The sequence below is a fragment of the Canis lupus genome, chromosome 18 (assembly GCF_003254725.2).
Source record: "Canis lupus dingo isolate Sandy chromosome 18, ASM325472v2, whole genome shotgun sequence".
Taxonomy (NCBI): domain Eukaryota; kingdom Metazoa; phylum Chordata; class Mammalia; order Carnivora; family Canidae; genus Canis; species Canis lupus.
The window spans coordinates 20,063,103-20,207,281 of NC_064260.1; the positions used below are offsets into that span (position 1 = coordinate 20,063,103).

The 144,179-nt window shown below is 36.9% G+C and overlaps 1 protein-coding gene across 14 annotated transcripts; it reads left to right on the top strand.

The window, feature by feature from the left end:
* Positions 1 to 42,513: 42,513 nt before the first annotated feature.
* Positions 42,514 to 118,616, top strand: CD36 (CD36 molecule). 14 transcript variants are annotated; one of them, XM_049096665.1, is made up of 17 exons: positions 42,555 to 42,747; positions 66,342 to 66,635; positions 84,125 to 84,378; positions 88,853 to 88,941; positions 89,426 to 89,632; positions 98,240 to 98,400; positions 102,643 to 102,790; positions 103,239 to 103,418; positions 104,671 to 104,762; positions 106,779 to 106,825; positions 110,026 to 110,095; positions 111,225 to 111,412; positions 112,546 to 112,664; positions 113,684 to 113,757; positions 114,341 to 114,395; positions 115,233 to 115,397; positions 117,767 to 118,616. In XM_049096665.1, exons 5-16 carry the CDS (start codon positions 89,513 to 89,515, stop codon positions 115,395 to 115,397), a joined length of 1,419 nt encoding a protein of 472 aa, XP_048952622.1. In that variant the 5' UTR covers positions 42,555 to 42,747; positions 66,342 to 66,635; positions 84,125 to 84,378; positions 88,853 to 88,941; positions 89,426 to 89,512; the 3' UTR covers positions 117,767 to 118,616. The 14 variants fall into 14 exon arrangements, with proteins under 14 accessions (XP_025305059.1, XP_035557296.1, XP_048952625.1 ...); XM_035701402.2 differs by lacking the exons at positions 42,555 to 42,747; positions 66,342 to 66,635 and adding exons at positions 81,643 to 81,891; positions 85,376 to 85,480; XM_035701403.2 differs by lacking the exons at positions 66,342 to 66,635; positions 84,125 to 84,378 and adding an exon at positions 85,376 to 85,480 and having other exon boundaries at positions 42,524 to 42,747.
* Positions 118,617 to 144,179: the final 25,563 nt, after the last annotated feature.

A 144,179-nucleotide genomic window follows, 5' to 3' on the forward strand; every position in this document is an offset into this window, starting at 1 on the left:
GCAATTTATGTTGCCCATTCTCCCTACCCAGGAAGCATGTCTTCTGCTTGGAGTCCCCAGGACTCCATTCCCCAGGACTCCAGGATCATGACCTGAATCGAAGGCAGACACTTAACTGACTGAACCTCCCAAGGGCCCCCCCAAAACCCATAGATCTTAAAAATTTTACACATTTTGGGCTTTTTTTTTTAAATAAAAGGAAAAGCAAAATTCATTAAATATTAATTGCTTCATCCTGGCAATCTGTGAAATGAAATTGCCTAGATTGATATTTATTCCCTATAGTGTTTGCACTGAATGGTACTACATTTTACTGAAGCCCAAAAACCAAATTCTCATTCTTAAACTTGAGAAGAGAAGAAAAATATTCTACATCTAAGAGAAGCAAATTTTATATTTCAATGATTATACTATTTTGATGAATAATTGAGTCTTTTTTTAAAAAAGAAATCCTTGGCAAATGTTATCAACTTCCAGTTCACTAAGAATCAACAGGTAAATATAATCAGAATTTCCTTAATTATTTGTTGAAATATATCCTTTCTATGTAAATAGTTTTGTTGCTGGCTACAGTCTCTTTCTAGATGGTTTAGCAATTAGTTAATTTAATCATTTAAAATAGCCTTATTAGAAAAAAAATATAAATAAATAAAATAGCCTTATTTCCAACAGTGTAAGGTACATGGGCAAGGTTGTAAGTAACAATGATTCTTGTTTACTGAACTCCACTTGTGTATGAGGGACTGTGGCAAGAACTCTGCACACACTATCTGTAACTTATTAGAATTTTCTTATGTATGAAAGTGTGTAACCTCTTTGTGGTATTGTACAGAATAAGGAGTCAGTGAATGAAAGCACTTAGAACAGTGCTGGCCACAAGGGGACCTGGGTGACTGCGTTGATTAAGCATCCCTCTGACTCTAGGTTTTGACTTAGGACATGAACTCAGGGTTGTGATCTCAGGACAGTGGGATCGAGCCCCATTTGAGGCTCTGCACTCAGCATGGAGTCCTCCCTCTCCCTTCCTCTCTGCCCTTTCCCCTACTTATGCTTATACATACTCACTCTCTCACTTACTCTAAAATAAATAAATAAATAAATAAATAAATAAATAAATAAATAAATAATAAAATATATTTTTTAAAGATCTTATAGGGGCCCCACTCAGGGCTTGATCCCGGGACCCTGAGATCCTGACCTGAGCTGAAGTCACTTAACCCAGGCACCCCAAAATAAATAAAATCTTAAAAAAGAAAAAAGAACAGTGATGGCCACAGAGTAACTATATTATATGTTATATATGACATAATATAACACCTAATAAATATATTTATATTAATAGAATCATCCCATGAGGTTAATATTTAAATGTTGAGAAAATTGAAACTTAGGAGTTTACTTTAAGTAACTGGCTCAATTTCACGAAGTAAGTAGAGAAGTCAAAAATCTCAACTCCAAAGCCCTGGTTTGTAAGCTGCATCTCCGGTTGCTCCGGTATCCCTCACCCCACAGAGCATCCCCCCCATATATACGAGGTAAATATGAGGGAATATTGTACCATAGCACATGTGCTCAGTTCTGGAGATGCCAATCTTGCTTACAGGAGAACTTACCTGGATTGTGCTCTACACCTAGGATCTTTCTTTCCATTGTGTATTTCCTACTTCCTACTTCTTTCTTCTGGTTCTATTTTTATTTTAGGTTTTTTGCTTTCTGGCTCTCCTGCTCATTCCCCTCCTATACCATGTTTAGTCTGCAAGCTAAGAGGAGGAAAGTTATTCTATCCAATCTCTCATAGTGAAAACCAAATTTCCTTCCCACAGCATCTAAGTCATCAGTATCTAAGTCATCAGTAGGCATGGTACACTTGCCTCAATTACCCAAAAAAATCTTCCTTAATTTTAGTCTGCAATTTTTAAGAGTGGTTAGGAACACCTCAAATGACTCTTGAAGGATTAAGGTAGGTTCCCTCAAGTGACTGTGTGAATTTACATTGAAGAAATGAAATACTGATGCATTTTTGGTGAAAATGATCTTCAGAGTCAAACAATGTGATGGCTGTGAGGAGAAAAGTTTATCCTTCCATGCAGTGGCTGATAGAAAAGTATTTTATTTCACTTGATGCATCACATGATCTTCGTAAAAATAAAACCAGACAGAGAGAAGTAAATGTTTTAGGCAAGAATCTGCAAATCAGGAAGAAATTGGGGGCAGGAGGTCTACTTTGAGAATTAATTTTCATTTTTGATAGTGTAGATGCACCTATGTATCTAGGTGAAGAGACCCTTCTGCCTCTTTAATTAGCAACTTGTAAACATGTAATTACTGGGATAAAAATCAAGAGGAAAAGTCACTCTGCTACTTCCTGCTTTTCAATTAGGAATATAGGCAGACCTTCTGTTCCTCTTCCTGTTCTCTCAGCATTAGCCTTCATTCTAATGACCCAGAGATAACCTTTCCTGATAATAAAATTTTCCAGCAAGAATTATAATTTCTCCTGCAGAGTTGCTGTGAAAATCGGGGCTATTTCTACTGACATTTCCAAAGATACTACTCTAAAATGATTACGTTGAATAATTTTATGCTCTAAATGTGCTAAATAATCTATTGGGACATAGAACTTAAATGTATAATTTATAAGGAATCCAGAAATTCACACTGCTCCATAATATGGTAAGGTTTCTTTTTTTCTTGTTTTGAGCCACAAATTCTTGAGTGAATTGTTCAGGTAGCTGACCCAGCATATCTAACTTGGAAATAATTGAAGTAGCCAAGGTTACCTATTGAGAATGACTAAATATTTAGTGTAAAGTAAAACATTTATAGACCTAACTTAGGAACACTTTTTGATGCATACTGAAAAACTATGTAGAAGATTCTAGCTCACCTTGAGGTGCTCATCTCTCAATGATAACTTATTTATGATACCAAATATAATCTCCTGTATTTAGAAAATTAGGTCATTTTTCTTTGCATCTATATCTCTTCTTTCTAGCCAATTTCTACATCTCTAAGAACATTTTTTAAGTTTTTCTCAACTTAACAAATTTTATGACCTTTAATTCTCCTTTTATGACTCAAAGTCTGATGACATGCATGTATTTGTATATGTGATATGTGTTGCTATGGGGCTTGGGGATAAATTGGTGTTAATTTCAGCTGGCTGAAAACTCAGATTCAAGTCCCAGTAGATACTTTTGAGATGTCAAAAATGATGTGGCAGGGAATGGTGCTAATCGCCAGAATGTCTTCAATCCTCTAGAAAGTTGCCAATAATTTATGGGAAATTTTTCATTTCCTTTTTCCAACTGTTTCACTACCTTCTCATTTAGAAAAAAAAATTTCCTTATAGTGTTTTATTTTTGCTTTTACTGTTGTCTAAATTTTGATTTCTTCACTAATTCTTCATGAAGCTAATTCTACTCATAGACAACGTGTGCTAGACAGGTATCTCTTTTTAAAGCAACTAGGTATGCCAGATATTAGGTATTACGGATTGATGGCTGTGTCCTCCCAAAATTAGTATGTTGAAAACCTAATTTCCAATATGGTGGTATTTGGAGATGAAACCTGGAGGAGGTAGCTAAATTCAGATGAGGTCATAAGGGCATAAGCCCTAAAAGGAGATGCAGATTAGTGCACCTAAAAGAATAGGATTAGTGTACCTAAAAGAAAGAAAGCATATTTCCAGGTTGGAGGGTTGTTTTATTCTTTAGGAAGAAATTACAATTCTTTAAAAAATATTTTTTAATATTTATAATCAAAATTTCAAAAATACAGAAGTCAGAAGGAACATACAGTGAATACCCAATCCTTTATATTCAACTACTATAAACATTTTGCCATATTTGCTTCAAAAATTTCCAAATTGATGGTGGAAAAGCCAGAGTGTGCATTTTAACTAAATTTTTTAAGGTAAGGCCCTAGGATAAAGTCATTCAGGGGTTGCTTAAAGATAAGACATTTAGGACAATAAGGGACAAGAAGAAAACCAAAGTTATCATATAACTGATATTTGAATTATATGAACATCAATTTCAAGGACTTGTGTGTATAAAGGGATGGTGGGGATAGAAGGGATCTAACTTATTTCACGTCAAGCATTATTCTGCATGCTCTCATATGTACTGTGGATTTCATACAAGAAATCGTGAACTTTTTCTATGGATACCAGAAATCTTTTTCTTTAGAGTTGTTATTTGGAAAGAAGTTCTAGCTATGCTGGGTTGAATGGCTTTCAGGGAAAAAAAAGAATGAAAGCACAAAGGTCAGTTTAGGAGGCGAGGTATCATGGCTATATGCGTGCTAATAAAATAAAGCTGAGCACAGGACATGGTGAAGGAAAAGAAGTTAAGAAACCCATTTTTGGGTTAGCTTTCAAGGTTATGGCAATTGAGTTGGTATGGATCATGAAGGGAAAGAAAGAGGCAAGATGATATTTACTGAAGCTAATATTTACTGAATACTCACTCTGTAAAGTGTGGTGCTTAATATCTTTAGTTAAGTTATTGCATGCAATGCTTGTAAATCTCGAGGTCAAATGCCATTGGTTTTCCTATTTTTTAAAAAGAGAAAGTTGAGGCAAAGAGGAGTTAGAACATTTTTATTAATAAAAAGAACTTACAAGTAGAAGACTGTTACAAGTTCAGTCCTGTTTGACTTTATAATCTCTAATTTTTCTACATTCTTCCCAAAAAAAATGCATTTAACAATAAAAGACTATGAGTCTTAGTGAAAGGAAAAAATATGGTGCTATTAATGATGACAGGAAAAACTAGCCATGGAGCACAAGAATGAGTTTGGTTTGGATACTGTAGTAGAAACCTGGGTTGTCACACCCTTTGTCTTTTTCTTCCATAATAAATTACCTTCCAATTTTTAACTGGTAGCTGGCTGTCTAGAATGAAGAATGCATTTTCCAGCTTCTCTTGCAAACAGGTGCTGACGTGGAACGAAAAGTCTGGCCAGTAGGAAGTGGGTGAAGTTCTATTCGGTGTCTAGGGAACGGCATTAAGGAAGAAAATTATGCTCTACTTCCATACTTCCTCCCTGATAGAGGGACGGGAGAGGCTATGACTTCAGCAGCAATTTTGAAACACTTATCTTTTGGGTCATGATATCAGAAGCCACAGCAGAGAATATTAAGATAAGTAGCTTGAGTCCCTTCCACTGTGAAGTGAAAGAGAGAATAAACTTGTTTAAATTATAATTACTCTAGAATTTCTACATGTGAAGCATAATCTTATCTTACCAGAGACAATAAATAAATAAATAAATAAATAAATAAATAAATAAATAAATAAAAAAAAATAAGGTCAAATTTACTGATTTTAATTCCTTATATGTTACTTCCTCATTCCTTTTTCCTATTATATAAAAGTAATAAATACCTTCAATTAATAAATACCTGTACTTCTATTTACATGTTACTCACCATCTTAGATATGTTGGATTATTATTTTTAGCCATATGGTTATTGTTAATATTCTTTCCTTCTGTGAAAGTATTTTGTGTACTTGAAAAGAACTTAGATATAAGACATCATTTAAAATTGAATCCATCTATGTCATATACTAACTGTGTATTCATGGAAAATCCCTCAGTCTCTCTGAAAATCATTTTTCTCACCTATACAATAAATGTAAAAATACTTGCCCTGCCTCAAACATTGCTGTGTAGAGTAAATGAACCAATATGTAGAAAATACTAAATAGATTTTAGTTATTCTCTAGGTCATGAACAGTGCCTGACACACAAAAGGTGTTATTTATTGAGTGAATTCCAGTTTCACAGATTGAAACCCCAGAATAAATGGAACTCAAGTATTAAATTCAAGACCATATTGTGAAAACTCTGGTTAAGAGAGACTGAAGAGCTCTCACTATTTTTTTTCTAAGAGTTGGCTATAACCTACAGCTTTATATATCTTTTGATTTAAATTTTTATGAATGGAAAGACTCCACAGAGATGGAGGCTCCTAGGTGCAGAAGGACTTAAATTTGTGTGCCAATCCCTCAAAATTTTACAGAGTATACTCTTGTATAATACAAAAGTAACACAAACACTTGACTTTCATGACATATAATATCTCAATTCTGATTCTGAGTTGAATTTCAGTGGACTGCTTATATAAATTTGTAATACTGTATCACATTTAAAAGGCTCTGAGCTAGAGATACTAATATTATAATTATTTAGATATTTATTATCACACAAATAATATCACTACTAATAAATTTGTAAAGATAAGAATAGTTATCTTCAATAAAAATAGTAATATCTTCAATAAAAAAGAAATGTTTCTGGAATCAGTAATGAGTTTTATCTGGAACATCATCTTTGGCTATCAAATGACCATATTTGATTCCAGGAAAATTGTGGGAACTTTAGGAACATATGTGTTCCTTCAGAATAAACTGCTAAGCATCTATCCAGTCCTTGTAGAGCTTTGGGTTGTTCAAAGTTATTTCCCTAATATATAAGGTAAAATACACAATTGAGTAATTGAGGATGGGTCTACACATTCTGGATGTTGGGAAGAATTTTGGTAGGAGAAAAGGAAGAGGTAAAACAAAAAGGGAAACGATTTACTCAGGAATGTCACCTTAGTGCCAGGAACACAATTTTCTTTTGTCTTGAGAGATGCAGTTAAGAGACACATTGCTTTAAATTACTTTAATTCCTGGAATGTGTTCCTTTGAAAGTGGCACTGAACAGTTGGTGGGCTAGTTGTGCTCGGCATTTTATTTAGGTTGTACGATGGTTGTAACATGGAAAGGTATTCATTTTTTATTTCCTAATGAAAGTGGGTTTTAACTATATGCAAAGATATGTTGAGACTGATGGACTCTGGCTCAAATATACATATAAAACAATATAGAGCATTTATTCCAGGTAACATGCATTGTTGGTGCATTACATGCTGGTACTCTGGAGATAGGCAGGCAAGAATGATTGAATTGTTGGTAACTATATTGTGTCTGTGTTTTGTGGATTCCTAGTATCCTTTAAGAGAGGAAAAGTAAAATAATTTACAATAAAATATGAAAACACGAGGATGTATACAGATACAGGTATCATTCTTGCTGTAAGCCGACAATGTAGGCTCCTCTAGGTAGAAGTTAGGTCTCATTTATTCTTAGTCTTAGAATAGAACTTGGCATATAGATGTACTCCATAATCATTTATCAAAGGAATAAAAATGTGAATGGTGAATTTAAATGATGATCCCATATTATGCTAAAATATCTCCTTTTCAGGTTTATGTATATGTAAATATAAACTGAGAGTCCATCTATGTATATATAAATGACATATATACAAATATAAAATTATATGTAAATATATGCTGAGTGTACACATATATGCAAGATAATGAAATTGGTAATGGTAATGATAACTGGTTAATATATATTAAACTTTCATTCTATTCTACACACAGAGAACATTGTTTCATTAGGAAAATGAATGTGAATGGCACATAGCCAGCGGTAGTGCAAAATTTGAATGCATGTGTATTTGCTTTAAGAGACTATACTTTAACCAGTGTCTGTGTATTTATGAAGGTGTCTAAAAGATCAGTCGAACAACTATATTTCACTGCCTTTTTTCATGAACTAAAGTATAATTCACTTATAACAAAATGTTTGAAAATGTTTTATTTCCGTATTCGGCCACATATACATACAAAGAATAAAAAAATGACGTGTCTTTCTCACTATCCCAGTTATATCACTTCCTTTTTTTTAGTATGTTGATCTAAAGATGGTAGAGTGCACACCAATGAAGCCAGTTAATTGTGAATGTGTTCAGAGTAACCTATACCCTGCTTTTTTTGAGTAAAGCAGAAAACTGATTCCTGGTGGTAATTACCAACACCTATACAAGCACAAAGCACAGTAGTATGAGCATAAATGTATCATTATGTGGAATATGAAATCAGATTTATTTTGGTCTCTGTTCCTTTCCTTGATTTGAATTCACATATTTGACCTCCAGTTAAGTCCTTAGTCTGTGAAACTCTTAGCAGGTTTCTCAGATCAGAGCTTGGCCACCCTCCAGAGTTCTCTCATGTTCTGGACTCCACTCAAAACTGGCAGCCTTCTGAGTCACCTGATAAATTAGTTGGAGCAGTGTTCTCAAATGTCATGTATGCTGCTTCCAAAATCCAACTAGACTAACCAAACTGAGTACCTTTCTTAGACGTAGCAAGTGCAAGGTCTAATAACCTGCCCTTTACCTTAAAGGGGATATCCTAAACATCAACATACCACTGCACTCCTAAGATCCTCTTGATGAGCCCAGGCATCTTTGTGGGTTTATCTTCCACCCTGTAGCTCAAATGTGTCTAACTAGCACAGAGTATTTGTGCTTTATAAGCCAGTTCCAATTTGCATGGTATTATATTTTCTCTCTATGAAATCAGACTGATAAAAAAAAAAAAAGAAAAGAAAAGAAAGAAGAAACCAGACTGATACTCTGCAGCATATGAAGAACAAGCATCCTGGATATTCTATTATGACAGATAGCGAACAATTTAACATGACCTTGGACCATGACTGTAAAAGCTTATTGTTGCCCTTCTTGTGTAAAGGCAAGTTGATGTTTTAATTATCCTTATTGATAGGATTTAAAAGTATATGTTTGCCAGATTAACAGATACATTCTTGTTCCAGCTGTTGTGTTGATATATTCAAGTAAGAATAACACATCTACATTGCAGCTGCAATTGGAGCCACTTGGTTAAGTTTATGGTATTCCATTTCCATCTGTAGAGTTTTTGCAAGAGCCATTCAAAAGAATTAAAAGGAAACGTAATGGCAACTACTATACCTATATCCTTAAATCTTTAAGGATGATATTAATCCTTGCAATTCTATCCAGAATATGGTATTGCTTCTGAAGTTTCAAGAGTGAGAAATTTCAGGGGACTCTCACTTGGTTCTTTTTATGCTACTTTAATGGCTCTTAACTCTCAGGTCCAGGGATCAGTATAAGGGTTTTCCAGCTACAAAATGTATGAATCCCAATTAAGCGTTTGGAGATTAAGGAAATAACCACAAAGTAGGTCATTGATTTAGGCCCTAGACTCTTTCTATTATGTGGTCTATTTTAACGCACAGTTTAACTGAGAAGCCAAGTTTGCTCTTATGTCCCTGATATCAATGTCAGATTTTATATATATTTATCTCTTAAAGACAGCAGTATTAAAAAACAAACAAACAAAAAAAAGACAGCAGTATTAAATAATTTGTGGACATACTTTAATTTGGCTATAATGTGTGATGGTAGAAAGTCCATGTTAACCACATATTTTTCTTTTGTTTCAGGAAATATCCCAAAGATATTCTTTAATGCATATGCCATTTATCCTGTTTGCTACTTTATTTCTCTTAGAATCAATGGGAACAACAAAAACAAAATGACTTCCTGACCCTGACTATCTTTAACATTTTTTGGCTGGATATTGCATTTTTTCTATGTTTAGGGTAGATTGTTTCCATCTGAATCATGAGATTATCTCAAGTGGAAATAATCTATCCTAAACATAGATAGATACTCTATTAAGTAGGTCAGTGTTTCTAAAATCTGGCTGTGGAAATGTTTTTTGTTTTTAAAGTTAAGCCAATTAAGTTTCTCTTTGCCTTAAATCATGACTTTCAAAGTGCTGGCGTGATTTTATTCTCCTGGTTCACTAATGGTCACAAGATACAATTTGAGATAATAGCCTACAGCCCACTAATACATATTTCAAGTAATTACTCTATAATTATGTGATTGTAGTCTCTCTTTCCAGGACTCTGTGGCCTTCATGCAGTAAAATCATCAGTTCCTGGCATTGGTTTTCTTATATAATGGACTTCCTCTTGAATTTCTTTCTTAGAATCTAAGTTCATGTGAGAAAAGAGATAAGTGTTACTGAGAGTTTGGATTGTATTCTGTGACTTGTGAGTTATGGTTCTTTAGCCCCAGGCTTTTCTTTCTAGGCACACTTTAAAATATTACAGAGGGTAGTCATACTATTTGAAGTTCAAAAATGAATCTCTTGACACAGGAAGGATCATTCTATCTTTATTTAAAAGTTTTTGGGTTTTTTCATTTGTTTTATTTTGTTCTTAACCCTCACGCAGAAACTGAAAAACAGAGAAAACACTTCATGTGCTCTAGTAGGCTCATCTAAATATATTCACATTCCTCAGTATTATTCCATTGATACCATTGAATACCATTCAGCCCTCTCATTTTTATCTCTCCTTTTAAAAAATTTTATCTGTTGGTTTAATTTTAAGTAATATTTGAAAATGTTTTACAAAGTAGACAATATAGAACCTCTAAAAAGAAAAGGTATAATCCGTGCCCCATTTCTGCCTATCCCCACTCCCATTTTTCTGAAATAGCTTCTTTTAATTATTTCGAGTTTCAGTTCTGATAGTATTTCCTCCTCCAGTTGTATATACAGTTAGCACATTGCAGTGTTTTGAAGTGTAGGAGTCTGGAACTAGACTACTGGCTTCAAATCCTGGCTTCACCACTTACTAGCTGGATGACTTTGTGCTTGACTTTCTATGCCTCCATTTTTTCATCTATAAATTGGGGATGAAGTTTCTAAGTCCTAATACATTAAAGTATTTTAGAATACTGTTTGGCGTGTAGAATATTAGCAGTTCTTAGTACCTCCAAGTCTCTAAATACTAAATAGCTAATAGCTCTATTGCTACTTTTTTAAATTATCAAATTTTTAAAAATATTTTATTTACTTATTCATAAGAGACACAGAGAGAGACAGAGGCAGAGACACAGGCAGAGGGAGAAGCAGGCCCCATGCAGGGAGCCCGATGTGGGATTCAATCCTGGGACCCCAGGATCACACCCTGGGCTGAAGGCGGCATTAAGCCACTGAGCCACCCAAGGATCCCTTAAATTATCAATTTAAAATACCTTTTGCTGATGGGATGAAGATTTAACTCACAGATACTGAGTTTTCTGTCTGCTGCACTACAGCCATTTCTATATGTATTTTAGGCCATGATTTACTTATTTTACTTCATCTTTCAGTAATTTCCAGTCCCTTTATCTTTTCCCAGAATGTATTAGAATCCATTGTTTATTGAAAGTTCTCCTCCATTTTTTAGGATTATACATTTATGAGGTTTTTACTATTATTTGAGTGGAATTGGGGAGGGGAGGAGGTAAATAATAAGGGCTTCAGTATCATATAAAAATATTAGATGACTTCTTAACTTTTTTTTGTTGTTGACTTCTTAACTTTAAAAAACATACATTTTTTTTTTTCAAAATCCAAGAGTGAGATAAAGAAGGAAAATGACATGTACTAGTATGTGAACAGGGAAAATAAAGAATCTCCTTCAAATTACTTTGAGTTACCTAATATCTCTGATACTTAATTTGTCATCTGTAAAATAAAGTGCTCGAACAAAATGACTTCTGAGTGCCTTTCAACTAGAACATTTTATCATTGTATCATTGTATTTTTCCTTATAAATCTCTTCCCTCCCTCTCACTGTACCATGCTGGCTTAATCAGCTTCAATGAAACATAACCTACATGTACTGCCCTCTTCCTTTGTATCCTCCCTATGTCCGTGTCTGCATACAACATTTGAAAGATAATAAGAAGCATCCTGCTACCCTTTATTAATAGCCAACTTCTTTCAAGATTAGTAATTAAAAAGAAATACTTTATAAGCTTTTATCTTTATTGTTGAATTAAGCTCAGAAATGGCTGTTTTAGATAATGTATTGGGGAAATATTTAGTTACGTCTTTAGGGAATATATCTATCAGAGACTTCTGCATATATTGACCTATTAAGCTGATAGGTTATTGCTCTCTTCAGGAAAGCTTACATGTTCACCGAGGTTGAGTTAAATAGACCTTCAAAGGCAAACATCCTGGATTCATCATGACCTTTCCTGTTCCTTCACATCCATCCAACATCCAGTCAGTTCATCAGTGACTATGCTTTACTTCTTATATATAGATAAAGTTGACCTTAGAACAACACAAGGTTAACACCAACCCCCTGCTCACTCAAAACTCTGTGTATACCTTTTGGCTCCTCAAGAATTTAACTATTAATAGCCTACTGTTGACCAGAAGCCTTGCCAATAACATAAACAATTAACATATATTTTGCATGTTATATGAATTATATACTATATTCTTACAATAAAGTAAGTGAGAGAAAAAATGTTATTAATAAAATCACAAGGAAAAGAGTTACTGTATTTATACTTTACTGTATTTATCAAAAAAATCCAAATATAAGTGTAGTTCAAACCCATAACATTCAAGCATCAACTGTTGTATGTATGTGTATTGTTGTGTATGTCTAATTGTGTGTGTATGTCTATATATTTTTGTGTGTATTTATATATACAATACATATATTTTGTAAAAATCTAGCCTTTTCTCAACAACTGCACTAATACTACTCTCTGCTGGGTCACCCCTAAACCCCTCTAGCCTCCTACACTGGTCTCCTAACTAAATCTTTTGCCTCTCTTCTTTCGCCTACGTGTCCCTATTTTGAAATGGCTTCCCAACACACATAGAATACAATCAAAACTCCTACCATGACCTATAACCATTTCTTAATCTGACCTCACCTCTTCCTACACCTTCTCTTTACTCCATTCCCACAATAATGGCTTTATTGTTTCTCTAATATGTCCAACCCTTTGCAACCTTTGTGCTTTACACTTGCGGTAGCTCTGCCTAGAATGGTCTTCCAGATTTTTCTATGACTCATCTATTTTACATTCAGTTCTTTGCTTCAGTGCATTACCTCAGAGAAGCCTTCCAAAAGAAACACGCTCTTCTGGCGTGTTTCTTTTGGAAACCTGGCATTCTGTTCCCGTTATCTCAATTCATTCTCATCAGAGCACCTGTCATTTTGCAGTATCGCATGGGATGAGTTATATCTATGGATATGTATTTATTTACATTTTACTTCTTTATCTTTCTCTAGCTCTTTTCTTTTCTTTCTCCTCCCTTCACCCAAGGAAGGGCAAGGCAGAGATTTTGCCTGCCTTCTTTCTGCTGTCCTATACAGAACCTCGGATAGTCTAAAAAACAATAGGCGCTTAAACTATTTTTTTTTATATTGGATTCTAATTACTTGTTTAATTACTTCTAACTCTGAGTAGTCTGGAAGTGATGGCAGAGTAGGAACTATGTCTCCCTTACCATTTGATTCCTAACATTCACTAGAGCCTTTTAACTCTGTTAAAAGACAGAAGGGCTAAAAGTTCTGAATTCAACAATGAGTCTTATTTGGAATCTATATTTTCTGACACTTACATGAAACATTCTAAAAATCATGATAACTTATTGGCTTCATAGCATTTCCAGGCTGCTGGGCACTCTGAAAATTTTTTTTTTAAATGACAGTCAACTTTTAAAATTCAAAATCCATCCAAATTTTATTTATGATGATGACTTTGCAAGTATCTGTGACTTTCTATCTATCATATATAAGCATCTTGAATCTATCAATGTCCTACATTACAATTAGGCACACTGTATTAGAGATGAGGACATTTTCAATAACCATATGTATCCAGGCAAGTTACTGAACCCCATGGTATCACATTTGCTTCATTTGTAAGCTGAAAAGAATGGTCTGTAGGATCTCCAAAATCCTATTATTCTTTCCATATCACGTTTTATGTCATAATGATACTGAGTTTCCAAAAAGAGTACTGAGTCATCATTAATCATACAGTCACACTCTAGTACTACTTGGAGAAGAGATTAGTTCTGCATTATTGTTTCAGGAACATTGTTTTGGTGTGTGGGCAATAGTTAACTAGTGAATTGTCCTTTCATGAACTGAGTACACTAGCATTTGTTGTGCTGTCTGTATGGAAAATATAAACAGAGCCTCTTCAGTTCTGTTAGGCAAGGTTGCCGACCCTTGACTTTATTTGCCTGTTGGATTACCATGTCTTATTAAGGCAGATGACTTTGAATTTAAAAAAATCTATTAAAAAATTTAAAAACCATGGTCATTGCTTTATAGTATTGTTTGGCAATGTTTATAGGTAAAACAAATTTATTCTTTAGATTAACCAATCTTATGTTCAGTGACAATTGCCACTCAAACATATTCTCTTATTCACTATATATATATAGTCTTTATCCTAATTATTTTGTTTACTTCTCTAAATACCACTCTTCTGCTAATCATATTTTTAGTTCTTTCTCTTTAGCTACTCCAAAGTTCTTCAAATTTTATTTGATATAGAACTCAAACTACAAAGGCCAAGCAATGAATACGGTTAATAGAGGTCAAAAAAGAGTTGCTTTACAGGGTATTAATTTTCTGCTCACTAAGATTTCAGTATCATCCTATTTTTTTTTTAGAAGTAACTAAATTGGTGATATAAATCAATTTGAGCTCTACCAGGAGCTTTTTAGTAGGAAAAATAGATGTGATAGGCTACACATAATGATTAGGGGAATGCACTTTGCTTTAAACAAATAAACAAAAAGAATATAAAAAGAAAAAGGAAAAAATCAACAACAAAATCTATGCCATTATCGAGTCCTTTATATCTTTAAAGTGTTTGGTTATAGAAAGTCACCTATTAAGTTAAAAACATCCCCATATTACTTTGAGTAATAGGCAGTATTCAAATGTTAGGAGGAGTGGGTATATTTGCAGAAACTAAAAGTCTTGGTTTCTTGCTGGCTGTTGGCTGAAGGACACCCTCAGTTCCTTGCCACATGGCCTTTATGACAGAGTGTATTGTTCTATCAAAGTATGTAAGCCAAGAAGGCAAGAGAGAGTCTACTAGCAAGACAGAAGTCACAGTCTCTTGTAACCTAATCACAAAAATGGCATCCTATCAACCTTGTCATATTCTGTTGGTCAAAAGAAATTCACTAATCCAACTTACACTCAAGAGAGGGGATTTGGGGCACCTGGGTGGCTCCGTGGTTGAGCATCTGCCTTTCGCTCAGGTCGCGGGGGGGCCTGCTTCTCCCTCTGCCCATGTCTCTGTCTCTCTCTTTGTTTCTCATGGACAAATTAGTAGTCTCAAAGTTTTGAGTAGAAGACAGGCATTGCACTCTATCAGTATCAAGATAAGACTAAACTAAGAATAAAACGCCAGAAAAGGCTAGAGAAATTGTAGATCAGAATTCGAGTTCTTTGTAGGTATAAAGTAAAATATGAAAGTGAAGTCCCTGCAGATTAGCTTAGACTGTCAAAAATGTAGGGACACAACAGCATAAAGACTCAAGAAAAGAGTGAAATTCGAGAAAGGGTAAAGAAAGGAGATAGACCTTAGAAACATGAAATTGAGGAACTAGGATCCCATCACCATCGAGATCCTGCCACTTCCCTCAAGGTATTGCAATGAAGCTGGAGGAAAGTTCCTTCTTGGGACTTTTGGAGTCCTACTCATTTACCCTCTCACTTCTCCTTCCTTTCTATGATATCAAGCATAATCTCTTCAATGAGTTGGAACACTTAACAAAGTCCTAATGTGGAGCTAACTTCAAATGACTTCAATCTGATGTTCTGCAAGAACATTCTGGTAAGAGCATTCAACTGATATAGCAATATGATTAGAAATAAGAGAAGGAAAGATGGAGATCAGTCACTTATATGTAACTCAATAATTTATCTAGTTACTCCCCCCCACTAGTATGTCTTTATGTCCTCTCAAACAATACTTCTTTCCCATTCCTGTGTGACCACATGCCATCACCATAGTCACCATCTCCTCGATCACCAGAAAGCTGAAACGTGTATGTTATCTCAGATGGGGATGCTACCCCAGGATAGTGTGACATGTACACAAAGTAGTGCCATCAACATCTTGAGAAAGATTGGTGAGCTTGAGCACCGGGATAATGCTTGACAACCTCTTTCAGGAGCTTACTATTTTTTTTTAAGATTTTATTTAAGGACTCCTGGATGGCTCAGCAGTTGAGCGTCTCTGCCTTCTGCTCAGGTCATGATCCTGGAGTCCCAGGATCGAGTCCCAATGGAGCCTGCTTCTCCCTCTGCCTGTGCCTCTGCCTCTCTCTGTGCCTGTCATGAATAAATAAATAAAATCTTAAAATAAAATAAAAAGATTGTATTTATTTGAGAGAGAGAGAGAGAGCATGGGAGAGAGATCATAAGTGGGGGAAGGGAAGAGCATAGGGAGAGGGAGAAGCAGATTCCTCACTGAGCAGGGAGTCCAACTACAATGATGAGGGGCTCAATCCCAGGACCCTGAGATCTGAGCCACCCAGGCACCCCAGGAGCTTACTTTTCTTAATCTTCCTTCTAAGTAGCGCCACCTCACCCAGCCTATCAGTCTTAGAGAGTCTCTAGGGCCCCACTTGTCCTCAGAGAGATGTGTCCTAAACATGAGCAAGACTGACCTAAAGGCAGCTACATAAAGTTTCTATCTGTTATTGGTAATTACAGGAAGTCACTGAATCCTATTCTCCAGCGATAGCATGTTGTCTTCCTAACCATTCCTTTCCTTTCACCACATCTATACCAAGCTCTCCTGATGGTATTTCCCAGATTAAGCCAGTTGGGCATCTTTACCTCACCCATATGAGGTCCAGGCTTTCCAGGGTGGGAGAAGAACGGGAATTTATGGAGCATGATTCCTTAAGGGACAAGAGTGGTTTCACCCTGTAGTTTATCTGAAGTTGTCAATGGCTAAAAACCAAGCATGAAGAGTCCTGTGCTTGGGGAAAGTCCTAGCAGTTGCTACTTGGGTATTTCCTCTTTGAGTAGGACAGTGCCCTCCTTCATTGCAGCCTTTCTCAACCAGGTTCCTCATCTGATTCACAGAACAAATCTCCCATGCATAGTGCCTAAGAAATGCCATTCTAGATGCACAGGAGAGAAGTTACATTATTGCCCACAATGGACAACTGAGGGCATTAGGGCTTGATTCTTTTGGGGAACTCCAGGTAAGAAAAACTGGAAGGAATCTGGTTTCTCCTTCCTTTTTTTCTTCCTTCCTTCCTTCTTTCCTCCCTCCCTTCCTCTCTCCCTCCCCCCCTTCCCCTCTCCCTCCCTCCTTCTTTCTCTTTCCTTCCTTTTTTTCTTCCTTCCTTTTTTCCTTCTTTCCTTCCTTCCTTCCTTTTCTTCCTCCCTCCCTCCTTCCTTCCTCTCCCGCAGGTTATCTTCGTATGTAGTGGTGAGGGGAGAGGAGAAAGAGGGGTTGGAATAAGAACTTTTAGGAATAACAGCTTAAGAAGTGCTTTCCCTAGGTAAGTGAAGCCTTAGGTTCACTTGTCATGTGTGTAGTCTATACCTGCGTTCTCATGAGAGGGCGGCTGGATTGAGTGGTACATGGGAGCTCTCAGCTAACTGTTGAACAGGTTATTTTCCTTATATTCATGTGGTTTCCATCTTTGCCTTTCTACTGACTGCTTCCCAGTAGCAGTTCATCATGCTTTGTCTCACCATCCCTCCATTTCAGCTCCACAAATCCTTAGGTTCCTCCCCACTGCCTTACCCCACTTTGGCAGCTGAATTTCCTTGTGCTTGTCCTTCCCCTCCTAATTTCCATCTCTCTCCAGTCTATCTTCCATGCCCAGAAATGCCTCTGGTCAAGGTCAAAGGCCCCACCTGCTAATCTCACATTTCTCAAATCTTACTGTATTTGTTCTCTCCTCTTGTGAGAAATACTCCTCCAGCAGCCTATGTGACCTCAGACTCCACTTGTTTTTTTTTAATTCCTCCTCCCCCTGAGGATGTTTATCTCAGTTTCCACTCCAAGTCCATCTTTCTCTGCCCAGACATTAAATGTAGTGGGTATTAATACATGCCAGGGCTCTGGCTTGTACCTCCTCTCACTCTTCATTTCTCCTGGCTCATCTCCGCCTTCTCATTTGACATCAGGTATTAGTTATATGCTGATGCTTCCCGGTCTACCTATAACTCAAACCCATTTCCCAAGCCCAGAGGGGCGTTTTCTGAGACATGACAGATGTCTCTATATCCCACAGGCACCACAGACTCAAAATCTCCAAAGCTGAACTTATCATTTCTCCTTAAAACCCACTATTTCTCTTTTTTCCTTTCCTTTCCTTTTCTTTTTCTTTTTTTTTCTGTTTTGTTTTGTTTTGTTATTGTTCTTTTACCCCTGGACTCTCTTCACCCATTTCTCCCACTTTTGACCACCATCAGTCTTTTCTTTGTATCTGAGCTTTCGTTTCTGTCTTTTAAGATTCCACGTGTAAGAGAGATCACATGGCATTTGTCTTTGTCTGTCTGATTTCACTTTGCATAAGGTCCTTGTTACAAATGGCAAGATCTCATTCTTTTTCATGGCTGAATAATATCCCATTATGCGTATGTATGTGTGTATACTGTAATATATACTCTATATGCTGTAATATATACACATATGTACTGTACATACATAATATGTACTGTAATATATCTATTTATATAACAATTTCTTTATCTGTTCATCAGTCAGTAGACACTGAGGTTCCCTCCATATCTTAGCTATTATAAATAATCCTGCAATGAACATTGGGATGCATATATCTTTTCAAATAGTGTTTTTATTTCATTCAAGTAAATCCTCAGAGTGGAATTCCTGGATCATCTGGCAGTTCTATTTTTAATTTTTTGAGGAAACTCCATACTGTTTTCCAAAGGGATGCGCCATTTGCATTCCAATAATGCACAAGGGTTCCCTTTTTTCCATAGCCTTGCCAAAACTTATTTCTTGTCCTTTTGATAATAGCCATTCTAATAGGTATATTTTTATTAAATATTTTATTTATTTCTTAAAGCAATCTCTATGCCCAACATGGGGCTCAAACTCACAACCTTGAGAATAAGAGTTACATGTTCCACTGACTGAGCCAGCCAGGTGCCCCCTAACAGGTGTGGTTTTACTTAATTTCTGACTGTGGTTTTGAATTGCATTTCCCTGATTATTAATGATGTTGAGCATCTTTTCACATATCTGTTTACCATGTGTATGTCATCTTTAGAAAATTGTCTATTCAGGTCCTCTGGCCATTTTTTTAATTGGATTGTTTTGTTTTGTTTTTTTGCTATTGAGTTGTATGAGCTCTTTATATTATATTTTATATATTTTTAATTTTTATATTTTATTTATTTCATGTTTTTATATTTTATATTATATTTTATAATATAAATATATTTATATTATCCCCTTATCAGATATATGATTTGCAAATATTTTCTCACATTCAAGTAGTTTGCCTTGTCATTTTGTTGATGGTTTTCTTTGCTGTGCAGAATTTTTGTAGTTTGATACAGTGTCCCTTGCTTATTTTTGCTTTGGTCGCTTGTGCTTTTGATGTCAGATTCAAAAACTCATCGCCAAGACTGATTTCTAGGAGCTTAGCACCTATGTTTTCTCCCTGGAGTTTATGGCTCCAGGTCTTATGTTCAAATTTTTAGTCCATTTTGGGATAGTGTTTTGTGTATAGGACAGGATCAGGGTCAAGTTTCATTCTTTTGCATGTGGCTGTCCAGTTTTTCCAACACAGTTTATTGAAAGACTGTCCTTCTCCATGATATATTCTTGACTCTTTTGTTGTTAGTTAATTGACCATGTGTGCATGAGTTTATTTATGGACTCTTCATTCTGTTTTGTTGATCTGAATAGTATAGTTCTAAGTGAGGGAGCACGATGCCTCCAGCTTCTTTTTTTTTTAAGAATTTTTTTGTTGTTGTTTATTCATGAGAAACACAGAGAGGCAGAGACAGGCAGAGGGAGAAGCAGGCTCCCCGCAGGGACCCCAAAGTAGGTCTTCATCCTGGAACTCCGGGATCACGCCCTGAGCCATAGGCAGATGCTCAACCTCTGAGCCACCCAGGTGTCCCTGCCTCCAGCTTCTTAATATTGCTTTTGCTATTTGGAGATTTCTGCTATTGCATTCAACTTTTAAGATTATTTGTTCTGTATTTTTGAAATATGCCATTGGGATTCTGATAGAGATTGCATTGGCTCTATAGATTGCTTTGACTAGTATGGGCATTTTAACAATATTGACTCTTCTAATCCATAACCACAGAATAGCTTTCTATTCATTTGTGTCTTTTTCAATTTCTTTCATAATTGTTTTTTTAATACACAAGTCTTTGATCTCGTTGGTAAAATTTATTCCTAGATATTTTATTCTTTTTGTTGCAATTATAAATGGGATTTTTTTCTTAATAGTGCCCTTCCAATACTTCATCAGTCTGTCGAAATGCAACAGGTTTTTGCATATTGATTACATATCCTGCAACTTTACTGGATTTGTTTATTCTAACTGATTTTTTATGGAGTTTTTACGGTTTTCTGTATATAATATCATGTCATCTGAAATAGTGACAATTTTACTTCTCCTTCCATTCCCTACTCAATACACTCAAACTTCAAAAAGTTTACTGATTTTGAGTCTGAGATGTCTCAAGTTTTTGACATTAGGTAACCCAAGAAAACCAACTGTAGACAGAGTATATAGTGGCATTTTATAGTCTGTATGCCTATTATTCTTCTCTGTGCTATTACCCTGTTATACAGACCTCCCTACTGGCATATCTTAGGTTCCCTTCATCTCTTCACACTACCCTCTTTGGCCACTTTCTTTTGCCATCAATACCTGAGCCAAGGTTACATTCTATCATTCCCCTTTACCTTGTTTTGAATTGAGTAGCATGGTAATAAAACATGAGTTTACCTATGAAATAAAAATAACCCATTCTGCAATAAAACCAGCCTTAAAATACTTGTATCTTGAAGCACATGATTAAGATTTGCCAATTTTAAATATTAAGCAGTATAAGTGTAAGTTTTCATAAGTATTAATTTTAAAAAAAAATATTTATTTATTTTATAAAGCATGAGTGGGAGGGGTGGGGGAGAGAGAAAATGTGGAGCCCCATGTGGGGTTCAATCTAATGACCCTGAGATCGGAACCTAAGCCAAAACCAAGAGTCAGATACTCAACCGTCTAGGCCACCTAGGTTCCCCTAAATGTATGTTTTCCAAAGAGGGTACAAATGGAAATGGCCCAACACCTTTTAATGGGAGAAGAGAGATGCCAAATCTAGAATAATTTTGCAAGAATAGGATCCAAGGAATCAAAATAAAACTTCTGCCTCAAATTTTTGCCTAAAAGGAACCTTGGGAGTTTGTCTTGCAAGGATTTCTATCTAGGTATACACAGCTGTACTGAGCTCCTGCTTGCAGCCATACTTTGTTAGAGACACTGGAGCATTCTGCAGTAAACAACAAGGCCACCAGATTAGCAGGGCAAATATTTGTATTTCCATTTAACAGACAATAAAACTGAGGTCCAGAGAACTTGCCTAAGTGACTTTCCTGAGGTTAAGAACTGCATCAAGAATCTGAGTCTCCTCATTGCCCTTATTAGACCATATCTACAAATCACACTTCAGGTACATGATCTAATAAAACCTTGCCACGTTTCCTTATATCCTGTACCCATTTGTTCTTTGATTATTAGATATTATTATTTTCCATTCTTCTCTTTCTTTTCCTCTAATTCCCAAGCACCTTTTGTACTTTGGCCTTGATATTATGTGTGTTGCTCTATTATCTTAAATAGGCCCAGCCAAAGATTCACATGATAATCTCTACCATAAGCATGTTGGTCAAGGTAGTTGGGAGGCAGGAGCTGTGCCAACACATTGCATAAATGCCTTGATCAAGTAATCAGATCCTGTGACACAGGACAAAGTGACCAAGGGAACCAAGGAAGTAGGGCAGAGTAAAAGAAAAAAGGAGAAAACCACAGAATTGCTATCACAATGTACTAGAAGCAGAATAAGTTGAGGTTCTTCTGCAACCCTACTGTTAGGGAATTTACTGACAGAAGGAAGTAAAATAAAATCCAGAAAATAATTACATGGAAACTTATTATTAGGTCGCTTGATCCACGATCAAGAACAAGAAATAGACATTTCCTTTGCAGCACAGAGTATATGATTTCCCTAGTGGAGCTGGGATATACGTTATAGTGGAAGCCTGGTTTGCTCACTAATATTGTTTGTCCTTTTTTTTCTCTGAAATTTGTTGCAGGTTTTGTTCCAAAAGATTCTAGAACTGGGGAAAGCCTTAGAATGTTCTTTTATGCAATCTTTGCAATGTCATTTGTTTTAAAATTTTGAAGGAAAGGGCCTTCACTTCATATATTTTCTCATTTTAGGTACCATTTTCTGCTTACCCTCAAATGATTCAGTTAGAATGCCTTTGTATATTTAGCAAGAAATAGGTCATCAGTACACTCTAATTTCATACAAAACAAAGGTTAGAAATGGCTGTGGGAAGAGATGCTCTGGGAAGGTGCTAACATCTCTACCTGTCCCTTGTAGAAGAGCCTCAAGATGGTATTTTTTCAAGTTGTCTTGTTCATCCCCTGCTGTTACAGAACTTAATGTCACCAGTTATTAGTACCCAAGATTTTCTAGTTTTTATGTTATAAAAAGAAACATTCTGGGAGTGGGTGTGTAAGAGATGTCTGGATGTCAGAGAATTTAGGATATGAGTTCATTCTGTTTATTTACAGCTTGATTTCTCCTGGGAGGAAATGTACTCCCTTTTCACTTACAGGATCTCCCAGGTGGAAGACAATTGTTCTTAAGTCATTCTGTTTGCTCTTTCAATCAAGTTCTTGGGCTTGAGACTGATGTTTCTTCAAGGCTGTATAAATGTTGGAGTTGGCAGGATGATTTTTGGAGAAGGTACAAGATGGAAAAAAGGGAGCACGGGCTATGAAGGCAATAGTTTGACATACTATTTTTTTATAATTCCTTAAGGAAGTTTCAACTGTGTGATCAACTTCTCCCAACTAAATGAATACTAATTTTAAATTTCATTAGTACCATAAAGTAGTTTTAAAAAACAAAGGAAAGTATATTGTTTATAACGCTATGCTTGTTCTATTTCTTATTCTACTACAAGTAACTAAATATATATTTATTTCTTATACTCTCACATTAAAAATATAACTGTCAGGTTGCATAAAGTAATATTTCCTTGGAAACATATTCAAACCATAGCTTTCATATTGTCTTTTTTTGGTATAATTTTTCATTTTTTAATTGACTTTTTCTGTATAAAGATGAACATGTTCTTTAAATGTAAATAGGAAAATACCTAAAAATGAAAAAAAATTCCACTAAGTAAAAAGTAAGTAAAAAAAACCTCTAAAGGTTTCATGTATTTTCTTCCAATGGAAAGGCTATTTCTTATCACTTAAGAGTGGTTGAAGATAAACTATTGTATAGTATCAAAAAACTAAGAAATTCAGTGTTATTAACAGTATATGAAAGGAATGATTAGAACTAAAAATGGTCATAATTAATTCTTTATAACTTGGTTCATTCATTTAGGCTCTGCTTCTATTCTTTTTTTTTTTTTTTTTTTTTTTGGTTGGAGTATTTTTCTAATGTTCTAAATACCTATTATTATAGTTGATTTTGATCATTATTCCTAGATATTATGACAAACATCTGAAGACTCCTAACTCTGGGAAACAAACAAAGGGTAGTAGAAGGGGAGGCAGGCGGGGGGATGGGGTGACTGGGTGATGGGCACTGAGGAGAGCACTTGATGGGATAAGCACTGGGTGTCATACTATATGTTGGCAAATTGAACTTCAATTAAAAAAAAAAAAGACCATAGTAAAAAACAAACAACTTTAACTCTGCTATCAGGCCCTTGCTGCACTTCATTTTCAAATTTATATAGTGATAAATCCAAGGACAAGTTTAGAATCAGTATAACCCATAATCTAACTTTCAAGAGCCCAGGATTCTGAACTCTTGTTCATAGCTGAGAAAAGTTTTCATTAAGTCTTAAAAAAAAGGTTAGTTGAGACAGGTGAGTATTGGGAAATCAACTCCAAGTGTTTGGAAAATTTAGAGTTATGGGTAATCCATTAGGCATTCATTTCCTATTTAAGAATTCTAGTTGTAGGAGTAAAAGCATAACAACTAGCTACCAGGATAAGGAAGGACGTTATAACCAACTTACACTTGACCCTTGATTAGTAGCTGTTCTAACAGCAAGGATCAATAATAATCAAGAAAATCTAGTAGTTTGCACTATAGTGTTCTTTACATGAGACATTTAATAAGGGCTAACTGAGGTGTTCCTGTAAGTAACCGTAAGGTGGAATGTCGTAACAGGAGTAGTAAAAGAGTAAGTATAAATTAGACATTGTGGGAACATAAGCCCTGAGTTATACCTTGGAGACATAAAATCAGAATAAAGACCAGGGGTTTGCAATGGATTCATCTAATAGCAGAGCAGCCAAAGGAAGGCATTTAACTTTTCTCATCTGCCATATGTGTGACTTCAGTTAACACTGGTAATTTGCATTCACTTTGAGTAAATTGCTTTATGTATATGTGTCAGCCAGTCTGGTTTTTATAATCACAAGTCATCAGAGTAGTTTTGCTCAAAAGTCAGTCTTGCTCTAGATAGTGCAATCATTAAGAGTGCCCTGACATTGGAGAGAATCCTGAGATCCAAGGGGAAAGAGAAGTTAGCTTGATTGTGCAATAGGAAATCCTTGTGCATGATGGAGACTCACTGTTCATGATTTGGATGGTCTGGGCAATCAGAATTCAATCAAATTTTATATTGATAATTATCACACTAAAGAATTGATGAATTCAATAAAAATAGTGAGTACCCACTGTGTTCTCGACACCATGATAAGTGCAAATCACTTCCTTCTAGGAGCATGTCTCATTTGGCATCTTCTCATTTGGCATGTCATCAAGAAAAGTACAAGTGACATTTTTAGACCCCAGGATTTATATTATCTCTTTGATCCTACAACTGACATAGCAAAATGAAGCTCATCAGTTTCTTCTGGCTTGTGAACTGGCTTGCATACCCCAATTTAGTGGGTAATGATAATTAACAACACAAGGCAGGATTTGTTAATTTTCAAATAAATGTCACTGACAGTAAATTCTCCAGGAATTCATAAGAAGAAACAATCTTTTTAAACAGAAAGGCTCGTAAAGCCTCCATGCTCCTTGACCATAATTCGTCCAGCTTTCATGTGAAACCAAACACTCAACTAAATGTACATTCTTCCCCAAGGAGAATCAGCTGCTATTTATATTGAATTCCTTTTGACTTGATTATTGCCATACACAACTTATTCTTTATTTCTGTTTTATAATGTGGACTGGAAAGAGCAACAAGCCTAAATGGAGGCATCAGTGACGTTCTCTGAACATAATTTATTTATGTCTTTTAAAAAACAGATATATTTTTAAGCCACGATGCAAAATTGCCAGAACTTTCTATAACATGATTATAAATGTGGAATACTTTTTTTAAAAAAAAGAGATACAGGGGATCCCTGGGTGGCTCAGCGGTTTAGCACCTGCCTTCAGCCCAGGGCGTGATCCTGGAGTCCTGGGATCAAGTCCCACATCGGGCTCCCTGCATGGAGCCTGCTTCTCCCTCTGCCTCTCTCTCTCTCTCTCTCTCTCATAAATAAATAAATAAAATCTTGAAAAAAAAAGAGACACACTCAAGACTTATAGAAAAAAATAGAAAAACATCAATCTTACTGATAAACTAGATTAAGTGAAGGTCTATCCAGCACCTCGGTTCTCAGTGAAGAAAAAAAGAAATTGCTTTTACTAGGTCTTGATTCAATCTGTTACATGGCACTTGTGTAAATATGTTGTATATTTTTATTAAGCCACAAAAATAATTCACTTAATTGCCCCTTCCTAAGTGAAACTGATAGAAAAGTCTATCTTAGTCTAAGTCCTACCTAAAAGGTATGCTGTTTTTAAGGTTATTATTCAAAAGACTGCAAAAGGAGGTCTGTGAATTCATAGAATCATCTATGGAAAGTTAGATGATAGAAACAATTTTCATTAATCCCATGGACCTATTCAAAGGCTTACAGAGGTCTCTCACACTATATAGGGATGTAAACATCTTTTCTGGCTCTTACGTATCCCATCTGACTGGGTCGTATGGGTTTAGAGGATATCTAAATGTTGTTCAGTGATTTCAGACAAATGAGACAAGTATTGAGATCTCCTTAGGATATTTTTAACTTTTGACAGATCATATTGCTCCACAAGTTACTTTTCTCTATAGTTTCTTCCTGTGAATGTGGAGGAAAATTCTCAATATGAGCAAAAGGAGTGAGGGGATCTAGAAATTCTATTTATTTGTATAGCTTGAAAAGACTTTCAAAGATGAGGAAGGGAAACAGGATTTGGGCACAAAGAAGAGGGGGATGGGAAAATCTTGGTCACCTAGAATTTTTGTTTTTAGGGCTTCTTTGGTGCTCTTTGGAGTGAGGGAAGACTTGCTAATGCATCTGGTAAGCTCAACTAGTTCACTCACGTGCCCAGAGCTGACACAGCTCCAAAAGTCAAGTCAGTGACTTTTGTCCTCAGAGTATCATCAGCTCTCCTTTTAATGACTCTTTGTCAGCCTGGTAGCCTATCAGTCTCTCAGTGTAACCAGAAACATTTCCTCACACAGATCTTTCAAATCATTTGTTCAGTCAGTTTCCATAGAAAGCCTTCAGTGTGACAGGCTCTGAGTTGTGACTGGCAAATAAGTGAGCCAAACCTCAAGGACTTTATATAATGTGGCAGAGGTAGTGGAGTAGAGCTCTCATTTGGCATGTCATCAAGAAAAGTACAAGTGACATTTTTAGACCCCAGGATTTATATTATCTCTTTGATCCTACAACTGACATAGCAAAATGAAGCTCATCATTCTGGCTTGTGAACTGGCTTGCATGCAAGACAAACATAGCATTTCATGGCTGCTTTTATCTAGTGATTCCCAGTGTTGGTCTTTGCAACTCTAATTGAATTTCTTATTTAGTTTTCAAGTTTCAATATTCACATATTCATTATTTTTCATGTATCCCCCATGTATGTCTTTCTATTCATCAAAGGCCTTCTGGATTCAATATGTAAAAGTGATTTGCTGTCCAAATGGCAAAATACAATAAACATTGAAGCTGGGGAATGGTCATATAAGGTCATTATGCCTTTATTTCCGCTTTTAGAAAGTCTAAAATACAAAACCATAACAAGAGTGGGTTTTTTTTATGATTTTGTGTTTATTAACAAATGAGTACAGAGTCACAGACTTTACAGAAAGAAGTGTATAGGTAGACTCACAGACTTAAATGTGCTTCCTCTGTCCACTAAAGAACATAAATATGCCCATTAAAAAACAAGTATTTTCTGTACTGATTTTGTGTGCAATTAAGATTTTGTATGAAAGGCTGTCAGTCTCCTATGGTTTCTAAGTTTATTTGACGGGATGATATCATGTAAATCTTGATCAAGGGTTAGGCCTTGAAATCCTAACTGCTAAACTCACCATTTCTGTGTGGTGGTCATTGTTCTTAAATATAAAATTCCACAAGTCGGTGATTCTTTTTTTAACGTATTACTAGAGTCAGGGACCAGATGTTTCCTTTAGATCATGCTAAGGCTTCTTAGTTGCTTCCCTTTTTTCTCTTATACTACATATCTACCAATATCTTCCATGCAGTGGTTTGAGGAGCACTACACTATAGAGTTCTTGAGTGGGAAGCCTGGAATAGTGTCTCAGTGACAAGGAAGGAAACTCTAAGTGAAAAATGTGGAAAGAAAAAACAACAATAAAAGAAACAAACACAGTATATGGATATACTTGACAACATTCTCCAGTTTTAACTGTGAACTTAATGCAGAAGGAAAAACAAAACAAAGCAAAACAAAACAAAACCTAATGGGGAAGTGTTCTAATTCACATTGTTAGTTTAATATTCAGAAAAGCTTTTAGTAACTGTCTTTTAGGATGTGACAGTGTCTCCATGGCCTGATATCCTCACTATATTGGGGTGCCTCAAAGGACTAGTCACTTAAGCGATGGACTTTTGATTTTGGCTCAGGTCATAATCTCAGAGGTGTGAGATCCAGCCTCATGTCAGGCTCTGCAATAGGCATGGAGCCTGCTTAAGATTCTCTCTCTACCCTTCTCCTTCCTCTCCCCTCTCTCTCTCCCTCTAATATACATGTGTATATACATATAAATATACACACAAACATATATAAATATATAATTACATATAACTATATATAATCGCTTAATGGGAAAAACAAATATACTGACAATGTTATTCATTATGTTTCTTTTGATGTAACTTTTTTTCCATATGATCAAATAGAAAATAAGCATCACTGAAAGGCATTTAGGATTGTAACGGCTATTTTGAAAGTCAAGTTAATTAGATTTTATTAATTTGTCATCTTTCTGCTGCATTTCACAAATAATAAAATTAAGATTTAGAGAAGCTAAGTGGCCTATGATCACGTATAAGTGGGAGAGTCACCATCCCAGACCTCCTGATTCAGATTGCTTAATTTTCAAGGATTCCCATTATGTAAACAGCTCATTTTTCCCTTTGATAATAAAAGAAAAATAGCATTTAAAGATATATTCTGGGCTTTTTTCAGCTTCTCAGAGGTCTTCTTTTTCAGATTTCAGAGTCTCAACTAAGTTGTCATTTCGTTGTCAAACATATTGAATTGGTCAATCTTGTATCTCATCTAAATCTCATTGCAAGTGGTTATGTGGTTTTGCCTGACAAACATTATTTTTCAAGATCTCATTATATTTAGCAACAGGATATTTCCAAAGGAAAGAAATGGCAAGGCTGTATCTTTTTTTTTTTTTTTTTTTAACAAATGCTGTATTTTAGGGATGAAGGCCAGCTACTTCAAAGTATCACCAGAAATTATGATGAGGAATCATTTGTCACTAGGAAAAAAACAGCCACTAAATTCTGTTTCACATGCTTGCCAATTCAGAGCCTAGAAGGAATTGATTGGTACTTTTTTTGCTATCTACTAACTTTATCTATAAACATATACACAGAATATAAGTAAATTCTTAAAATGTCCTTAAATGTTCAAATGTCTGTTTTAAAATGTATTTTAACAGGTGATAAATAAATTCAAGAAGCCTAAATAGATTCCATTTTAAATGCCAAACTGTTGGGGCACCTGGGTGGCTCAGCCAGTTAAGTGTCTGCCTTTGGCTCGGGTCATGACCTGGGGTCCTGGAATTGAGCCCTGTGTCAGGTTTCCTGCTCCAGAGGGGAGTCTACTTCTCCCTCTCCCTCCTCCTGCTTGTTCTCTCCCTTTCTCTCAAATAAATAAATAAAATCTTAAAAAAAAAAAAATCCAAACTGTTAAACACAGGCTAGTCATTTGGGACAGCACATGAGTGTCAAGGAAGAAGACTGAATTTTTTTTTTTTTTTAAGGACTGAGACCTCATTGAAAATAGCCCACTCAAAAAAACTGAGAAACCCTCATTGCAAATGGAATGAGCCTAAGCCAAGTCCATAAAATAAGGCTGAGATGCATATTCCAGGCCAAGAACCTAAGAACACCAATATCAATGAGGCTTGAGGTTAAAATCAGAAGTTTCAGAGCTAGATGAGGGAATTAAAGAATGTCATGAAAACAGATTGGAAGTGAGCAAGCGTGTTTGAATCTCATGGGCTGTCTGAACTAAGCAACAGAGTTGAGATGTCAGTGAGGCTGACTAATTTCTCACCGATTCTGAATGGAAACCTATGTCAGTAATTAGATAAAATGACTTGAGAAAATTTTCTTGCCTTCCTGCTAGGCTTCTTCTTCATCAGGACAATAGCCTACGCTCTCAATGAGGGCCGCCCACTTTCAACCCCCCCCCCCACCACAACCACCCACACACTCACCAGTTGAACTGGAAGTAAAAGGAAAGAAGTTACATGATTACATGTTCAACAATTTATTGGCATCTGCCTTCTGGCAGATATGTGACACATACACCAGGCACATCACCTAACATTTATTATTTCTAAAGTCTTCCGTCACTGAAAAATGCATGGCAGGCCCCCGTTGAGTGCATTGCCACTCCCTGTGGCAGCTCTTGAAATATTTGGGAGAACATTAAAGAAAAAAAATCCTCTATCATGATGGGCACCAGTAAGGAATAGAATTATTGGATCACTGTACTGTATACCTGAAACTAAGATAATACTATATGTTAACTCTACAGGAATTAAAATTTAAAATATATTTATATATATATATATGAGGATATACATATATATCTCACGTTCCACAATCATGATGTATCTCAGAACAAAAAAGCCACCCAGGGATAGGTTGCAGGAACCCAGGGTTAAAAAGCACACTAGTGACTCATATCAAATGCACTACTGTCACAGAAATAAATTCACATTGACAAAACTGGTGGGATAGGTTAAAAAAAAAATTCCACAATTGCATGCCTAGGGTAAATCTATAGTTTTCAGACCCCTGACCTTTGCTCAAATATGAACTAGTTAGTTCTTCTATGCCTGAGCCTTTGTATTTTATCTGACCCTCTTGGACTAACAGCCATGGAACAAATCTACAGCCTTTTCTTAAAGGTCCCTGTTTAAGTTTGTGCACTTTCCAATAGGATTTGACATAGCCTGCATTAAGTCACAATGATCGCTGTTTCATTATGGCATTTGATCCACCATCAGTGACAGTAGACAACAATGTCCTTTGAACACTGTGTATCATTTAGTCAATCTGCTTATTTGTTTGAAAAGGCAAAAAAAATATAGTTTGTTTTTTAAAAGATTTTATCTATACATTCATAAGAGACACAGAGAGAGAGAGGCAGAGGGAGAAGCAGGCTCCTTGTAGGGAGCCCAGTGTAGGATTCGATCCCAGGATCCCTGAGCCAAAAGCAGATGTTCAACCACTGAGCCACCCAGGTGCCCCAAAACATATAGTTTCTAGAGAAAAGGAAACTAAAAGCTGTTTTTTCCATCAAAGATAAAAATTTAGACACAAAATAAAGACTAGAAAGCTATTGGTGGTGTGTATTTTGAAAGGATTCATAACTACAAATGAAAAGACAAAAGTTAAAATCACTGAACATAACGAACATCTTTTGGGGATCTGTGACTGCCGCATGCAAATTCATAATAAATCAAAGTATGATCAGCAAACATGCCGGTTTATCATCTGGTAACAGAGACTATTGTGATGAATTATGTAATTATAAAATTATTTGAACCTTCTCTCATACAAAAAAACATAAAAACATCTTGTTACATAATATTATTATTAAGTCTTTAGGCTTTCTGCCAAAAATGTTTCAACTTTGATAGATAGGAAATCTCTTTTCCTTGTACTCTTATTGTTATGACTGATTTCTGGTTGGGTTTTGAGTCACCAACTGAATCATGGACACGATCAGTAATTATGATCTGAACTCAGTACAGAGATTTTGTGGATTTGGTTCCAGACCACCACAATAAGGCAAATATCACAATAAAGTGAGTCAAATGAATTTTTTCACTTCCAAGTGCAGATGACAGCTATGTTCACATATACTATGTTAAAGAGTGCAATAGCATTACAGCTAAAAAAAAAAAAAAAAAAACCCAATGTACATACCTTAATTTAAAATGTATTGCTAAAAAATGCTAACCACCATCTGAGCTTTCAGTAAGTTGTACCCCTCCTGCTAGTGGAGGATTTTGTCTTGATGTGAATGGCTGCTGACTGATCAGGGTGGTGGTGGTTGCTGACGGTTGGGGTGACTATGGCAATTTTGCCAAATCAGACAATGAAACTTGTCACATTGAGTCTTCCTTTCACGGATGATTTCTCTGTAATATGTGATTCTGTGTGTTAGCCTTTGGCCCAGAGCAGAACTTCTTTCAAAATTGGGGTCAATTCTCTTGATCCCTGGTACTGCTCTATAAAATACATTTCTGTAATATTCTAACTCCTTTGCGGTCATTTCAAATCTTCACCAGCATAAATTATATCTCAAGAAACCACTTTCTTTCCTCATACAGAAGAAGCAACTCCTTATCTGTTCAACTTCTACCCTGAGATAGCAGCCAGTCAGTGACTGCTCTAGGCTCCACTTCTTACTTTACTTCTCTTGCTATTTCCACCTCATCGGCAGTTACTTTCTCCACTGAAGTCTTGACCCTTCAAAGTCATCCATGAGGGTTGTAATCAACCTCTTCCAAATTCCTGCTCAGGTTGATATTTTGACCTCTTCCCATGAATCGTGAATGTTCTTCTTGGCATCTAGAATGGTGAATTGTTTCTAGGAGGTTTTCCATTTATCTTGCCCAGGTCAATTGAAGAAACCACTGTCCATGGCAGCTATAGCCTTACAAAATGTATTTCTTCCTCAGTAATGAGACCTGGAGTTCAAAATTTCTCCTTAATCTATAGGCTGCAGAATGGATATTGTGTTATCAGGCACGGAAATATTAATCTCATTGTCCACCTTCATCAGAGCTCTTGTCAATGAACAGGAATATTTTGAAAGGAATCTTTTTTTTTTTTTTCTGTGTAGGAGGTCTCTTTTAAAAATATATATATTTTTTACTTATTTATTCATGAGAAACAGAGAGAGAGAGAGACAGGCAGAGGGAGAAGCAGGCTCCATGCAGGACGCCCGACATGGCACTCAATCCCAGGCCTCCAGGATCATGTCCTGGGCCAAAGGCAGGCACTAAACCACTGAGCCATCCAGGGATCCCCTGTGTAGGAGGTCTCAAGAGTGGGCTTCAAATATTCAGTGAACCATGTTATAAGCAGATGTGCTGTCACCCAGGCTCTGTTGTTCCACTGATAGAGCACAGCAAAGATTTCACATAATTCTTGAGGGCCTGGGGTTTTCAGAATGGTCAAGGAGCATTGGCTTCAACTTAAAGCCACCAGCTGCATTAGCCCCTAACAAGAGAGTCAGGCTCTGTCCTCTGAAGTTTTGAAGGCAGGCATTGACCTTTCCCTACCTATGGAAGTCCTACCTGGCATCCTCTAACATAAGGTTGTTCTGTCCACGTTAAAAATCTGTAGTTTAGTGTAGCTACCTTAATTATTTTAGTTAGATCTTCTAGATAACTTGCCGCAGTTTTTATATCAGCACTTGCTCACCTTGTGCCTTTATGATATGGAGATAGATGGCTTCTTTCCTTAAACCTCAAAAAACCAACTTCTGCTAGCTTCAAACTTTTCTTCTGCAGCTTCTTCAGGAAATTAAAGAGAGTTAGAACATTGCTTTGGATTAGGTTTTGGTTTAAGACAATATTTTTAAAGGTTTTATTTATTTATTCATGAGAGGCAGAGAGAGAAGCAGGCTCCATGCAGGGAGCCCGACGTGGGACTCGATCCCAGGATTCCAGGATCAGGCCCTGGGCTGAAGTTGGCACTAAACTGCTGCGCCACCCAGGCGTCCCGATTTTTAATTTTTTGAGACGTCTCAATACTGTTTCCACAGTGGTTTCACCAATTTACATTCCCAGCAACAGTGCCCAAGGGTTCCCATTTCCCCACATCCTCACCAACACTTATTATTTCTTGTCTTTTTGATGCCAGCCATTCTAACAGGTGGGAGGTGACATCTCATTGTGGTTTTGGTTTGCATTTCCCTGATGATTAGTATGTTGAGCATTATTAATGTTGTCTGTTGGCCATCTGTGTGTCTTCTTTGAAAGAATGTTTATTCAGGTATTCTGCCCATTTTTTAATAAGACTTATTGGTTTTTGGGTGTTGTGCAGGTTATTTACACATTTTAGATGTTAACCCCTTATTGGGTATATCATTTGCAAATAACTTCTCTCCTTCACTGGGTTGCCTTTTTGTTGTTGATGATGGTATCCTTTGCTATGCAAGGGCTTTTTATTTTGAAGTAGTCCCAATACTTTATTTTTGCCTTTGTTTTCCTTGCCTGATGAGACATTTATCCATAAATACGTTGTTAAAGTTCTTGCCTAAGAGATTACTGCCTATTTTTCTTTTAGAAGTTCTGCAGTTTCACATTTCACATTTAGGTCTTTAATTCATTTTGAGTTTGTTTTTTGTGTACGTGTAAAAAAGTGGTCCAGTTTCAGTTTTTTGCGTGTAGCTGTCCAGTTTTCTCAACACTATGTGTTGAAAAGACTATCTTTTCCCCCATTGTAGATCTTCCCTATTTCATTGTAGATTATTTGGCCTTTTCAGTGGGGGTCTATTTCTGGGCTCTCTTTCCTGTCACATTGATCTATGTCTATTTTTGTGACAATACCATACTGTTTTGATTACTATAGCTTTGTAGTGTATCTTGAAATCTGTGCTTATGAATAGGGTTATTAACCAGCCTAATTTCAATATTGTTGTGTTTCAGGGAATAGGAAGGACCCTGAGAGGGAAAGAAATCAGAAAAAGCTGGCCAATGAAGCAGTCAGAACACACACAGCATTTATCAATTACGTTTGGTGTTCTATACAGCACAGTTTGTGATACCCTAAAGCAGTTACAATAAAAACATCAAAGATCACTTGATCACAGATCAGACCACAGACCTAAAGAACTACTTAATTAAGTTAACTTAGAGTACATGAAGTTTGAGGTCTTCTGAAGGACTGCTGAGTTTTCTTTTATGATGAGAGCTTTGACATATGTCAGAGTTCCCTTGTGGGCCTGGCTGCCAGGAGACAGTAATCTTGGCTTTGAGTGAACTAACATTCCTCAGGTAGGGTTTTGAAATAAATCCGTCTCCCTTCCTTCGTGATTGTTATTTATTTCATGTCTTCATGGATTTTATGTTGTCTATTGTTTTAAATAACTTTTAGAAAACAGATACAATAAAAAAGGGGAGGCGAGTAAAACCATTTGCCTGTCAGAGATCTTTCTTTCTAAAACTATGATTCATAGTAAATCCCTTTACTAAACAATTGGTTAGTATCTAGGGACTGTGGATTAAGTTAAATTAAAAAAAAAAAGCTCCCAATGTCATCAAAGAGATTAAATAGGTATGCTAAGTATGATAAAATAAGATTTTAAGTTTACAGGGAAGGAAAGCCTCACGTATAATTCTATGGGATGTCAATATAAGAGAAGCTCACACTAGGGGGAATTGACAAAGACAAGATGAAGAGGAGAGATTTTCATTGAATTTTGAGGCAGGACTACTGTGGGCTGCTAAATATAGTAATGCTTGCTGTCCACTGAATAATACTAAGGAGTGCCATTTGTACTGTATGTGTGATAAATTATATATAATTTATATTATAACTTATAGTAATATAGTATAAGATATATAATAAAAATAAATGTAAATATATGGCAACTTTCTCACAGAGTATAGCAGAGTATCTTGAAGAAGTAATTCCTTTCATTTGCACAATGTAACCATATGGGCTAATGGCAGCATTAACAGTCATTTTTAAACATGGAAGTATCCATTAATTCTGATTTAATTTGTCTGGGATGGAAATTGAGCACATTATGTTTCTTAAAGCTTCCAGTGTACACACCATGTTAAAGAATTATTGAATTTGAAGAATAACATTTAGGTAAAGCATTGAGAATTTTACACAGAGGATATATTTGAAGCAGTGGGAAATGCAAAGTGAGAATGCAGGGACCATATCACTGAAGAAGAGACTTCACACAGGAATAAAAATGACAGATGAGGGCCTTCAACAGTGGTCTAAGGAATTAAAGTCCATTCTCTGGGCAATGGGTACAATTAATGTTTTATTTTAAATAGATAAGTCATAAAAGCTAATTTGTGGTTTTGGAAGATTAATCTGCAAGCAGTGGGAAGGATAAATGAGAAGGGAGTAATTCTGCATGCAGGAAAATCAATTAGGAGATCATGGCAGTGGACAAGGTAGGTTGGATCCAAATCTGACTTAGTGACAGCAAAAATAAAACACAGAAGACAAATAGAAGATTCATGGTAGAGTTAGAATTATTAGGAATTGGAAGATGACTGGGTGCATGGGACACAGTTTCAGGCTGAGTGAGGGAAAGCACAGTGATAGAACAGTGCAGAGGTTGGGAACACAGTCTCAGAGACAAGGATGCAGAGATGAGTGTTGAAGGCAGCAGGGTAGAGATGTCCACAGAAGCAGGAGATGAAATTATATCACAGGGAGTCAAACATAGCAGTGTCTCCCAGCTTGAGAGCTGGATCCCTGGAGAGCTGGACCCAAATATCTCCATCTGAAGCTCTCTAATTTTACTAAACTTCTATTTAAATTTGTGAAGTGGGGACACCTGGGTGGCTCAGCGGTTGAGCGACTGCCTTTAGCTCAGAGCATGATCCTGGAGTCCGGGGATGGAGTCCCACATCAGGCCCCCCACAGGTGTCCCCACTTTACACCTGCCTTCAGCCCAGGGTGTGATCCTGGAGACCCGGGATCGAGTCCCACGTCGGGCTCCGTGCATGGACCCTGCTTCTCCCTCTGCCTTTGTCTCTGCCTCTCTCTGTGTGTCTCTCGTGAACAAATAAATAAAATCTTTCAAACGATAAAAATAAATTTGTGAAGTAGTAAATATCAGTTTTATACCAAATTTTTTTAAAATATATAATACATACACTTTATTAGTGTATAGAGAGTTCTCAAAAATGCTAAGTAAATTTACTAGTAGGATAGAAGTTAAGGGGAAAAAAAGAGATTTGGGGATTAACTGCATGAGTGCCAAATTAAGCCAGAGTAGGATAGGTTGCCAAGGAAAAGAAAATATTGGAGGAAAAGAAGAGATAGGTCTAGACCTTCATAGATGCCTATGAGAATCTAGACAGAGCAAGGGAAACCCAAAAATGGATGGGACAAGGACAGCCAAGAAAATGGATGTCTGATCTTTAGATGAAAAAAAAAATGCAGCAAAAAAAGGAATCATATGCAAAGTATGACAGACTGGAGGTCTTAATTCTAGAACTTTGTTAGAATCTTTTAATTGACTTCGGGATTTCCTACTTAGTCTTCTTCTCATTTCTCTTAAAGGAAAAAGGAGAGAGCACTAGATACTACTTTGTACAATCACTCACCAATAAAGTACTAAGATTTGCCTGATTGTTAGCTGATTATTATGTGATAACATAAAAGCAAAATATTATAAACAGAAAGTGCTCAACGTGGAAGTAATAATTATAATAAACCAAGGCTCTGTGTCTGGTTTTAAAAACCAGTGGGACATCTGCTTGGCTGTTATCGTAATTGGCTACCAGCCTGTTGTTTTGTTGTGTTGGAAGGAGGACTTTATGTTCTGTGGATATTATTTGCTCTTGGTCCAAGGGGACCTAAGTTTCCATTAGATTACAAGTTCTATACACATAGCTACATGTGTGCAAGACTCTTGCACAGTTTCTCTAAGTCAAAATTTCTTTCCTTTTAGCACTGGGTTCTTTCAGGGTTTCCTGTTCTTTCTTCTGTGAGAATTAACAATCCCTTGGTCTCTGAAGTGTCACTTGCTGTGTTATGATTCCCCTTGTGATGGCTTTGAGAAAACTGCCTATAATAAAACAAACAAAAAAGAGGTATATGATGTCACAACATAACTGTTCACTCCTGTTTGCAACGTACTTAATTCCACTCACTCACCTATTCATTTCTCCGAGAAATCTTTCATCTGAAGAATGTTTCAGCATAAGTTCTGTGCCAAGCACTGAGCTAGATGAATTCTCTCGTGTTATCTGAAGAGTAAGTGTTCATGTTAGGGTGTAATTTTTGGAATAGCTTCAATAATTGACTTCCTCAATTAATTTTTCTTCTTCCTCCTTCCTCATACACCACAATCACAACCACCACCAAAATCTGTTGATTTTACCTTCTAAATATTTTTTTGGTAAATCCATGTGGGTTTTTTTCCTCCATTTTTTTTTACATTTATTTTAGGTCAAGCTACCATTCAAGTTAGCTGGTTTTACCACATCCATTCTTACCTCTCTTCAATCCCAGGAGCCATGTTGCTATCAGAGTATGTTTTTTCCAATGTAATTTAGATTCAATCATGTATCTCTCTTGATTAAAATTCTTTGAAGGCTCCCCATTGTTCTTAGGATGTCTCTGCAAATGTCTCTGGTGCCTGGCTCTTCCCTAATTCTTCTGTTACTCTTCCCTATCCTCTCATCCAGCCACATTGGCCTTCTGCTTTCTGCTTGCAGTTACTTGAATCTTTGGTGCTCCTTCCTGTCCATGGCAGGCTGCTTAGAGTGCTGGCTTCTTACCTTTGAATGCTTTCCTAATTCTTTGCCTCTTAAAACCTACTCACTCTTAGATATTAGCATGTGCCTGTAAAATAAATGGTAACTAAAAATAGTAAATAAAGTCAAAGTTTGTGCTCCCAAGTATCTTGTTGTTTTATGAAGACAGCCAGGGATTATTTAAGAAATCATAATATATAATCATACACTGAGATAAACTGGAATATATTGAAAAGGAATGTTACACTTTATATAAGATAAGCTTGAGATCAGAGAGGCTTTGATCTCTCTCTCTCTCTCTCTCTCTCTATATATATATATATGCTTCCTTATATATTGTGTATTTATATATACAACTATATATAGATATATTCCATATCCACACAGATATACATAAAAATGCTTATAATTTATATACAGATATACATATATGATCTCACATATAAATATATATATATATATACATACATACACACATATGTATTAGAGAAACCTCTCTGATCATTCAGGTTAGCTTATCACAATGACACGTTCTTTCATTATTTATCCCAGTTTATTGTAACACATTAGGATTTGTTAAGTGGTGCTTGTCTTCCTTCATTAAACAATAAGATACTGAAGAGCACAAACTCTGGCTCTTAATTAAGCATTTTTCCCCAAAGGAGTAGCACAATCCTGTACACAAAAACAGAATTTCAATACATCTTGCTTTGAATTAATAAATGAATAAATGACCACCCATCCAACTTAAAAGGGAAGAATGCTGCTTTGGGGCTATCATGTTTCATGCAAATTCTTAGTAAAGCTTTTATGACTAATGAAGATGACATTAGAGGGGAGATAAAAGTAAGGATATGAAATCTAGCAATAATTTGAGGCTTCAAAGACTTAAAGCAAAAAGAACTACTCTATTAGATTATTTTTGATAGCATAGATTTCCATCTATCATCATTACTTTTGAATAACAAACAGAGCTAGAATTCTCTCATAGAGTCAGTTTTGAGAATAAATGGTAAGAAAAACTTTACCTTAAATGAATGTTCAGAATAAAGGCATTTCACACACATATAGATTTGAGGAGAGCAAATTAAGAGAAGATTACTAGCAAACCTTTGTCACAGCCCTACTGAGGAAAATGCTCCTTATGAAGAAGCTTTTGAGTAAAATTATTTATTCCATGCTAACATGGGAAAATAGAGAAACAAACAGAAAATTCTGGTAAGAGGAGTCTGTGAATAGAATCTGTTACAAAGAAACCCCAAAATGTCTTTCAGATCCTGAATATACACTTTAAGCAAGCTGATAATAATCCAAGGGCGTTTTCCAAATATGTTTTTCCTAAAAACAAGGTAGCAAGGTTAATGTGTTGAAGTATCTTGGTGAATATTCTCATTGTTTTCAAGTGTGTACAGGGGCTTATGCCAACATTTCCCAACAAGCCACAAACTATTCCTTCCCTGTTATGTTACAGAGCCAGGAATTCAAAAGCACTTCATGTTAACTCTTACACAGTGGACAGAAATATAAAATAAGGGACAGATCTTTAATTTGAATTTCTCTGAAGAGAATTTTTTTCAAGCATATTGTTCATTTGAAAGTCCTAAATGTGTATATCATGGCATGCTTAAGGGTGATAGCAATCCTGTTACTAATACTTGATGAAGGCTGTTGGGATGAAGAAGAAAGATACCTGGAAGAAGACTGGCACCCTGGAGGCCTCAAAGAGAGGAGGTATTGGGAAGGTGTTGGGAAGGACAGAAAACGTGACTACTACTCATGCCACTCTATTGATGATGTTTTGCATATGTACAGATGAACTGCTTGTTTTGAAAAGAGATCTTCACCAAAAAAAATGGGAAATTCCATAATAGCATGTTGTGAGGAACAGTCTATCAACAGCTAGCAACAGCTGCTATTAACAGCGGGATTATTGGTTCAACTTGAACACCTTAAATTTCTGCCATTTGGTGGGCAACAAAACTCAGATGTTTTGGTTTTGTCTGGTTCAAAAATTTAGGCTCATCGACACTTGAAAGATGACTGATGGGGGGGAATCGTGGGTTTAACTGACATTCTGTGGTGAAATGTTGAATTTTGAAGATAGTTGGTGAAGAAAGTTTCTGACGATTCTCTGGATGAAGGCGTCAGAGGTGTTGTCCTAGTTCGTTGTCCCAGAGCTATGATCTTTTTAAAATTTTAACTTTAAGTAGGCTCCATACTCAATGTGGGGCTTGAACCCAATGTAGAGTCACATGCTCTACCAACTGAGCCTATCAGATGTACGCAGTCTTTTTATTTTTTTAAACTCAATATACCACTATTCTTTCCTCGCCCTCACCACCCATTGCTTATAAATTGGTGCCTAGCAGGGAGTGAACAATTTAATGACAATGAATATGTAATTCATGGAAAGGAAATTCAAAATTTCCTATTCTTATTTATAAGACATAATCCATATTCAAAGACAATGGTGCTTAGTGTTGGAGGCATTCTTTTTTTTTTTTTTTTAAAGATTTTATTTACTGATTCATGAGAGACACTGAGAGAGAGGCAGAGACACAGGCAGAGGGAGAAGCAGGCTCCCTGCAGGGAGCCCGATGTGGGACTCGATCCCAGGACCCCAGGATCACGCCCCAAGCCGAAGGCAGACACTCAACCGCTGAGCCACCCAGGTGCCCCCTATGATATTCATTGTGATTCATGGAAAATATGTGTGATAGTTCACCAAAGTTTGTCTTCTCAGTTTTTTAATGAAATATTTTATTAATAAGTTCAAGTAATAGAAAAACCTTTTACACACATGGAACAATACTTTTTTTAAATGAATAGGGTCACATTCTATGATAGTGGAAAATGTGACACCACCTTCCCCCTCCCCCGCCCCGCCCCCACTCCTCATGCAAAACCTCCTAACCTCACTGGCTGACTCTCTGCCACGTGGATATTCCTCCTTTATGCTGGTCTTGCAACCTCCAACTGCCAGACCTGCTATTATGGCTGTGAAGTGGCCATCGGGCCCTACCCTGCAGGCTTTGGCAGGTCAAACTCTGCTTATATAAATTAATGAGGACAAGTTGAAAAACATAAATAAAAGATATGAGAAATATATATGGCTAGAATTGTGCCTTACAGATTTATCTTTTCTTTGTGCTGGGGACATAATGCTTTTGGGGATTTCCTGGTGTCATAGCAATACTCCACAGGGACCATTTCTGTACTTTCCTAACTTTGTTTTAAAATAAAAAATTTAAAGAAGCCTTAGAATTACTCATAGGGTGGCTAAGGTGATACAGATAAAGCATGGAGGAAACTCATTTTTAATCTGTAACTATATTGTATGATAAGAAAGGAATATGCTTTCAGTCAAAATCGTATGAGTTAGACTCTCATATGAGCCACTTATTAGCCATAGTCCATTGTCAATATTTACCCTTTTAAGTTCTAGGTTTCTTTTCTGCAAAATTGGACCTAAAAATATTAACTTGATTTGAAAGGATATTTTTGGATTAGGAAAAGAAAATGAGATTATATGATATGTACTTAGCAAAGTGCCAAGAATACAGACGTGGCCCCACACATGGGACTTATGATTAAAATACAAAAATACTGGTTTTAGGAATCTGATAAAAGAACCATTCTCCTTTCTGGGATGATAGGTACTACTAGTTACAGATCAGCTTCATTTGCAAAGTGGTAACCCCAAATCCATTATTTTTCTTTAATAGCATGTAGCAAAACCTACTATTTACTAAAAGTATTTAATGCCTCAAAATCTCATGAGAGCAGTGTGACTTTTCTAGTTCCTCCGTTCACTTTATTCTAAGATAGAGATTCTTAAATTATGAATCCTAGAAAGTGATTTATTGTTAGAAATTTTGCCATTATATCTTCAAAGAAATAACTTTAATCATAGCTTCGTAGGCCAAAGGTAACCTCATTTATATGTTTCCTAATTGCACTAAGCAAAATTCAACTTAAATCCACTACATTATACAGCTATGACAAGAGATGAACTGAAACCAAAGTACCTGGCAATGCACAACACTTTCTTCCTCACTAATTGAGGCACAGAATAAAGGGCCAAATTGCTCCTTCACAATATAAGAGAGAGGATACGAGAAAGTTTACCAAATAAATACTCACATTTAAGGATTCACCTGCAAAAGTTACTTTTAAAAAAGTTGAGTAGATAATTAACATTCACTGTTATGTGTCTTTTTTACTTAACCAAGAAAGGAGAATTTGAGCCTCTCTTGCTGTCACAACAAATGGTAATTATGGAGAGAAGCAAATAGATTAATAGTGATCATTTCAAATTTCATGTTTCATAAGCACAGAAACTTTTTAAGAGGCATTAAAGGTTTTAACAGGAAAAGGATTAAAGGTTTTATTTTCCTCAACTGAGGCACAAAATGAATGAGATTTTTTTCAAGTTAACTTCCATTCCATCTGGCTCAGGTGTCAGGGATCTATATTTATCTTGTATTAGGCATGCGCCTGGAGTGCTGGAAGGCTCAGGACGTCAATGGCTTTCAGATGTCAGGATAACCTTAAAGACAGATGAATGGTCAAGACCCCGTGCCTCATTTTTGAGTTCTCAGCTGCTGTGCTGTGGAAATCATGTGTTTATTTTCTGTGTCTCCTCCTACAACAGTCTCTCTGCAGCCAGACTTCAGATCCCACATCTAGGCAAGCAAGCTCCTCCAGAAGTTGGTGAGCAAAACGATTTTTGTTTAGGGGTGTGGCTATAAGGGTCTTTGTTGTTGATGGGCTATCATCTAGTAAATATTAATAATTATTTTTAACTCTTTGGGAAGATAATACTATCTGTTGTGATAATTTAGTCTATGATGCTTCTTCTAACATTTGTAAGCTTTCAACTAAATAGATGAAGAAAAAGATGCTTGACACTTAAATTTAACATCTCCACTAGTCTCCAAATTCATCTTATGAAATTTCCATTTACACATTTTCGTGGCTTTGACTTAGAAAGTATGAGAAAATGTAAATTCCTCATTTCAAAAAGTATAATTTTACTGGATATCTTATTCCTTCAGGCTCTCTAAGTTAATATGACTTGTCCCAATCTAGTCTGAGTTATCTTTTTTTAAATAAATTTATTTTTTATTGGTGTTCAATTTGCCAACATATAGAATAACACCCAGTGCTCATCCTATCAAGTGCCCCCCCTCAGTGTCTGAGTTATCTTATTTAAGTTTCTGTGTGCCTTCTTCCAGGCTTTAAAAAAAATATTCTTTTGAAAAGGACACTCTAAAAATCTGACCAATTAAATTTTTCTCTTCCAAACCGAAAACTTTTTTTTTTTTTAAATGAGACTAGAAGCTGAATGACCTTTGTTCATGGGACTCTGAAAATGTTTTTTTGGCACGTTGTCAAGACTAACAAGTTTATTTAAGAAATAATTTAAAAGACCCGATCCTCTTACAAACTGATTTAGAAGGAAAAAAAATCTTTCCATATGTATACTTATTGATCCCGAGAGATCATTTAAATTGCACTGACTGTGGGCACCAGATATCTTACTTTGGAAGGAGGAGGTTTTGTCCCATAGCAGAACTTTGTTACTTGGGGTGTTTTGTAGCGTGGCTGTATCAGGTCAGAAGACACTGAAGAATGATAGAGGAGTGACTTAAGCAGAACGGAAACCTAAGGACCTACTCAGAGATCAAACCAGATTCTGATTTAAAAATCACCGCCCCCCCTCCGCATGTTAACTTATAAGTCTTGAAAAGAATTGGGTACAATTCTTTACCTTTAAAGATCATTCCCTTTTATTCTTTGGAGAAATGGTGGCTTGGAGCTGTGCTGAATTCTGGGGATAGCATTCTGAACTGATGCTTACAGAAGTGTTAGATTGTTCATTCCGCGTGTGAGAACCCACAGCTCAGGTGGGACCTGGATCACATGAAGAGAAATAGGCAACCTGTCCTGTTCTCAGGTACACCTGACTAAGTAATGGAAGTGGGATTTGTAGGGCAATACATGAGACTCCTGTAATCCTGGCAAGGAAAAAAGGAGAAATATTTTCAAATGATGTACAACACAAACACTAATTATTTGGAATCAGATCCTTTTGTAAAGGACAATGACAACTTTGCAGCTAACTGCTCTGAGGGTTTAAGAAAGAAAGCAAACACCTGAGGATAATAAAACAGTTTTCACCTGGGAAAAGGTAAGCTCCTGAACTCTGAAGAGTCACTGGCCGGCAAAAAAAAAAATAAATAAATAAATAAAAAAGAAAGAAAAAAGAAAAAAAAGAAAAGAGGGGCTTTAGCATGGTTAACAAATCAGTGGTAGAGACTATATAAGCCTGCAGAGTAGCCCAATTAAATGAAATAATGTGTTTTTCTTAGGGTGAAGAAATACATAATAATCTATTTTTTTTTATTTACATAATAATCTATTGATGTTACTGTGACTATGGCTAATTTTGCTTTTAGCACAAATGGCTAGTTTAGATTATTCACTAAGGAATTTAATATTCCTAGTATTTATAAACTAAGCTTCATAGGATTCAGAAATTTTAAAAAATGCCTTAAAATGAACAAAAAGGAAGATATATTTTATTGGTCCATTGTCTATGTTTTTGATTGCTCTTTGGATGAAAGACTGCAAAGTGCTTCACCACTTGACCACAGCCTAAAAGAAGTGGCCTGGAGTGAGGAAGGGGGAGGTACTGCAGGTGAAGCGACCCTGTTTTTTCATCCGGTTCCTGGAATCCTAAGTTATGCTGCGTTAATAGTGATTCTCTCCATCACAAATAATGAACTGTTCATCAGGAGAAAGGAAACAGTCTAAAACTAGCCTAAGTGCACAGAGAATATTAAAAAAAAAAAAAACACATAGATTTGTAAATAATTGGTTTTACTCTTTGCTGTATTGTAGCAAAGTGCAGAAATACGTTCAGCCACTAAATACTTTCTTCTTTCACAAAAGGCAATGAGTCAGCCGCCCCTGGTTTCCCAGTGAACTTTCTAGCCATTTCTTTGTGAAGATTGGTAAGGTGCATTCTGATCTGTGCCTTCTGACCAATTTAGCTGTGTGGAAATTGAGTAACACTTTATAGGAGGTGCTTGGTGGTCCATTGTTAAATTATTGAAAATGTTTTGAAATCGACCCAGAGACCTTTGTCACACAAACACTATTATCTGAAAGAGGAAATGACAGGAAATTGGCGAGCATTATTGAGGGGCATAGCCAATAGCTTGGCTCCATTCACTAAGCAGTCCAGAGTGTCCCCAAATAGAAAAGCATTGTTCTTCCTTCAGTGCTTCCGAAGTTCAAACGTGGAATAAAAGCGATGCTTTAAAAAGACAAAACAAAGAGCTATTAGCTTCATCGCTTAATGTTGTTTTTCTCCTTAAAATCTTCCAAATATAAATGTTATGGTTCTCCCACTTTAATTTTTAGGAAATCAAAAAGCATAGTAGCGGTCGTGTCATAGTTCAAAAAAATTAAGAACCTGGTCCAATCGAGAGTCGCGTGGAGACTCATGTTGTCCTGTTTTGGAATTTCCTTATTCTTCTATTTGAAATGTCACAGAGGCCAGTTAAAGTGTCCTTCTTGCGCTGCAATGTAAGAAGTTTTCGAAGTGAAGTAATAATAGGTCATTTATTCACTGCAGTGGCCCCACAGCATAGACCCTAAACACGGTGGTATCTTTTTAGAACAGGCCTAAATTTGTAGTTAAGTGAGCGGCAGTTATTCTGACTCTAAGGGTGAGCCCTACAACAGCAAACCTGATGGAATCAACTATTTTTCAGAGTCAGTTATTCCCTGATGCATTTGTTAAAATCTTTATGTGAGCATTTACTATGTGTCAGACACGTTGTAGGCTCTGGTGAAAGTGGCTAATAATGTTGTGCTAGAGAGTTCTACAGATCCAGGATCTTTTTTTCAGGTGCTTGTTCTCCCCACACCCCGAGGTGGTGCTTCTACATTTTGTTTATATGGAATGAAATCTTTTGATGAAAGTGTTTTTTTTTTTTTTTTTTTTTTTTTTTTTTAAAAACTTTGTAAATGATAGAGCCATGGGATGATTTTGTGGACAAAATCATGGGTTTTGATTTAAATACTAATCCCACTGATCATGGGAATAGTATTTATTCCCCATGGGTGCCCACAAACTGACCCTGTAATGGACCATCTATGCCCTGAAGAAGATGTGCTGGATGGGTGGCTGTTCCCTTTACAGAACCAGAAGGGAGATGCGGGGCAGAGTTGCTTCCTTTGCCCACTCTTAGCTTCCTGCCCCTACAAATAAGCCAGCCATTCTTAAAGTGTTAACAGAACACACAGAAACTCCTCCAGAATACGGCAACACAAAGGGGTACACACTCTAAACTGCGCTTAATAGCTCCTTAAGATTACTTTGTGTTGAACTGTTTAGTTTGAAGTGGGGAATAAATACTAATCTAAATTGTAGCTCGCTCTCCTGGTGGGGAAGGGAAAGACGTCTAGTTTCTATGGAAACTGCTAGTTTCTAGGAGCCTCATTCATTTAAGATCTTCTTGGTCAGGGGGCACCTGTGTGGCTCAGTGGTTAAGTGTCTGCCTCTGACTCAGAGCGTGACCCTGGTGTCCTGGGATCGAGTCCCCCATTGGGTCCCCGCCGGGAGCCTGCTTCTCCCTCTGCCCGTGTCTCTGCCTCTCTCTGTGTGTCTCTCATGAATAAATAAATAACATCTTAAAAGAGCCTCTTGGTCAAAGTTAGACCTAGGCAGCCACGTGGACAGGCAATTACCATGGAGGACACAGGCTGTGATAAGTGTCCTGGATGGTGATAAGTGTCCTGGATGGTGATAAGTGTCCTGGATGGTGATAAGGGCACTGCTCACAGACCTTCCCACTCCCTTGGGTCGGCCCTTTGGCTGGGCTGTGAGCTCCCTGAAGGCAGGGGTCATTTGTACCTGAGCATCAGCACTGCCCAGGGCCTGACACATAGTAAGTGCTCAATAGCTCGGTCTTACTCATTTATCCAAACTTCTGATGTCTAAATGTTTTCTAACCCAGAGCATTCACCTTCCACTAAGTGCTCTGACTAAAATTTCAAAAAGTTTTCATCACTTAAATGCATCTCTTAGGCAGAGTGCTCTTTTAAAAGATCTCCAAACTAATATAAACCCCTACCATAAAGTGATAGATCTGTGCAATGCTTTGTGTGCGACATCCTTAGGAAGGTCGTTGCATAGGGTGTGCGCACCACCCTCCGGCCCTTCCCAGCATGACTGGGTTTTTGTTTTGGTTGTTATTTTGTAATGCAGGGCAGATCATGTATTACAAATGTAATTATGGAATGTAATACACAAATATTGTCTAATTCACACGACACTAAGTGTGTAAGCTCACACTGATGATGATCTGATGGGTCAAGTCCATGAAGCTCCTTTATTTCTCCTAATCCCACTGATTTCTTCGTCTCCCTTCCCTGGCTCTGCCGTGGGCGTGCAAAGCTGAGATGTGCTTACTTCTGCACTCAGTGTCTGAGATGGCTTTACTACTTGTGCCACGTTTTGGAAAAAGCTAGAGAAAACCTCTTAGTTCTGTCCGTCTACTCAGGGCCCAGGGGTCGTCTTCAGGTTTGCTACCCCGGCCCCAGGTACAGATTATGATGTCTCTGCTTCTCACATACTTCATGGGAAGCCACAGCAAGTATAGTAGCTGCTGTTGGCTGGCCTGGCCACGCAGAACCCCCAAAGCCTCCCTGGGGGTAGAGGGAGCGACCAGCTGGCGGTGGAAGCATGGTCATCATCTGTGGTCTCTCAACCCCGTGGTCAGCATATCTTGGTGACCTCACTGAGAGCCTCTCACCGGTTTCTTCCTTTGGTTTGCCCAACCTCCAGGTATTGCACTCCTTATGTCATTGTCCTTCTACTGCACTCCTGTCACAATAACTCAGTGATGTCTTCTGTTTTATCAGGTGAAGGGAGGAAAAGATTAGGCGAGAAGCAGGGACGTCCTGGTATTAAGGGGCAAACTGCAGCAGCTTCCTATGCTTCTGCCCATCATCTTCTGCCCCCCATTGATATTCCTCTTGAGTAACAGAGATGCCACTTTGTTTGTTTGTCTCTAAACTCTCCCCCACAGAACTTCTGTACATAGTAACCGCAAGAACATTTCTGAGGCTGACATCCTGTAGAATAAATAAAAGCAACTGAAACGAGCTGAATGGTCTTTTGTGAAAAGAAAACTACTTACTAATGATTTACCATGGCAGAGCAACAGCTATGAGGCTGGGCCTTTTCTCTAGGGGTGAAAGCTGAAGTCGACTTTCGGCAGCTCTCGCAACGTTCACATTTGTTCACAGCAAAAGCTGCAAACATTAGAAGTGGGAAGAGTTCTTAGCATCGTCTCAAGCCAAGATCGACCAATTTTACAAGTGAGGACTCCGAGACCCACAGAAGTTAAATGGGCTTTTTATGCCGTTGCCTGGACACTGGGGTGTCAGTCCCCTGAACCCTTGTCGGTGGGTTTTTCCTAAGGTCCCTGTCAACACCTCCTAAGTGACCTTCTCAGTCTTGATCGTTTGACCAATGTGTCGAAGAGGACCCGAATCTACGTGCCACGGCCCTAGTGCCTGCTGCTCAGGGTCTCCATGTGAATGTTTTCTGTCTTACGTTGAAGGCATCTGACCCTTTAAAAGCATAATCTCGTGTTCTGTTTCATGATGTGCATTTGACATTCAGAACTAAACTGAAAGCAGCCCCAAGATAGGTCTGTCGCTTACTATGCTCGAGTCTCTCCGAGCGCTTAGTAAACTATGTACTTACAAATACTCTGCAAATACTTCTTAGACAAGTGGATAGGCTCAGTGGGTAATTCTGTCTTGTCGGTGAAACCAGAAATTATAACCACTCTGATGATAATTATATAAAATGATTAGTATTTAATGAGAGGCATTGTAAACTATCGGTTGAAACCCCCTCTCTGTAGTCAGATGGAAAAGGTTTGAGATTTGGATCTGCCTCTTGCCAGTTCCATGACCCTGGCTCAGCTAGCAAAACTTCTTTGTGTTTCTTCTTTCTCCTCAAAGTGGGGACAATAAGAGTACCTACCTCATAAACCAATTGTTCAAAGTAAGCGGGTTACTGCATGTAAGACACTTACACAAGTGCCTTGTACGTGGTAAGGGCTTAGAAGGATTAGCTATTGTTATTTCTCACCATAATTTAGACATGGGTAGTGTTATCCTCATTTTAAGAATGAGTAAACAGAGAGATTAAGAAACTGGCCCAGGACCTTGCAGCTGGTTAAGTGAAAAGGGCGTACACCTAACCTCCTTCCACACCCACATCTAGTCCTATTATTTCCTTTCCATCCTTTTCTTTATTCTTGTTACTACAGCCTGAAACGTAGGGCTTGTTCTTGATTTCTTTTTTTCTCTTGCCTTTACCTAGCTAATTGTTCACCAAGGCTTAGTTATTCCTGCCACCTCCTAAATATCTCCCCATCTCCACTAAATATTTCTGAAATCTGACCTTCTTCCTTCCCACAGCCACTATCTTAATAAGTTCAGAACATCTAACTGTCTGCCTGGGTTATTTCAGAAGATCTCCTCTGACTTTCTGTCCAATCTATTCTCCAAGAGTGCCAAAGCCATATTCCTAAACCTAAATTTTATTACATCCTCCTTCCCTAAAATACTTGAGTAGCTCTATACTTCTTTCAAGAGAAATTCCTGAGAGAATGAATTCCTAGGGATTGGGGCACACACCTCAGTCTTGCATGGGTGGCATGAGGGCTTCATGTGGTCATTTGTACCTTTCTCTAGCATCCTGTCTTGTCTTTCCAAAGCTCAGACATTGTACCAAAGCCTTCTCGAAATAGCTGTATTTCCTCAGTGTGTGTGTGTGTGTGTGTGTGTGTGTGTGCGCATGTGTGTGTGTTTTAAGATTTATTTATTATTTTAGAGAGAAAGGGAAAGCATGGGGCAAGGAGCAGAAGGAGAGGGAGACTTGATCTCATGACCCTGAGATCACGACCTGAGCTGAACTCAAGAGTCCATGGCTTAACAGAACCACTCAAATATTATATATATATATATATATATATATATATATATATATATATATATATAGAGAGAGAGAGAGAGAGAGAGAGAGAGAGAGAGAGAGAGAAATTTTTTTAAGGGGGAATGTGTTTCATCCCTTCACTCTCTCCCACTTTCTTTACCTAGACCTGTATTGTAGAACTCTCTAGTAAGATAACGCTTCTTCCACCACAATGTCCTTCATCACCCTTCCCTTCAGCACCATTCTTCTCTAGTCTGGGTGTGGTGGTCACAATGTATCCTAATTGTCTATTTACAAATTTATCTTCCCAGCCATGCTGTGAGTTCCTTGAGGGGAAACACCAGGTTTTTATTTTGTTCATTCTCCTATTTTATCCCAATTATAAATCCAGACTAAGAATACCTAAGAAACTTACTTTCCTCCTGCAAAGGCTACAGAAACTTTTGCCAGTGTCACTGGAGAAATAAAAGTCCAAGTAAGTGAAAAACAAAGTTAATGATTCAGACTACGATAGCAAAGCAGCTTCATAAGTAATCTGGATTTTCAAGAATGAGGAAGAGTTTGATAAGGAAATGATCCAGTATTGGAACCTGGAAAAATAATTGCAAAAAGCCTGGAGCAAGGATTTGCATATCTTCTGGGTTGTGATATGGTAGTGAAGGGAGCCTGATCAGGACTTGGTTCAGGTTGCAGGCATGACCGCCTAACAGGTGCTTGCTATGTAGGCAAAGGGTTAAGGGCAAGACAAGATTAGGGAAGGACAACACTCTGATGGGTGAGCCAAAGTCAGAGTCTGCTGCTCTAGTTTTAAACTTTCCTTCTTTTGAAAAACAAGGACTGGCAAGTGAGTGTTGGAAACTATTATCTCCGAGCACTCAGTTTTAAGAGCTGCTTAAATCAGACCAGATTTAGTGCAGTAGTTCTCAAAAAGATGGTGTGTATGTGAATAACCAAAAATATTTAACTCGGTTCTCATAATGCCTGTTTTGAAGAAATCTATTGTTATATTGCTTCATCATCCCCATCATCATAGTTTCTCTTACTGTTTTCTTAATCTACACTCACACCTTGTACTTCCCCCCCTTACTGATTACCAGTAAAATTTAATCCCTTTTAAGTTGTTTAAAATCAACCTACTAGTATCTTGATAGCCCTTTACTGGGAGGGTCATTAGTTCTCTAACTATATGTGCTATTGCTATGTTTTGTGGATGTTAGACTTGTATCTTCAATGCAGTGGCAGAGAGTCCTTCCCTTAGTGGGGTTTTGGTCAAAAAGAGTTAACATATTCCCTTAACTTCTCTTGAAGCAGGACTATAAAGCTCTTCACAGTGTTTCAGTGTCCTTCAGCTCTTGATATGTCGGTCCTCCCTGTGCCCTGGCTTCTGTTCCTCATCTTCGCATATTCTTTTGTTCTATATTTGATACAGCTGCTCTGACCTCAAAATCTTTGTTTAATGCCATTTTGCATGACCCTAACCACCTCTCCTGTTCCTCAGCCACTATGGCATCTTCTCATTCTCCTTCCCTCAAGTCCCATTTAGTCTTCTATAACGTTCTGGGAGACTGTGGTACCAAATATATCAGAGCCTCCTGATGATACTGGCCTGCAGAGCCAAGCTTTTGAGCTGCTTCATAATTGCTAATGCTCTTTAGCCCAAGACCAGTAGGAGCACACCTGCAGTTGAACAAGCTGAGTTGATAACTCACTGCAAGGAGGGCAAAGTATACTTCAGGCAACCAAGAGTGACTCAAGATGTTAGAATCTCTTAAAGAATCTGGACTTTGGGCGATTGGGTGGCAGGGCAGGAGGGAGAGGTTAAGAAAGCAGCTTTGTTTTGAATTGGATGTTGTCAGGAAGCAGGGTAACTTTACAACCGCGTGTCTGATCTTACCTAGGCGGAGGAAGATGAGATGGCTAAGGCTGCAAGTGGCAAAGAAGCCAGAGACCCATTTTAGCTGGGAAAGGGGGTAGTATGTTAGCTTAGACAATGTTCATAATTGGTCTATGTTTGGACACAATTACAGAGCGTTTTGTTTTTGTTGTGACCCGCCGTGATCATAGAGTGGCCTTGTCTAAAGTTGATACCCTGTGAAATTGTTCATGTTTGACAAGAGGATCCGAAGGCCTGTCTGTGAGTAGGAGGCCAGTGTCCAGAAACAACAAGACCTACCAGATAGCAGCAGGCCAGGTCCTGGCCATCAGGGGCTGTTTTCTCTTTCTCATGACAAAATTCTTTATTACTTCAGTAATGAAACCTACTTCTATAAAATCCACTTTCCACGATTTTGGTGGTAAGATTCTAACAAAGTCTCTTTGTAATTTTCTCCCCAAGCCCTAAGGTATGGCCAATGCACTGAGTATCGTAATACAAAACTTCATTTATTTTATGCTAGCATTTTGATGGTCAGTAAGAACCTCAGAAGGTCAATCTGTGTATAGCTATAATGTGTACTGGTTTAGGGAATTGATTTATTTCTTTGCCTTTACAGGATAAAAACAAGTTTGTTATATAAATGAAAAATATATACCATTGAGAGTATGACATAAATGGAATGAAATCTTAATTTCACTTAGTGAAATTTACCTGTGGAGAAGTTAAGAGAGTCTTTCCACTTACTACATAGGGAAAGGGTTCAATTAATCAGAGATCACAGAATCTTGGAATTGAGAATTACTATAAATCAAAGTATTTCTGAAAATTGATCTAAGTCAAAGTTAAATAAATGTGGTTAAAAATAAATATGCCAAATTTCCACTTAGATATTCTAGGTGCCTCCTAAAATAAATGGGATAATCTTTTTCTTTTACATAAGACTATCATAAGTTTTGCATAAAAGAACATCTAGTAAGTGATTCAGGTTCACAATTGAATAATATTCAACATTTTAGTAATGTGTGGATATAAAATGATTAGAAACATTGACAAGTGCCCCAGGCTTGTAATTAACTTTAGAATTTTTTATAAGTCTGTAGAGGAGGTGATGTGGATTGGGATGGGATAGGTGGTGAGGAGAAGATGTGATAAGGCTACAAATTAAGCTTGAATCCATAGGTCACACATGATAAAAATACCTTTCCACAATGCAATAATTAAGACACTTGGCATATTGTTAAATATACCACTTTTTATATGTATACTTTTTAAACATAGGCCGCCTTTAAAATCCAAGGTTCCAGTCAGATGTGAAAGATTAAGTTTCTCCATCTTTTGATTTTTTTCAATTTGTTTTAAAATAGAATGAAGGCAACACAAAGTAAACAGAGATTTGTTTTTACATCTGCTTTATTTATCGTACTATCTTGTTAATAAATAGAAGCTATTTTCATTGAACTTTATAGAGTTTGCCCTGTAGTTACTTTTGCGGATATCATCTAAACAAAGAAAGATGTGCATTTTTTACTTTCTCCTTAAGATCTCCCCTTTTGCAGGATCCTGTTTCATCTTTCCTGTTTTCAAGTGAAACATGTAGCTTTGTTTTGTGTGAGCCAGGAATAATAATTTACTGAATGGGATACTAAAATTGAGAAGTTAAAATTCCAGTTAAACATCTGACTACTAATTAAACAACAGGCTTATGTCTTCTTAAAGATTACAGATGTCTGTCATGAGCCTAGGTGATGTGGGCTTATTCAAGTCTTGTACAACCAATGGCGACACTTGGGATCCCGAAATCTGAATAGTACAATAGTTACAGCAAGATCCTGGTAACTGACTTGATTCCTTGTTAATAGCAATGAAAGGAAATAATACCACTAGATATAAAAAATATCCACTAGTTACTTGGGAAGTTAGTATTCTTGAGGATCATTCTTCTCTATTTTATGCAGGGTCAAATTTACATAAATGTACTTGTGGATGTATCTATTCTTTAGTATTACTGTCCAGAAGTTGGCTCTAGATAAACATTAATTACTGCCTTTGGTAAGGGTCAAAGTAGTTTTGTGTGCTCAGTTTAGCAAGAGCTACCCACTTTAAATGGAACTAAAAAAGGATGAGGGCCCATTTTTTTACCTGAAGCATTCCTGTACTCTTCACATACCATAGAGATGTTCAACCACTGAGCCACCCAGGCGCCCCCATCATAGGTACTCTTAAAACAGTTGTTAGGACTGATGCCAAAATAAAATGGCAACTTTCTCCTCTTGCTTTTATCTAATCCTTTTTTCTCCAGAGCATATCAGCCTCAGAGGCAAATAGAGGTGATTGGTTTTCACTGCAAAAACTACCCAGATTATTTCTTGGGGAGTCTTCTTGTTTTCCACTGGCTTTGATTCTCTTTCTTTCTTTATCCTATGCCTCTTTAAACTGTCCTAATGCATTTATGTTTTAGGTACCCACTGGCCAAACAAGACAAATTGTACGTATGTGGACCAAAGAAAGCAGGTTCATATAATCTTTTTTACTTATTGCTTATTCCTGACAAAGTCCTTCTCTAAGTTACTGACCCTGGACTAAGTAGAGCAAATGATCAATGTCTCCTACTTCCTGGTCTGAGGACTTTGTAATAGAGCCCTCTCTCTCTTGACCTTTGCTCCGCAACCTCATCCCCTGCATCTATTCCCTGACTCCCATGATGCTGACATGCTACCCCGATTCTGCACTACCTTGTGAGCCAAATTGCAGCGTGGAATGGGAAGTGGGGAAAAATGAGAAATTAGGAGATTCAGTGCTCCCTAACAGAGCTGAAGGTCACGAGGGCCCTTGTTACCTGCTTTGTCACCTGTTTGCATTATACTGTAGTTGGAGCTTCAACCAGAGCCAAGAGAAGTCCTAGGTTCCTTTGGGCTTTAGTGTTTTTTGTCTCTGCTTTTACTGGGGCTGTTGGTTCAGCTCTCACCTGGCTTTCATTACTTCTCCTCTTCCGACCTCTGCTGCTAGGTGTATCTCTCCCACTCATGAGGACTCGGGGGCCTAGCTTCTCGTTTTGACAGCCCCCCTTGCCATGGCTGCCACCATAACTGCTGCCCCCTACTCCAGATTCCACCTGGAATGACTCCATCCTCTTCATAGTAGGTTGAATACCAGTTTGGGTTTAGAGCCTCCTGTCTTGCTGGTATCATTAGTCTTCTATCCCGACTGAGTGCTTTTCATATGACCCTTATAAGTGAAAACTCTTATCCTGTCATTTCCCCTACTTAGTTACTTAATGATCCTCTTCTGCTTACAGAATAAAATGAAAGTTTCTTAGAATTAGGCAAGAGGCTTCAAAATCTGGTTTCCACCCATTTTCCTCACTTTTGGCTCCTTCCCTGAAAAATGATTTTGTGGCTTTCCAAACACATCATTCCCTTCTGACTGTAAATTTACACACCCTGTTTTGTCTGTCCTGACTTTTCTCCCTCTTATGTGATTAGAAAATGTCTACCTATCCACTGAAGCCCTTGCATTAATGTATAGTGTGTCTCCTCTCAACAAAACCACAAGCTGTTAAAGACCATATTTTTATTCATCTTTGTTTCCCAGCTTGAAGCTCGAAGTCTGGATATAGTCAGTTAAGTGTTTAAATGAATATATGAGTAAATGAGTTCCCTAACACCTTTCTTCCCTTTTAATCTAAAACTTGGAACTTTCTTTACTTCTTCTACCCTTTATAATTTCTCCAAAAAAAAGCTTAGGAGGAAAGCCTTATGAAAATTCTTGGAGTTGTTCCCAATAGCAGTTCCCAAGTGTAAAAATTATAGGCTATGTAGCATTAAATAGATCTGAATTCAAGTGTGATGTATGTGTACGTGGCCTTGAATAAATTATGCAATCTCTCAGTATTTCAGTTCCCCATCTGTAAAATGGGTGTACAATTATTTTTACGGTTATGATTTTAAAAGCCAGACTATACAAAAAAAAAAAAAATGGAGCTCTGTTTCCTCATCTGAGAAATCATTTAGATTAAGTGATTTTTAATATTCCTTTCAGGCTCAGAATTAGAAGATGTGAACTTTGGTCCTTGTTCTCATATTCTCTGTGACATTGAGAAAATAAATTTTAAGGTCCTTTCTCTGCTTCTTAACTAAAATAAGGAAGTTGTATAGAGGTGTAGAGTTGTACAGAGGTGATCTATAAAGAATCTTCCAGTCTAAGTTGACTTGATCATCCATTATCCGAATCTATACATCCATTTCCTTTCTCTTGTAAATATAATTACACTATAGTTTCCCAAGTATGTTCCTACAACTACTGACAGATGAAGGTAATCTCAACAGGGGAAAGTGTTCTAGATTTACAGGATAGGTGGCTGGGAACTGGTAAGTGACAGGCTATAACATCTTGGTCAAATTCCAAAAACAGAGGTAAATTTTGGTGTGTTGATCTACAGAATTATATAGCATCTTATAAAGACTTCAATAAAATGTTTAGACCAAATAGGAATGATGTTAGCAAGAAAGCAATTTTTAGAGACTTCTAGCACCAATTCTGTCCCAGAAACATCAATCTGAACAATTATGGACCCATAAAAATACCTTCACAAGAGCTAAGGATTCCAGGTGAGGAATTATAGTACCTGTGTGAAGCAGGTACTCTATTTTTATATAGATGTCGAGACTATATCAGATGGCATCAATATCTTTTCAGTAGAGTAGAAAGTAAGGCAGTTTTCTGAGAAGAGAATTTTCCTGTGAAATTCTTAAGAAAATGAAGACCCAGAAGAACCAAGAGAGTGAAGGTAAGAGACACAAGGTAGGGAAAAAAAAAAAGTAAGGATTGGTAAGAAGTTACTGTGGGCAGCTCAATTTAAATATAATATTGTTTTAAAACATATTGGATTATCAAATAAATGTGATTGGAAAAAGTCAAATAGAATTTTAGCACCTAAAGAAAAAAAAAAAAAGACAATTGCCCTAGTTTCCCTATCTCCTATTCCCCGTGTCTCTTCTAGGGAGAAAAAGACCTTGAACATTTTCTAGATAACATACTTATAGTGTCATTCCTTGATTAAAAAAAAAAAATGTGTTTTACACATTGGCCTTTGATTTGCTCTTGTGGAGGAGGAGGATCTCACAGAACCCTCCCTACACTTCACCCGCTACCTCCACATACATTCTTCCAACCCAATCAGTGTGGTTCCTTTTTTAATATTTATTGATTATTTGCATTCATATTATAAATTTTCTGAAAAGTAGAGCCACAAGTTTGGAATGAATGCTTTCTGGCAAAATTTTTCTTTACCTCTTTTCCTGGTGATGATAACTGTCTCCTTAACTCCTCTATAGTTTCCCTGATCTAATATTAACTCCCACCTCCCATTCCCCCACACCTCTTCCAGGCCTGTGACCTAGTTCTTGGAATTGAAGCTTCCTTTAAATTTCTGTGTGGAACTTCCCTTTGTCTCTCAGTTGTCAGGCCAGCTATTTCTTCAATCCTCAGTCTTGTGGTTCTTTGGTTTACTTCCTTGCTTTGGTGGAGCTTCTGTGCTGGGAGTTCTTGAGCTCCTTAGGAAAGGGTAAAAGACAGGTAAAACTTGGAAACTGACAGACATTAAGATGTCTTTATCCTCATTCCTCAAAGCATGTTTACATATAGAATTTACAGTTGGAAATAATTTCCCCTCAAATTTTTTTTTTTTTCCCCTCAAATTTTTGATGAGATTGCTCATATGACTTCTAAATTCCCAGTGTGTGTGACATTACTCCCAAGCCCACCAGAGGTTTGTAAGAACTTCTGTTTATTCTTGACACTCTGCAGCCTCCGGACAGGTAGGACCCCGCCTGTGGCCCTGGTAATCCACTACACTATAGCTGGGTGACTTCTTGTACTCTGGAGACTTACAAACTACAATTCTGGAAAATACTCATGCATTCTATCCTTATTTCTTCATTTTGTTTCTGGTTTTATTTTGCTTTCCCTGGAAATGCCTTCATGTGAATGTCGGATCTGTTCTCCTACTGTGATGGTGCTATTGTGGCTCCTCTGGACGCTAATGCTGTGAGGCTCATAGTCCAACTGCTCCACTTACTGTGTTATTTCTGTAACCATCACTTCATTTTTCCAGATTGCTACGTTTTATTTCCCTTTCTATGATTTATGATTTTCTGTTTCACTAGTCTCAGGATGGAGTATCTTCCCTCAGTTGCCTAAAGACATTAATCACAAAAAATATTTAGTGCTTTGTATTCCCTTTTTTTATATTTATCCTTATTGTCTGCTTGTCTGTTTTAAATTCTATCCTGCATGCCAGAGGTATTCCTCAAATGTATGGTGATTGCCCATTTATATTGAAGTTGTGGCAAATAAATACAAATCCCATTCTAGAGATTCGTTGACCAAGAGAGTGGCCACTACTCATAGGCGGCTATTGAGAACTTGAAATATAATTAGTCCAAACTGAGATGTGCTGTAGTAGTAAAATAAAAACCATATTTCTAAGACTTTGTATAAAAATATCTCATTAATAATTTTATCTTGATTATTATAAATAATGCATTATAACATTGTAATATATATTAATATATATACAGATTATAATTGATTAGAATAATAGCATGTATGATATTAGGATAAATGATATATTAAAATTAATATCACCCATTTATGCTTTTAATGTAGCTACTGAACATTTCAAAAGTGTATAAGCCATGAGGCTCCTATTATACTTTTATTGGATAGTATCAGACTAGAGGGATCAGATGAGGTCCTGACCATATCATATTCTTCCCCCACAGCTTATCTCCACTAGGAAGTTATATCAACATGTTTTCTCTGACACCAGTCAGTTCCCCCAGAAAAGAACCCTGTCATTTCTGGCTTGCTAGAATTCTGGAAATGGCAACAGAAAAGGAAACAGTATGTGGAATTTCTTTTTTTTTAATATTTTATTTATTCATGAGAGACACAGAGCGAGAGAGAGGCAGAGGCAGAGGAGGAAGCAGTCTCCATGCAGGGAACCTGATGTGGGAGTCAATCCTGGGACCCCAGGATCGTGCCCTGAGCCAAAGGCACACACTCAACACTGAGCCACCCAGGTGTCCCAATATGTGGAATTTCATTTAAACTTATTTCAGCATGCATCTCGCTCCTGCCCAGAACTGTGTCTCCTGTTCTTAAGCCCAGAATTCTCTGGCTCAATATGCCAAAGAGGAGCAACCCCCACCTTTCAGCAGGCTGAGTGGAGTATGTGGAGGGAAGATCTACGGTTTAGGGCTTCTAAAGATACTCAACCAAGTTAGACCCTGCTTCCCATGGTACTCTGTGCTTCCAGTTCATGGCCCTGTCTGGGATTATATAATAGATTCCTTTTGCTTCTTACTGGCTTTCTGTTCACAGCAGAAATATTGAGAATATGACCCTCTATGATCTGCTGAGCAATTATCATTAGTTTGTTTGCTTTCTAAATATTGACTTGTTTCTGGTCTATCTCATCTAAATATTTAGGCTGAACACATGCATTTTTGTTTTTATAAACTCTATTACTTTCATTTTAAAGAAATTTCGAGTGCAAGTGAAAATGTATTCAATGTACCATTTAACCAGAGTCTTAATAGTACTTCATCTCTTCCTTCTTCATTCCTTTCCATCAGATTCTGCTCAGGCATTTAAGTCTCCAATAACCTGGTCTAAATGTACTTCCATCTCCCTGTGGATATGTCGAACCAGGCACAGGTTGTTCACGTGCTTTTCTTTGACCATACCAGTTACAGTACTAAATGCTTCATATAATTACCTAATTGTATTTTCTGAGAATCTCACTTCCTTCTCCTTGTTTGAATTCAATGAATCTTCTAAGGAAGATTAAGGATCTAAGAGTTCTGTGAATATATTCTCAGGACTTCATGTGACCGTTCATCTTTACAGTTTTTCTAATAGGATAAAATGTGATTGTGACATACTAATCCACATAGTTTTGTCCCTCCTACACTGGTCATTCTCTTTGAACCACAAAACAGGAAGCTACAAATTGGGGAAGGACCTTAAGTGGAGACAAGAAATGGTCTTCACGTGACTATTCAGGATATTTTTTTAAATTTTTTTTGGGGGGAAGCATGAATGAGAAGGGGTGGAGAGGGAGAGACAGCATCTCAAGAAGACTTTTCACTAAGGGTGGAGCCTCATGGAGCACCACATGGGCCTGATCTTATGACCCTGAGATCATGACCTGAGCTGAAACCAAGAGTGGGACGCTGAAGGGACTGAGGCCCCAGTCACCCCAACTAATCAGTTTTAATAAAGATCTGGAAAGTAGTTATGATCAACCCGAAATCCTGTTCTCAACATTATCCCAAGGTAGATAAAAGAGCAATAAGCTTGAATGGAGGTGGGAACACAGGAGCTTAGATGTGAAGGAATCCAGGGAGCTACTGTCTTGCCATAGACACATTCCTAAAGGCAAACGTTCTCCCCTCCCCTCAGGGGAGTATGAGGATCTCAGCGCTGAGGTGTGGCTCAGCGAGAGCAGCCTCAGAAAACACCGTGTCCATCACGGCCCCAGAGCAGTGGTGTATCATGGGATCTGTGTGGTGTATAGGCAGATATGCTTAGAAGCAGATTCATGAAGACCCTGGGACCCTAACACTGTGCTCAGAGCCCTAGAAGGTTGTATAAGTAGACAGAAAACCAGAGCCATCATCTGCTAAGCGCTCAGGGCCAGGGAAAGTCACAGCCGCCAGTTTAGAGGAGGTATGATCTGTGTTCTCATCTTCCTCTGAACCTAACACTTCCTGAGAAATCTATAATTGAGAGTTTAAACTCTAAATGACTGAGGAGTATTTAAAAAAATGGGAAGTTTGTTAAAAGTGGCTCTGTGAAGTATGCTATACCAGATAGAATGAGGGCTTGAAGTAAAAAATAAAATGTAGAAAAATAGAATTTCATCTTTGCACACCTGAGTTTGTGACTCTGAAGCTCACTTCCATTCCAGTAATAAACAGTCATTCCTAAAGCTGCCAACTTTGACGGGTCACTCTTGCCAAGACAAGTGGAAAACCCTCTCAAGGTTACCAGGATGCATAGGAGTGAACTTCGTATTCCACATTCCCTTTGTCAGGCTGGACAGTTCTGTTTCATGGAGTGATGGAAACTTGGACTCGACTTTTACTTTATTTATTTATTTATTTATTTTTGACTTTAGATTTTGATTTTATTTTGAAACCTTAACATGGAACATTTTCTCTTTTTTTTTTTTTTTAATTTTTATTTATTTATGATAGCCACACAGAGAGAGAGAGAGGCAGAGACACAGGCAGAGGGAGAAGCAGGCTCCATGCACCGGGAGCCCGATGTGGGATTCGATCCCGGGTCTCCAGGATCGCGCCCTGGGCCAAAGGCAGGCACTAAACCGCTGCGCCACCCAGGGATCCCGTCATTTTCTCTCTTTAAAGAGAAATATGTACCCTTCTAGGTGACAGGAGATGCTGTGGCATTTTTGTGGTCTCTTTTAAGTTGATGGCATACGCGCACACACACACGCATGCACGATTTGGTCAAATAACTCTGCTATCAAGATGATATAACAGCACAATGTTTTAAAATGGCTGCTTTAGACAAAATATAGCATTTCAGAAGCTGATAACTATTTCCTAGTAGGTATTATTTGACAAATACATCAGTGTTCTTCTGTATTCTGAGCTTTTTTTTTTTTTTTTTTTTTTTTTTGGTACATTCTGTTGCTTACAGACGAAAGCATTCCAGTTGATACAACAACCAGAGTTCAAGCACACTTTGACCTTGAGCCACATACTTAACCCGTCAGTTCTTTTGCCTCTCAGCACTTTGATACTTTTGCCATTTGTACTACTGGGGAAATGATAATACCTTAAATGTTAGAAAGATTCATTTAGACCCATATAAAGTTCTTGGTCTAAAGTAAACACCCTCTGTGTTAGCATTAGTATAACATGACACAATTTGGGTTTTTCAAAAAAATATGTGCTTCTAATGAGATGATCATTTCACAAATAAAATATGATGTGACATTACAAGAAATAATAATGATGATGTGATTATTTAAAAAGTCAACCAGTACATGATAAGACCACATCAACCTGCCCTGCAATCAGATTCTGGAGATAAGTGCAATGACTTTTGAAATTACTCATCAAACTTCGGTTGTACTTAACCTAAAGCACGAAGAGGTACAAGGTACCATTTAGGCAGTATTTACAATTGGATTTAAATAATTATTTGCCCAGTTGTCTCATTCTAGGAGCTCACCCATATATCTGAACACTTATTTGTGAGTTTAAACATTGAAGCTCAGGGATGTTTGGAGATAGAGGAATCCAGTCCCTGCCTCCAGGGACTTTGGGAGTTACCTATTTGATAGAATAAAGCAAGACTTGGCTTTTTATTACCTAATCCAGTTGAGCAATAAAGAGGGAGAGCCTCCAGGATAAGCTGCCTGACAGAGGTCAGAACGAGGATTGCGTGCAGAGTGTCCTGTCCTCGCATTGCCTGTGTCTTATAAGATTAGGAAAGCCTCGAAAGGAATATGACCAGAAAGCATGATATTAGGTGGCACCTGTAGGAGTAGATTTTAAAATGAGTAATCTGGGGTTAGGAAAAGACTTTTAAAATGAGAGGAATAGAGGATATTAGAGGCCAATCAGTACTTATAGAAAGCCAAGTTCCTGACCTACTGCTGCAAGGTAGGCTATCCATATTTTAGATATGGATAAAGAATGCTTTATGGTGAAAAAATAGAAGAACTGAGAAATTTTTCTTTAAGAATATTTTTTCTCCATGCTTTCAAATGAAAACAAATTCCACCCCTCACCCTTGCATTTAATTTAATTTTTTAAACAAGAATGCCTTAAGTTTCTATCTTTTGTGAATTAGTATTTGTACAACCTCAGGTTTTTTGTTTACCAAGGCGTGAATATGAATGTCTGCTTTCTCTAACACCTAACGTTCACGGTAGAAATGATAGACAGGTTTTATCCATAGTAAGGGATATATAAATATACTAAGATCTTCTTAAAATTTACTTAATACAACAAAGAAACCTATAATGTCATAAGCATGTACATTTTGATATGTTTAGCCTGACTGGTTTTAGATTTAGAAATGATTCAAGCACTTCCAAAGTCATAAATATACCTTTACTTTTCATCTTCATTATTTTTTAATCAAATTGGTATGTTTTTATAACAACATATTTACTCTCATTTTCTAAGTTTAAATGACCTTTCATAATCTGTGACCATACCAAACAACCAAAGAGGTTCACAAAATGCATCCAGTGTGGATTTTTTTCCAACATTAATTAAATTTTTTTTGTGCCTTGAAGCAGAATTTTTAGTTCTTTCTTGGACTCATTTATGCAAAGTCATAACTCTTGGTAGTTTAATGCAAATTGCTTTTGAATTTTAAGTTAAAACTACACTTTGACCTAACAATGCCTGAATTTAGCAGACACTTGTTTGGAAATTAATTTCCTCTAATCTTGTTCATTTTTATGTTGCCACAACTACATTTTACATTTTCTTCATTGAAGTCCCCAGCTTTCTGGTAGAAATTGCTCTTTTTTTTCTAAAATTGAGAAACATCCTCTGCCTTTAGCCCTTCTCTGTATTGGCCAATACATGGTAACTGGTGTCTGCTTCATGCTTGCAGAAAAAGCTGGAAAGAGTTCCTCTGTGAAGCTTGGCATCTCTCATTCTGAAATCTCCTTATTCTGTAGGTTCTATTCTGCACCCTAAACCTTCTATTAAACCACCTATTGTACTAATATCATAATTTTTCTGCATGTCTGTCTCTCAATCCATGAAGATAAGGTTTTATTTTATTTACTTTCATAATCCCTGGGACTCAGAAATATCCAGTCCCAAGAGGAATAGTTTATTAAGACAAATTTATTCACATCCTTAAGACTGTAATCTCTCTATAAAAGTAATGAAAATCTAAAACCTCAACATAGCAAAATGCATCTGCATCTGAGACCTCTATTTTGACAAAAAGCAAAGATTGAGATCTGGGCAAGGAAATGCTTGTATGTAACCATATATCCTTATGTCTTCCTACTAATCTTTGATCATATGTGTCACTTGGATGTAGAAACCCAAGATCATCCATTTCATACTAATACTGAAAATCTCGGCATTTATCTAATGTTCCTAGTTTTCCCTGTATTAGCTGTGTCCTCGGTAAAAATGTGGCTAACAATTCCTAATTATAGAATTTTTTGTGGACTCAAATAATGACACATGGAAGCATTTAGCACAATGCCTGGCCCATGGTATAATGTTAAAAATATTTGTCTTCTCTCTTACTCTTTCCTAGAACTTTCCAAATTGTCTCGTGTGAAAAGGAAGAAATAGAATATATTAATCAAATAGAAATGGTTTTTTTCATATTTAATAATTTAAATGATTTTTTTAAAATTTTAAATAGTTAAATAAAATTTGACAAGTCGAAAAAGCAGGAACCAGAATAGTTTTTCAAATTCACTCTAGTAACAGGGTCTAGCATATGGGAGTCAAAGTATCCTAATTATCTAGGAACTGAATATTAAATTAACTAGCATTGCTGAAGAAGAACAAAGAATCATGACAAATACACGCAAAATTAAAGCAGTGTCTTAGCAAATTATCAAGCCAGAACCTGAAACAAGATATGTGAAAAAGAGGTTAAAAAAATGGAGAAAATATAAACATAAGGAGAAAAAGCAGTATTCTGGTTGAGGCTGGTTTTTGTTTTTGTGTTTTGTTTTGTCTTTTTGGAAACCATTAGGACAATGTAGAACAAGCATTTCTGGCTCTTTGGATCTCCCTAACCTCTTCTGCTAAATGATCAGGACCAGCTGATTCCTAAGATTCCTTCAGTTTCTGCAGTATAAAGGTCATGAATAGAGAGAGGAAATGTGTCTACACAGAAGTGGGTGAAAGGTCTTTGAACGAAGAGTCACAGCTATTTATATCTGATAAAATGTGCATGTTCTGGGAGCCCAGGAAACTTTGTGGTCTTCTACCCTAGAATTTTCGCTTAGAATTATCCTGTGTGAGCTGCATCCTTAGAATGGGAGCTCCTTGCAGGTAGGTGTTGCTAACCTGTCCTAGCCAATTTGAGCATATGCTGTTATTGGGTTATCTTAGTAAATTTTGGTAGCCTTCAATAACCAACAGCAGGGAGAGCTACGGATCTTCTTTACAAAACAAAGTGAAAGCTCTCAGATTGGCTTCACACTGAAGCAGAGGAGAAGCAAGCAGAAACTGAACCTGCTGCACGAAGCCCTCACACTTTGCATTTTCACTGTCTCTGTAGTTCTTACCTGGACAATTCAGAGGCATATGCTTAACATGCTAACAGTGGAATTCAGCGAACTGCCCAGTCGAAATGGGACAACCAGGAGTGCCCCCAAATCAAATGCTAGACAATGGCTCATTTCTCACCTAAGCCTTAGGCAACTGGGCTTGCTGGGTATTTGGGGCCTAATAATATAAGAATATGGAGTTAGCCATATTTTTAGCCAACTCCTAAATCTTTGAAACCATTCATTTCACCATTGAAAACCTCCCTATTAAATTCTTATGGGCATTTTCGGGTTTCAAAGACAAAGATAACTAAATAACAGACTTTAATTACAAGCTAAATAGCTCTACAATGAATGTCCACAACCAGGTGGCACCACATTTTGAGAAGGAAGATCGAAAGTGCTCAGAACTCACATGTTGTATTTTATATAGAAGTATTTTGAAGGACATTGCAGAAAACCTCCTGGTAGGAATCAGGCTCTCTTCCTCTTTGTGGCAGACTTCTGGGTACACGGTGGCCAGATGATAAAGTTTTATCAAAAACAACATGTATGGATAAGAGTGTATGTCATCAACAGTAATCCCCAGGGAATTATTGCCGAACTGGTGTGGGAAAATCTTTTTAAATTTTTTTTGGGTCTAATTTAGCATATACTATAATGGCTTGATTTGGTTTTGGAGTGTCTTTGTTTAAAATTGTTTTTCTTATGGCATGTGTTTATAATAGCATACCTGCCAAATATTGCTGTCTTGGTTCTCTTAAATGGCCAAGAGTGTTATAACTATCGTAGCCCTGAACTCATTCATTTTGCAAGGCCTGGCACAGTAAGCCTCTTACCCCCCAGCTTTCACAAGCCTGAATATTCATCGATGCTTTGTTTCTCACCCTAGACAAGTATGCACGTTGTTAAGTGGTTCCTTGGAGGACAGTGGAGTCCTATAACAACGACACAGGATGAGAAGAGTCAAGGGAATTGCTATGAGAAAATAAGTAGGGATACCCCTGGAGAGAGACCTGCTTCTGTGTTCTTTTAAACGTCACAGACTAATTGTTTCTTTTTGTCTTTTTTTTTTTTTTTTTTTTTTTTCCTTTAAGGAAAGAACCAAGGTGAGGAGCAGCTCACTTTCATGCTGGGGAGGTTGGCAAAGGCTGGCGGCAGGGCTGTGTGTGGTTCAGGAATCCCACTGCCTCAGTGGGTGTCACCCAAAATTCCACAGCCGTTCTGGGATCCTTGGAGGTGGGGCTGGCTGATGTACAGCAGTGGCTTGGCCCAGCACCTGGGGCAAGCTCAACCACACTCACCATTGTTAATTCCATTGTCTTCCAACCAGCATTTTGCAAGTGAGTTAACCTTGGTGGACTCGCACTTTTGCATCGGACTTCAAACTGGTAATTACGCTTATGTAATCCCTGTCAAGTTTTCTAGCCTAACAACATAGGACTCGAGATGGTGCCTGCAACGCTAAGATCTCTACTTTGATCTGACTTTTGCTTTCTTCGTGTCCAGTGTAAGCTCTACTTGCGCTTCTCTCTTCTCTCGGGGAGTATTTGAGATCCAGGCATTTAGGCAGCCTATCTCAAGCTTTCAGATAAGAAGTTGTATCTAAAAGAAAATGGAAAGAGTTGGTCAGGTGTAGTAGCTTTACTGTGCTCCTGTCAGTACGAACTGTGATACTAAGTGATCAGAGGATATTAAAAAATATTTGAAGGTACCCAGACCTTCCAACACACGTGTATTTATATACAAGCAGCAATCGAGGACTATCTTACTGGAGCAGCCACATCCTAAAAGGGGAAATTCATTCACAGTTAGCTTTTATTCTTAAGAATACCTGTGCTCGGGGAGACTGTTAAGTTGCAGATGGTCACTTTTTACGTGAAGAGGTGGTCAGATCTCATAATAATGCAGGTTTTGGTCTCTCTTGTATTAAGATGGGGGTTGTCTTCCGAATCTTGGAGAAGGAAGCAGCCGTCCTTGCCCCCTAGAGTCCACATGATCAGTGGAGGGCACAGGCAGAGCTGCTGCTGCTGGCATTCCCGGGGTGGCTGCAGCCAACAGGTGTCTCCTGGGACTTGTTTGAGAGGTGACTCTGCAACTTTATTTTATACTCCGGTTGGGGAATTCAGTCATCGTATTGGATAGCTGACTCGGGTGACTGAATCTTTGATGCAAGGCTAACAGGGTATAGAAAGTGAAAAAAAGCAGCCACTAAATTAAAGCCCATTTTTCAACTTGTACATCATTCCTATGCTGTTTTTCATGGTAAAAAGCAGCCACCTGAAATGATAGATGGGAGGTGTCAAAGGCCAGATGTAGAATTAGGTAAAACTTTACAGATTTCAGACATAACCATTTTATAGGTCACATGTGACCATTTCTAGTGATGGCATTTTATTTTGACCTGCATCGTAACCCAGTGTTCGGCAGGAAGAAACCATGCTGATATGCCTGGGCTGCATTTCACTGCAATTATCTTAAATAGTTGGGAAGTAACCCCTGTGAATCCCAAGGCAGCTTTAGGGGCAGTGGTTCCCCTCTGTGGGCATTGTGTGAAGACAGGGGGCTGGGGAGAGAGAGTGCTTGACAGAGACAGGGACGGGGATCTAATACCACCTCATTCAGGACCTTGCTTGTACCTCCGCCCTCTACAATTCTATTTGACATCTCGGTGGTTAATATTATTTAAGCCTCCTAGACAAGCCATAATTAACCATTTCAGTACAAGATCACAGGCAACTACAGACTTATAATTACCTATGCTACCTTAATGTAAATAATTAGAAAACAAAAAAAAAAATGAAATGACATGCTGTGGCAATGCTACTACACAGAGAAAAGGTTTTTTAATACTGAAAGGCAAGGACTTTATGCATGCTGGCATTATGTACATGACTTTGTCTTTAGAGAGTTGGGTTGTGTTTATTTATTCAACAAATATTTGTCTGCCCAACACATACTCAGTACTGACCATTTTCTATATCTAATTTCATCCACATAGCACTTTGATAGTCAATGCCCCATTCCAAATATTATTCTTTAATACATTAAATCAACATGGGGCATTTTATAGGAGGCCACTACTCAACTGGGTCATCGGGGAATCCTCCACTGAATTTGGGACTACGGGTTTTCCTATTTCTCCCATAAGGACAATGAAAGATCAGTGATTTCCTGAGTATCTGAAGTCTGTTGAGTCTTGGGTTGCTTAGGAACCGAGTGACTATGGGCTTGCTATGGCAACCCAATTTATCAGTGAATGCAAAGCCAACGTAGCTGGCATTGTGCTACACCTCCATACTTCGCTGGTAAGAATATTCAGATCACATCCTCTGTTGCATTATTTACACAATCAAACTAAAATTCACAGATTACTGAATTTTGAAATAGCAGCCTATAGTTTATAGTGGATAGCAACTACATGAAAATTAAGCTTAAATTTACTGTGTAATTTTAGTTATTTCAAATTTATTGTCTGCTGTTTATTATTCCATTGCCTACCTTGCTCTTATATATAGGATTTTCATTAAATCAAAAGCACGAGATAGCAAGACTAGTATTTAATCTATGTGATAATAAAAAGGTTCTGTGAGTTTGATTTAGATTAATAGCTCCTTACAAATTTGTAAATGTATCTATGTATGTTGTACATTTTAATGATATTTTCATTTTATATTAACTATTTGCATATGATTAATATATTTTACGATACTATTTTTTAAAAATCTTATGCCACGTGTGATGTGCCATGTCATCTGATGCACAAATGTATTAGATAATTATTTGAAAAGCACATTTTTTTGCAATAATGGAAAAGACATTGGAGGCCTAGTCTCATCCTCGGTTTGAGCATTTGCTCCCTGCAGTGCATTTGCAACTGTTTTGCCCTTTTTGCTTTTAAACATGTTTTCAGATTTTAATGATGCCTTTTCATTTTCTTTATATATTCACACTGTATTTAACTGTCATCTTTTCACCTCTTCATATGTTGGTGTTGCATTTATCTTATCTCCCTGTTGATCTCAACTTTTGTATGTTTATTACAGTCCGCAGCAGAGGTAGAGCTGCAGCCTCTCCTGAGGCAAGAATGCTAGCAGGTTCTACAACTGTCCTTTTCTCCTGGGTTTTGGCATTGATGCATTTGTTTTGATATTTAGGAGTTCATTGTATTAAAGGTTCTCCTGAGAATTAAAAAAAAAAAAAATCAGTCTGATCCAGGTTTTCATGGGACAAGGAAGGATATGTGTGGTGATACTTTTAATTTGTTCTCTGTACTTTATTATCTACAGAATTCTGAAATTGATCACTTTTTTTAATCCCCCAGCATGTCTATTCAGCTGGGCAATGCCCCTCTTAATGATAATATATATGTCTCCTCTCACAGAGGGAAATAAATACAAAGACAGAACTTAAGGTGCTTTTCTGGAACTCACTGCTACCAGAAGAGAAGAGCCAGTTCCCGGGGATGCTTGTTTAAGGCTCCAGTGACTGTGCCATACTAACACCCTTGACAAAGGTGCAGTTTGAAGTCAGATAAAGACCCATTGTTTTTTTTTTAAGAAAATAAGCAGTCTAGAACCAATCCTCTAGGCAACCCAGAGGAATCAAACTATTAGCCTGGGAATCACATAGTTTATGAAGAGATAGATTGGCATGTAAAAAATTAGATGGTAGATGGTAATATTCAGAAGACGTGCAAAAACTTCCATAGGTGAAACAGGACAACACAATCACTTATTAGTGATATCTACATCTACTATTGAATCATGGTTTTTGGTGTGGTTGAATTATTTTAGCAAGTTTTAGGATTCTTTGTCTTTTAGAGATTTATTTTAGAGAGAAAGCGACTGCACGCGTGCATGGGTGGGAGAGGGGCAGACGGAGAGGGAGACAAGCAGATTTGCTGCTGAGCACAGAGCTCATTGCAGGGCTTGACCCCATGATCCCGAGATCATGACCTGAGCTGAAATCAAGAGTCAGATGCCCAACCAAGTGAGCCACTCAGGTGACTCTAGAAATCTTCATTTTAAGATGTCTGTTCCTTGCTGTGGATCCATAAACACAATTGGTATATTAGATTCATTTGAAATGGTTGCAAAGAGTTTATGGTGTGGGCCCATGTCATTCATCCTTGCATGGCAGCTACTCAGCGTCTGGAATGACAGAGCCATTCATAAGAATATATTCTAATGCGGAGAAATCCAGTTATTTGTTCAATGCATGCAGATCTTTGCTTCAAGCAGACCACATCGGTTCTTGCTTTGATTTCATGCCTGGTGTCTACTAAATATAAAAAAATGCACACCTAGGGAAGAACCAGTTCTTTTAAACTTGGTATCAGATAACCTGGTACCTTCTCTCCTACCCAAGTATCTAACATATCCAGGTCTCTTTTTGGAATATGCTGTGATACCTATAGTATAGGTTTTCTAGTATCTGTTCAATGCATATTTAAATGCCTATCATGTGCCAGGCACTCATTTCTTTTCCTTTTCTTTTTTCTTTTCCTTCTTTTCTTTCACAGGCACTCTTTTAAAATCTGAGATATAATGATAAGGACTACTAACCCAGTTCCCAGTGAGTACATTATAGGGGGCCTCACTGTGACTTGCTCCCTTGAAAATTGGGAATAAACAAATAAATTATGAATTGAGCTTTTTATAGGACTCTTTATAACACTAAAGTGTTCTGGAGATACATAGAAGAAAGTGTAGTTACATGGCATTTTACATGTGCTTAATGTCATATTAATATCTCTGTTGCATATAGTGTAGAAAATCGTATTTCTTTCATTTTTTCTTTTCGTAAGGCCTTGTTAAGTTGTTCCTTGACCACATTTAATGAGCTAGAACTCTGGTTAGGTATTTTAGTTGCTTAAAATGTATGTGACGTAATGCCCACATCTTACATAGAATCTCAGGGTATCTGTTTGGGTGTTTTCAACTCAAACTGACTCAAAACAGGGATTTTTGGTGGTCCACAAAATTGAAAACTCCAGTTAGAACTCTTTAGGCATAGGTAGATCAAACTTGCTGGTTCTCTCTATCTTTCTCTATTCATCCTTTATTTGGGTGTTGACTTTGACTCAGAATGACTTTCCCTGAGGTTCTAAGAAGTCCTCCAGCAGCACGAGTATGTCCTTCCTTATATTTTTACACACAGGATGGGGGTGGGGGCGAGATAATAACAGAACGAGGGATTCCCACCAATGTTGAGCAAATGAGTTTTTGTGAGTCCTGAGGGAAAATGTATGTTCTTGTAACACTCCCTATGTAATTCAAGGAAAATATTAAATGGGACATTTGCATTTTTAGAGGCAATGCCTCTAGATTCAAAACTTTTATAAATCAAAACATGGAGGCAGTTTTTGAATCTTTCCTTCTGAACTCTATATTTAAAGGCCTATCTAAAAGCTGAGTCAACCACTCATGGTTTCCAGGTCCCAATCCACTGCTCTCTACAGAGGAGGCACTAAGGTTGAGGGTGTGAAGTTCCTAAAGAATTACTGTCTTTCCTCTGCAAAATTCTCAAGCATAGTGAAATATCCCTTAAAAGTCATGATTTAGGGATCCCTGGGTGTCTCAGTGGTTTAATTAGAACCTGCCTTCAGCCCAGGGTGTGATCCTGGAGACCCGGGATCCAGTCCCATGTCGGGCTCCCTGCATGGAGCCTGCTTCTCCCTCTGCCTGTGTTGTCTCTGCCTCTCTCTCTCTCTCTCTCTCTGTCTGTCTTTCATGAATAAATAAATAAAATCTTTTTTAAAAAGTCATGATTTAGTTAATTAAAATGGCTGTGTTTCATCAGATGTATTCATTCTGTTTCATCTTTAAAAACCAAAGCCAACTTCCCAAAACATGTACTTAATACTTATGTATGGGGCTTGAAAACAACAACATTGTCTATCTTCAGTTTTAATTTAATTCACCTAGGGTTGGATGAAGATCGAAAGACTGACATATATGATAGCAGAATATTCTAGAAAGAAAAAGTTTTCCAAGTAATAAATTTGCATCAAAAGACTTAAAAAGAAAAATCATACAGTGTTCCCCCCCCCCCTCTCCAACCCTAGCTGGCTTGGAGGTTAAACCAGAGAAAGTTTAGTAAATAGCACAGATGTAATATAACCTTTACTTTTTGAGTTTCATAGTTTGAAGAATTCAAGTATTTTCTACTGTACAGGGTGGCAAATATGAGATTAAAAGAACAAATGGCAACATAAGGCAAGGTTTTGACTAGAATATTTTCTGGTCATATTTGGAAACCAATAATTGTATATTGAACTACCATTGGAGGCTGGATACCTTTCAAAACGAAAATATCTGTGAAGTGGATAATGTGAGCATGTTTGTAAAAGGAATGAAAGATCAAATGAATTGATGATTTCCGCTGATTTAGGGATAGCTATGCTTTTGTAAATGCAACTGCGAGAAGTAATTTGGATGCAACTTCAAATTTACATATCCAAAATTGTGTACCCTTTCTAGAGAAACCTAAAAAGATAAAAATGAAATATCAAATAGTCGCACAGAAATCACCCGGGACAGATGTGTAGGGTAACTCAGGAAGGAAAAAAGCAAAAATTAAAACCGAGAAGCTCATGAGAGAGAAGCCTGTGCTGAGGCTTATTATAAAAACAATATTTGAGGACATACCTCTTTATGACATAGGAAATATTTTAATGGTTTTTAATTCTGAATTGAGTTAATTCATGGAATGGTGTGGTTTCCATGCTCTTATGGACTTATTTCACCTCCTAATTTTACTCATGGTAGCCTTCGTTTCTCCAACCTTCTGTGATGACCCAGTTTTCCCTGAGGAGCTGTAGGAAATGAGCGGAAAAACAAGCCTAGCAACATTCTTGGACTGTGTCCAGAAAATAGTTTTTAGTCCTTGGAATACTTGGAGGACGCTGCTCCAAGCCTTGGGTATGCGGTTTGGGAAAACAGTAATATTCTCGGCCTTCTCTGAACAGGAGAGCACTGTGCAGCGAACAAAAGGAGCATCACAGAGCACAGGGAAAGGTGCTCAGAGAACACAGGCCCTCCAATCACATTTGTAGCTTTACCTGTGAACGGGAGGCACTGTGGAGGAGGAGAGTGGCTGCCTCTGTGCCACAATCCGGACACCTCAGGCCCCAGGAGCCAAGAGAACAATTGTGTCCCTGCAGTCCCTGAGGACATGGGAGGTCATGAAGCAGAGCCAAGCTAGCAGGACTAGTAGAGTCACAGGAGGGTGACATTCTGTAGCAATTCAGATTCTACTACCTGCTGCTGTTTGCTTGAATCACAAGCTCCGAACAAAAGAGAAGAGTGACCTTCAGGAATCTGGAAGGGGTGGCTGAGGTGTATGCAGGTTGTGAGTCCTTGGCTTCTTGCTGGAGAGTTGTGAGGACGGCAGATGCTCGCAGGGACGGGATGGCTGCTGCCTGCACGCACCTCCACCCCCCTGCCACACTTACCACAAGGTAATTTGCCTCATCAGTTTTTCAGTCAATGTCCCAAAACGTAATGCCAGCTCTCATGCTAAAGCGTCAAAGCCAAAATGAAGTTTAATAGGCCAGACTGCTTTAGGAGTCAAAATTGCAGTGTGGAGGTTACAAAGGGAAGGTTTTACTCCAGTTCTGATGAGTTGTAATTTCTTTCATGCAAACAGCTAACCAGCAAGCACAGAGACAGTTTCAGGGTTTTGGCATTTTAGGTTATTCTGAGTTCCTATTTCTGTCTAATGCATTCGAGAATGGTAGCGTACCAGTTTTTATTCTCTTATTCTCTCTGGATTCTGCTGTTTATGCTCTCTGGAATATATCCATTGAAATATATAAAGGAAGTGATTTAAATGATTCATAACATTTTCCGGGAAATATTTGCTCCTGGAAGTTTTATCAGATATATTTCTATATATACACAGTGTGTGTGTGTTCAATGTTTTTGTTGTTTGTTTTTCGTACAGTTTTATGAGGCTTTATTCAAACTGAAAAATAAATCTAGAGTAAAATGTTCCCACTTTGAATCCTATGGATTCCTAGAAATCAAGGATATATCTCAAGTTCTTCCAAGGAGTTCATTTGAAAAGTAGCACTCTAAACCAAACTTGGTCTCTCTGAAGACAGAAAACTCAGGCTTGTCCAAGAGCAAACCTTTCCCTCCAGCCCACTGAGAACCAACTTTGATGATGATGGTGATGATCTGATATCACTCTAGGATCGATGATAGACTGTTTTATGTTCCTTAGAACTTGTAGCAGAGGCTGCTGTGTCACACAAATGTAGGGTTTGTGCCAAGTAATTCTTCACAGTGGCAAACTCCTCCGCTTCAAACAAACAGAAAAAGAAAGGTATCCAGATTGTATGTTTTCCTGGGTGGTGATTTTTTTCAAATAAATTATTGTCGTACAACTTGTATCTTAGAAGCTTTCTCTCATCTTTAAAAAGAAACCTGATTAGGTATGCTTCTCTGTCCCTGGAAAAGCGTGGGCATATGTGTGGGCGTATGTGTGCATGCGCGTGTGCACAGGTGCATGTATGCACGTAGCACACATGTACGTACATCTACCTCTTACGGGAATCTGATGTCCAAGTGTTGTGTATCTTTCAACTTAAGGTGACAGATTGTCAGATGGGATGGATGTCCATATAACCAAGTTTTTAATTGTCTCTAGTATGTCTATTAAATGGAACAAAATCACTTTGATCCTCATTGTCCAGCTGATTTCTTTGTATAATTTTTTGTTGTTATACATTTGCCACACCCTTCAATTTTTCATTGGTGCTTAAACAGTAGAAAACCTTTTTAAAGCACATCATTTTGATCAAGCCATGAGCTAGTGTGAGTGTAAACTGATTTCTCTAGCCCTTCTCAAAATCATTTTATTTCATTTTTAAGACCCCACTTCAGGGACTGTCTTTATTCAGATTACATTCCTTCACAATAAAATTTGTTGCACTCTCAATTCAGTCATTTTTGTACATTTCTGTCCTGTGAACTTTCAAATCAATTGGTTGTGTATATCTTTTTCTCAACCTTTTCTAATTTGGCATTTGTTAACTAAATGCTTGTTTTCCTTATTGATTATTGTGCTTTTTTTTTCCTATTTCGCCATGCTATCTTTCAGACCTAGTTATCCTTTTACCTGATTCTTTCTGTTTTCCTCCCTAATAATTTTCAATTTGGTGTATGAGCACAAATTATTCTGACAACTATGCTGATTATAACTTTTCCTATGTTTCCTAGTATCATTTAAATGTTGACTTACTTTCTTTCACCTTACAGAGTTGAGTCAGCTTTGCAAACTGTTCAAGTAAAGATTAGGTCTGTCAACATTTTTAGATGGCCCGTGAAATTTACATATTGATTTGGCCCCGCCCACAGGAGCACTAGCCACATAAACAGAGGTGTCCCTCTTTAATCTCTCTTTTACACACAGCTCCTACCATGGCTTCTATTAAACACATGGGTAAGTTTATTTTCTGATTTTAATGCGGCATCTTTGCTTTTATCCCGTGTTTCTGTTCATTAGATCACATGGTTTAAACCTAAACTTTAATTACTCTGATACTCTGCAGTTTACCTTCAATGATGTCATTGAAATTCTCCCTTTCAGGCCATCTTAGAAGCCTCTGTTTTAGTCTCTAAAGCTTTCCCTGGCATTACATTATGCTATTAAGTCTTAATTATATGCATATATGTTTATTTTTATTCCTGTATGTGATGTCCTTCCTCAGCATAGAAAGTAGGTAAAACATGCCATTGGTTTAATGCTTTCACAAATAAGCAGGGTAGCAGTTGAAAATATTAGATGTATGTTTATATATGTCCACACATGCACATAATTATGTGTGTATATACGTGTGCATAAATATGTATGCATATGTGTGTATATAAATCTCTATGGTTATCTCCAAAGATTAAAGTGATGAAACAAATTTTACTTATGTTTGGACGCTGTTAACTAATGTTCTGCGATAGTTTACAGGCCTTTAGAAGGATTTTATTCAATTTCAACATAATTCTGTTAGCTATCACTTACAGACTATGTTCACTGTTCATTCTTTGTTATGGTTAGATATCCTTTTCCTCTCAATGTAACATCAGGTTATTTAAAATTGTTATTCAATTTGAACAAATGTGTCAAAGAATATGCAAGATCAGGTATTGGTCAAGAACTTTTTATGTCCTTTTTTTGTTTTAGAAAAAAAGTATCGGATCTTCATCCAGTCTGTCTGGGTTTTAATCCTTGCGTTGACACATACTATGTTTGTGACCTCAGCTAGTTGTCTCAAGAGCCCAGGGAGGTGGTATGACAGGCCAATGAGGTAACACAGGTGAAATACTTAGTTCAACAAGCCTCCAGTGTGTGGTAGCTCTCGTATTACATCATCATCATGATTAATAGGTCATTGCTTACCCATACAATCCACAATTGCAATGCATATTATACTAAGATTCTTCTTTTCAGTTCCTGAACTGTAAAAAATATTTTTAAAAAACTCCATCTCTAGTAGAAGCTGCATAGATTTACATTAGGTATAAACCTAATATCTGATTTGATCTTTCAGCCTGAGGGTGTAGGTGGGTCCTGTATGATAATCCTCTTTGGCAAGAAAGGAAATCAGAAATACAATGACTATGTGTTACTGAGTCCACAAATCTTGTTATTTTTAATAAGGAGTGATCAGAACTCAGGCCATGTGACCCTTCTTTTAGAGTCCTTACAATGCATCTATCATCTGCTTCTCAAATATGTTGCAATATTTGTTAACTTACTTTACTCTTCCTCTTTTACTTCCTAAGTATTAAGTTCCGGGAACCAGCTTATCTGAAAATACTGTTACAAAGGATTTTTTAAACCATACAAATGCTAAGAGAAGTTTTATTATTTTTAATATTTTCATGAGAAGAGGCTTTCAAAGCACAGCACAATATTTAAAAGGAAATTACTTTGAAAGTTAATGGCATAAAAATTCTAAATTTTAGTAGTATAAAATTATAATAAAAATAAAGTTTAAAATATTCAAAAAAATTTTTTTAATTGTCCAATATCAGAAGACTGGCCAGTTCCTTACTAACCAAGAAGGAAAGGACAAACAAATTCATAGGAAAAAAATGAACAAGAATATAATCACAAATATTTTTTAGATTTATTTATTTGAGAGACAGCATGTGCGTGAGTGAGCACAGGGAGGGCAGAGGGACAGGGAGAGAGCGATTCCCAAGTAGACTCCCCGCTGAGCATGGACACCTCCCTCCCCAGGGCTCAATCTCTTGACCCTAAGGGATTAGGACTGAGCTGAAACCAAGAGTAGGACTCTCAAGTGACTGAGCCACCCAGGTACCCCTCGCAAATATTTGAAAATAGAAATGGCTAACATACTTAAAATAAGGTAAACTTCATATATTTGAATATTTACCAATAAAAAAGTATCTGTTAAAAACTCAAAGTTTGGGATGCCTGGGTGGCTCAGCAGTTGAGTGTCTGCCTTCAGCTCAGGTCGTGATCCTGGAGTCCTGGGATCGAGTCCCACATTGGGCTCCCTGCATGGAGCTTGCTTCTCCCTCTGCCTGTGTCTCTGTTTCTTTCTCTGTGTCTCTCATGAATAAATACAATTCTTTAAAAAAAATTTTTTTTTAAACCTCAGAGTTCAGTATAAATCAGTATGAGTGTGTGTGCAGAGAGGCAGCTTCACACAATGTTGTGTAGATGTATAAACAAATTTGGTAAAACTCCACCCTCCCTGCAGCCCGCCCCCCCCCCCCAAAACCCACAAACAACCATACACATGTTTGACCGAGAAATTTCACTCACTGCTATTTACTGGTGTCCTAGAACAGGTAAACAAAATGACTATACAGGCAATGATATTGTAATAGCCTTGTATGGTGACAGATGAGAGCGACACTTGTGAGCATAGCGTAACACAGAGAAGTTGAATCACCATGTTGTACACCTGAAACTAACATCGTTGTGTCAACTACATTCAAAAAAAATTTTAAACTGTGCATGAATGCTTAATATTTTTTGTAAGATCAAAAAACTGCAAATAAAAAAAAGTGTCCATTAAATAAGAGATCTGTTATTTACAAGACAATACATCATTTACTATGGAATATTTTTCAATAATGGGAAAAAAGAGCATCAACTCTATCCAAAATATGGTATCTCCAAGGCACATAATTTGAGAAGAGTCAAGTTGCAGAAAGTATGATTTGGTATATGTATTATTCCATACACCTATGTATGTAAATTTAATATTTGTAAAGCTATAGGAGGTTGAGAACATACCTGAAATGGGAATTGAAAGAAACTCATCATTTTATACCTTTTTATAATTTTCAATATTATTTGTCCGTATTACTATAATAAATTCCCTAAAATAAATATTTGCTTGATAGCCAATGATCACCATAGCAAGTATTGATTAAACACTATGTCAGGCTCTGTGCTAAATTCTTTATATTATCACTGTCCATCTTTACAATTCTGAAAAGCCAATATTTCTACTGTAACCAAGAGAAGCGAAGTAGTTAGCAACAAGTCACATACTTTAGGAAGCGATGAACTCCAAAATCAAACTCTGGTCCATTGACTTTCAAAGCAGATGCTCTTCATCCCAAACAATCCATTGAATAAATGTGGTACAGACACCATAGTAACTTCTGATTTCTGGCCATCCTCACTCCTTTATTTTTTATTTTTATTTTTTTTATTTTTGAGGGAGAAAGGGGAGGGGCAGAAGGAGAGAAAATCTTAAACTGGCTCCACACCCAGTACAGAGTCTGATGCAGGGCTCGATTTCACGATCCTGAGATCATGACCTAAGCTGAAATCAAGAGTCAGACACTTAACCCACTGAGCCACCCAGGTGCCCTCAGTTCTCACTCCTTTTAAAATATTATCACGGTTATGACAATTGTTGTATGTGATCATTTATTTAACTGGTTACCAGCGGTGAGCCTAGTCTTCACTGGGGATTCAGCAGCGAATTGACTGCACAAATGTCCCCCTCCTCATGGAGCCAAAATTCCAGCAGATGCAAAATCAGGGCCAAAAAAAAAAAGCCAGATCTATGTCTGATGGTGCCATGTAATCTCAAGAAAATACAAAAGAAAGGAAAAAATGGAGCAGGGGCCTGATGGAAAGGATTTGAGTTTGAGCGCCTAGTAATCAGGCCCCTGTCAAAGGGGAGTTGTGTTGACACAACTCTCTCATTTAGTTATTACCATCCTCTTACTTAGTTTTGTCCATTTTCTGATTAAGAGAATAAGAGTAAGTAATCCTTTAACTACCAACCCCCCTCCGATACAACCAGTGCCCAGTAATATCAGAATTCACTTGTCTGATTCCAAACTCTATGTTGTCTCTGACCAAAAAAAAAAAAAAAAAAAAATCCCAAAGAATGATGCCTAAGCTGACTTTACTTTGCTGAAAGTTTTATCCTTCATTATACTAGATTCATCTAGTGCTATAGTGGATTACATAAGGCAAGGTGTACTCTCACATAAAATCTATCCCTTCAAAATACTGTGGGTACATATTCTTTTCCCAAAAGGAAAGCCTCAACTTTCTTTATGTGGAAATGGGTGCAGCACTTTTCTGCCTTATAGTTCAAGGTATATATGTTGCTCCAAATCTAAATATTTGGTTACGGATTTTATTTAGCTGTGCCCTTTCCGGGTCTTAGCACACAAGACTCAGAAAGCTACTCAGGAACTGCTGTCCATGGGATTGAACACAGCTGCCTCTGGGAATGTAAATTTGATTCTTTGGACTGCTTGGGAGTGTGTGACATTTTCTTCTCCAGAGACAGCCAGAGGGTTTGGATGGCATTAGGCTACTGATGAATGATCCAAGTAAGTTCAGTGTCAACTTAAAGCATCTATTTTGCTTGTCTTTTTTCCAAAGTATCTTTCTCAAATAGTGTTTATGCTTTCCTCATAATTTAACTATGCTTTCAATATGTTTAAAATTTGCTCTTTAAAATAGGCACTATCTCAACTCCTGTGTCGGTGAGCTATTTCTGTATTGTCATGCGGGGGGCGGGGGAGATATGTGAGAATTAAAGTTGAGAAGAAATAGATCCAAGCAGCTAAAATACAATAAAACAGACATTCTTAATCAGAATATTTCTTAAAACAGCCCCTTATTACCTCTTGACTAATGCAGCCAAGATAAATGGTCACGGTTTAGAGGAATCCTCTTTTTAAGTTACCTGAAATTTCTAAGCTCTTCTTTGGAAACGAAAAGCGTAAATCACAAGAAGATTGTACAAGTTCATTTCTCCTTTATCCTAGCTAAGTGGTCTAAAATTTGAAAAAAAAAAAATCCCAATATATCTCAAGTTTTAATACCTAAGCATTAATTTTTAAATACATGTGTCAGTAAAAATACCTTGGAAAAAGTAAGCAATGCATGAGGGAAAAAGAGCATTTCAGATTCCTTTCCAGTTGTACTGTAATACTAACAACTAAAAAGATTCACCACACTCTCAGGAGGAATTAACACAGGCAGTCCAATGAAAAGGACTTATTTAAATATGATCTAATGAACTAAATATATTTCTGCCTGTTATTGTTAGCTTGCTTTACTTCAAGGTTGTCTTAGAGGCATCTATTCAGCTGGCCTGTCTGACAGATGACAGTTTAACATTGTAAAGATCTTGATCTGCCTTCCATGATTTTGAGAATTTCTCTGTAAGATGACCTCCACCCCACCCCCGCCCGCCAAGACCTTCTATTTTTATGGGATTTTTAAAAGAATGCCTTTCTTTTGAAGTACCTGGAATAAATACCTTTTTACTTGAAAAGGTCATCTTAAATGTAATTCTATTTAAATGTTATTTAATAGTTATATTTTGGCAGAAGAAATTGAAGGGAAATTTACTTTTTTTGTTTTCATAGCAGTATTTTGCTGTGCTCATGAAACTCCTGGAAAATTAACAGAAAGTAATAAACAGTTAAGAATTTCCAGTTAGAACAATATGCTATTTCCTTTTCTAAAGTCCGTTTGTCATCCTTGTTGATTGTCTCCAATTGTTTTCAAAATCTTTAGTCTTCGTGTATTTCAGATCAAAACTGTATAGAGAAGTGCATTTTATTGAAACCTCATGGAATTTTGCAAGCTAAATTACGACAAGGAAGTGAGACTGCTAATTCTTCCCAATTTACACTTTCCACCCCCGGACCCTGTTCATCGTCTGGAATAACAGTTATGTAGGAAAATAGAATATATTAGAGGCAGATCGGCAAGCCAGTGCCTTTTGTTTCTCTGCCCTTTGACTTACTTGGATGGGAAAATGTCCAAAAAAAAAAAAAAAGCCTGCTGAGTGTCTCAGATATAGGTAATGGGTCCTCACCAGACCATAAAAATAGACTCCTAAGAGCCATACCAGTAGTGTGATGTGGGTGGGTTTCTTCTTCTTCTTCTTCTTTTTTTTTTTTTCCTAATTCTCTGACAACAAACCACTTACTGGGATTCGATAACGTCCTTTTTTTTTTTTTTTTTTTTTTTTTAAGCGTATTTAAACTCACACACTTTATGTAATGAGGATTTTAGTGTAGGGTTTTTCTGAAGAATACCATTTGGTCCTACCAAGAACTGGCTGTTCAAATGTTTGAGCTTTTGATTGAAAAATCTTTCTTAGTTTTTTTAAAGGTAAGTCATATGATTTGTTTTTAACAAAAAGGATTTCTGTCTCCTAAATGAAAGGAGATTACTCTGTAAACACTCTTTAAGAAGTTGTAGAACTTCAACAAAAAGCTGTAACGGTTTTTCAAAGTCATTAGGCTTTATTTAAAAATTAAGTTTGTGGTGTTTTCCAGGTTGCCAGTCTTTCTACATTTTATGTTTAAAAAATATTAAAACCTTGTCCAATGGTCAGTGGCATTTTATGTTTTGATATTTAAAGTCTTACATCTGTCTGTAAACATTTATTTGTAGATATTTAAAATGATTTATAATCCACTTTGATTATTGTAAAACTTTCATGGTACAACTAGGCTGTTTATACCTGAATTTTACTTTAAATTAGGAATAAAAATTCACCATAAGATTAAAATAATGCATTGGTTCTTTTAAGTGACTTGCCACTGTTATGTCAAAATACTTTCCAGTTTGTAGTTAACTACTTCTTACTTGACAGTCACTGATGTGTTTCATTTTCTAACTAAATTGCATTGATTTTGGTGAACCCGACTTTGTCACTATGGTTAAATGCAATGTGTATTTTGGATATGTTCTTGTTAGGCATTTTTCCCCCGCTAATGAACAAAGATACCATAATTGCTACTTGGAATGTAAATTATATTCCAGACAATGATTCTAGATTTAATTAATTAGTGTAAATTATATAAAATGCGGTAGGAGAATAAAATCAAAATTAATATTTTTGGCCATGTAGGAAGCTTATTACAAATATCAGCAGATTATTTCCTTCAATGGTGACACCAAATTTAAATAAAGGATAAATCGTTCTAGGATAAAGTTTTCAGCTTAACTACAGTAAGTTAATTCATACTGGAAATGGTATAAACTCTCTGCACTAAATCTCACACAGTTTCGGGAATTATCAGGAAACGTGGTGAAAGACATTTTAAAAATGTTTGCATGCATTTTTCAGTCTTCTCTATGGTTTTAATATAGTACTACCTTCTGAAACTAAAAGAAACATTGCTTCCAATATTGGTTCAGAAAATAAAATGAAATTTTAAAAGGGTTTTTGTTATGTAGAGTCTAGTGGTCCATTGGATTTTATGAGAGAAAAATATGTAGAAAATTTTTATTTACCAGCATCATTATTATACCAGAACAATGAATCTAATCCACCATCATCAGATAACAGGTTAGCCTGGGAGGAACATCATCCTTACAATTGGAGAGTACTTGCACAGGATGTACTGGAAAGTTTGGAATTTATAGTTGCCTCCCTTATTTTTTATGAAAATGTTTGGCCACGTTTACTCAGACACTTTTGATTCTTGTGGATTTTTTTGTTTCTGAAGGATCAAATCTGTAGCTATCTTTTGATTTAATCGCAAGATGTTTTAGGTCACTGGCCCAAGTTATGGATCAAACTTTTAAGTCGCATCTCCTAAGCTAGCAGCTGCCTTTCCACTTGCATGATATTCTAAGTTCCTATATATATAAAAAAATCATTTCATCAGATTTTATTGTCATTGAAGTGTTTTTTCAAATAATCATTCCTACTTGTGTAAACTATGTACACTTATTGAAGAATTTAGCCAATATGAAATAACATTTTACTGTTTAACTGCACAGTTCAAAATAACATTTCATGATAACATGTTAAAATACCATTTGCTATGATAGGAATTTTTATACATAACCTCATTTACTTTTGTTTGACATTTACAACTTATTTGATTAGTGATATAGCCATTTTAGAGAAAATTTAGCCACAAAGAAATTATCCTATCAAGACCCAAATTAAACCTAAATCATTTGACTTCAAAGTCCAGAATCTGAACCATCACAAACCACATGGCATTTTATTGTTTGTAATACAATTCAAGAGAGGAAAAATATAACATTCCTTCTGAAGTTCAAAGATCAAGAAAAGCTCTAGACAATCCTATTTAAACTGACATGACCCTAAGAGAATCATTTCAAACTTCTAGTAATCCCTGTAATCAAGTACTCCAAAAGATAGGCTTATTTCTAGAAGGATCCTTGGTATGACATATGAAGTCCAATGTACTTATTGTTTTAAAACTGCTGCCAAAACGAGTTTTAAATTGTAATATTTGAAAAGTATAATTAATGATATGTATTATTTCATATTATAGATGTTTATACATTTTTTCCTATTACATATTTTTATGTCCACATAATCTTTTTAAAGGTTTATTTATTTATTTATTTATTTTAGAGGGTCTGGGGAGGGCAGAAGGGGAAGAACAGAGAGAATCCCAAGCAGACTCCCCACTGAGCATAGAACCTGATGTGGGCCTTGATCCCACAACCCTGAGATCATGAGCTGAAACCAAGAGTTGGACACGGAATCGACTGAGCCACCCAAGTGCCCCTACCTCCACATATTCTAATAGGATACAAATGTACATATGAAAAGGATTGTGGTAACTTCAATAAGAAAATATGTTGGAGAACTTCTCATCTAGTTATGTAAGTATTTTCTGCAGAGCTCTACAGTTCTGTGAGGATGACTCAGAGCCCAAGTGAAGTATGACAGGAAGGGGAAAGGGCCACAGTTCTTGCCCCCTTTTGCCAGAATAGCTTTTCTTTTAGCTATGTTTGTATATTGGAATTGCATGTAAAGAATTATATTTCTAAATAGAAGTTTATAAAGTACTGATCTAATCGCCTTCTGTTTCCACGTGATGAAGCATAAACAGATTTAAACTATTGATTTACACCCATTGCAACTAACTTGGATTTGATTCTGCATCATACTCATGTCTCAGAAATCATGGCATGCAAACACATCCAGGCATGGTGTAGGGTAAGAGTGTGAAAAGGAATTTAATTTTAAAAGCTTTCATTGTTCATATCCAATCTGTTGAATTAATCACCCCCCCCTCAAGTCTCCAAAAATGGGTTTTATGGGCAGATACTCTATTTATTAGGTGAGGAAGGCTGTGTATCAAAAGAACTGTGTGTGTGTGTGTGTGTGTGTGTGTGTGTGTGTCTGTGTCTGAAAGCAGAAGTGTGTGGTCTGGTTTTCTATTCTAAGGAAATGTGCAAAGAAGGTTTATGATAGAATAGGAAATCTGAGATACTCACTCATGAGTAAGAAAATGTCATGCAGGTCCTGGCATTCTTTTATAGTACAAATACTCTTGTAATCTGAAGCTTTTTCAAGTTTTGCAATTCACATCCCAAGAAATTTTACCTCTAGGCCATGCCTTCTCTGGGTGGAGTTTCCCAAGGAACACAGCTTTATCCACACATGGGAAGAATTATAGATCCTCTGGGAAGTTTCTCTGATTTTCTGACCTAATTATTGGAGAGGCTTCCTATAGCTCAGTCTCTCAAGTTTCTACCATCAGGCTTCCAACATAGTGAAAAGGTGTAATGCTTGTTAAATTCATTCTGGAAACCCTTAATTGGTTTACCAAGAAAAAAAAAAAGAAAAATTGTATTCTTCTTCCTTCTTTCAAAGATAACCCAAGGGAATAAGATACACTTACAAATTCTACAAAAGGAATAGGATTTGTAATCTGTAAACTGATAGGATACAGCTGATCTCCCTATAGACTCAAGAAAGGTATGTGATATTTTTAAATACACCTTCTTTTCTTTATACAAGTCTCAACCATTAGTTTTCCTTCCTGAACTTGTGATTATTCTTTGCTTTCTAAATTTGTGTACTTCAAGCAAGAAGTAAATTATTGCAGATATCAACGTCTCATCTATTCTAATGATGGAGAAATAATAATAAATAATAAAATATATTCCAAAATTAGCAAGTGAAATCAATTGCTACTTTAATATGTAAGGAACTATGTTATGAAGAAAACCAAGTGTGCTAGACACAAATTTTACATGCCCTAGCTAAATGTGAGAGAAGAATGGGGACAAACTATGCCCCTTTTTTTTCCTGAAGGTAAACATGGGTGGAAAAACTGTTGAATAGAATGCTATAACTTGGACTTTTCTCTTATGTACTCAGTGTGTGTCTAACACAATGTGTTTGCCCTCCTTTGCCTTAGGTGAATAAAACTAATTTTAATTTTATAATAGGAAGCATAAGGTTAAAGTATGAGTGGAATAACAATACCTATTACGGTGTCAAGGCACTAAAGGAAAATAAATGAACCCAAGTAATGTCAAATATCTTGCCTATTATTTGGGGGAAAATGTTGGAAACTTACAACAAAATACCAAGAGCGCATCAGTCAGTTGAAAATTTGAAAAAAAAAAAAAAGTGCACAAACTCAGTCTGTCTTAAAAGTATTGGTATATGTGTGAAGTAATGTTAGATTATTACTTGCAGCTATATCACCCAGACCAGTGTTATCCCAATAACTGTCTAACCATGAGATTTAACAGGATAAATTACTTGACCCTTATGTTTTCTGTTGAACCTAACTCAACAGCAGTGGAATGGATGTACTATCTCACTTCAGTTTTAAATTTACAGCAGACAGAGCCTAGGCAGGATCCAGGCATGCCCATTACTTGACGTCTCTGGGGCTCTGGGTCCTTAGAAGTAATAAAATGAGTTTCCAGGTTTAGTGAGGGAGGCACTGGACAACATATGCTGTCTGCTAGGTCTTCCAGTGGACATTCTTGGGACTCTTTGCCCTTTGCAGAAACTCTTCTCTGTAGTACATGGGCTGCTTGAATAAAAGAGAATAATTCTGGAAAATATCAGATTCATGACTAGGTTATGGCATAGAGTTTGGAGAAGGGCAAATCTGTGCACATATATCTATTTTAGCAACAATAGAATTGTCATTTTTTAAAAATTTATATTTATTTATTTGTGATAGTCACACACACACACAGAGAGAGAGAGAGGCAGAGACATAGGCAGAGGGAGAAGCAGGCTCCATGCACCGGGAGCCCGACGCGGGACTCGATCCTGGGTCTCCAGGATCGTGCCCTGGGCCAAAGGCAGGCGCCAAACCGCTGTGCCACCCAGGGATCCCAGAATTGTCATTTTTTAATCCTTTTATGTCCATCCATCAGAGTTGCAAATGACATTATTAGTGAAGATGTTTAGTGACATTTATACAGAACATAAAATAACTTTCCTAAAGGGATGACTTAATATTTGAGTTGTCCTGTTAAACAGATTCAGGATGTTATATAAAGAAAACTGCAATTTGACTCTGGGGACTTCTTATGCCAATTTTTAAATGGGTTTGCAGAGCCATTGATTTCTATAGAGATTCTCCTAGAGCTTCCTAAAAGTGGAAAGGAGATATCAGGGGGGAGTGGGGAGACCAAGCTGAGAACCAAGATGCCAGGGCGCCCACGACCATTGTCCTCTATAGTTGCTCTGCCCATTTGTCTTCCGTGTTAGAATCTCAAGAACCAGTTCAGCTACTTAAATTAAAAACTGCTGATCTCATCTTGGCATCTGATTTTACACATGAGGAAACTGAAGTATTGAGAGATTAGGTGGTTTGCTCGTAGTCATCTGGCAAGAGTCGCAAATCAGGTTTGGGCTTAATCTCCAGTCTACTAGTCTCAACTACACTAGGTTAGATCTCTGTATTTGGATTGCTACTTTAAGGTACAACTTGCAAATGAGACCTGGAGGATGGTCTTTGAAATAAGCATCCAGTGAGGTGTTACTTAACAAGCTACCCTGACTGTGATTATTTGTTCATAGTATACAGAACACACCAGGATGGGAAGCACGTTACACGATTTCAGAGGGCAAGGAAAGCTTTTCTTCACACTCCACTCCTAAGCAATTACTAAAAAGCCAACTCCAGTCCACGGGGAAAGCTAACTCACTTGCTGAGGCTTATATATTTCCTTTTACATTGGAAAAAACATATGACACTAATCGTATTCAAGCTTCTTAGCCACCAGAACCTCCATGTGAATGAGCTCAGTGCATCATGATTTACAGCAGAAGAATCCAAGGTGTAAGGCATGGGGAAAGGGAGAGCACAAAGATTAGAAAGAGTAAAGGTAAATAAATAAAATTGCCATGGGAAAATTGTGTGACATTTCTGTCTCTCCATTTTGAGGAAAAGTCTAATTTTCCTTATTTTCTTAGCTATGCAAGTAATGTTCCTGAAAAATGAAACAGTTCCTCCAGTGGAAATAAGTGCTAATGACATTGTTAAAGGTGGCACTTCTGTTGCAACTAAGCTGTGGAGGGAAAATCCGAGATCATTACAAAATATAATTTTTGTTATTGAGTTTACGGTGCTGACAAAAATATTTTGTGAATCTTTTTTTGTCTGTAGTCTCCATTCTTTTAGCACTGTGTTTTCCATGGCTTTGGGCAAAGAGGTAGGGAATATTTGTTTATAAGCTACAAAGCACATTTTGACTGTTTATCAATGTCAGATCAGCCCCACTTAAAAGAATATTGTTACAACCAAAGTATGAATGTGTTTCCAAATATGAGAAGGAATAAACTCTTAAATAGAATTACTCACTTCAGAAATCATTTTCTTTCAATCTTTGTGAAATAACCACATAGTATATACAGGCACCAAAAGTTAAGATCCGCCAGGTGAAATACACACTGGCACAATTTAATTGGTTTTAACACAATTGGGGTGAAGCAATTGCCCATGATAAAAAAATAAACAATATTGCAGTTGAATATGTAAAAAAAAAAAAAATCTCTGAAGCTAGTAACAAAGCAATGCCTACCATTAAAATTAGACATCCTCTACATTATATATTTTCTTGATATTCTTCATACCTCTGGTCTGAACAAAAGTTAATTGTTAACCACGAAATTGAAAGTAAGGTATACTTCTTTGAACTATTCAGTTTTCCACATTGTTTATAAAAAAAAAACAATTAGGCAAGAGCTCAGTATTCATGAAAATGAGATTTTCTTTTAGTAGTGATTTTAATTTTGGTGACATCAGAGGCCTTCTGGTATTAATTTCCTGACAATATATTTTCCCAAGTTAACCATGCATTTTTATTTTAACAGCTTACAAATGATTAGAAGAATTGGTTCTTTCTGAGACTCATCAGAACATTTCCTATAAAATCTGACCTTGCTACAGACTCGTGAATAAGGTACAGTAAAGACAACACCATGCTTGCTTGGCATTTGACAGAGAAGACCTCAGTCCGCACGAGAGCTACAGACAGGATGTGTGTGACTGTGTGTGGGGAGAAGCCAGATGAAGGGCGAGGATGCATCTGGGTGTCCCGGGACAGTAGATAAGGGAGAAAGCACAGTAAGCATGTTCTCGGAGATACCATTTCAATACTCATGCAATAGGAGAAAATTTCAAAGACGAGAATTTTGAGGAAATACCCTATATGATAGTATCTTTTGTTTCTTCCACTGGTAGGTAGGTAGGTAGGTAGGTAGGTAGGTAGGTAAAAGCAAGAAAGGGGAGGGACTAACCTGGTGAGTCCATCTCATTAAACAAAAGGAAAAAGCATCTGTGTATTTGGAACTGGCAAAGGGATATTTCAGTTGCGTTTTCTTTGTACTTTGATCTTGTTGTACTGATATTTAAGCTTCTGTTTTATGATCTCTTTCTCATGCTAGACCCAGACCTCTGGAAACCACCTCATCAGACCTGGGAGTCTGAGAGCAGCAGGTGCTGAACCTGAATTTTTTTCCCTGCGTAAGAGAATGGGCTGTGACCGCAACTGTGGGCTCATCGCGGGCGCTGTCATCGGGGCAGTGCTCGCCCTGCTGGGGGGGATTCTGATGCCCGTCGGAGACATGCTGATTGAGAAGACAATCAAGAAGGTACGGGGTTCTAAAGGGTATTTCTTGGCCCTGCGCTGCAGTCTGCCTTCTGTCCCCATTGCACTGTGCACCACTACTATACTTCATGGTGCCTGGCAACTTTGTGTCTTTAACACAAGGGTGATTCTGAACCCTGGTGACTTCACATGACACAGGAATGTTCAGAGGATAACTACATTTAACAAGAATGCACCATTGGCTTAAGAATGATATCCAAATTCTGATAAAAGCTGTTTAGAGGGACGCGGGTCAGTTAGTAGAAATCGTGGCTTTTTGTTATGTCTAAAGGCTATGTTGATAGCTTTTGAATGAGAAATAAGTAAGTGTGTTTTGTGATTAATTATAGAATTATGTATTAATTATGTATAATGTAATAACTATTATGTGTTAATTATAAAATTAGTTGTGCTTTGGTTAACAGAGAAAAGTTTTATATAGATAAGAATACATATATATACACACACACTTAAAATTGATTGTATTTAATAATGAAGCAGGAGTCTTTGGCGAAACTGGTATTAACTTTTTCACTTGGTGAACTGCTGCTTTTTACAATACATGTAATAATGTATGATTGTCTTGTAAACATTTCCTACTTATAAAGCTTTATGCTGATTCTGCAAAAATACTTTCAGAAACGTTATGTAGGACACATGCCAGCATATATGCAATGGGTTGCCTGTAGTCTTAGCAAAAATTAATTTTTGATTCAATACACAGGCTTTGCACAGCAAACTAGGATTCATCTCCCACCCTGGTTCTTTCTAATGAGCTTCACACTCACTGAACTATACTGAGAGAGAGGGAAGACCAGACTAAGAAGCAGATCTGCTGAATTTCTAAACCAGCAGTGGCAAATTCAAATGGCTTCAGGGGTTTGGAGACAGGGTTTAAAAAAAAAAAAAAAAAAAGTGAAGGTTCCAAGAACATTCCAAGAACAAAATAACATAAGAACACGATGATTGTGAACCTTGAGAGTGTGTGTCCTGCCCCAAGGCATGGAAGCTCAGTTTTTTTACTACAATGCTGGCCAAATAAAACATAATCAGGGTGCTGCCCTGGGCTCTCAGCCTGCTTAGATACCAATGGCTCAAATGAGTAAGTGAGCATAGTAGATCATGGAGAACAACAAGAAACAATCCATAAAATGGGCTAGATTGACCAATTTATATGGAAATTTCTGTTAGTGCCAAAGCCTTTACTTCTCTCATCCATTCATCCCTTTTGACCTCTTGCTCTTACTGTGAATATAAATAAGTACCATTTTATTTCACTGAGGCATTGACTTAATTGGCAAATTAATATGAAGTATTCATTTCAAATCCGGTTATTCATGACAAGAGGGTACAATTTTCCGGTATTTTTTTCCTTAGCTACAAATGATAATGGTTTTAAAATTAAATGAAATTGTCTCACTATAGCTGTTGGCTTAGTATAGAAGAGAGGACAGTAGGACATTAGATATAGGTATAGATACAGATATAGATCGGAGTGCTATATTTTCTCAATAATAATATTGGCATTTCTAGCTTTTCTATTGCTAACAGATTCCAAATCTTCAATGCCATGCATTTAACTTTAAAAAATATATTGTAAATAGGAATGTTATCCCCTTCCTTGGAATTCCCCATTTTCTTGCTATTATTTATGATCTAGTTTAATAGAGACAGGCAGATGTGGATGAGGTGAGGGCTTAGGTGAGCATGTGAGATGGAATTCCATCACACGGTCCTCTCCTATTCTGTAAACTATGCTTCTCTTCTAGGATCTTCTGTGGAGAGAGAACAGAATCGGTTTCTATGCTAACACACAGGCTAGAATGTAACGTTTGGGAAAGTCTTCAGAATGGAAAGTCACAATAATCTCCTACTGCACAGCATTTTAAACTATTTTTTTTCTGACACATAACAAATGTCCAACAGCTAAATATTGATCATTTATCTTTTTCTTTTTTCATTCAACAATAGTACAGATAGCCTCTCTATGCAGTGGTGTGTGAGGGGCTAACATCTATTTTAATGTTTAATATTTATGTTCATAATAGTTAATCAAAAGAAAATAAGAGTTTTGAGATGTTAAAAATTTGTTTTTATAGAGTGACAGAGAGTAAAATAATTTTTTTCCTCAACAAGTATAGGATTTAACTGGGGACAAGCATATCATACCAACATATAGGGAACTGTAAGCCTAGTGCATACTATGGGAAAATGCTACTTAGAAAGAGTAATCTCTCAGAATATTCAATAACTTCAGAAAGGTGAAACTGCTGATTTTGAGCAAGTATAGGATTTTGAAAGTCCAAAGAGGACTGCAATGAAGGCATCTGAGGTCTCATTAATATTATGGAAAAAGATGTGAAAATGCAACTAACTACTGGGAGGCAGAAGGAAGAATATAGAAAATGTGCCCTAATATGGGATCAACAAAAGAGATTAGAAAAACAGCATGGAGTAAAATTTAGGAAGCTTCAAACATCAAGAAGAATATTTAATTGACTATGTGACAGGCAATGGTATTTGGGGAATGTCTCCTGGTAAATGTAAGAGATAACAAAGCCTGTGTCTAGGGGTTGATATCACATGGCTAGCCTTTGTTCAGTGCTGTGAAGAGCTTCATGTATACCAGTTCATTTAATCTTTGTGGATATCTATGAGAAGGTACTATTTATTATTTTACTCATTTTAATCATAAAACCTTAAATCGACTTGCCAACTTGTGTGGCCAAAAGGAGGAGTCAGTTCCCGAAACTAGGAAGTAGGAAGGCAAAAACTAGAGGACACACAGTACTGTGCACTATGATCCTACAATAGAAAGGACTGGAGAGCAAGAAAGCCAAAAACAGGAGAATGAAGAAAAACTACGTAGGACATGGCCACTTTCTCTTTCTCAAGGAGAACTTGAGACTCCCTTTTAGGAAGATCTCTGCTCAGTCTGCACATTATATCACAAAGGTGCCCCAGATAGCATGGTGGAGTACACAGAAAAAAAAATAGGTGATGGAGTGCAGTGGAAGTTTGGATATGGAACAAAATTAGGAGAGAGGGTAAAAATACTTCAAGATGTCCAGCTGAGTTATCAGGAGAGATGTATACCTTAGGAGAAAAAAAGATAGAGGTTTTATGAGTGCTGTGATGTGAACATGTATGTATTCAAAGGTCAGAACTCAGATTGATCATTGCTATAGAGATTATAGATAAAACCAAACAGTCAATTTGCTTTCTAGAGAGCTTGAATGTAGAGACAAAAAAGCAGAGAGATTACTACAGGTTCTATGCATAATTCAGAGGAAAGAAAACCAAAAAGCCACAATGATTTTAGGTGAAGAAATAAAAACAAAAGAGTATAATTAATTTGGAAGTTATCAAGAGGCCAGCGCTCAAGGAAAGAAAATAAAATGCTCTCAGGCAGATGAAAATTCAGGAAATAATGGTTAGAACATGGTCCCTAAGGTTCTTGAAAATAGAAATTCAGTAGGAGAGGGCAATAAACTTAGTAGAGTAGGACACAACAAAGAAATGGAGTACTTTCTCTTCTTGTTTTTGAAATAAGGGATATCTGTGCAATCTTTTACAGGACAAGGGGTATACTATGGATCTAGACCTAGAAGGCAGGAGGAGGCACAAAACTGAGCTTTAAGGAAGAATGGGTTCGAAAAAACTATGACATGATAGTTTATATTGTACGCCTACCACATATCCATTAATCATCAGAATCCCTTCAATGGGGGTGCCTGGGTGGCTCAGTGGTTGACCACCTGCCTTTGGCTCAGGTCATGATCCCTGGGTGCTGGGATCGAGTCCCACATCGGGCTCTCTGCATGGAGCCTGCTTCTCCCTCTGCCTGTGTCTCTGCCTCTCTCTGTGTGTCTCTCAGGAATAAAGAAAATCTTTAAAAAAAAAAAAAAGAAAGAAAGAAAGAAAGAAAGAAAGAAAGAAAGAAAGAAAGAAAGAAAGAAAAAAAGAATCCCTTCAATAGTTAGAATCTCTGATGTATTTAAGACTAAGCCTGATTTTGCTCTCAGATTTCCTTGTCAATTTTAGTCCTATAAAGATGCTGGGACTTTTTCTTTCCTTGTTCTAGGCTGTTTCCTTTTTCTTCAGTTTATAAAACTGTCCTAAAATAAAATTGCAATATGTATCTGTTTGACATAGTGTGGGAGTCAAATCTCTGAATTATGCATAAACCCAAAAGAGCCAAGTGCCTTTTACCCCTCTACTTCAGGAGGACTTAGGTTAAAGCTGTCCTTTTACAAATGTATAAAAATTTTAGTTCTGGTTTTTGTTTACTACTGAAATTCACTGAAGATTACTTTCTTCATTTAATTGACTAACAGCAAATTGGGAAAGTTATTACCTATATACAAGCACAATTTAAAAAAATTAAAGTGCTTATTTGAAAAAGATCAGAAAATCATCCCATACTGTTCTCTCATTTATAAAGTGGAGCTGGAACTCTGTGATATGTTCTGTGATACCGAAATGATAGCACCATGACAGCGAGACTTAAAATGGTCTAAAATGGTCCAGAAATTTTACTTCTTTGATATATATGTGTGTGCATGTATAGGTAAACATATACTCATTTTACTTTATTTCTAAGGGATGTTTTCTAGGACTTCATACCTTTTTATGGATTACAGCTGAAAACTTTCTTACCAGTTCTTTTTAATTTTTTTTAAAATTTTTATTTATTTATGATAGTCACAGAGAGAGAAAGAGAGAGATGCAGAGACATAGGCAGAGGGAGAAGCAGGCTCCATGCACCGGGAGCCCAATGTGGGATTCGATCCCGGGTCTCCAGGATCATGCCCTGGGCCAACGGCAGGCACCAAACTGCTATGCCACCCTTACCAGTTCTTTTGACTATGATTCCTAACAGAGTTCTGTAGAGCCAGCAGGTTTGTGCAATCTTACGTAGATGGACAAAGTCAACAGTATCAGCTGCCACAAATGTAGAAACTACCAGAACACTTTGGAAAAGGTCAAAGTTCTGTCACCATTTACAAAAGATAATTTATTAATTGACATGGTTAATATGACTTGATAAATGTTTAGTGAATTTTGTATAACATTGGTATTTTTAAATAAATCTTAGTTTCCCTATGATATTAAGTATAGAACATCAAGAAGCAAATTAAAGCTTTCTTATCTTTCCTCCTGAAAGACTAATGTTAAATTATAGCATCACTCAATTATATCATCATTTCCTTCCCCTATTCTTGAAAAGAACAATCCTTTAGTAGCTTGTAAGCCGTGGCTTCAGATAAAATAAATTGAAATACTATTTTTTTTTAAATGGCCAATATTTGACTCGATAGTCCCTATTTTAAATAATATAATACGTATATTACTTTTATAATATAAGCTTATGGTATTTCCAGGTATGAAAAAATAATTTGTAGAGATTGTTTTATATTAATAACATATGAGAATATAAACATGAACATGAAACAGTCCAAAGTAAATTTTAAATTAAGAGAGGTATAAAAATGGATTAAATGCTACATATATAAAAAAAAAAAATGCTACATATATTTGCATTTTAACTGCAGTAATAAAATTACTTAACAGTGTTTCAAGAAACAGCAGGTATGTATATATAATTTTCTTCCATCCAATTTATATTAACATAACAACATAATTTAGTATTCATGCCGAATGCACAATCTCCTATATTAAGTTCTCACATAAATTTTTGGAGGCTAATTTCCTGGGTTGCAGAAACATTAAATCTAATCGGTTTCACCAACTCTTATGGTGGGTTTTAACTGATGACCTGAGACTGAAGCCCTTTATTGACTGTCAGCACAACTGCCACTAATAATTCAGTGTCTTCCTGTGCACATGCACTATGCTCACTTGCGCACACGTAGTGCATGCACAAGCCTTTTTGCGAGTGAGGAAATGGCTTATAACTGGTCCTAAACGGAACACATTGTGGTGGTGAGTAAGGGGGGGTGAAGACTATTTTCAGCATGTCTCTGCATTTTAAGGAAGTTTTAATGTCAATTCAGTGAGAATAAATTTTAAAATGATTAAATAGCAAAAAAGAAGTGTCACCGTATCCTACATGAGTTATTGCCACATGACTGGTTGAGACAGGAAATGCTGTGAGTGAAATAATTCAAGCAGTATGGAGAGCTCATGATGTTAGCATTCTCCCTCCAAAGGCCAGGTAGGATTTGCATAAGAATAATAGCTAACTTAGCACACAGCTTGGTGATGTGCTAACACTGGGCTAAGTCCTCGCATTTATCAATCTCTATAAGAGGAGGATAAATATTCAATTATATGAAATGCATACATCTCAGAGGTAGGGAAGTTTTCTGTCCTGTCAAATACCTTCCATCACAGTTCTTTTTCAATTCTATAACCATTTATTGAGTTTCTTTCATTAGGAACTAAAGTAAAATGTGTGGCTTAAGAGTTATAGGATAAAGAATCGATATTGCATTAGTCCTTAAGCTTCTTATGGGGCAAGCGTAGTAGTGTGTTTTCCCCCTCATACAGTCTCTTGAAATTGGTACATTATCATAGCTTTTAGCTCCAACGCCCTCATCTAGCATCTGCATGTAACTCTGTTTTAATATTGAGCTTGTTAGTATTGGAAGTAAGACACTTAAGGAGCTAATAGAAAGTTTTTCAAGGGCAAGTCGTAAAAAGTAATGGTCTAACATCATTTTAGCAGCTCCAGTGAACCCAGTGAAAATGCATTGCAACAGCATAGGATTTCATCATAGCATTTCAGCTTGGTGCCCTGTTCTTCTCTAAGGAATTTCCTTAGTCTCTGCATTAAGCAATAAGTAACGTATCCTGAAGATATGAAATTTAATTTGACTTCTACCAACTAAGTCCAGAGTTGACAGAAGGAAAAAAAAAAAAAAAGATATTTTTAGCAGAGTGTAAAAGAAGACCAGTCCAAGAGTCAGAGACTAGGATTTTCATGGTGGTTCTGCTCTGGCTAGATGGCCCGGGCGCCAGCCACAGAGCTCCTCAGAGCCTCCGTGTGCTCTCCTAGAAGACAAGGTGATGTTCAGTGTCCCTTCAGATTCATCATTCCATGAATTGATGCTTCCTGGTGAGGGAAACAAAGAGGTCAGATTGTTCCTGTATTCATGGGTCTGTGTGGGCTCATTTCCTGTGAAATACTTTTCTTCCTTTTCCTCAAGCACAAAGATCAAGGTTTCCATTCTGGGCATTCTTCCCAAGGTACCTAGTTGGAAATGCTGCCTTACTACCAAATCACCTTGGTTGGCTCTAGTTAGGATAGCTTTACAGACCCTCAGCTCAGGGAGTGGGAGCCATGGACAGCGACTTGGAGAGCTTCTAGAACTCCCTCATTTAATAGATGGTGAAATTGAGCCTGAGTGGGTTGGTGACTTTCCACTCTGTCCCACAGCATCTAAAACAAGGGAACAGATTTCTAATATAGCATTTTGTGGTTCTGTCATTGGCACTTTTTCCACTTGTTTATCTTCACTACATGGGGTGTCGAGGATTTGTAATGAATTCCACAAAATAATAGGACAACTTCCTTATTTCATCCTTTTATTTTAAAAGTAGGAACTTAATAATGTTGACTGTTGTAGCTTTTGAAAACATGTCCTATTCAGTTGCCACAAATATATTGAGTTAGGGATTGAGAAGGATTTTGAGAGAGAGAGAAGGTGCACAAGCAGGCAGGAGGGGAGGCAGGGAGAAGCAGAAGAGGAGGGAGAGAGAGAATCTTAAGCAGGCTCACACCCAGCATGGAGCCTCACATGGGGCTTAATTTGACAACCCAAGATCATGACCTGAGCCAAAATCAAGAGTTGTATGCTTAACCAATCGAGCTGCCCAAGTGTCCCAGGATTGAAGATTTGGGAGAGAAGTCAAATTTGTTCTTTTCATCCAGAAGCTTTTTTTTTTTTTTTTTAATTTAATAAATGTTAAGTGATCATCCTCTGCAAGTGTCCAACTTTTGAAGAAAAGTTAAAGCTTTCAATATCACCACATTTTTCTCTCAGCTTTTCTGTTTTGTCTCATCAGTCTCACTAAGGGCAGAAGAGAAATTAATGTTCAAGCTGATAGGAACTATTTGGAACGGGTTTAATAAAATTTGCTTAATAAATTGTGTTAAAACTGTTGCAATATTACCAGAGGGGCACCCTGAAGCTTGCCAATGGTTGGCCTTTTTTTTTTTTTTAATTTTTATTTATTTATGATAGTTACACAGAGAGAGAGAGAGAGAGGCAGAGGGAGAAGCAGGCTCCATGCACCGGGAGCCCGACGTGGGATTCGATCCCGGGTCTCCAGGATCACGCCCTGGGCCAAAGGCAGGCGCTAAACTGCTGCGCCACCCAGGGATCCCAATGGTTGGCCTTAAATCAGCTGCCATGTCGGCAGTATCACACACTGACTCCCTTTTTAAAAGGGTGACTGAAAGAGGTTTGCCCTGATAATTTATTAAAAACATCTCTGTTGCAACTGTATGGCAAGTTTACCAAGGTTCTCAGGAACAGGGTCCTTGAGCTTGGTCCTTTCAAAAGCTAACCGAAAGTGAGGAACTCCCAGATGTGCTCCTATCTTACTACACAGAAATAACGCAAACTTGTTTTCTCTTTCATAGGAAGTTGTACTTGAAGAAGGTACAATTGCTTTCAAAAATTGGGTTAAAACAGGCACAGAAGTTTACAGACAGTTTTGGATCTTTGACGTGCAAAATGCACAGGAAGTGGTTGCGAACAGCAGCAAAATTAAGGTTAAACAAAGAGGTCCTTACACATACAGGTGAGTCCACACAGATAAGGGGCATTCTTTCCTTCACCATATGTATTTCTGAAAAGACTTGGAAAATGCCACTGTTTTCAGATGTGCTTATTATTTTTCCCAGTAACATATAATGAAATGTTTTAGTTTCTGTCTATAGTGAATCCTAATCTAAGGATTTAATGATCATAAGAAATATGGATTTTATTAGAAATTTAGCAGCATCAAATAACTGCCCTACATTTAAGAAATCATGGGTGTTTTACACTTGTGACATATATTCTTGACAACTCTCAAGTGTGCATGCTTAAAAGTAAACAATCTATCAGAATTTTAAATAACCAGAGCGTCTTAAAATCCTAAAATTGAATGTATACATTATACCAGTGGTTCTCATAGTGGGGTTCCTTCCCCAGCAGCATCAGCCTCACCTGGGAACTTGGTAGCAATGCAAACTCTCAGATGTCACCCCAGATCAAATGAATCAAATTCTTGAGTCGGAGCCCAACAGTGAATTTTACAGACCCTCTGGGTGATTCCTGTACATATTCAATTTTGAGAACCACAGCATCAAATGGATTTTGTGTAACTGCAGTACCTGCTAAGGATTTCTGTTAAAACTAATTTCCAAGTCAGACAGGTGTTTGTATTGATTCAGTGGTTTCATCCTTATATTTTCTCCAGGACTAAGATTGAAGCTGCTGTAGCCCTATCTGATATTCCCTAATAGTTGAACATGCTTTTGAATAGAATCTTCACATGTTAGAACTAAAGGGAAATGGTTAGCCAGGAACTTTTCATTTTGCAAACTAAAAAAACTGACACCAGGGAAAGTGAAGTGATTCGTCTGTGTTCACACGGACCTAGGAACTGGTGACTCCTAGATTTTCTTATGTATTTTTTTCCTATTTAAACTACAGACTAGGGGTTTCTTCCAACTATTAGGGTACAAAAAGGGGGGGGGACTGAGGTGCAAAAGGCACTAACCATAACCAAAGATGAGGAATACATTTATGATATCCATGTGGGAACACAGTTAAGCCCTGCAGTATCAGCTATTATACAAATAGCTGGCTTTTCCTCCAGGATAATTACTACTAGTTACACAGCATGATCAATTCCTACCACAAAATTTCATATTTATAATGATTTCTTATAATTCATAGTTTTGAAATCGCATCTGTTTTAGAGAGTCTATATAATTTCTTTCCCCTCTAGACGTTAATATGTCTGTAGATTGACAGGTCACACTCAAAATAGAATACACCGACAGCAGTTGGGAGGGTAGTGCCTGGGGCCGTAGCTCATGCTAGAGGCCCTTGGTGACTCGTCTGTCCTACCAGTTGTCCAGTCTCTTGTACCTGTGCCTGTGTCTGTGACTATTCACACTGCTACTGAAGAACACTTGGTTTTCATTGTTGGCGGAAAAAAAGAAAATCTTACCTTGGAAAATGTTTTCATTTTTTCATGGTCTTAGAGTTCTTGTTATTATCAAAAGCCTCTATGAGTATCTTGCTAAAAAAAAAATGTTTATGGCTATGATGTATACCTATGAAAATCTGGAATTCACACATGGACAAATGAGAATCTAAGAAAAATTATCAAACAAAATTATAACCCAGGTGAACTGAACATGCGAGGAAAGTGAATCGTTGTTAGAATTTGAGAACGTCTCTGTTTGTTTGGGGAGAAGGTCACATCTTTTATTTTTAAAGCTATTACTTGAGATATGGAGAAACATCAACATAACACTGAACCCAACCCTCTGCTCTGATAGGTGACAGCTAATATATATTTTCTTTCTAGAGACTTTAGCCTATCCCTCCAAGGGACAGAAGGGTTAGATATATTTGATTTACTTGGAGAGGCAGTGAGAAGAAGGTTGAATTAGAGAAGTTGGGTTTGCAGCTAAAGTTTACAAATAATAAATTCCCGTTTACATAATGATGTTAAAGGGATTTCTAATTAACTCGGGGTCATCTTGTCTTAGGATGTCACCAAAGTGGAGCCATTAGTGTCTGTTTGGTTGCCTTAAATAACGGGAAAACCATTTGTTACCTTTCAGAAAAAAGTTAGTCATTTTAGAGTCTTCCTAACAGTTAATAGTCTGAGGTGACCTTGCTTCCACATATATGACACCCTGAATGCTGCTGATCCTGGAAGCTTAGGAGGATGTCCCACCCCACACAGAACCACAGGCTCATTTGGCTGATGTCTGCTAAAGTGAGTTCAGTGACACTTTGATTGACAAGGTATAACATGGGTCCAAGCATGAAATTGCCTGCGTGCAGATCTTAATTATATATATTGCAATTTCATCATCTCTATGAAAGGTCAGTAATTCCCAGAGAATCTTCCCTGATCCCACATTACTGCTTCTTGTTGTTGTTTTTAAGTTGCTTCTCCTTGGCAGCGGTACAAAGAAAGCAACTGGCGCTAAATCTAAGGCCAATTTCTCCCTTTGACCTTATTAACTGACACTTTCCAAAACCTGTATACATTCCACGGTTTTAAACAAAAGAAGTGAGTGATTATGTTCTTTCTCAAAGTACATTTTAAACACAAGCGTCAGTTTAAAGGCTTTTTCTCTTAGTGCCATCTACTGGTACAATGTTGTAAGTACAATTTAAGTGAGCTGGAATCTTGGTCACTTACTTTGCTATGGTCTTGATGATTACACATAGATAAATGTTCCTGAAAATGAAAGAGCTTCAATTTTAAATGTTAATAGCAGGTTGTCTGATTTTAAGATATAATTGCGTCAGAGAAAATAGTAGTTGTCTAGCAATAGACTGTCCTGGGGGATGTTTCAGAATTATATATTCCTGCTATGCCTACAGTACTACAAGAAGAATAAATAATAAAGCTTTGATGAAATCATGGTAAAAATAAATTATCTTCTCATCTTACTGTGAACTCTTTAAAAGAATGTGATCCATTAATTAATTTATTCATCTTAAATTTATCAAGAACTCATGTGCCATGCACTGTGTGCTTGGGGATACAAAACGGTGATAATTCCTACCCTACAGTTATTTACTTAAAAAAAAAAAGAAAGAGAGAAAGCTCTATTTCTTTAGAGCTTGAGAGAGCACTTGCATGTGTGCACGTGCGCATGCGAGCTGGGGGATGGACAGAGGGAGAGGAAGAGAGAATCTGGAGAGGACTTGGTGCTGAGCAGGGAGCCCAAAGCAGGGCTCATGACACCACCCTGAGACCATGACACCAGCTGAAATCAAAACTCCTGTGCCCAACTAACTGAGCCACCCAGGAATTTACATTTTTATTATACCTGAGTGAAATAGTGTGTTTTGTGTTTTTACATTTTTTAGTCCCGTGCTTTTTGTCTTCGCCTTACCTACTGATTCATCTCATGTATGGACATGCACATATGTGATAGTGCAATGATGCATACTTTGTTTTGTCTCAGTAAATCTCTCATATTTGCAAAAGATTTTTCCACATAATAATTACCCATCACCATGTTCCTAAAAGTAGTCGGTACTTTTCAGCCTAGAGATTTTACAGCCAGGAGCTTAGAACTAGTAAGTATTTAATATATGTCTGGAGTGGGGAGGGCAACTGGCCTGTAAAATGGAAATCATATTCCATTAGTTATCTTTAATTCTCATTAAAGTACTGGAAAATATGGAAAAGTCAGTGCTGGAGAGGCCACATATGTTGAGCATTCTTTCTAATATAAGAAAAGGGATTCTTCATATTTCCCTATGTGAACCTTTCTACTGTCTTCTTACCCTCAGGATAGAATTAGAGAATAGGATGCAACCCTTTATGTGTGAGCTCTTGCTTATGTTTGATGGCTTTATTTCCCACTGTTCTCCTTATTCTCACTCTGCAATCCAACCAAATTCAACAATTTGCATTTCTAACAATACACTGTGGAGCTTTTTACCCAGTTTCTCCTTATTTAACGTCTTTTGCCAGATCCCTTATATGGAATTGCTACCAAAATGTATCTTGACCCTTGCTCTCACCATGACCAAGTATCTGTTCTGGGTTTTCCCATGGATTCCATGAAAACTCATAATAACACCTATTACTTCTCCCATGTTGTGCAGATTTAAAATCCCCTTCTCTTATTTGCCCACAACCCAGCATTGGCTTATTTATCATTGTAAACCAATTGGTTAATTTCTGACATAGTCTATCTACTCAAAAATTATTTATTATATGAATGGATGGAATTTGAGACCTGTTCACTTGAGACAATTGTTTTGAATTTTATCAATTTCTGTTTTTCAGAGTTCGTTATCTAGCCAAAGAAAATATAACTCATGACACTGAGAACCACTTAGTCTCTTTTGTCCAGCCCAACGGTGCCATCTTTGAACCTTCACTATCTGTTGGAACAGAAGATGACACTATGACCGTTCTCAATCTGGCTGTAGCAGTGAGTGAACAACAACATTATTTGTTTTGAAATACTCTAGAACTCAGTGTAGTTAATCACATGAGTAGAACTATCATCAAGTATTCTTTATTTTGTCATTTTTATAAAAATATGCTCCTATGTCATAATTTTGAATGGAGTAAAGGTCATTTGGAAAGATGACAAAAATCATAACAACTGAATTGGAAGACCACTTAAAGTATATTATTTAAAAAAAATAGGATCTGACTTTAAATGTCTCCTTGTGCCTAGAGCTGAGGTAGAGAAATGTAATCATCCAGAGATTAGACAAATTATACTTTTTGTCCTCTAAAGATTGGAGAATAATTTAAAGGTACAGTTCATTTTCCCCCATTATACTTAATTCTAGTATTTAATCCATCTGTTAGATACTAAATAGATACTGAAACTTATGTCTCAAACAGTGTTTTGCTTTGTTTTTTTGTAGGCTGCACCCCATCTCTATCCAAATGCATTTGTTCAAGTGGTACTCAATTCACTTATCAAAAAGTCAAAATCGTCTATGTTTCAAAATAGAACTGTGAAAGAGCTCTTGTGGGGCTACACGGATCCATTCTTGAGTTTGGTTCCATACCCTGTTAACACAAAAGTTGGTGTGTTTTATCCTGTGAGTACCAAATATAAATGTTGATTTTTTTATATGTTGATTGGATAAATATGTTGGCATTGACAATTTATAATTTAATGATTTAGTGGGTTTACATGATTTCTGATCTGGGAACAAATATTCTAATTTTTTAAAGTCTCTGTCTCACATGGCTTCAGCTTTCCTGGGTGGGAAAATTTACTCATCTAAATTTAACAAATTTAAAATAAAGATGATGAGATTTAAATTGCGTTTCCATTCTTTGAGAAATACACAATTGTCTAAAATAGGTTGTAAGCCAATAAGGTTTTGCATTCTATTTTCAGCTTTGCTTTCCTTTCTCAAAATATCAGGTTTATACCATATTTTTATTTGTGTTAAATGGATTAATCTAATCATTCCTCCGTCTCCAGACCTCTTAACAAATTTGTGTTAATATAAATTTAAAAGTTAGCCTAAATTTGCACACAATGAGATGAATAAATCAGCAACGTCCTATTTTAATGCAATTTGTCATGAAATGGCAGTTTGTAGATTAAAGAAAAGGTGAACTTGGCAATGTACTTACTTATAGCTTAAGGTTTTGAATTATAGTAAATAGGACAAGCTATTGAATTGGAATTTCGACAATGATTTATTTGGCACTATGTGTGGTATTAGTTTATATATGGTGTTATTCAAATTTTTGCTATTTTAGTTTTTAGATCGTGTTTAGGATTGCAAGGTTATATGTCAAAAAATATGAATGTAGAAAGCCTTAAAGGATCAGAGGCTCAGTTTTTATTTATTTTTAAACCAAGAACTCATAACTCTTTCCTTGGCTAATTCTGTTTTTAATTTTGTAGGCCTATTTTTTAGTATCTATTTATTAAAGATCATAACACTTGGAATACCTCTAGAAGTCTGTCCTTGTACTTATAGGTATTTTTAAATATCCCCTCACCTCAGTATAATAGGAGGAGTGATCAAAATCACCTTACTGGCTTAGCTAGGACAAAGAATACTAGAGTTGGGATCATGTTAACTTAAGATATTGGTTTTTCTTCCTTTGTCTCAACCTCCAGCACTTATTTCTCAGGGCCTTTTATAGTCTGCCTTTAAAATGTTCAAGACCAATAATTTTAAAACTTCATTGCATATATATTTCAAGCCATCTAAGATAATTACAACGAATAACCAGTATTTGAAAAACACAAAAGTGAGTTACATCTTTTATAACTTGGAAAATATGGCTTGTCCTAGAAGTAATTTCTTCGCGTACATATCTTTTCAGTACAACAACACCGTCGATGGAGTTTATTCAGTTTTCAGTGGGAAAGACAACGTAAGCCAAGTTGCCATAATTGACACTTACAAAGGTAAAAAGTAAGTATCCAGGTAAACTGCGTGTATTCCAAGGCAAGAATGGTATTGGCTTAACATCTGGCAAGGCACAGGCACCAACCATGGTGCAGATGTGCCTGTATCTCAGCCCTGGAAATTTTTGTGTGCCAAGTGTGAACCCTTTAGTTGTGACAGCTGGTCACACCTGGTGCATAGCTGCTGACTGTCAGCCCCACTTTAGAATTTGGTTTACCCTCATGCACAGGTTCGCTTACATAATGAAATCCCAAGGGACTATTTCCATCTCTGCTGCACAGCCAGCACTGCAGGGCACTCCTACGGTTACGTAACCACAAATGAAAGGCAGAAAAGCTATACATCAGCTGATCAACCAGTAGTTAGAAAAACAGTTTGCTGGGAGTGTTGTATTTCTGTTATTCAGCATATGAAATAAAAATTGTTCATTTCACTGAATGACTTAATGTGTCTCTAAAGATGAAAACAACGAATCTGTGCAAATGTTTTCATGGCTTTTCCCTTCAAAAATTTCTGGAAATAATTTTCTACATTGATAAACCAGCCTTTTTAAACCTTTGTCAGTTAAAAAAACTAATTACTACTGCAAGTATAGTTCTAAAATGGGCATATTAAACTTAAAAATAAAGACTGCGCCTCCTTCGCAGTAGTAATAGAATGACATGTGTTTGTATAGTCATGATTTGCTTTTCTTTTCCTGGCTCTTGACCATTCATCTGGCATATAAAAAATTTATTATATGTATAAAAAATAGGAAGAATCTCAATAAATGTCAAGGAAGAAAGTCCTCTTCTAATCAAAGTTAATAAATATGCTTTAGATCAGTTTTTTTCCTGGAAAAGATTACAGTAGTCAAAATTGAAAGAGATTAACTTTTTTTATTATAAGTAACCACTGCCTCACACTGAGTCCCTTTCTAAAAATTGCATACAACTGTTCAATAATAATCACTAAGGTAGTACTTTTCTTCTACAGATTCCATAGTAACACCTTTCTATAGAAAAGCATAGTTGAAGAAAAACACTTCTAAATGCTTATTTCAGGGGAAATAGCATCACTGTATATTGAGGAACATGAACATTTCTGCCATTTCGTTATTACAGAGACATTTTGAGGAGAGTTGCTAAGTGCTTCTAATCAAAGTAAGAATTCCACATCATTTTAAGACTATGGTAAGGTCAATTTAACTGATCATGGCAAGAATGAGCATGACTGCCAGCATGTTCTGTTTAAAAAACAATCAACAGCTTGCTTTGACATGTCACTAGATGGTATGTTAACAGTGGGGAAAAAGACAGATTTTCCATCACCAAAAAATGGCTGAGGATACAGAGAAACTATTACTACTATTGGTTTTATTGCTTCCAGTATCTGACTTAGACACCAGAGTGGAAATTAATCAACTCTGTCCTACCTGAATACCAGCTCCTCCAAGCATTAAAAGGGAAAAAAAAGTATAAATTGGATGGTCTGCACATTTCCACTCTATTCTCTTTCTTCAACATCTCCTTTTCTTACCTCCTCTCCATGCGCCTCTTCTTCCTCAGACTGGAGGAGAAGTTAACCACTTCATATTTTTATCACTTCACCACTTGATATTTTTCTCCCACTTATTTTGAACACTCAACATATTACCAAGGAAACCATTTCTCCCAATGGGAAAAAAATTCTCCCCTAGGTAGAGATCTGAATTTCTGATGTGTTTCTCCGTTTTCTTTCTTCAGAAATGTTCTCTATTCCAAGTTGTTTCAAATTAACACGTGGCAATTTTATTTTATGACCTGGCCACTTAACAGTATTGGGCACTTCGTTTATCTCAACAAGATGGAACCTTCAAATAAAACATGGGCTGAATGATTGAGAACATTTCTTAAACTTAGCATGTGTCACATATTTAATCTTTATTATTTTAAAGAGTATTGAATCAGAAGTATTGAATCACAGTAGACAAAGTAATGGCAGAAAGGTGCTCCAGAGAAGAGAATGTTTGCTCATTTCTTTTTTTTTTTTTTAATTCCTCAGGAATCTCTCCTATTGGCCAAGTTATTGTGACATGATTAATGGTACAGGTAAGGGCATTTATTTCGTGGTAATTATCACAATGAACCCACGTCCCGCTATTGCACAAATTCCACCACTGTAATGTTCTGAAGGTTAAGGGTATGCATTTACCTATCTTTATAGCCCTACAACATAATTCAGAGTCTCTATCGTTACATAGGCTTAGTAAATATCTGTCTAATGTGATGGGATTTCTGAAGATTAGTCCTTGAGGATTAGCCTTTACTGCATTACTAGGGAAACATTTGATAGATAAAAGCTTGACTGCAGGAACTACCTTCCTGGCCGCAGAAGTAAAGGGCTAAAAAAATAAAAAGTTAAAGACATAGTGACCATTCACATATTTTATAAATATTGTGCAGATAATAATTTTAAATTGAGAGAATTTTGAAAAAGAAAACATACATCCCAGGAGCTTTTTAGTTGAAGTACAACCTGTGAAGTCGCATCTATTTTGAACAAGGTGGTCAGGGTGAAAGGAAGAAAAGAACAACAAAATTCCCGCAAGGTTAGAGATCTACTAACCATGAGAAGTGTGCAGAAATGAACATTCTGAATTAGAAGTGGGAAAACAAAGGAAGTGTAGTATGAGTTTACATTTTTGCAGCAAGGTTAGATCTGGCTGCTTATTCTCCTTGAAGGAAAGCAAAAGCAAAGTACACATAGACCTATTGGTTGAAGAATTAAGGATTAAGGTTTTAAAAGGCAAATGGGAATCAAATACTGTGAGGTGATTAAAACCTGACCTGAGGTGAGCTTTCAACAATGCAGAAGCAGGGGCAGAAATATGAGGGTTCCAAAATTGGAGAGGCACCACCCTGCAGGAAACCAGTATAATAAAGATGAAGAAAGTTCAATACAAAGTTATAAAAAGGGCAAGAATAAAAAGGAAACAGAGGGCATATTTCCTTTTTCAAAGGTTATTGTTGAGCTTCGCATATCTATTTAATTTGGTTACCACTGTCTTATAGAGAAAACGATAAAACAGCAAAAATCTTGAGTCTGCTTTGTATCAAATTTCAAGTAAATTTCAAGTAAAGAATTTTTGCAAATAAATCATCAAGTGAACTAATGCTACTAACTCCAGTCATTACATAAGCATAATACTTCAGAAAGTAGATTAGAGAAATATATTGTACTGCTCCTAAATAGTAAAGGATTCTTTATGGGTTTAAGAAAAAAATAAAACTATTAAATGATTCTGTCCAAAGGTTAGAATTTTTATTTTTTTAAAGAGTTTATTTATTCATGAGAGACACAGAGAGAGAGGCAGAGACATGGGCAGAGGGAAAAGCAGGAGCCCGATGCAGGACTCGATCCCAGGACCCCAGGATCATGCCCTGAGTGAGCCAAAGGCAGATGCTCAACCACTGAGCCACCCGGGTGCCAGTTTAGAAGCTTTAAAAGGAGAGGTAAAGGATTGATTAATCACAAAAAGATAAATGTGTGAATGTGTGAGCATCAGACATAAAGTTAAAAGTATCTAAAAAAAAATATCTAAGAAGAAAATGGAAGGAAAACAAATTAGGGTCAGAGGTAGATTGGACAGGGCAAGGGACTCTGATGTGATTTCTGTGAGAGAGATTCTCTGTTTATGGCATCAGAGAATAGCAACCAACAAAACAAAAAAGGTCCTGATTTAAAAGTGCCTCGTCTACTTTCTAAAGTAAGTAAGAAGAGACATAAAATGAAAATACTGATATACAACTGAACTTTTAAAAAAGTCAGCAATCTTATAGTTATTTCCATGGTAATTGTTGGGAATAATTATGGTATAATCTTCAATGGTATCTCATATAACGATTCTTAAAACGTTTAAGTGTATTCTTTCCCTTTAATGATTACGGTGTTGGGAAGGCAGGTGTAGACTGTGTCCACTGAGAGTCCTGAGTAGTTCAAACTAGCCTTGAGGATCCAGTTCTCTTACTGCCAGGATGAAGTCCACTGTGATCTTCTATTATATTTCACTTATCACAGAGTATAAGTGAAATGTAACAAGATCACAAGGTTGAGGCATTTAAGCAGAAGCAGAACCCAGGATGCATTATTGAAGGATGGGTCTTCCTGTTTTCAACAAATACAAACACATTCAGTGGTGTGGCTCGTTTTGGTGACACTGACTTGGGAAGCAAATGCAAGAGTTTTCTAGCTATCTCTTCATATATCCAAGTGTGTGATGGATAGGTTTTCAATACATTTGGGGGAAATTCTGGTTAGTGAGAGAATTTTACTAAATGACTTTCAAAATATTTAGGGTGCCTAGGTGGCTCAGTCAATCAAGCATCTGCCTTTGGCTCAGCTCATGATCCTGAGGTCCTGGGATCGAGTCCCGTATTGGGCTCCCTGCTCAGTGGGGAACCTGCTTCACCCTCTCCCTCTGCCGGCTGCTCCCTCTGCTTGTGGTCTCTGTCAAATAAATAAAATCTTAAAAGAAAAATATTAATCAGCCATTAGGACAGATGAATGAATCACTATCAAAAGTAGGACAACATAAATCTAACAGAAGCTCTAAGAGAACTTCACGGTAAGACACTTCATAGTGAGAAAAGTGCCACACTACTGAGAAGGTGGGGGATTTCAAAAACTAACATTTAAAAACATGTGACTTTGGCATCATTTTTGTAAACTTTCATTTATTTTTAAGGAGTGGGAAGACTTAATATGAAATTAAATACCAATGAATATAAATTGGACTTATTGAATATGGCAGCTGCTGGCCACATGATGCTATTGAAGAAATTAAGAAATGTGCTTAATTGAATTGTGAATTGAAATGTGCTATAAATGTAAAATACACACTGGATTTTGTTAATTTTTATATCAATTACATGTTGAAATAATGGCATTTGAGACTTTTTTTTTTAAGATTTATTTATTTATTCATGAGAGACACAGAGAAAGAGAGACACAGACAGAGGGAGAAGCAGGCTCCATGCAGGGAGCCTGATGTGGGACTCGATCCCAGGACCCTGGGCTGAAGGCAGAGGTTCAACCACTGAGCCACCAAAGTTCCCCGAGATGTATTGGGTTAAATCAAATATACCCATTTCTTTTTATTTTCTAAAAAAATGTGGCTACTGAAGAATTTAAAAATTACATATACAATGTGCCTTATATTTCTATTGATTATACTGGAATAGAGATGTCTAGGTTTTTCTAGGACACACATTACATCTAATCCCTTGTCACTGGCTTGATTTTTAAACAGATGCAGCCTCATTTCCACCTTTTGTAGAGAAGACACGAGTATTGCGTTTCTTTTCCTCTGACATTTGCAGGTAAGACAAAGACACTGATGTAGTTCCGTGAGTCAGAATTTTTTTCCCCCAGTGACAAAACACAGACCAAGAAGCTCATACTTAATGATGTTACTGGAGAAAAAAGTACACATAGGGAGATTTTTCTGGATTTATTCAGAGTACAATATGGAACTCATAATGTGCTTATTAACTTTTATAAAAATTGAGGGCTGCAGAAGGATAATATACAGAATGCAAATTATTTTCTTTCTCATTTTTAAGTAAGAGCTATTTTTCGTTTTTTATTTTTTATTGTTTTACTACACTAGAACTATATTCAATAACAGTCACGTCTAGGACATGCCCATCTTTTTTAATGATGTCCAGGGAAAATGATGCCATTGTCACCGAACTATGTTAATGAGCTCTAGTGCTACTACTGCCCCTTTTAAGATTGGTGGGTCCAGCAGATATCACACAAGCATTGGAGCCCAAGGCAGTCCACTTGAGTCCTTGCCCTGTTCCTAAAGAATGTATCATTATGAAAAAAAAAAATGTATCATTATGGGCAAACATTTGAAATCTCTCAATGTTTTCCTTATCTGTAAAATTGAAGAGAGCAGTGTTTCTTCATATAGGGTTATGTGGGAATTAGAAGAAATATGTATTGATCCCCAGCACATTGTCTAGGTATGGGTGAGTATTCAGTAAATGGTGGGGGTGCACAGGAAATAATGAGATCTATGTATCAAGAACTCACCTACACACGCCCCAGTGAGTCCGTGGCCTTCCCTCCAGGATTAAATTTTGAAAGAAAGAAATTTTAATTGTATTTCATGTAAAGTGGGCACAAACAGGGATTTGAGGGAAGTCATATAAATATTTAATGCATAGAGGAAATTAACTATGAGAAATGTCTTCAGTATAAATTCCCATGGTAGTTCACAAAAACTGCTCTTGGAAGCTTTTGAGACTAAAGGTAAGAAGAGCTCTTACTCGAATTATTGTATGTCCTGGTATGCCCTGAAATTTCACAAAATTTTTTTTTCCTGTGAATTACATGAGAGTTTAAAATTCTAACAAGAATATAAATCTAAAAATAAAAGAAAAAAATCTCCAGAATGAAGTTCAGTTTCCTGGAATAAAGTTCTTTCTTATCTGTGTTTAGGTCAATCTATGCTGTGTTTGGAGCTGAAATTAACCTGAAAGGAATTCCTGTCTATAGATTTGTTCTTCCATCCATGGCCTTTGCATCTCCACTTCAAAATCCAGATAATCATTGTTTCTGCACAGAAAAAGTTATCTCAAATAACTGCACATCATATGGTGTGCTAGACATTGGCAAATGCAAAGAAGGTAAGTGTTCTCAGTACCACAGTCCATTATATAATCTGCAGTAGTCTGAAATGCAGCCTTTACCCAAGATCCCTTTCCACCAAAATTTTAAAATCAAAGTGAGAAAGCAAGTGGTGGTAGAGAAGTGTTGTTTTGCTTTTCAGGTCCAAATTGTGTGTCAATGTTGTGAAACTTTAGTTATTATTAGGTAAAACCATACTGATGTTTTCCCTTCTATTTTCGTAAATGTCTCTTTCGGGCCTTATTTCATTTTTTAAAAATGGGTTGTGTGGTGTTTTTTTTGTTTTGTTTTGTTTTTTTAGAGTTCTATGAATCCATTGTGTATTTTTGATATTAACTACTTATTGGATATTGGTTTGTTGTAACCATTCCATAGTTAGCCCTTTTATTTTGTTGGTTTCCCGTGCTCTTTTCAGGTAAGATAAAATAATTCCTAGGATATTCTGAGCATACCAACTTATCCGTCTGCCATTTTTCTAGCTTTTTCTTCCCTAGAAATTGATTAATAAAAATATGTTTTCAGGGACATCTGGGTGGCTCAGTGGTTGAGCGTCTGCCTTTGGTTAACGTTGTGATCCTGGAGTCTGGGATCGAGTCCCACATCGGGCTCCTTGCATGGAGCCGGTTTCTCCCTCTATGTCTCTGCCTCTCTCTCTGTGTTTCTCATGAATAAATAAAGATAAAATCATAAAAAAATATATGTTTTCAGTATGTCTCTGAAACAAGAATTGACTTAAATACAATTTGAAGTCCATCTAGTTTAGTGCACCTCCTTCATATTGGGATGAATGTGAATGAAAAAAGAAAATCTACTAAATTCTCAGTTCACAGATATATTACTCACTGAAATATGAACATAATGGTTGAAATTTTGTGCTCAGCAGCTACATTTTACATATTGAAAATGAACACCTCAGGAAAAACAATTGACATTAGTTGGATGATGCAGAGATTTGTATTTTATTTTTTGTACAATAGTGATCAGATCATACAACTTCTTCCCCCATCAGTGTTCAAGCCCAGTTATGTCTTCTTTTATTGAAAAAGTTATATTTTTAAGGAACTATTTTCCTAGTGGTACGTGAAATGAGGAAAACTTTTTATCCCAAATTATCTTTTAAATTTATTTTCAGGAAAACCTGTGTATATTTCACTTCCTCATTTTCTACATGCAAGTCCTGATATTGGAGAACCTATTGAAGGCTTAAGTCCAAATGAAGATGAACATACCACATACTTAGATGTTGAACCTGTAAGCAAATATATTATTGATCTGATTTGATTCATTAAATTGAAAGAAAAAATAAATTCTCTTGTTAATCATTTATTGACTCACAGTCTTGATAAATTACTACTTTTATTTCAGTGAAAATTACATTGATTTCTTTCTTGTGTTGGTTATGAAATATCAAGGTCATTAAACTTTAGTTTTTCATCATATGGAACTTTATAGGCCTTTTTAATGGTTCCTAAGTCAGGAATACCAATGATAGGAATGATTCTAATTGGCTTAAAACAATTTAATATGTATAAAATAAGCATAAAACAATAATTCATGGGATACCTGAGTGACTCAGTTGGTTAAGCGTTCAATTTTTTATTTCAGCTCAGGTCATGATCTCAGGGTCATGAGATGGAGCCTGCCCCTTGCTTACTGGGGAGTCTGCTTGAAGATTCTCTCCCTCTGCCTCTCCCTCTCTCAGATAAATAAATCTTTAAAAAGAGAGAGAGAGAGGGAGAGAGATTTTATGGGTATATGTGAATTCGGGGCAAGATCTATTATACTTAGTGTCAAGAAAAATTAATTAAAAATTCCTATAGCTCAACAGTTTAATTTATTTAAATATTTTCCTCTTCAGAAGTTAAATGAAATATTTTAGTGGTCATGTGTCAGTTTAAATGATAGAACTAGTTATTATAATTAAACTGATGATACATTGATTCTGACTGAATATACGATTGGTGATGCATAGTTCAGCAATCTATATGAGTTCTGGGTTTCAGTATTGTTAATTACTCAAAACCATTTTTGGTAAATACCTCAAATCTAACTAAAACCTTGAGATTTGATTGATCAAAAAAATTGTGTGTATACATGCATCTGTATGCATACATGCACAGACACATGTAATCATAGTTATGTAATATATTTAACATTTCAGTTTCACAAGTTGCAAGTTTCATCATAATTCTATATAATAATAATAAAAGTGAGTTTTGGATATTATGATTTTTTTTTAGAAGTTTGTAATTAGTTTGTTCTCTTTTTAGATAACTGGATTCACTTTACGATTTGCAAAACGGCTGCAAATCAACATATTGGTCAAGCCAGCAAAAAAAATTGAGTGAGTCTCTTCAATTTTATGGTTACACAATTTTTAGTATTTTCTTGTAAGAATGTGAGTCAATCTATTAAAGTAAGTGGAAAGAATACAAAAGTTCAAGTTCTCTCTGGCTTAATGTCATTAAATAATAATTACTAAATGTTCATGATGATTTTTATTAGTAATTTAGAATTATATCTAGTGTTTGTTGAAATGATATTTACATATATTTTGGAATGTTTTGGGTATTTGGTGGTATCTTCTATTTTGCTAGCTTTCCAAATATTTCTGTGACCAGTTTCTGGAATTCATATTTTACTTTCCTGGGTAGAATTTGTTGAAAGGGAAAATTTGTGCTTAGAAAAAGTTAATCTAATTAGAAATCTGTATTAGAAAGGTTTATAAGAATAAAAGATTTCTGAGAAACAGTCATATTAACATTTAAATTACTACTGGGAACAAAAAAAATTCAAGGACCTTAACCAAGTTGCAGGAGCAGCTAATTTCTAAACATACGTTTACACTAGTACTTACTGAAATTTCTGTTGTATATGTGTAATATATTGATATATGTTTCCATAATTACTTTTAATGTATATTACAGAGCATTAAAGAATCTGAAGCGAAACTACATTGTACCTATTCTTTGGCTTAATGAGGTTAGTATTTTTATCTCTCAGTTGTGAAAAGCAGTAAACTTCTTTGTATATAAAAAGAAAGCTTTTGGCGTTTCAAAATTGATTATGTATGTATAGTATTTGATGTTGTACATGTTTTCATTGCCCGTGTAGATGAGTATACATATTATACCTATTTGAGAAAACCCAACTACACTGAGATCAAGTTTGTGTTAGTTTTCACCGGTTTTTTTTTTAGAAATTCAAAGCATTTTCTACCATTTTCGATTATTTTCAAAATGCATCTTTTAAGCACTTTTTCTTGTCATAATGCTTGTTTTAGGTAACTCCAAATAACCCAAGACTGTGAATATTACAGTGCTAAAAAATATTACAGTTTAATGTATCATCAAACAAGCTTATAGAGGTCAGGTTAAAGTAGGTGTAGGCAGTCTATCCTATTACTAGATGAGATATTTGTAGTGTAAACCATGCAATCAATTAGCCACAGATTTAGGAAATAAGACTTTAGGGGGATCAAAACTGTTGACATTTGTCACTTCCCTCTGTCAATAGGAGACATGTGCTGGAAAATTGTTAACTATTTTAGTAAGGCCATTCTGAAGCAATGAAGCCTAGTATGTTCAATAGTCCTATATAATATCTTCAAAGGGAGGGGGATTATATTTCAGTCTAAGTAGTCTATCTTGGCATTTATTGCCTTCTACAACGTGCAAAGTGAATTCTCTTGGCTTGTCATAAAAATACAGATAACTAACATCATGCAGGTGTTTGGAGAAAAGAGTGCCATATATGTGGAAGGCTTCAAGTATTTTGCTTCACCAATTTCAAATAATGCTAATTATTATTTGATTACAGACTGGTACCATCGGTGATGAGAAGGCAGCACAGTTCAGAAAACAAGTGACCGGAAAAATAAACCTCCTTGGCCTGGTAGAAATCATCTTACTCACTGTTGGTGTGGTGATGTTTGTTGCTTTTATGATTTCATACTGTGCATGCAGATCAAAGGGAAAAAGATAAGTAAGTATATACCAAAAATTACATATTGCTTCAGTAACATTAGGTTACATATTACTTTTAATTTTACCAAATAGGGTTTATAAATTAGGCTGCAAATGTTTCTAGCCTTGTTTAGTCTACTATCTACTATCATTTTTAGAGAATGTCTAGATTAAAACACAAATGATGACTGAACAAGTAAATATGGCCTATGAATATCAGATTGCTACATTAAATCTTAAGTTCTGAGAGGAATGGAATAAAAGATGAAATTACCACCTTTGGAAAGTTAGTATGACTACAGCTTTATTCTGACTTTCCTTGATTATTTCTTGCTCATTATAAAGAGAGTCACAAGTAATTAATATATCATTGCCTAGGGAAGGTTATGCGAGATTGAAATTCTTAAGGGAAAAAATAAAAATTAAGCTAGCAATTAATAAAAAACCTAAAAACTCATTTAAAAGAGATAAAAGAAAAATATGCTATTAAAAAACACACTGAAGTAAAATGAATATGTTAATATAAAAACAGAATTGCTACATACAGACATGCCGGCCATGCTGGTCTGAAATTAGGGTATGCACCCAAGATGTTTACTGTGGAAGCCCCAATGTAGGATTAAAACACATGAGTTAAGTTTGAATATAATAGTACAAGAGAATAGGAAAAAGTAGCATTCACCACAGCAAAACTAAATTACTCAGTTTAAAGGAAGTTTTGGAAAAATTGTAGAGGTAGTTCAGACCTCTGTGTTTTAGATATTAGTGCCTGTGCCACCTTGTTCATAAACAGAAATGAAAGTCTTTAATCATTACCACCGGTGGTACTGGTGTGGCCTCTGGGGGAGAATTTTCTACTTTCCCAAATGTTTCCACCAGGCTTTCTTCCTAGGCACTTCAAAACAACAAAATACAACCTAAATAAAAGCAATATGCTTGCTATGAAAATCACAACTTCAAAACAAGTCCTCTTACACTACTTCAAATCAGACTTTTGACCCTAAGCTGTCTTATATAGAAATCTGGAATTGCCCCTGATAACTCTGGAGTTCTTACTATGTGCCAAGATTATGTTAAACATTTTTCATGGATTATCACAACTAATCCCTAATAAAACTTCATGAGTTTACACTAGCCAGGAAATCATTAGCATTCATTCTATCTTCTGGAGACATTCCAGAAAATTTTAACAGTACAAATACTGTTCATTCTTAAAATATGAAGCAAATTAATTGTTAAAAAATAATACAGTGGAATTTTCAGCTCAATATTTTTGTGTGAGATTCAGAGCTTGTGTCTAGGGAAGCAGCCAAATCTTGTTCTGATCATTTCTGCCAATATTTGTCCACTAGAAAGCAGACTGGATGACTCTGCTTACAATCTCTTCAGACAGAATATTCAAAATGATGGCCTAATACACTCACACTAAAATAAAGGACATATTACACACTTTAAGACCTAGCATTAGCACAGTGAAAAAAATAAGTTATGATTAGACAAAGATATTCTTATGACAATCTTTAATAGAAAAGGTCATCCTCTTAAAAGCCAAATAAATTACAGAAAAAATCTTTTTCTAGTGGGACAGCATGATTTTCAAAAGATAGTAGTTATAAAAATTTTCCTGGATTCTCTAGTACCATTATATGACAAATTTCATCAGTGTTTAATAAGCCATGAATGTCAAATTTCTTCAGTCCATGCATGACTAAGTTAAGGTGAGTAAGTGAAAGCTTTCAGAGTGTTTTGGCAGCAAGTATTTTAGTTTTGCTTGAACACTTGACTGTCATAAGAAAAAGTTACAGCTTTTTATAAAACTGTCTTTTTCTTTGTAAGTACAGAAGAAATTTCTCTGTGTAGATTACAGGTTCTAGAAAAATCACAGAAGGTGGTGATTTCCTTCAGCATCCATTTTGAATATTATAAAAAGTATGTGTTTGGGTGGATTTGTAAACAATTGAAAAAATAATGAGATATACAGAGGGAATAAAGATGGTGGAGCTAATGTGTGGTTTTACTCAATGGATCACAAAATAAGCCGATATTTCTTTCAAAAGCAATAGTATATACATCTCAAAAAAATAAAAAAATAAAAATAAATAGTATATACATCTCTAAGTGAAAGATAGTCTGAAGGGACAGGAAAAAATGGTTTAGTAGCTACCACTTTTTATCTGGCTAATTCTTGGGAGAAAAGAAATAGCCTTTCATGTATCCTTGATTGGGAATATATATTGCCTTATCCATAACATCCATTCGAGAACTTTTGTTACTTGAAGAATTAGGCTAACTGAAAGAATGATATCTTGCTTATATAGAACCTAAGTAGTACCTGTTTTATTTTTCCACTGCTTTCTAACAAGTGATAATATTTCTTCTATTTTACAGGCAGTAAATGAGATTTAACCTTTAATGTACCAGCTACGACAGGACCTGTGTTACTATTGGCCTACAAGATAAAGACTTAATATGCTTTATTTTTACAAAACACACCTTATCTTCTAGTTGAAGAAATGGTGGCATTATTTTTTTTGCACTAAACAGCAGCATATTTCTAAAGGATTTTAAGATGTTGTTAAAATCCATACTTTGAACACAAATATGGAACCTTTTAAAATTCCTCATGTGCACCATCGAATTGATTTCAGTTTCTATAGACCTGGCTCAAGCATGAACCAACTGCTTTTATTTGGTACTGATTTACTAACTGGTTCCCTGGTGGCAAATTCAGCAGAGTGGACATTCTCAACAAATCTTGGACCCAGAACTCCTGTCTTTTTTATCAAGGGAAGACAACAGTATCCCTGTTCACTTGCAATAGACGGACTCCAGGACTGTCAGTACACTACATCTCATGAGCACTGACTGTTTTGAAAGACATTTAAGAATGGAAAAGAAATGATTGGCCTAGGAGTCATTCATTATATATTACTCAAGTCTCTCTCTCTGTGGAATCCTTCACACAGCAACAGCAAGCATTGTAACCATTTTCTTATTTCATAACAATATGGACTTATATTTTGTCCCTGATTATGCAAATGGACATCATTTTTTAGCACATTTTGCCTCTTCGTGTTTAAGGACTTTGTCATCTCCCACGTGCTGCAGCTCTTCTGGCACTATAAGTAGACTGATATCTTTCTACTCCGTTACATGCAACTTAAGCTTGGCAACTTCAGAATGCTGTGCTAGTATTGAGATGTAAATGGTAATAAAGGAATTACTGTATGAAAGATGATCTAGAATGTGTGTTAATAGTTTTTTGTTGTAATAGTTCTTGCTTTCATAGTCACCTTAGAACGGTCTCAACCATTAAACTATGTTCTTCCTTAAATTCCTGTACTTTGCATGGTTCTTGCATTATAGGATACTTCATATAAAAAATTAGGATAAATGTTCTGATTCTCTATTTCTTTCTGGCATATGTTTTCTTAATTCAATCATGACCACTTTCTCCTAGGTTAAGTTTTTAAGCTCATGAGAGGAAAAGCAAAAGAGATATTTGGTTTCATATGTTACATCAGCAGGACGTCAGTCCAGAGCCTAAGGATTTTACCTTTTTATTAGACAGGTAGTCTTTCTTTGTTTAGCAAGAGTTTACTTATTGCAGAGAGCACTATTCCTCCTAAAAAGCTCCTCATGGAAAGGGAAAATGGACCACATTCTGTTTAGTGCTTTATACACAAGGGTTTATAGGACAAATTAGTGGGAACTGGTATGGATACTAAAATTAAAAATAACTAGTTTTCCTCACATTACTTTCTAGGGCAAATATTGAAAACCCTAAAGACACCATCAGATTTTTCTTGAGAAAATCTCAAAGGCATACTGATTTAATGTGTTTACATTTAGATGGGGGGGGGGGTATCCCTGTAAGATATGGACACATAAGATGAGATTCTAGACATCTTCTGAAAGGTCAAAGTTGACATGTTGATCTAAGAGATATATGAAGAAAATTTAATTCTTGAACTAAGTGGGGCTGAAGAGTTGGATGAAAAACATACATATCTACCTCACACAACATCTGTGTACCTAAGCAATGATTCAGACATTAAAATCTTCATACAGGGATCCCTGGGTGGCGCAGCGGTTTAGCGCCTGCCTTTGGCCCAGGGCGCGATCCTGGAGACCCGGGATCGAATCCCACGTCGGGCTCCCGGTGCATGGAGCCTGCTTCTCCCTCTGCCTGTGTCTCTGACTCTCTCTCTCTCTCTCTCTCTCACTATGTGCCTATCATAAATAAATTAAAAAAAATCTTCATACAGAAAATCATCTACAGAATTTAGGTATCAGGGAAAAGATTTTCACTTCTGTGTCTTTAGTATTATTTAAATGTGTGTATATTCTAATCTTTATCATTACTCAACATTTTCTTCAAATTCTATAAAATATGTACAAGAGGAAAGATAATACATATGCAAAGGTAAGTCAATTGTATTAAAAATATCCTGTGAGGAAGACAATATTTTCTTTAAAGAATCGAGATTTTTTTATAAGATTTTTTTTATAAGAAAAAATGGTTTGGATGTGTGTGTACATGCACATATGTGTACTAAGATGGGAGTGGGGCATTTTGGGGAATGTATTAAATGTGTGACTTGTGTGGTGTTCAAAGAGGGAAAATGTTTAAACACCTATAACTGCATTGGTAAATGTGTATGCTTTATTCCACAGAAAAACACTATTTGGTAGAGAGGCACATTTTCATCCCAAATTACCTTAACCATCACACAAACTGTAGTTGTTATTCATATCTTAAGTTTGAAAATCTAGAGAATCTGAAAAGGGGTTAACATAATTTAGAGACTCTACAACATCTCAAAATGGGTTAATGCTCATTGTTGCTAATAAGTGCATAAAAAGTCTATATAGCTTTTGATTCTCAGGAACAAAGAGGTAAAGGGGGTATCATTTCAAGAAAAAAAAAACTATAGACAAATTGTTTATCCCTGAAAATTTACTGTGAAAGTACTAGATATTTGTGTTTGGATTTGTGCATTTGCAATAATCTGTCAATCTTTTAACCCACGATCAGTGTCTGAGCCACACAATTGTATCTATAATGAAAGTCAAGGCAGAGGGAGAGCTCAAAGATGACCTCCATTGGCATTGGCATGTTCCTTGAGAACACCACAATAGGCTCCTAGATATAGGCCACACCTAAAGCCTGTCCCTCAGACCAAAGTTCCTAGACAAGCAAATTGGCCTCTTCCTCAGATAAACTGAGGTATATTTCAGTCTGCTGTCTGTGCAATGCTCTGGGAGAGGTTATCTGTCAAGAACAATCTCCCAATTATTTTGGTTCTATGGGATCCAGGAACATAAGCTCCCCTGGACCCCAAACCCAGGTAATCAAAGAGTGTTTCTTGAGCAGCAGAAATCTGGGTACCAGATGTGTGTAAAAGCTCCCCTCTAGAAGCTACTGACACTCAGGAGCATGGCGAGTAGCTTGAAATTGGTGCCTATTTGCTGGAGCAAGGCAGAGAGCACAAAGATGGCAACTGCCAGCTTTTGTCCCTGGAGAGTATCTCAGCAGGCTACTAGTACTAGGTTAAAATTCATCTGGAGATTTGGTGACTGCTGTCCAGGGGACACATAGAATACCTGACTCTAGCAACCAGCAGGGTATGCCTTTGCAGTTCCATAAACCTGTATATATTTTCCTATGTTAAAAGCTGCTGCCCAAGGGTCTGACTCCAGGTAGCTTGAGTGTGGATGCCTACTGAGATCCCCTTTGGGACACTGACATGTCTTGGCACACCTTCAGCTACTCAGTCATTAAAAATAAAATAGGCTGCTCGGAAAATCGCAAAGGTTTGAGAGACAACCAAGAGTGAGGGCAGGATTGAACAATAAGGTTCATCTACAGGAGGAAACTCCTTCAAGACTGTTTCATCTAATGCATAGAAACTACCACAGAGAGTCCAGTAAAACGAAGAAACAAAAGAATATATTCCAAATTTTAAAAAGTAATCATAAAACTCAGAAAAGAAAAACCTTAATAAAAGGTAGATAAGTAATTAACCTGATAAAGAGTTCAAAGAAATTGTCATAAAAATACTCAAAGACCCAGAAGAAGAATGGATGGACACAGTGAGCTTCAACAAAGAGAAGATAGAAGTATCAAACAGCAGTTACAGAGCTGAAGACTGAATAACTGCACTGAAAGTACATGAGAGGGTTTCAGCAGAAGACTAGAAGACAAGATGAAACAGAGGAAAGGACCAATGAGCTCCAATAAGTGGCAGAGGCACCCAATCAGAACAGCAAAAAGAAAAAAAAAAAAAGAAAAAATGTAAAGATAGCTTAAAGTACTTAAGGGACAACAAGCAGGATAACATTTACATTAAAGGGAGCCCAGAGGAAAAGAGAGAGAGAACAGGACAGAAAAAGAAATAAAGGCTTAAAACTTCCCTAACTTCGGGAACAAAATAGACATCCAGATTCAGAAAGCCCATCAAATTCCAAACAAGATGAACCTAAGGAGAGCCTCACTGAGACACATTACAATTAAATGTTAAAAAGTTTACGACAAAGAGAGAACCTTAAAAGCAGAAACAAAAACTACTTGTTACCTACAAGGGAACCCTCCATAAGGTTATCAGAATTTTCAGCAGAAATTTTGCAGGCCAAAAGAAAGTGGCACAATATATTCAAAGTGCACAAAGAAAAAAATAATAATTCCAAGAATAATCTACGCAAAAGCAAAGTTATCTTTCAGAGGAGATACAGAATTTTTCAGATGAAAAAGTTGAAGGAGTTCATCACAACTAAACTGGCCTTATAAAAAATGTGAGAGGGACTGCTTTAAGATGAAAAGAAAGTAAGCCAATTAATAACAAAACCTCTAAAAGTATAAATCACACAGATAAACCTAAATATGTAATAAAGGTAATAGATTACTCACTACTAAAGCTAGTATAAAGATTACAAGACAAAAGTAGTAAAAATAACTATAATAACTAATTAAAGGGCATACAAGATTTTTAAAAATGTGAAATGTAATGCCAAAAAAGACATAAAAATATGTAGCTTTAAAAATGCATTCAGGGGCAGCCCGGGTGGCTAAGTGGTTTAGCGCCACCTTCTGCCCAGGGTGTGACCCCGGGGTCCTGGGATGGAGTCTCATGTCTGGCTCCCTGCTTCTCCCTCTGCCTGTGTCTCTGCCTCTCTTTCTGTGTCTCTCATGAATAAATGAATAAAATCTTTAAAAAAATAATAAATAAAAATAAAAATGCATTCAAACTTCAGTTCTTATCAACCTAAGTTGTTATATTTTTATATGTATTGTTATAACACAAAGCAAGAACCTCTAATAGATACACAAAAAATAGAGAGTAAGAAATCTAAACATACCATTCTGAGGGTCATGAATTCACAATGGAAGAAAGCAAGAAAAGAAGAAAGTATAGAGCAGAACTACAAAACAGCCAGAAAACAATGACTAAAATGACAAAAGTACATATCTACTGGTAGATACTTCAAATGTAAATGGACTACATTTTATAATCATGAGACAGAGTGGCTGAGTGGATTTAAAAAATTGAAAAGAAGACCCAGATACAGGCTGCTTACAAAAAATTCACTTCAGGTATAAGTGACTAAAAATGAAGAGATAGAAAAGGATATTTCATGCAAATAGAAAACAAAATAAAGCTGAAGTAGCTATACTTATAGCAAACAAAAATAGACTTTAAGATGAAGACTGAAAAAAAAAAAGAAGACTGTAATAAATGACAAAGGACATTATATACTGATAAAGGGATCGATCCAACAAAAGGATATAGCATTTGTAAATATGTATGCATCCAATATAGGAAAATCTAAAAATATAAAGCAAATTTTAACATACCTAGAGAGGGAAATAGACACCAATATAATAAAGTAAGGGATTTGAATACTCCATCTGCACCAATGAATAGATCATCCAGACAGAAAATCAATAAGGAAACATTAGCCTTAAGCATGTTAGACCAGATGGACTGATACAGAACATTCCATCCAAAAGAAACACAACACACATTCTTCTCAAGTGCACGTAGAACATTCTCTAGGATAGAACATATGTTAAGCTACAAGTCTTAATAAATTTTATAAGATTGAAATCATATCAATATATTTTCTGACCATAATGGTATAAACCAGAAATCAATTATAAGAAACTAGAAAATGTATAAATATGTGGAGATTAAACAACATACTATGGGGCAAAGAAGAAATAAAAAGAGAAATTAAAAAATACCTCGAAACAGGGCAGCCTGGGTGGTTCAGCGGTTTAGCGCCACCTTCAGCCCAGAGTGTGATCCTGGAGACACAGGATTGAGTCCCACATCAGGCTCCCTGCATGGAGCCTGCTTCTGCCTCTCTCTCTCTCTCTCTCTGTCTCTCATGAATAAATAATTACAATATTTTTTTTTAAAAAATACCTCGAAACAAATGAAAATGGAAATAAAACATTCCAAAATATGTGGGATGCAACAAGAGCAGTTCTAAGAGGGCAGTTCATACCAACAAATGTCTATCTCAAGAGACAGATATCTCAAATATTCAACCTAGCGTTACAACTCAGAGAGCTTTAAAAAAAATGAATAAAGCCCAAAATCAGTAGAAGAAAGAAAATACCTAAGATCAGAATACAAACAAACAAAAAGAATAAAAAGGAAATAGAAAAAGATTAATGATAGAAAGGGCTGGTACTTTGAAAAGAGAAAAAATAACAAACTTTTAGCTAATCAGGAAAAACACCTCAAAATCAGAATGAGAAAGACATTACAACTGATACCACAGAAATACAAAGGATCATGAGACTACTTTATGCCAGCAAACTGGGCAAAACTAGAATGGATTAGCTCCTAGTGACATACAATCTACGAGGACTGAATCATGCTGAAATTGAAAATCTGAATGAACTGATTACTAGTAAGAAGATTAAATTACTAATCAGTAACCTCCCAACAAACAAAAACAAAAAGTCCAGAACAAGACAGTTTCACTGGTAAATTCTACCAAATATTCCAAGAATTATTACCAATCCTTCTCTTCCAAAAAACTTCTTCCAAACTCTTCCAAAAAAACAGAACACTTACAACTTCATTTTACAAAGCTAGCATTACCCTGATACCAAAATCAGATAAAGATGCCCAAAGAAAACAAAATATAGGCCCAAATGTCTGATGAACATAAATTTAAAAATCCTCAACAAAATACTAGCAAACCAAATTCAAAAATACATTAAAAGGGTCATACATCATAAACAAGTGGGATTTATTCCAAGGAGGTAAGAAAAATCCAACATTGCAATCAAGCAACATGATATGCCACAGTATACCAACAAAGTGAAGAATAATCATATGATCATCTCAATAGATGCAGGAACAGCATGTGACAAAAATTCAACAACCATTAAAGATAAAAATTCTCAACAAAGTGGATATAGAGGGAGTATTCCTCAACATAACAAAGGCCATATGTGACAACAGCACAGCTAACATTATACTTAATGATAAAAAGCTGAAAGAGATCTTTTACTCTAAGATCAAGAGCAATACAAGAATGTCCACTCTCACTACTTTTACTCCACGTAATATTGGAGGTCCTGGCCACAACAATTAGGCGAGAAAAAAATAAATAAAAGGCATTCAAATTAGAAGAAAGGAGTAAAATGGTCACTATTCGCAGATGACATGATACTATAGAGAAAGTCCTAAAGACACCACCGAAAAGCTATTAGGACCAATAAATGAATTCAGTAAATTGCAGGATACAAAAACCACACACAGAAATCAGTTGTGATTCTATATACTACTAACAAATTATCAGAGAAATTAACAAGAATCTTATTTATAATCACATCAAAAAGTAAAATAAGGGGATCCCTGGGTGGCTCAGCGGTTTCCCGCCTGCCTTTGGCCCAGGGTGCAATCCTGGAGTACCGGGTTCGAGTCTCGCATCAGGCTCCTGGTGTGGAGCCTGTTTCTCCCTCTGCCTGTGTCTCTGCCTCTCTCTCTCTCTCTCTCTCTCTCTCATAAATAAAAAATTAAAAAAAAGAAAAGAAAAGAAAAATAACTAGGAATAAATTTAAGGAAGGAGATGAAAGATCAGTACAGTAAAAACTATAAGACATTAATGAAAGAAATTGAAGGAAACACAAAGGGAAAGATATTCCATGCTCATTGGATTGAGAAAATATTGTTAGCACGTTCATACTACCCAAAGCAATCTACAGATTCAATGCAATTCCTATCAAAATTAAAATGGCATTTTCCACAGAAATAAAATGAGTAATGATAACATTTGTGTGTAACCACAGAATAGCTAAAGAAATCCTGAGAAATAAAAACAAAGCTGGGGAAAAAAAAAACAAGGCTGGAGGCATCATGTTTGCTGATTTCAAAGTATATTACAAAGCTATGGGATCCCTGGGTGTCACAGCAGTTTAGCGCCTGCCTTTGGCCCAGGGCGTGATCCTGGAGACCGGGGATCGAATCCCACGTCAGGCTCCCAGTGCATGGAGCCTGCTTCTCCCTCTGCCTGTGTCTCTGCCTCTCTCTCTCTCACTGTGTGCCTATCATAAATAAATAAAAAAATTTTTAAAAAGTTTAAAAAAAACAAACAACAAAGCTATAGTGACCAAAACAGTATGGCATTGGCATAAAAACAAACATACAGTTCAATAGAACAGAATAGACACCCAAGACATAAACCACGAATACATGTTCAATTGCTTTATAATAAAAGAGCCAAAAACAGGCATAAAGGGCAGTCTATAAATGGTATTGAGAAAAATGAAGGACCACATGCAAAAGAATGAAACTGGATGACTGTCTTACAGAATGCACAAAAATTAACTCAAAATGGATTACAGAAAAAAAAATGGATTACAGATTTGAATATAAGACCTGAAACCATAAGCCTCTTAGAAGGAGACAAAGGTGGAAAGCTCCATGATATGTCTTGGTGTTGATTTTTTGGATCTGACATCACAAGTAAAGGCAACAAAAGCAAAAATAAACAAGCAGAACTATATCCAACTAAAACCCTGCACAGCAAAGGAAACATGAGAAGGCAACCTACAGAATGGGAGAAAACATCTGCAAATTACATATCTGGTAAGAGGTTAATATCTGAATATCTAAGCACTCATGGGACTCAAGAGCAAAACAAAACAAAACAAAACAAAACAAACAACTGCAACAACAAAATGAAGAATCCAGTTTAAAAATGAGCATAAGATCAGAATAGACATTTTTTCCAAAGAAGACACATGGTTGGTCAACATCACTCATCATCAGGGATATGCAAATCAAAACCACAGTGAGATGTGCTCACTTTGGCAGCACGTATACAAAACCACAGTGAGATACCACCTCAGACGTGTCAAAATGCTAAAATCAAAAAGACAAGAAATAATTAGTGTTGGAGAGGGTACAGAGAAAAAGAACTCTCTTACACTGCTGGTAGGAATGTAAACTGGGTGCAGCCACTATGAAAAACCATATAGAGTTACCTCAAAAAATTAAAATGGAACTACCACAGGATCCTGCTCTCCTACTTCTGGGTATTTTCTGAAGAGACAAAAATGCCAACTAGAAAAGATATCTGAACCCCTATGGTCATTGCAGCATTACTTATAATAACCAAGATACGGAAACAACCTAAATGTTTATATATATATATATATATATATATATATGGTGTTGTGATTATATATATATACACACACATATGCACACATACGTATGTAATGGACTATTATACATATATTATATATGTATAATTATATTATACAGTCCTAAAAAATTAAATCTTGCCATTTGCCACATGGGTGGAACTTGAGGGCATTATGCTAAGTGAAATAAGTAGGTCAGAAAAGGACAAATATAATATGATCTCACTTACATGTGGAATCCAAATAAATAAATAAATAGGCTCAGCTTATGGATATAAAGATTGGTCGTTGCCAGAGGTATGGTGTGTATAAGGGGATTGAAACAGTTGAAGGAGGTTGAAGGGCTCAATCTTCCACATATAAAATGCCTAAGTCATGGGGAAGTAATGTGCAGCATGGGGACTATAGTTAAAAATATGGCATTACATATTTGAGAGTTATTGTGAGAGTAAATTTTAAAAGTTTTTATCATAAGAAAAAATGTTTCCTAACTGTGTACAGTGACAGATGTGAACTAGTTATTGTGGTGATCATTTTGCAATACATATAATTACCGAGTCATTGTGTTGTAATCCTGAAACTAATATGTTTATATTTATTCAATTTATACTTATTCAATTTTTAAAAAAGCATATTCAGCTCCGCTAATAAGAGAAATAATATGGAGAGTTGAAACTAAGTGTGTAAGGCTGTAGTTTGTGTGACATGTTAGACGTAAAGCATGTGTTGAAAATAGAAGGTATGAAATTACCAGGTATGGGAGTCCCTAAATGTGTAGAATGCATTTACATGAGGCATAGAAGAATTCCATTTTTCCCCGCCCATAACATGCAGAAGAAAAGCAAAACCCAAAGCCATGGCTGTCACCGGTTCTCCACAGCTGTGGCTAGACATACTTGTCCTTGTATCTCTCTAATACAACAAGGGTGGATCTTGACACCAAGCACTCCCTCTATTTTGGACCCCCCTTGCTCAAAACCCAACTCTGGTCTTACTATCCTCACCATCGGCAGCGAGGGCTGTTGCAGCAGCACATGAGGGAGGGTTTATGAATGTCATGTATGTCAGGATTCAGGTCTAGTGGGGCTTCCACTCTGTCCTAAGTTTGAAAACCTAAGCAATCTCTTTTTTAAGATTTATTTATTTATTTATTTATTCATTCATTCATTCGTTCATTCATTCATTTATTTATTATTTATGATAGACACACACACACACACACACAGAGAGGCAGAGACACAGACACAGGAGGAGGGAGAAGCAGGCTCCATGTCGGGACCCTGACGTGGGACTCGATCCCGGGACTCCAGAATCGTGCCCTGGGCCAAAGGCAGGTGCCAAACCACTGAGCCACCCAGGGATCCCCCCCTAAGCAATCTCTTTTTGGTAATTCCTCACTGCGCATTTTAAATTTATTAGCTTAGCAAATGACATAATTTAAATTTTCTGAGATTTTCTGTTCCAAGACCTGTGGGATAGCTTCTGACGGTCTACTCAGAGGATCCTACTGCATCAAGCAATTCCCCACAGCACACTAGAGTGTCTATAATGGGACTAAAAACAACAGGTTTGTTTGTTGAGAGTAATTTAGCATGCAAGATAAGAAAATATTCAACAGGCTTGCTAAATAAACAAGTTACAAATAGTATATGCAGCCTAAAGACCCAGGTGACAAATAAGTTTCTTTCAGCAACTATTTGATAGTAGTTGCCTGAAATCATTTGGTTGAAAAAAAAATGAAGTGGCTGAAAAAGATACGTAGACAGACCCAAGATCTGCCTAGATCAAAGGCCATGAACAGTTAGCAAGGTCTATCATGGGAAATATTGAGAGAAAATCTTCCCTGGATATCTAGGGGAAGGGAAGGTCCCCAAAGTTACCTGGGCAAGTTGGTAAGTGGTTTTAAACACTGACACCCTTAAATGGGATTAACATTTATGATCAACAAGTTTAATTCACTGCCACACTGTAGAAATATTTATAAATAAAAATTCTCAAAGTTTTAGTAATTGTAGGCTTTGCCTCTAAACATGAAAGTTATGGGCAGCCCAGGTGGCTCAAAGGTTTAGTGCCACCTTCAGCCCAGGGTATGATCCTGGGGACCTGGGATCAAGTCCCACAACGCGCTCCCTGCATGGAGCCTGTTTCTCCCTCTGCCTGTGTCTCAGCCTCTCTGTTTCTCTCTGTGTCTCTCATGAATAAATAAATAAAATATTAAAAAAAAAAGAGCAAATGAGTTTTGTTTTTTTTTCTTAAAGACTTTATTTATTTATTCATCAGAGAGAGAGAGAGGCAGAGACACAGGCAGAGGGAGAAGCAGGCTCCACGCAGGGAGCCCGAGGTGGGACTCGATCCCAGGTCTCCAGATCAGGCCCTGGGCTGAAGGCGGCGCTAAACCACTGAGTCACCCGGGCTGCCCTCATTTGCTCTTTTTCAGATAATCTGTATACTTGTTGGACAATAAAATTTTGATTTTATTTTTATGGGAAGATATTTGCAAATTTAGCAATTTCATATTTCAGAAAATCTTTCTTTGATTAGGTTTTTTATTTTTACTTTTGTTCTGATAGTTTTGGTTTCTACTGTGACTAAATCTAAAATTCTTTATCTCTTTTTTCTCAGTTTGATAGTCAGAAATTAGGTTCTGGTGCCTAGGTTTGAATTCCAGGCCCACCACTTAGGGTATGGCCTTGGGAAAACTAACCCCTCTATGTCTCAGTTTCCTCATCTGTAAGAGGAAGGCACTGATGGAGTGCTTCTGAGGATTAAGGCGGCCAGTGCATATAGAGTGCTTTCAAGGGACACCTGGGTGGTCCAGTGGGTTTAGCATCTGCCTTTGGCTCAGGTCATGATCCCAGGGTCCTGGGATGGAGCCTGCACTGGGCTCCCTGCTCCCTGCTGGGCAGGGAGACTGCTTCTCTGTCTCCCTCTGCCCCTCCCCTCTGCTTGTGCACACGTGCGCGTGCACACACACACACACACAAACAAATAGAATCTTTAAAAAAAAATAAAGTGCTTTCAACAGTTAATGAAGCAGAGTAAGCACTCAAATGTCCTCAAATATTAATTAAGAATATGTAAATTTGGTAGATCCCAGCAACTATTGAGAGGATTGTCTACTAACTCGTATTTCTCCTCTGTCAAGTAAAATTCATAAGCCTGGAAAAGTTATTCAAATCAACCTTTGGAAAGAGCTGAAAGTTTATTACCCCCATTGTACTGCTGTCTCCTATATTTGAATTTACTCTACTTTTACAAGCTAATACTTTAGCCCATACTGTTCATGGATGTGGGCAGCAGACACATGATACTCCTGGGAAAGACACAAAAGACTTTGTCGCTTACAACACACGGAAGCTCAAGCATCAGCAAATAAGCTGTCAGCTGCTCTGGACCTCAAGCCTCAAGGGTGACGCGATAGGTCCCAGAAGGATGCTGTGCACACAGTGGGTTTGTATCTCAGCTGAGGAACACTGAGTTGTAGGAACCTACTACTTAGAGAGTAAGCAAGTAAGCAGTAAGCAAGGCTGCTTTTGGTTTGGGGGTGGGAGTGAGACATTCCTTTATCTCTCCTGATTGACCACTGCAAACAAACATAAACCTTCGAGAAGGACCACGGGAGAAACAGCGAGAGCCTTTCTTTCTTGGCACATCCAGCAAGACACATAGGAAAACAAGAAGCCTGATGAGCACTATCTCTATCAGTAGTGTGCAAGGCCAAATGCTTTGTGCTAGGTTAATTTTTCTTTGCTCCTATTAGCTATATGACAGTTTGATATATGTGGATAAGTAATGTTAAACTGATTTCTTCCTGGAAAGCTTTTCAGAGGCTTTAAAAGTGCTATAAATCTCCAAGAGGAAAAATTACTGTTCAGTGTATCCCAAAGTTTTATGACTCTGAATTCCTTTTGCTTAAGAGTAATTACTTATGAATGCTAAGTACATTCTTTAAAAATGGTTGGCTGTTCCTATTTTGCTTGTTTCTCACAATTTATTTCTTGGTCTTTTTTTTTTTTGTCTCTGTAAAATGACCTTTAATCTATATTTATAGAATATAAAGTGCTTAGGACAAAAAAGAGCACATATAAAGTGCTCAGTATTGAAAACCGTGGTCTTCCCCTACTCTGTGGCTTTCAATGATGTGCTAACCTTAATCATCTGATCAGGGCGGTGACTGTATTGTTATATAACTTTTTGTGCCACATGACACATTCCTGGACTACATAGCTACCCTTTCTAAGCAAATGCCAAACGTTCCTTGCCAAGACTTTCTGAAATTCTTGCTAGTACATGACACATGTCTTACTAATGCTTTAATCTTCTCTTCTACCCCGTACTTCCTCCTTCTGTGACAAACTCTATTTACCATCTCACAACCTGTTTATGAATCTCTCAAGGCTTTCAGGAGACATTGATCTATTAATGGCATAGAAATTCCAGTCACAAAAAGAAATTAAGCAGCATTGTTAGTAGCAACAGAGAAAGTAGTGTCCCTAAACATTTTGTCCACTTCCCTGCATCTCTCAGACCCCCAAATTCCAGAGTCGTGCAATAAATTCTGGCCAAATGTCTACAGACAGAAGGGCCGTGCAATACATCCTCAGAAGCGCTGAAGCACTTTTAGATCACTGTTACCTATTGCTACAGGTGACAACACAGATAAAGCTTGGCTTCCTGAGTCACTGTGTGCCACACAGCCACCAGCAACTTTGAGACATGTGGCATGGGAAATAAGCTGTTGTGTTATGCCATAAAGATTTTTTCAGTTATGTTATGATAAAAACAAAACCAATTTTGAATAACAAAGATCCCTCAAAAGGATTCCTCAAAACTTGTTTCTTTAAGTTATTTTTGGATCCATGAACACTGTTAATAAATTTGGAAACCTTGAAGACCTTATATTGAGAATGAAGGTATCCTGTAGTAATGTTTATTAAGTGGTGTCCCTAGCACACTAATTCTTGGATATGATACTCTACAGGAAAAATTGGTCCTCTGGTGAAATATTTGGAAAATATTGCAAACTAAATAGCCCTCTTAGTCACAGGTCATATAAGCACGACATATGTTCCAAGATACCATTGATTCCTTTAATGCAATGTTTTCCTTTTATTAAGTTTTTTTAAAGATTGTTATTTATTTATTCATGAGAGAGAGACAGATACACAGGCAAAGGGAGAAGCAGGGAGCCCCATGTAGGACTCGGGACTCCGGGATCACGACCTGAGCCACACAGGTGTCCCTAAACCAATGTTTTCTGAACTTAAGCATGGAATACAGTTTTTTCCACCAAATATCTGTGGTTATAACTTACGGAATTCCAATCTAGGAATACCATTGTAGAGAAATGTTTAATAAGTCTTCTCACTCAGGCTGCTATGTAATAGAGGGATTATGCATATTCCATATTGCTTAAGAACTCCACGATAAATGGGTATGATATAAGGAAGATAAAGAAGATCAATGTTGACTCAAAAAGAAAGCCTCTTGACTCCTACAGAAGTGCTTGGATATAAATAAGTAAGGACAACACTGAGTTTTAGCTGGCAGCTCCAAAAGCTCCAATAGATTATCTGGTGGGGTGCCTAAAGCACCTGAACCTTAACTTCTCAGGTCAAAAATTCGTGTTTCATATAAAGTTTAAAAACAGACCAAAAGGGAAAATACAGGGTATCTGTGTATGCACACATATGCTCACATGCAGATTGTATACGTGTGTGCATGTATGTGCATATAGAAGAACATAAAGATGGCCTTGTTTCATGGATAAACCCATACCCTGAATTTTATGAACAATAAATTTGGAAAGGCTAGTGGCTTAGACAAAATTCAGAGAGCAAATATTTACTGAGCATCCGTTATGTGCCAAACACTATTCCAGGATCATCAGCTCTCACAGTTTTTTAAAAGATAGGGATAAATAATTAAATGAAGGAAGGTGATACAATAAAGTGCTGAACAGTCCCTTAATACTGGGGAATCAGCAATGATCTCTGTAAGGATTTGACATTTGGAGTAAGAAGATTGGCCCTCCCAAAATGTCTATGCCCTAATCCCCAAAAGCTGAGACTTTATTTTGTTACATGGCAAAGGGACTTCAGAGCTATAATTCAAGTGACAGAGTTCAATTGGGAGATTATTCTGTGTTATACACATGGGTCGAAATAAATCACATGAGCCCATCAAAGTACAAAATTTTTTTTCTGCCTGGAGGAAAAAGAAATGCAGCAGAAGGACATCAAAGAAGAGGCAAGCATGTTTCCTTCATTCAGGTCTTGGTAAATGGAGGTGAAGAGTTAGATTGATTTCTGTAGGATAGAACCTCCTCATGAGAAGGTACCAAGAATTACGAAGAACAAGCCAAGTTAATGCAGTATTTCTCAAACATATTTTTTCAGAGCATCTTCGCAGGACTAGCTCTGGGAAACAGTCATCCAGACAAATTATAATCCATATTTGTGAAGGGTAAAATGTTTTGGCTGAAGAGTAATAAATAGACCAGCAGACAGGAGCTCCACATTCAGTCCTGTCAATAACATTCTCAGTAAATTTCATTTGCTTCATCTATAAATTGAAGGACTTGGACTAAACTAAGTGCTTTTTATCTTGAAAATTCTAGATTTTTTTTAAAAAAGCTTATGCTAGTTATAATATGCTGCACAGGAACACGGAACACACACAAGAAAATTGCTATTGTTACTCTAGAATCAGTCTGGTTAGATTTCCAAAATAAATTTATTGAAATTATTTGAAACATCTTAATATTTGATATGTCTGATGAGATTTACTTGGAAATTTGTCCTCTCACTTAAGATAACATTTTCCCATATTTAAGGGTTTGTGTTTTGTTTTTCAGATTAAAAGTGATGTAAACACTCCTCAAAGACCACGTGGCTACCTTATCATCCTGGAAAAACATCTTGGTCTATAAATGGTTCATGGGCTTTTGGTGCTTCTGAAACTTTAATGGGCATCAGATCACCTAGAAATCTTGTTAGAAGGCAGACTGATTCCATAGGTCTTGGATGGGGTCTGAGCTGCTGCATTTCTCCCCAGCTCCAAATGTGATTGAAGGCTGTTTTTCTGCAGGCAGTAGCACACACTTGAGTTTTAATACATTTTCTATAATTGTCAGCCTTTGTGAGATTCATCAACTAAGTATTTCTGTTCCTGTTTGCTCACTGGCAAATAGTAGTAACAAAACTTGCTCTAGAGGCCACCCAGAGTTTATTGTTATTGAGGTTTTATGTAGTGATTGGACAAAATTTTAAAATATTCTATCCATAAGGCTAGGGATAGATTCAATGGTTCCCCCATGGGTATTTTTTATCCTCTTTCCTATAACATATGTGACTTATGTTAATTATCTTTTAAAACCTCATTCATTGATTTTCCACATAATTCTGGTCTTCTAATAACTAATACATATGAATGATCTGTGTAAGTAAGGTTTGAAGATAGGAGAAGAGTATCAGTAAAAATTGTGATTTTTCTATTATTAAGTCAAGATTTAGTATAGTACCATAGAATTTTACAGTTAAAAGAGATTTTAACCTCAGTTTGTGGAGGAGTAAATGGAGATTGAGGAGGATGAATAAAAGAAGAAAATATTATTGTTAGTAGCCAAAAACTAGATTATACAAAAAATTCAAGATGGCAGACAATCTACTAATACATGAGATAAAAATAATCTGCACACAAAAGTGCTTTAAAAGTGTTAAATAAAGACTTTGATTAAATTTCAAAACCAAAAAGATTGAATAACCTACCGCCGGAATGATTCCTTAGCTTTTACATGTGGGTTTGTCAAAATTCCACTAGATGGCAGACAAAACCCAGTGAAGAGGGAGGAATGGCTACGCAAATATTTTTCCTTTAGCAACTACTTCTTTATTGAAACACCGGGCCTCTGATTTTAATATGTCTATTCAATTTACTAATACAAATCTTACCACTAATATGCAGAGATATACTTCCTATATGTTATTTAACACTGAATTAATTGGCTACACAGAGAAGAGTATTTTGTATCATGGAAAGAACATAAAGTGAAGCTTGGAGCCTGGTCATAGTTTTGACACTAAATGAAGGAATTGTATGAAGATACCCAACCTCTCTGAATCTCACATTCTTACCCATAAATTATGGATAACAAATAATAAAGCACTACCTAACTGGAGGGCTGTAGGTTGTAGGGGAAATTGCCTTTGAACTATAGAATAGTACTCAAGGGTTGATTAACGTTATTTCAGTCTTTTCCCTCTTTTTTGACTGGATGGGAGGAACTGAGAACCTCAAGTCAGGCTGGCCCCTGTGACCAACCCCCACTCCGGTATCAGCCTCACTGAGGATGAGGATGCTCAGGCTCCAGGAAACATCAGTCTTCACAGGCTCCGGCTGGCTTCTGTGTTTGGCTCCCAGACTGCTCTGGACATTTCCAAGGTTGTCTACTCCAGGTAAAACATTCTACTGGTTAAACACAAGACTCTTGATCCTGCTCCTGGGAATTAAAGCCCTGAGCTGGCTCTCATGAGAGAAAAACAGGAAACTTCAGAGTCACATTTCTAGAGTCATTGAGTTTTCAAACCTACCAGACAGAAGCCAGATGATGTCACACTTGTCCCCTCCATTCCCTCTGCCCTTCTGCAGAGGTTTTGTTCCTCTCCGGGTACTGTCCCAATTCCAGTCATTCAGACTCAGCAACAGCCCAACTTCCTCCTCAGAATGCTTTACAATGGCACCGATTCCCACTTGTAAACCACATCCCAACAATAAAGCCTAATTTAAGACTCAAATTAATTAATACACCCCGAGGTTACATGAAATAGGACTCAAAACTCTACAGCAGCCAATACTGAAGACAATCGTGCTATTTAATATGTGAGAGGAAATAAAAGGTGACTTTGTCAGATCTGCAGCTGGTTAGCACAATAGGTGGTAAAATATTCCCCCATGAAGGTTGTTGCCAAGCCATTATTGGAGAGTGTGACCCCATGGCATTTACCGGGGGTGAACTAGCCATTCAGTGCAGGAACAGTGGGAGTCTTTGAACAATATGCAAAACTTCTAAGTAATAAACTAGATTCCAAGTAACAAAGCAGGCTGTCAGAAAGGTGGGTCCCTCTGTCCTTTTCATTAATAATTTTCACAATAAACCAAACTTCTCAGCTGGTAACACTGTTATCAAGATCTGCTTGTTTTCATTTGTGAAGGAGGTGAAATGGATTCACTGTGATTTCTTTCTGGGAACACGTCACTCCCGCTTCCACAAATGTCCCTACCACTTCCCAGAAATGCCCCTACGTTTAAGCTTTCATCTTTTTCCACCCATCATGTCCTACCCTCCCTGGGTTGCATTTACACAGAACGGTAAATACTTGATAAAATCTGAATAAATTAAATACTCTTTCCAAAGCTTTCACATTTCAAAGAAATCAGAATGGGACAAAGCAGCAAGAATGGCTGAGATTCTAACTGGTGCAAATTCCCCAAGACGGACATCTCTAGCATCCTTTACTAGTCTATATAAACATACTAATTTCTGTCTTTTTGTTAATGACCAGAGACAAATAGCTGACAGAGTTGTAACAAACTGGAAGATTATGCTTAGAATGATTTGACTTGAAATGGGTCAGTCTTCACAAGAACATCTCTCAAAGATATCCGTGAGCAGCCTGCAGAGCAGAGGTAACGGGTGTACTAGAGGCCCGTCTAAGTTCAAACCATACAGTGTCCTGTACAAATTGGAATACTCTATATAGAGAAAACACACAACGCTTTGAATTCAAAGTCCCTTAGTTGAAAGTGGGAAGGACAGATCATCCAAAATACGGGTGCTAATATGATAGATTCTTAAACAGCTTTTCACTCAAGCAACTCCAGAGTGAGCGGCAACTAAATTACTTACATAGACCAAGCAACATGAAGGAGAGAAGGTAGTGAATACATATAAACATATATTAATAACCTTATCTCTTAAAACACTAAGTTCACATCAGAAAAATACTCCTGGAATAATAGAGAGTATCTATGAAAGGGTCTAAAGCAGTGTGGAATTATTTCTATTAAATTGCCAACACTAGCATATTCTGATCACATCCTACCACGTCTTGCTTAGGCAATCAATGACTTCACCTTCTAATTCACGAAGGTCACAGGCCAATGTGTCAGAGGGTTCTTAGATTGCTTTCCTCAACCCACCAACATGATTATTTGCATATCTTGCCATCTACATCTATTTCTGTAAAAGTGCAGGAAGTATTTGCTTTTTCTTATATGCCCATCTGAGCATATAAGTATGCCAAAATATTTCCTACCTTTAAACTGAAACACACAATAATTTCTTTGCAAGTGCAATATTCTAGGCAAGTGGTCAAAGCCACCATTGTCTTTCCTAACGGGAAACAAAGCTTCCACTCTTGCCACTCTCTCTACCCCCTACTACTGGTCTGTTCTTAACCCAGTAGTCAGAGTGTCCCCGTTCAAATTTTGATCCATGTTACTCCTCTGCCTAAAATGCACAGAATGTAAGCCAAAGCTCATGAATTGGCCTCCAAGATTCCAGGTGATCAGTCCACCATCCACCTCTCACTCTGACCTTAGAGTCCTGGGATAGAGTCCCCCACCGGGCTCCCTGCTCAGTGGGGGGTCTGCTTTTCCCTCTCCCTATGTCTCTCCCCCTGCTCGTGCTCTATGTATCAAATAAATAAGTAAAATCTTTTTAAAAAATCACTTTCCTCTGAGGTCTTTCCTAATTGCCTTATTGAACTTTGTATTCTACCTCTAGTCCCTCCATTTCTGCTCAGGAAATATATGTTAAATGAAAGAAATGGCCATGCCAGTATGGACTATGAGAATTGGTAGTTAGGATGGAGAGAATGCATAGATTCGAGCAACATGTAGGAGATGGAAATGTCAGGATTGGGGAGTCAGAGAATGGCCTCTTAGAGGAGCTTGAGAAGAGGCAAACAGAAAAAGCCAAGAGCATGGGGACATAAGGAGGCAAAGAACGAACTCTTCCTGGGAAAAGGAGAATACTAGAGAATATTAAGATAAAAACAAAAAAAAATTCTATTGGATATAATCCAGGATAAATTCTGTGAGCATATATTTGCTATAACTCCACAAACGGTCTCTGATTACTTTTGCACTGTATTGCTTCTCATCAGACAAGCCTTTTCCTTCTTTCTGTGAACACATATACACACAAATCTACGCAGCACGCATACAAATGCATAGTTGTTTATTCATGGTGGTTTTAAAGCATACACACAAATTGTTTGGTGTTTCTTCAATCCAGAGGTGGAGTCAAATTCTTCTCCCCTGGAATATGGGTTGGCTTTAGTGACTCATTTCCAATCAGTGGAATGTGGCGAAAGTGATGCTTTCCGCCAGCTTTCGTGGCTGCGGAAGAGAAGTCATACAAAGTGATGCAGCTGCTGCTTGGCCTGGTCACACTATTGACACATATCCCTTTGGAGCACAATGCCAACATGTAAATAAGGCTGGCTGCTCTTAAAACACCGTGCTGAGTAAAACACACGGAGATAAGGAAATGCTGTGGGACCCCAACACTTCAGCCTCCAGCTGTTTGAGTCTTTTCAGCCAACTCCAACAGGGGAATAAGGAAGCTTTTGAAAGGACTTCAGCATCCAACCCCATCTGACAATAACAATGATACAGACCTACATTAATCATACTGGGCTGACATAATAAAACACCATAGATTGGGGAGATTAAACAACAGAAGCTTACAGACTAGAGATAGCAAGACTGAAATTAGGCTGCCAGCCTGGTGGGTTTCTGGTGAGAACCACCTCCCTAGTTTGGAGATAGCCACGACCTCACTGGGTCCTGACATGGTAGGGAAAGACAGCAAGATCTCCGGTGTATTTGCACTAATCTCACTATGAGAGCTCCACCCTCATGACCTCATCTAGTCCTAATTACCTTCTGAAGGCTCCATCTCCAAATACCATCAAACTAAGGATTAGGGCTTCAACATGTGAATTTTAAGGGGATACAAACATTCAGTCCATAACAGAGACCCTGATCTGGAATGCCTACTTGAGGCTGGTCCACACCAGAACCATGAGAAAGAATATCAAATAATTGTTACTGTCTCACGTCACTACAAGAGAGATAATTTGATATATAGTGAGTGACAGAACACTGGGTGACTCCTCTTTAATATAATAGGTCTCTATCACTTGTTTCATGGAGAAAAATTTTCTGTACTATTCATTTCTCCTACCCAGGCGCAGGGTAGCTATACCTCCTGTGTGCTCCCCCAAATCACTTATTTCACTTTAATATGGCATTTACCACAAATGAGTCAAATTGTCTGTGTCCCCCATGAGAGTCTCTGAAGGCAATACAGAAGTTCTAAAAACATGTTGAAAAGGGACGCCTGAGTGGCTCAGTGGTTGAATGTCTGCCTCCAGCTCAGGTCATAATCCTGGGGGTCCCGGGATTGAGTCCCACATCGGGCTCCCTTCAGGGAGCCTGCTTCTCCCTCTGCCTGTGTCTCTGCCTCTCTCTGTGTGTCTCTAATAAATAAAATCTTAAAAAAAAAACACGTTGAAAAGATAAACATTACAAATCCATGTTCATATGATATCTCTGAACAGTACACTTGCAGGTAGAGAGGAATTAGGGGCAGAAAAAGATGTGGCAGGAACAATTAGATATTACTCCTAAAGAAAATGCATTAGTTTTACCCTTCATCTTCTCTCCCTCAATAATTGTGTGTGTGAGTGTGTGTGTGTGTGTGTGTGTATTGGAGTTTGGTTGAATTTTTAGGAAGGCACAGACACAGAGGAGAGTATTACCAGAAGTAGCAAGCTTGTTTTTGATATAATTATATATGAATGGTTAAAGAGAACCACAGATGGTGACTAACATTGCAAACATTAAATAGAGGAAAGATCCAAATGTACTCAATTAATCAAAGCATATTTATCGAATGTCTGCTATATATTTACAACTATCTCATTAGCTATGGGAGAAATGAGGGAATTATAAGGAGGACTTCAAGGGAGTAATTACGTAATTGGTGAGATAAGATATAAACACAAAATAAATTTAATAACAGATGAGATATATGGCTTATTTGAGCATATTAAGATCTAATACAACCCAGCCGGAAATGATTTGTGTAAGTGACCAATGCTATGTTCAAAAATATTTTTCAAAATTGGGACATTTAAAATTTAGGAAAATGAACTATACCAAGCTGAAACACAAAAGAGATTGCTTATATTTACTTATTTTATTAATACCACAATTATTTTAAAAAACGAAGATATGCCAAATGAACTCTTTATTGAATTTTATGATTAAGAAAATGGAAGTGTTCTCCTAGGGAATCTAACAACAAGCACATTTACTTAATGATTTTCCACTTTCAACTTTGTATTTAAAGGATACTTCTAGATTTCTCTCTGGTGTTCTTAAGGCCTCAACATTTTCAGAATTTTTCATAGGGGAAAGCATTTTGCCAAATCTGATTCAGGCCATCAAGAAATATATGAACATTTCTCACTGTTTTCCCTGAAACTCATAACTCCCATTCCAAGTGATTATTATTTATTCTTTTGAGGCTCAACTTAAAAGAATTTTTCTCAACAAAAATTATACTGTTTTTAGTTTTACGCATAATAAGTTAACATAAAAGCAAAATCAGAAAAAAAATACTGGATACATATTGGAGAGTTTTGAAAAAGCAGATAGAAATGTGTTAAACTAATTACATTTCCCTATCCTGTTCTTTTCCTTTCTTCTCTACACTAGTGAATGGCTCCATCATTTATGCAGTTGTAAGGAAAATGAACATATGTAACTTTCCGTTTAGTGGGGATACAATAAATAGAGAAGTATAATGCACTGTTAAGCAGGGCAGAAGAAAAGACAACAGAACAATCAGACTGAGAAAAATGAGAAAAAAAAAAAAAACCTAATTGTTAAGTCAAAAGAGGGAGAGTTCTAAGCAGAATTAATGCCCTACAAAAAGATCTAGAGTGGAAGGGGGATTTACTTGAAGGAGCAAACACAAGTTTTACATGGCTACAGTTTCAAGTGCAAGTTGGGGATTGGCAGGAATAGGGCTGAACACACGAACAATAGGTGAGCAGGGAAGTATCTGGAAAGCAGGCTAAGGAGTAACGGACATAGGAGGGCAAGGTGGAGACCATGAAGGTTTAGAGAGTAACATGACCAGTGATCTTTCAGAAAGATCACTATGGCTACTGTGTATAGAATCGATTGAAGGATGGTATAACAAGCTTAGCAAAAGATATCAGTGATCAGAGCTAAGGTAGTTAAAGTTTGCAATGATATGGAAAGCATTCAAGAAATATTGAGTGGATTAAGTTGGCAGGAATTATTGATTACTTTGTGGAAAGTAAGGCAATTTTATTTAGGTAGTTAAGCAACTTGATGGATGGATATACCAATCTCTGATATAGGCAACACAAAATTAGACATGGTTTTGGTTAAGTGCTGATTTTTTTCAGATGCATATACAGCTTATAGGTAGAACTTGAGAGATCGAACTGGAAGGGGCTATAATTAAAGCCATGAAAGTGAATAGATTCATCCAAAATAGATTTATAAAGTAACAAGATAATCCTGGACAAAATTCTGAGAAACCTAACTTTATTAAAGGACCATGTAGGAGGGGGAGTATTTCCAAAGAAACCTAACCTACCAGGAATGCTGAGAATAGTAGAAGGAGAACCACTGTGGAAGCTAAGAAAAAAGTGTGCTGTAGAAAGGAAGGATCAGTGGTTAGCAGCCTCCAACCTTATGCTGAACTTTGGAGGGCAGCAGGGACCTTGGAGTGGTGATAGTGGATACCAGAGTCCCAAGAGTGAGTGGAGTATTAAGAAGTATAAAAAAGTATACACAATCTTTCAAAAGCTGAGAAAAAAAGAGGCCGTCAACTAAATCTCATCGTATACATTAATCAAAAAATTAAAAGAAGGTAGCTAGAATGGTGTAGTGAGCACACTGTTTTCTCTGCAAGCTGTTTATCTTAGAGAGTTTTAGAAGCCTATAAAATGCAATTCCACATGAAGGTAACCTCACTAACTGAAGTTGCAGTTCCAAAGCCCTTGGCTTTTCTTCTTCCATCCATCATCAACCAAACATTGGCTCTGTCACTGGTTCGGGGAAGGCATGGTATGTGTAAGAGGTCACTCAAGCTAGGGATGACAGTCTTTCCTTTTCCCTCTCGTGGTACAATTTAGAAAGAACTGAGACTTTAATGAAATCTACTTTGTGACCTCAGGGGCAGAAGAAATAGACCTTAATTTGGCCAGCCTTTTATGGCATTTCAGTACTGTGGAAGCTGGAGTCTACACCTGGGGAGGTGCTCTCTTGAGGAGTCTCAAGACGTCTGCCAATTAAATTGAGTACAGGCTCTTTTTATAAGTCTTGTGAGTATAAAAGTGACTATGAAAGCTGCTATCTCCATGTCAAGAGCTTCCCCAACTGAGGATCCTATTCACTTCCTCTTCTGGTTGTGATGAAGGCAAAGCTACTTGTCAGTCATAATGGGTTTCAATATTATAATCACTCAGGATAACCTATCACCAGGATAAGCCTGACCAGCTCCTTGCCTGTTTCTGTGAATGCATTCAAATAGTTTTTATTGAAATGACTGCCTACACTGGCCTTTCATCCAGAGAAGAAAAAGCCACCGGATTTAAAATGATCAATCTGCTTGCAGATAGGACAAGGACTTGATATTTCAAGGAAATGGAAAATGAATCTAATTTGAGGTTGAGTTACAATATCCTAATTTCTTCAACAAGCAGCCAAGTTCCCACGACTTTTGGTGGACGCTGTATAATCAGATATCCAGCTATGCTTGTATGAAGGTCACTTCCCCACTTGAAAACTTTTCCGATCTGGCCTAAGTCACTGGGACAAAGGGATCCACCAGAATTAACACATATTTCATATCTTTTAAAGGAGCGATAGCACACTATGATTTAGAGCATAGATTCTTGAGCCAGAATGCCTGGGTTCATGTCCTATCTCCATCTCTTATTAGTCATGTGACTTTGGGCGAATTAGTTATCTATTCTATTCCTCAGTTCCTCCAACTGTAAAATGCAGATATTAATAGAATCTGCCACGCTGGATTATTAGAAAGATCAAATAAGGTGATATTATTAACAAACTTATGATGGTACATAGTATGTAGTACTCTCCACAGTGCACACTAAGTGATAAATAAGTATTTGTTAAACAAAGTAAAAATTTCATAACCATGATAGGCTTAGGTGGCATCCAGATTGAAGCTCACGAGGATAAACACCTCAAGATCAGAATTATTTCCACATTGTTCTCTCCCCTGCGTTGTCTGGCATGTTTGTTTGCACATGGTAGTTTGTAAAGAAGAGTTTGCTCATTTTAATTTGCTTCCTAAGAACGAAAGTCTAAATGAGTTTGGAGAATTAGAACCAAGAAGTTCTCTAACTGCATGCCAAAGAAGACAATAAAGAAGGAAGTGTTGCAAGACGACTACAACTTTATAAACTGCACCGCATGCAAATAGTGGTAATTTCTGGTCAGAGCTGTAATTTCATGCTAATGGCAAGCATTTCAAAATGTTGAAAGTGTGATAAATACTGCTGTCATGTCTGTTATAAATTTATATTTATTATTACCAAATAGCTCTAGCCTACAATTGAATTCTCCTTGTGACCAGTGTTCTTGTACACATAATTGACTCAGCTTGGCTTCTCAGAGTCCCTGGGGGACCTCTTGGCTCGCTGCTCACACATAGTCCCTCCATGGTGTGCTCAGCACATTGCACATCTCATTGTCAGGCACACCCACCTGGACTCCTTCTCCCGATTTACATGTGATACTGCCAACCTCTTCATCATCTTCTCGAGTCAGTATTCCCCGGTGGTCTTACATCTGGCCCAGGGACTTTGAAAACCAGGAGTCAGGCCCAGAATTCCTGGATATTTCTTACTGCCAACTGGGATTAACATTTGGGTTAAACTAACCATGCTTTCAGTTTCTATGAACAGAGGAGCGCAGTAAACCTACACGTGTCCAGCATGACAGCTGACCAAGTCTTAAATCCCCAAGCAAAGGTTAAGCCTTCTTTAG

Coding starts and splice junctions, on each gene's coding strand:
- CD36 (XM_025449274.3), top strand. CDS start 89,513: ATGGGCTGTGACCGCAACTGTGGGCTCATCGCGGGCGCTGTCATCGGG. Junction 111,413..112,545: donor CATTGGCAAATGCAAAGAAG/GTAAGTGTTCTC, acceptor ATTTATTTTCAG/GAAAACCTGTGTATATTTCA. Junction 114,396..115,232: donor CTATTCTTTGGCTTAATGAG/GTTAGTATTTTT, acceptor ATTTGATTACAG/ACTGGTACCATCGGTGATGA.